The 136,643-nt window shown below is 56.5% G+C and overlaps 7 protein-coding genes across 14 annotated transcripts in view; 3 read left to right on the top strand and 4 right to left on the bottom strand.

Annotated features, from left to right (window-relative positions):
* FAM227A (family with sequence similarity 227 member A) overlaps positions 1–33,491 on the bottom strand; it is a 39,018-nt gene extending 5,527 nt beyond the window's left edge. The window contains 17 exon segments of the mRNA XM_045834774.1: positions 123–260; positions 1,811–1,963; positions 3,767–3,924; positions 5,448–5,542; positions 6,162–6,279; positions 8,298–8,362; positions 9,114–9,230; positions 14,978–15,101; positions 17,269–17,373; positions 18,047–18,148; positions 18,881–19,027; positions 20,672–20,748; positions 21,554–21,623; positions 26,442–26,524; positions 28,469–28,628; positions 29,892–29,983; positions 33,335–33,491. Of these exon segments, the coding sequence (XP_045690730.1) occupies positions 123–260; positions 1,811–1,963; positions 3,767–3,924; positions 5,448–5,542; positions 6,162–6,279; positions 8,298–8,362; positions 9,114–9,230; positions 14,978–15,101; positions 17,269–17,373; positions 18,047–18,148; positions 18,881–19,027; positions 20,672–20,748; positions 21,554–21,623; positions 26,442–26,524; positions 28,469–28,628; positions 29,892–29,983; positions 33,335–33,491 (1,961 nt within the window).
* Positions 33,386–39,078, top strand: CBY1 (chibby family member 1, beta catenin antagonist). 4 transcript variants are annotated; one of them, XM_045834956.1, is made up of 6 exons: positions 33,386–33,519; positions 34,429–34,502; positions 35,045–35,159; positions 36,151–36,256; positions 36,340–36,458; positions 38,244–39,078. In XM_045834956.1, the coding sequence occupies exons 2-6, from the start codon at positions 34,438–34,440 to the stop codon at positions 38,322–38,324; spliced, it is 486 nt and encodes a 161-aa protein (XP_045690912.1). In that variant the 5' UTR covers positions 33,386–33,519; positions 34,429–34,437; the 3' UTR covers positions 38,325–39,078. The 4 variants fall into 4 exon arrangements, with proteins under 4 accessions (XP_045690912.1, XP_045690914.1, XP_045690915.1 ...); XM_045834957.1 differs by having other exon boundaries at positions 33,397–33,479; XM_045834958.1 differs by lacking the exon at positions 34,429–34,502.
* Positions 39,079–39,469: 391 nt separating this feature from the next.
* TOMM22 (translocase of outer mitochondrial membrane 22) lies at positions 39,470–41,461 on the top strand. Its single transcript, XM_045834942.1, has 4 exons — positions 39,470–39,616; positions 39,894–40,012; positions 40,466–40,583; positions 40,814–41,461. The coding sequence occupies exons 1-4, from the start codon at positions 39,500–39,502 to the stop codon at positions 40,886–40,888; spliced, it is 429 nt and encodes a 142-aa protein (XP_045690898.1). The 5' UTR covers positions 39,470–39,499; the 3' UTR covers positions 40,889–41,461.
* A 203-nt stretch (positions 41,462–41,664) lies between these two features.
* JOSD1 (Josephin domain containing 1) lies at positions 41,665–54,717 on the bottom strand. Its single transcript, XM_045834941.1, has 5 exons — positions 54,393–54,717; positions 53,256–54,087; positions 44,658–44,786; positions 44,327–44,521; positions 41,665–43,712 (listed from the first exon to the last, which is right to left on the bottom strand). The coding sequence occupies exons 2-5, from the start codon at positions 53,438–53,440 to the stop codon at positions 43,613–43,615; spliced, it is 609 nt and encodes a 202-aa protein (XP_045690897.1). The 5' UTR covers positions 53,441–54,087; positions 54,393–54,717; the 3' UTR covers positions 41,665–43,612.
* A 6,372-nt stretch (positions 54,718–61,089) lies between these two features.
* On the top strand, positions 61,090–83,292 carry GTPBP1 (GTP binding protein 1). Of its 2 annotated transcripts, XM_045834949.1 has the most exons (12): positions 61,090–61,368; positions 64,866–64,977; positions 70,659–70,839; positions 71,380–71,728; positions 73,849–73,972; positions 75,306–75,420; positions 76,762–76,906; positions 77,042–77,224; positions 77,970–78,105; positions 78,654–78,832; positions 79,740–79,937; positions 80,773–83,292. In XM_045834949.1, the coding sequence occupies exons 1-12, from the start codon at positions 61,177–61,179 to the stop codon at positions 80,863–80,865; spliced, it is 2,007 nt and encodes a 668-aa protein (XP_045690905.1). In that variant the 5' UTR covers positions 61,090–61,176; the 3' UTR covers positions 80,866–83,292. The 2 variants fall into 2 exon arrangements, with proteins under 2 accessions (XP_045690905.1, XP_045690906.1); XM_045834950.1 differs by lacking the exon at positions 64,866–64,977 and having other exon boundaries at positions 61,237–61,368.
* Positions 83,293–84,556: 1,264 nt separating this feature from the next.
* SUN2 (Sad1 and UNC84 domain containing 2) lies at positions 84,557–102,982 on the bottom strand. 3 transcript variants are annotated; one of them, XM_045834922.1, is made up of 19 exons: positions 102,732–102,982; positions 101,205–101,443; positions 99,706–99,866; positions 98,670–98,860; positions 98,190–98,354; positions 97,547–97,642; positions 97,120–97,213; positions 95,962–96,032; positions 93,508–93,635; positions 91,172–91,432; positions 90,658–90,735; positions 90,138–90,181; positions 89,204–89,369; positions 88,688–88,909; positions 88,328–88,412; positions 87,829–87,944; positions 87,512–87,679; positions 87,070–87,162; positions 84,557–85,768 (listed from the first exon to the last, which is right to left on the bottom strand). In XM_045834922.1, the coding sequence occupies exons 3-19, from the start codon at positions 99,828–99,830 to the stop codon at positions 85,655–85,657; spliced, it is 2,217 nt and encodes a 738-aa protein (XP_045690878.1). In that variant the 5' UTR covers positions 99,831–99,866; positions 101,205–101,443; positions 102,732–102,982; the 3' UTR covers positions 84,557–85,654. The 3 variants fall into 3 exon arrangements, with proteins under 3 accessions (XP_045690878.1, XP_045690877.1, XP_045690879.1); XM_045834921.1 differs by lacking the exon at positions 101,205–101,443; XM_045834923.1 differs by lacking the exon at positions 101,205–101,443 and having other exon boundaries at positions 98,190–98,327; positions 102,732–102,981.
* Positions 102,983–119,439: 16,457 nt separating this feature from the next.
* DNAL4 (dynein axonemal light chain 4) lies at positions 119,440–130,446 on the bottom strand. 2 transcript variants are annotated; one of them, XM_045834900.1, is made up of 5 exons: positions 130,347–130,446; positions 129,609–129,811; positions 122,896–123,102; positions 121,869–121,952; positions 119,440–120,509 (listed from the first exon to the last, which is right to left on the bottom strand). In XM_045834900.1, the coding sequence occupies exons 3-5, from the start codon at positions 122,962–122,964 to the stop codon at positions 120,345–120,347; spliced, it is 318 nt and encodes a 105-aa protein (XP_045690856.1). In that variant the 5' UTR covers positions 122,965–123,102; positions 129,609–129,811; positions 130,347–130,446; the 3' UTR covers positions 119,440–120,344. The 2 variants fall into 2 exon arrangements, with proteins under 2 accessions (XP_045690856.1, XP_045690857.1); XM_045834901.1 differs by lacking the exons at positions 129,609–129,811; positions 130,347–130,446 and having other exon boundaries at positions 119,440–120,528; positions 122,896–122,943.
* Between the last annotated feature and the right edge of the window lie 6,197 nt (positions 130,447–136,643).

The following is a 136,643-nucleotide window of genomic DNA, read 5'->3' as shown; positions in this document are numbered from 1 at the left end:
GAGAATGGAGGGAGTCGCACATAGAAGCGAGTGAACTTTTATGCGTTCTTCTCCACATGCTAAGGATTCTTCCGTTGTTCACGCACATTTCTACTTTTCCTCTGGTGTTTTCTCAAACCAACCTTAGGAGGAACGCGGTCTCCCTCTGGATGCTCCCTCGAGACTTCTTTTTCAGCCCCTCGTTGAGGGGGGACGGCTGGATGAACCTGTGGTTGGCCTTCTTCCTCTCCGCCTGTCTGCGGTCCACGTTCTTCAGCTCCCTGCGGGAAACCACAAGGGCACGGAGGGAGAGACTGAAGGGCCAGCACGGTCTTCCCTCTCGTATTTTTGTCCGTAAAGAGGGGCCCACATTCACAGCCACTCACTGCGTCTGCGCAGAGAAACCGGACAGAGAGCTGCCCACACAGCAGCAACGCGGCCGCGTCTGTGTGCCACAGGGGCCGTCCGCCGTGGGGACAGAGAGGAAAACGGGCGGTCCCCGACCTCAAGGGGCACATATGCAAATTAGGAAGAGAGCTGAGGGACTCCACAGTCTGCAAGGAGGCTGAAGCGTGAGCTTCGAGGGCGAGCTCAAATTCAAGTTCGGGCTCTGCCGCCTGCTAGGGGACCTCGGGCAAACTGTGTGACCTCTCCGTGCCAGTGTGCTCATCTGAGCACCTGCAGCGGTCACAGAGCCCGGGGCTGGGGAGGGGCTGGGGTTACCCCAGGTCAGGAGCTGGCACACAGGGAGGGCTCCATAAATGCCAGCCGTGTTTCGGGGGTAAATTTGGGGCACACAGAGCGGGGAACGCCGACTTGGGTCATGAGTGTATCAGCCGACTTCCGAAGTGTGAGCACACATTGACTTGAGGAAGAAGCAGGTCATGAGTGTTCAAAGTAGACAAAACCGCAATAAGTACATGTGTGAGAGGAGCGGGACGCTGGGTGCAGCTCCACCTGCGGGTGCACACTGGCTCTTCCTCCGCCGGCGGGGAGAACCCGGTGGTCACCAGCCGGCGGTGACACCGTCCTCCCCACAACCCCAGGTTCTGTCACTGCCAGGTGGAGCCGGGCGCTGAGCCGGACATCTCCTTTCATGCCCACGCCCACTCCGTGAGCACCACTGGGGGTGTCCCCGCTGTGCAGGTGGTCCGCAGGCCTCCCGGGGCAAACCGGCAGGGGACGGGGCAGCTGTGCCTGCGCCGCGGCCCGGCCTGCCTCGGGGCGAGCACGCTCACTGACGCGCCCTGCCAGGGAACTGATGTCCCGAAAGGGCCCTGGCCCACCTACAGGTAATGTTCCGCATCAGCAGTTGTCGCCTTCCGTTTGTTATGGCTACCATTTAAAACATTTAAAATTTGAAAATACATAAAGTTTATATATAAAAGTACAGAAAGTAGCACACTGAACACTCCTCTAACTTCAACAGTTACCAACAGAAGGTCCATCTCGACTCATCCACTGCCCCCTTTTGCCCCCCGTCCCCACACGGGCTATTTCAGAGCAAATCGCAGGCACCATGTCATTCTACCCAGAAACACTTCATTACGGACGTCTCTAAGACGACTCCTTAAAAATAGCTATGAAACTATTACAATCTCCTTTCAAAGGGAGCACGGCAATAAAAGGAATTCCCTAATATCATCTAAAACCCAGCCGATGTTCTGATAAAACGATCTGGTCTCTGTTATTGTGGAGTTCGCATTCTGACCATTAGAAAGCTCCGTGTGCTTAAGATGTTACAGGGCCAGCCCCGCGATGAAAAACTGCTCCGATGAGCTACGGAAGACAAGTGCTGGAACCCCACCGCCCCCCGGAGGCCCCCAGATACCTGCGGAAGGTGTCCTGCAGGTCCCTCAGGTACTCATCGAAGTAGGTCCACTCACTCCAGTAGAGAAGGCTCAGCTGCCGCAGGGCGTCCTTTCGCTTCTCCATGTTGCACAGGGTCATGCTGATGACGTCAGCATAGGTCAGGCTGGACTCGGTGGCCTTCACGGTCAAGGAGAACCCACCCTGCGGTCGTAGCTGACTCTCGGTGTTATCAGGGTAGGGGGGTGGTGCGTGCCTGGGGTGTGGGGAGGAAGGGCGGGGAGACCGCCAAGTGGGGAAACTGTCTGTCTGTGGAGGGGGCAGCGGGAGCCTGAGCAGGAAGCAACTCTCTGCTCTTTGACCTTGACCCGCTTTGGGAGGAGGCCGTCTTCCCCGTGGCCAGGCCACTCCCCAGCTCTGAATAGAGCCCTTCTCTCTTCCCGCTGATGCAAGGGCTAGGCGATGCTTTCTAAGACTGTTGCCTAAAAGTCTCACTCTGTTATCTTAGTGGCGGATAGGAAGGAACTGCAACTTCTTCTCTCCTTTCAGGTCCAAGGCCTCGTTGTCCCGCTCGTGTTGTTTGTTGAAAGATTTCCTCTGCCTGCCGTCACCACCCCCTCCACCCCGCCCCTCCTGGATGGGTCAGAACCTCAGCTGCACTTGTCGCTTGTTGCGGGCGCCCAGACAAGACGTAAGTCACCCTTTGTGTCTCCACTTCCTCATCTATAGAACTTGTCTATATATTTTAACATATCCCTACCTTAGACGATGGCAGTAATAATAATGAGAGTTATTATTTATTTAGTTCCAGCTGTATGCCCCTCAATCCTGGTCACTACACCGCTGGCCTGGTTTAACTACCCTTATTTTAGGAAAGAGACAGCAACACAGATACTGAGCTCAGGGCTGAGCTGTGCACCTGAGCTCTGAAGGCCGCGGGTTGCTGGGGGCAGCGGGGTGAAGGGGGGGACTCAGACCCGGGCCCTGTATCGCCAACCCAGGCTTCTTCCACTACATTGCACAATCCTGACAGACCGACAGGTGCTATAAGGAACAGCACTTTATAACAATGAAGTGCAGAGAATTGTGGGTAGTTATTCTCTGCCTATAGACATGTAAACAGGTTAGCGGATATGAAGCGCTGAATGGCAGCAGCTATAAGCCCTACCTAGTTCGTTACGGAAGCTCCTCCATCCCATGGGGAGCTACATGTCGCTGGGGACCGTTCAGGCACTTGTTGCCCGCCAGGCACCACAGGAAGCCTTGACCTCTGTCGTGCCTGCACTCTGCGGAACAGGCCTATGGGGAAGGGACAGTCATCCCCCGTTTACAGACGAGAAAGTGAGGCTCGGAGGGAAGCTAGAACTTGTCCAAGAGCACTCAGCTGGTAAGCAGCTGAGTGGGTTCCTGAGTCCGTTAGGACACGGCAGACCCTCTGTGGGAAACTGCCGAGACTCGGGCCACTGACACGTCACAGCTGCTTTCTTAAGGTCTGAGCTCCTCATACCAGATCTTTAGGGTAAATGCCAGTGGGGCCAGGACTGTGCTGGTGTGTCTGGGGGAGGGGTGTGTGCGAAAAGGGTGTTAGAAAAAACACACACCTAGACACTGAAATCCTGCTCAGTACATACTGCAGGGTCCCTGAGCACCTGGGAGGCATCACTGAGTGGCCAGGTATGTGAGAGTATCCAGGTAACGCTTCCATTCTGGTTCATGGAAGGAACTTTGCACACAGGCTCATTTGGCTTGCGCAGGGTCCCACACGGCCAGCTCGTGAGGCAGACAAGGATCTAAATGAGCAAGATTCTGACCCTGAGGCGTCTATCAATGGAGGCTTCTATCAACGGCAACTGCTCTGTGCCAGGCGCTGTATTAAGGGCTGGATGCCTCTCCTCTCCCCTCTCCCTTACCCTTGCTTCCGGGCAGAGGAAGCAGGGGCCTGGAGTAACATGCATCCTGCCCGTGCAGGAAAGGATATGGGATGCTCTTGCTTTTCTCCTTCCGGGTTATCAGCACGTCTTGGCCGCTGTGCCGCAGGGTGACGTAGTTCAGGAGGAAGTACACGATCAGAGGGCTCTTCCCGTAAATGTTAAAGAGGCTGGAAGTCAGCTCGGGGTTTTTGCAGGCAGGGTGGGACTGAGCAGAAAAGAGAGGGGGAAAAAAAGAGGGAGTGTAAAGGCACTCATGTCCTTTGACCTGGTACCTCCAGTTTTGGGGCGCTCTCCTAAGGAAGGTGGACAAAATAAAGAAAAACGGTTTAGGCACAGAGATGTTTACTGCAGGCACTTTTACTATAACAAAGTATCAGAGTAACAGTCATGAAATTATTAATATCCCTAACGGAAGGTATAGTATGCCACTATTCAAATGTTTAGGAAGAGTTGGCATTAAAATATTGTTTCAGATATAATAGATTAAAACAAGATGCAAAATTGAGTAGATAATATTACATATATGAAATAAATATTTGAAATAATTCAATTAAAAAAATAAGCAAAGCCCTGGCTGGCATAGCTCAGTGGATTGAGCGCAGGCTGTGAACCAAAGTATCGCAGGTTTGATTCACAGCCAGGGTACATGCCTGGGTTGCAGGCCATGGCCCCCAGCAACCGCACATTGATGTTTCTCTCTCTCTCTCTCTCCCCCCCCCTTCCTTCCCTCTCTAAAAAAAATTAATAAAAATCTTAAAAAGAAAACGAAAAAAAAACCCCCACTAAGTTCTTAAAAAAATAGGCGAGAGACTGGAAGCACTGTTACCAAATATTTGAGGGACGACCACCACGCGTACCCTGTTCTAGGCACTGGAGACTCAGCTGAAAATAAGACAAATTCCGGCCCCTGTGGAGCTGGCCTTACAGTTGAAAGGAAAACAATAAACAAACCAAGAAACGGAAGAATACCAAGATATTGCGGAGTGAGTGCTTCAGATAAGACTCAGGCAGGGCAAGGGTGATGCGTGGTGAGGTGGGAGACTGGAGAGGGGGGGACCTTCTGTGGGGTGGGCAGGGAGGAAGGCCCTGAGGACAGGAGATCCCAGCAGATGCTGACGGGTGGGTGGGAAGAAGGGCTGCGCGATGTTCCAGGCAAGAGGGGCCCCCCGAGGCAGATGAGAGCCCCGTAAGGTAGCAGGGGGACAGAAACAAGGCTGGCGTGGTTCTAGAGGAGACTGTCCGGTGAAACTGAGCAGGGAACAGGGCTCTGGGCCCTAGAATCTTCTCTGAGTCATGGAAGCCACTGGAAAATCATGATCCAGGTACAACATAATTTGATTCATTTTCCTAAAGATCCCTTTGACTGGCGTGTGCAGAAATGATGGCAGTGGGCCAGAGTAGACGTGAGAAGGGCGGCTGGGAGGCCTCTGCAGGGGCTGGGGGAGCTGGCGGGTGGTGGGAAGAGAGTGAAAAGTGATCAAATACGGCCCTGACTGCTGTGGCTCAGTGGGCTGGGCAACGTCCAGCAAACCGAAAGGTCGCGGATTGGATTCCCGGTCAGGGCTCATGCCTGGGTTGAGGACCAGGTCCCCAGTTGCAAGGTGTGTGAGAAGCAACTGATTGATGGTTTTCTCCCTCTCTCTCTCCCTCCCTCCCTTCCCCTCTCTCTAAAAATAAATCAATAAAATCTTAAAAAATATAAAAATAAATTTCCAATCACGTGCCCACCTCCTTAGGACGCAAAGTCTCGTATAGTCTCGCTTCTGATATCCTCATGACTTGCTGTGTAGCTTTCCTCGAGACCCGAGTCTGACCCAAAGGCTCTGTCAATGCAACGGTGGCAGAAAAGGATCATTGGAGCTGGTGGCCGTCATAAGAAAGAGCACCCGGCAGACCCCAGTTTCCTATGAGTGCGGAAAGGCCTGGGTGCGCTGGGACCCCTGGGAGATTCCGGAGGAAGTAGCTCAGGTAAAGTCACACAATTTCACCCCATTCGATCCCGCGGCCCCATAGGGCGAGCCACGCTTCTTGTTTCCAAGAGAACTATGAATAACTTTTCCTTTGATGGCATTGGCCCCCCTGGGAAGTCACTCAGTCCCCTCTATAGATTAACAGCCAGGCACGAATCAGCTCCTGCCTTCTGATGGGGAGAGGGGCGGTAACCACGTCTGGGATTTATTTCCTGCCGTCCCACAGCCCCGGTCCCCACAGATGTCAGCGCTGCGCTGCATTCCTCGTTAGGGAAGCGGGACTTAACCAGACCTTGCGAACTGAAAACACACGCACGCCCTCGCCCAAAGCGTGACTCGGTGCCAAGGCCCAGGTAGAAACTGGGTGTAAACTAGGGTGACAAACTACGTTGAAACAAACCCGAGAAACGAGGGATACGGAGATAATAACTGAGTCCAAAGCTTACATTTCTCTTTCACGTGATTGACGTACCTTTCATGGTATTCTGTACTGGGGGGGTGTCCTCCGAAGTCTTCTTGGATACAGAGTCTTTCTCGCTGTTTGAAATCGCACTAGTAGACTCCGGGGGAGAGGGAAAAAACAGAACAAACTCAGTACAAGTGGCAGTGAGAGGAATACAAACAAACATACCCGCTATTTCCCAGGTATTTCTGATCGTCCTTGTAGAGGGACGGCTTTCAGGCACGGCCGGACAACTCGGCGCTCCATCCGGCAGCGCGGTGGGCGGAAGTGGTGGAGGGAGAAAACGCAGGGGCTGCGGCCGGCGGCCAGCTGGGGTTCCGGCTCCCGCCCTCCGCGCAGGTCTCGCTGGCCTCGGTTCCCGCACGGGTTCTTATGAAGTCGGCGAACGCACGCAACGTGCGCCGTGAGCAGCGCAGCCATCGCTCACGCAATCACCACGCCTCCTTCCGCAAACATGCGGTTGAGCCACTACTATTGTGTCTGGCACTGGGAAGACCCTGAAACCTGGCCCCTTTCCAGAGGAGCTCCCGGTCTAGCAGGGGAGGTAACAGTAAGTAGACGATTATGCTAAGGTGTGGAAAGTACCACGTACTTATTAGAACTAGGTAGAAATTTCCTTCCCACATGAGTCTGCTGGGATAAGTCCTTAGAGCCTCTGACTTATTCTGGCTCCTGGTCCCACCTTTGCTAAGACAGAACCCTTGTTTTTAGGGTCCAAAATGGCAGCTAGAGCTCCAGTCATCACGTTCGCCTTCCAGGCAGCAGAATGGAGAAAATGGCAAAGAGGCAAAGGAGTCATATGAGCTCTTAAGGCTCCCAGGAACTGCCACACGCACGTCCACCTATACCTCATTAGCTGGATCGTAGTCACACGGCTACACAGGGATGTGGGGGCGGGGGCTAGGAAGTGAAATCTTTTATCTGGCTAGGTACGGGCCCGGACAAACCCCAGAGGTGCTCCTTCTGCAGAGGTAGGGGACAGCAGACGTTGTGGCGCAACTAATAGCAGGCCAGAGCGGCACGAGCGGAGCATCCTAAGGCGGCAGAGTGGGGGACACTTGATTCTGTCTGGGGGAGAGCTGGAGGGTTTCCAAGCAGAGAAGCCACTTTTGTTCTGCCTTCAAGGATGAGTAGGAGTTTAGTGACGCTAAACAGATGGCCCACCCAGTGGCACATGAGCAGTTCACCAGCCTCAACAAGCACCGCTTGGCTTTCGTGTAAGTGTATCTGAACAGGAGGAAGAAGGCTGAACGGACTTCCCATGCACCAGGCAGCTGGCTGTCCGACAGCTACTGATGTTTACAGTGATGAAGGCCTCTGCCTCTCTGCCCAGTAACCACTGGGGCGTGTTAGAGAGAAAACACTCCCAGGACTCAGTGAAGAAGCATCATGCTCATCCTTAGCAGGCCTCAGCGCTACAGCAGAGCAGAGCATAAACGCGGAGTAGACTCTGGCAGCACGATGATGCAGAAGGAGCCCAGGCTGACAGCATCCCCGTGTCTGCTGAGGTCAGCTGTGTGGCCTGGGGCAAGTGCTTCGCCTCTTTGAGTATTTCTTCCCGTGCCAGAGACAGATCACCATCGCCGACCTCGCAGGAGTGTTGGAAAGGACTAGCGAGGATATACATGAACAAATCTGCATGGGGGGCGCGGACACTTTTCCATCTGGCCTCGTGTCATGACCAGCGACCACCCCCCAGGTGTATGAGGCTGGGCGACCATTGCTGGGATGGGGGCTAAAATCAGACTGCTCGGGGCCCCTCCCCACCACGGGGCAGAGGACATGGGACCCTTCTACCCACAAGATCACCCTGCAGCTCAGATTCTGTGCGCTGAGAGCTCGTCTGCGGTGGGGCAGAGCAGCAGGAGAGCCAGGGTGAGATTCTACAGGGGGCGCCTGGAGACATGAAAGGGGAACGGGCTTTGAGATCTCGTGTTGGTGGGTATGGGCACACGCTGGAGGGACTGGGGTCAGCGCTGTCATTGACCCTGACGGTCCCCGTGCCCTGGCACTCGGGAAAATCCAGGGCGCGAGAGGACGGGGCAGGGAGTGCAGAGATGTGGGGCTGGCCAGAAGCCACTGAAGCTCGTGGGGGCTCCGAGGGGTCCGGGTTTGCGCCTCCCTCCTCACCTGAAGACCGGGGACTTTCTTGCTCAGGGCAGTCTTCTGCAAAGAGGATGTCTTAGAAGTGAGTAAGGATCGCTCTCGTCCTAGGGAAGAGACAGAGATGTTTATCAATTCCTCCCTGTGCTGGTGTGACCCCGCAGACTCCGAGCTTTGAGACGGCCCCCTCCCTGGACGCCACAGCCACAGCCACAGCAACAGCAACAGCAAGAGAACTGGCCCCAGGCAAACCAGAACCACCAGTTGAGTGGCTGGACTGGGTACCCCTTCCCAGGCCTCTCAGCACCTGTATTCCCTGCCACGGCGCCCAGCCCCCCGCAGTGTCACTGTGTTGCCTGCATTTCCCAGGAGACTGCTGGTGGGGTCTGTGCTTGCCTCCGGTGTGCCCCCAGTGTCGACACGGTGTGGTGCCTGGCACGCGGCGCTCTGCACACGGCTGCTGAGTGCAGCAAGAAAGTGTGCCTTGGGAGAGTTGCTTCTCTGAACTCTATTTCCTCCTCTGTGGATTCAGTGTGTAGTTCGGCTCATTGTGAGGATTAAATAAAAAGGGCAAAGAGCTCAGCACGGTGCCTGCACACAGCAGACACGCAGTAACTGGCATCCACTGTAATGATATAAAGTACTGCCCCCACACCCCAACAATGATGCTGTGCCAACTCTCACTATGGTTAACAAATTAACGTTTCAGTCATCCTGGCGGCTAGTTCTGGGGATATACGTGAGACAGAACCTGGCCTGAGGATTTCAGTACTAAGGCCTTTCCCTGCCCCAGCTACACAGGGGCTGGGCGTGGCCTGGGCACTTCTGCCCAGCTGGGCAAAAGTCTGTGAGTGGTACCTTACTTACTCTTTATCCATCTTCTTCTATGCAACATTAATTCTTCTCTCAAGAATCTCTCTGGATCCAGTTTTGAGTAGTCCCAACTGTCATAGCTCTGTGAGCAAGGATATATACCTGAGAGGGAGTCAAAAATGATCAGGAAAACTGCAAAAGAGAACGGGGAGGCAGAAGACAGAGGCCTCTGAGGCGCCCCCTGCTGGCCATGGAGAGGCTGGGCTTCCAGAGAAGCATTATCCCCACCCCACACTGGCACTGTGGTCTTGGGTGTCCCTTCCTGTCTAGGAGGCTTTGGTCTCTGCATCTAGAAGATGCAGGAGGTGATGCCCACTCTGTCCTCCTGACAGCGTGGGTGTGAGGGTCCGATCAGAGCCCCCCAGGGACCTGTGAACCTGTGACGTGCTGCACAGATGCAAAGGCACTGTAATGACTTGTCTTCCTGTCTACCTCCTCTGCTTTTACTGAACTCTGAGCTCGCTGAGCACAGGTCTTATGTATCTTTCCACCTCCAGGGCTTAGTACTGAGCCCAGAACATGATGAATCCGTACTTAGTAAATTATGTTCAACCTATTATCACACTTAGCAAAGTACCAGAAATAGGTTCACCCTAAATATTTGATGGAGATGCTTATGGGACTAATGCTTTTCTTTTAAGGAAATGGAGTGTTTCAGGGTCTTGGCTTCTTGGAACCTGAACCCTCAGACATCAGAGGGACTCCAGTGTCTCCGTCGGGTATTCGGTTTAGGAAAGAAAAGACCAAGGGTTGATCGAGATAAAAGTCGAGCCTCTGTGCAGAGCTGTTTGCTGGACAAAGTCAGTAGACAGGAGGTTTGTTGTTAGTGGGGATGGATTAGGAGAAGGAGGCTCAGCCTTGGACAAAGGGGGGGACGTGATGGAGAAGCAGAGAAGAGGAGGCAGAAGGGCAGGGTGGCCAAAGACCTAGCGCTGCGGGGACTCGGTCTGAACGCCGGGGTCTCAATGGCTGCTCCCCATTTGTTCGCTGCCCAATGTCTTTGATCCCGAACACGTCGAGAGGATTAAGCGGGGGTGCAGAGAAGAGCTGGCGTGGTGGGCTATTGTCCTGAGACAGGCCTGCTTGCAACACTGGCCCTGAGCTGGCACCTGGGACCTGGGCTGGTAGACATTTTCTTATACTAATACAAACTTTCCCTAACTACCCAGAAGAAATGGATAAATAGGAAATCTGGACAAATAATGGGTAAGGAGACCGAGTCAGTAATTAAACCCCTCGCCCGACAGAGAAAAGCCCAAGACCAGATGGCTTCATACATAAATCTAATAAAATTTAAAGAATTAACTCCCCCCCTGGCTGGCATAGCTGAGTGGATTGAGCGCAGGCTGCAAACCAAAGTATCGCAGGTTCGATTCCCAGTCAGAGCACATGCCTGGGTTGCAGGCCATGGCCCCCATCAACTGCACATTGATGTTTCTCTCTCTCTTTCTCCCGTCCTTCCCTCTCTAAAAATAAATAAATAAAATCTTAAAAAAAAGAATCAACTCCAATCCTTCTTGAGTTATTCAGAAAAAATTGAAGGGAATACTCCCAAGCTCATTTTAGGAGACCAGCATTATACCGATACCAAAGCCAGCTAAGGGTACATTAAGAAAAGAAAATTACAGGCCACTATTCCTGATGAATATTGGTGACAAATTCTCAGCAAAACCCTAGCAGACAGAATTCAGCAGCACAGCAGGAGGACCACACACCACTATGAAGCGGGATTTACCCTTGGGGTGCCAGGAGAGGGTGACGTGCACACAGCAATAAATGTGAGACATCACATTAATAAATTGAAAGATAAAAACCACGCGTTCATCTCGATAGATGCAGAAAAAGCACCTAACAAAATTCAACATCCTTTCATAGTAAAAGCCCTCAAGAAGCTGGGCACAGGAGGAGCACACTTCAACACAACAAAGGCCACGGGTGGCGAGTCCGCGGCTACATCGCGCTCCACGGCGGAAGGTCTTCTTCTGGCATCAGGAGCCCAAACCCGGGTGGCCCGCCCCTCCCACTCCTCATCGACACAGTTCCAGGAGTCCCAGCCGGAGCACGAATAAGAAGTACAAAATATCCAAGTCAGAAAGGAAGAAGTAAAATCGTCTCCGTATGCTGATGGCTTGCTATTATATATAGAAAACCCTAAGGATTCCACAAATACCGTTAAAACGAATAAATGAATTCAGTAAAGTTTCAGGATATAAATCAATACGCAAAAATCAATTGTGCTTTTAGACACTAACAGAGAACTAGCTGAAAAAGAAATTTTAAAAAACCCATTTACAGTAACATCAGAAACAATAAAATACTTAGGAATAAATTTAGGTAAGGAATTAAAATATCTGTGTATTGAAAACTATTAGACATTGATGAAAGAAATTGAAGACACAAATAAACAGAAAGATATCCCATGTTCAGGGATCAGAAGAACTAATATTGTTAAAATGTCCTTACTACCCCAATCCATCTATAGATTCAATGCAGTCTCTATTGAAATTCCAAAGGCATTTTTTACAGAAGCAGAAAAAAAAAATCCTAAAATTTGTATGGATCCACAAAAGACCCTGAACTGCTGAAACAATCTTGAACAGAACAAATCTAGAGGCATCACATGCTGATTTTAAATGATGTTACAAAGCTATACGAATCAAAACAGTATGGCGTTGCCATTAAAACAGAAATACAGATCGATGACACAGAATTGGAAGTCCAGAAATAAACCCACACATATGCAGTCAACTACTTTTTGAAAAGAGAGCTGAGACTACCCAGTGGGGAAAGGACAGTCTCTTCAATAAACGGTGTTGGGAAAACTGAAAATTCACACGCAAAAAAATGAAATTAAACCCCTATCCTATACCACTTACAAAAATCAATTTAAAGTTGATTAAGAATGTAAGTGTAAAACCTGAAGCCATAGAACGCCTGGAATAAAACCTGGGGGAAAAGCTCTTTGACATTGGTCTTGGCAATGGTTTTTTTTGGATGTCACACCAAAGCACAAGCAACAAAAGTAAAAATAAACAAGGGGGACTATATCCAACTAAAAAGCTTCTACAGAGCAAGAGAAAAACCAAAATGAAAAGGCAACCTCCTGAATGGGAGGAAACATTTGCAAACCATACACCTGACATCCGATGAGGGCTTAATACTCAAAGCATATGAGGAACTCCTACAACTCAATAGCGAAACAAATAGGAAACAGGCAGAGGACCAGAACACACACTTTTCTGAAGAAGACACACAATGACCCAAAGTACAGGAAAACGTGCTCCGCATCACCACGGATCACAAGGAAATGCAAACCTGAACCACAGGGAGATGTTGCCTTACGCCCACGGGAGTGGCCGTCACCACAAAGGCAGGAGATGCACGCTGGTGGGGTGTGGGAGAAAGGGAACTCCGGTACTGACAGCGAGGACGTGACGCGGCACAACCACTCTGGGAAACAGTATGGGACTTTCTCGGAAAACTGAAAACAGAACTACCCCACAGCCCAGGGATCTCACTTCTGGATATGGAGCCACAGGAAATGGAATCACTCTCCTGAAGACGTACTGCACCTCCACATTCCCCGCGGCGTTACCGACAACAGCCAAGGCACGGAACCCCCGAACGCCCACCCATGGGTGGCGGGCAAAGAAGAGGAGGTGCACCCACACGCAGACTGTTACTCAACCATGAAAAGAAGGAAATCCCGCCGTCCGTGACAACACGGACAGACTCGGAGCACATTATGCTAAGGGGAATAAGTCAGAGAAAGACAGATACTGTATGATTTCACTTATGTTTAGAATCTTAAAAAGCTGAACTCAGTTTGTTTTTCATTTCCATGTCTCTGGTTCTATTTTGCTTGCTTGTTTGTTTTGCTGATTAGGTTTCACTTATAGGTGAGATCATATGGTGTTTGTCATTCACCACCTGCCTTGTGTCACTCAGCATAATGCTCTCCAGTTCCATCCATGCTGTCGCAAAGGTAGGAGCTCCTTAGGTAAGCAAAATAGAGCCAGAGACATGGAGATACAGAACAAACTGACAGTAACCAGAGGGGAGGGGGAAGGGGGAATGGGGCAAAGAAGGGGAAGGGTCATCAAGGAACATGTATAAAGGACTCGTGGACAAAGCCAAGGTTGGAGGAGGATTTAATGTGGGAGGTGGGGGTGGATAGGACAGGGGAGAGTAAGGGGAGTGCGGAATGGGGACAACTGTCATTGAACAACAACATTTTTTTTAAACTTTAATTTTCTTTCTTTTTTTTTAAGTGCCCTGACTGGGAATCGAACCAGCGGCCCTTTGGTTCTCAGGCTGGTACTTGATCCACTGAGCCATACCAGCCAGGGCCTAATTTTTTAAAAAGGTGAACTCAGAAGTGGAGAGTAGAACGGTGGCTGCCCGGAGCTGGTGGGTGGGGGTGGGGAGATGACGGTCAGAGGTACACACTTCCAGCTACGGGAGGGGCAGGGGCTCGGGACCAGACGCGCAGCACGCTGGCGGCTCACAGCACTGCACTGTCTACTTGAAACCTGCTGCGAGAGTGAGTCCTCAAAGCCCTCGTCGTAACAGCCCCCACGACAATGGGAACTGTGTGAGGTGAAGGACGTGTCAGCCAGCCGTGTTACGGTCAGCACTGTGCAATGAGCACATTTATCAGAGCATCACACGGTGCCTCAGGCTCACACAATGTCGCATGTCCCTCATATCTCAGTAAAGCCAGGGGGAGACGGTTTCCGTGGTGGGTAAGAGTGGTTCGCCGTGTAGAGACTGCTCGTAAAACGATGTGGTTTATGCCAAACACCCGCCCTCCAGACATTTGGGTACATGACATACAGCGGTGTCTACGTGACCAGTACCCAGCAAAAACCTTGGGTGCTGCTTCTCAAGTGAGATTCTGGCCAGAAATATCACACACATGTTGCTTCATTTCTGTGGCAGAAGGAGAGAGTTCTGCATAACTCCTCACGGGAGGGAAGGGAGTAAGGAAGCCTGCACGGGAACGCCCCCAGACTCCGCCTGTCTTTCCCCGTGAGCTGTGTATCCTTACCACATCACGGCAATAAACCTTAGCCGTGAGTGCAGCGTCTGAGTTCTCTTCGCCAATCTCCTAACGTGGGAATAGTCTCCGAGACCGGAATGCTCCCTTTGCCCTGGCTGGTGGGGCTCAGTGGCTTGGGCACCCTGCCGAGAACCGAAAGGGCACTGGTTGGATTCGCTGGTTGGATTCCCAGTTGGGGCACATGCCTGGGTTGCAGGACAGGTCCCTGGTGGGGGCATGCGAGAGGTGCCCATGTTTTTCTCATACATCGGTGTTTCTCTCTCTCTCCCTCCCTTCCCCTCTCTCTAAAAAGATGTAAGATCTTAAAACAAAAAGTGCTTATATTTGCACAGTACCTAGTACACAGGAACCTCTCGATAAATGGTAGTCTTTCGTGTGACCTCAGAAAATGCCTGGGTTGAGATGGGGGAGGTGGGGAGGAGACAGAGAAGCAGCTGAATAGCAAACGTAACACTGGCACCGTGGGTGCTGTACCCAGGGGGGCCCCTGGCAGCGCCCGGCGCAGGGCGTGTGGTGGGGGGGGCACGTTCTAACTGGCATACTGCTTTTGGGTTCCTGAGTTCTGGGCTGGACACAAAAAGGAGGTAAGAAATGTCTCCGAACTGTTTTGGGGAAGGAGGAAAATTCTATTCTTAAGCTCTAACCATACATTTGACTTTCTTTAATGTCAAGGAGAACAAAGGACAACTGCTTCAGTGGAGGGGGGGCGATGGCAAACAGTAACACACTTGGGTGGAAAAAATATTCACAGAACTGCTCTACCCAGCAGAAAGCAGGCGCCTCCTACCTGAGATCCACAGGCTCATGGTGTTACAGACGTCGGACTTGAACTCGTGCGAGTTGAACCAGGATTGCGGGAAGCAGCAACAGAAGCTGGTGTACAGGCCCTTACTCAGCAGTGATGGCAACCTCTGGGGGGCAAGCAGAGCTCAGGCAACATTTCTACTCCCGGGATAGAGCCCCTGACGTCAGAATGGGCCTGTGACAAAATCCTCTACCTGACACCACGCTGCCTTCCTGGTTGTGAGGGGAGTGGTTTCTGCCTGCGGCTGCCCCTCGGCTGGGTGGACCCACAGCCCTACCCGGGGACCGCTTCTCAAACACGCTAGGCCGGCCACCCCTCCTCCAGCTCCTCTGTACGCGGTCCGGCCTCAGCCCCATCCGCATCCTGGCCAAACAGCAGCCCACAAGAGGACAAGACACCTGTGGCCAGCCCACCTTGTTGTCCCCCAGAGATAATACTAGTAAGCACTGCTCACTGGTTTTTTTCTACGCACAGGTGGTACGGTCTGTTCACTCTGGTTGAACTCAGATTCTACAATATTCTTTGGTTTTATTCATTTAGCATTATAACATAAGCGCTTCCCCAAATTATTCTAAACTCTGTGGGATTTTTACCCCGATACTGGCCTTCATAATCTTGTGCTGAGTGGGGTTATCAAAATTTACTTAACCCCCCACTGGTAAATATTATCCTCTTTCCAAGACTTTGCCTTACAAATTGTGCTGAAGAGTTATTTTTACTTATTAAACTATTTCATTGTCTGGCACATATCAGACGGTCAAAATTGTTGAATGACTGCATACATGCACGAATAAAAGCAGCTTTTCCTGGATATTAAATTACGTCTTCCAGGAGCTGGGACAATAACGCTGTTGATGACAGCAGCGGTGATACCCCGGGGGCTTATCACGCCCAGATGCCTTACAAACGCCCCCCATTGAACCCTTGCTTGGGGCAACTCGGCGAGGGAGGCATTATCGGCAGAGGTGCAGAAAGCCTAGGAGACTTGTTCAGTGGTCACTTATCCACGGGGATGTAAGTGCGTCCCAGCGTCGCAGTACTAATTCACCCCCCACGCACACTGCGACACTGCCGCTCCCTACGCCCTTGACAACACTGGGGACCAGGTAGAAAGGCGTATTGGGTTATTACTGTTCTCATTCGTATTTTTAATTACTGTTAAGGGTGAACTTTTTCTGGTGAAATTCTAGTGTATGAACTTTGTCCATCGGCCTGGGGGCCGTTTCATTTCCTTCTTACTGACTTGTAAGAGTTTTCCTGTTGTGTGACATATTCGTATATGGTACTGGTGTTTTTGCCTAGCTTCTCATTTGCCTTTTAACTTTGTACTAATTTTTAAAAAAAATTTATAGAATTAAATCAGTCTTTTCCTTTATGGTTGTTTGGGATCATATTAAAAAAGTCCTTCCTCACCCCCAAATCAGGCAAATATTCACTTATATTTTCTTCTAGCAATTCTTTTAGTACACATATACATATGTTAATATATAAAATAAATATGTGTTCTACTTTTAATTTTTAAATTATATGCTTATTTAAATGCTTCAGAAATACACAGAATAGAAAAGAGCCCTGGGTGGTGTGGCTCAGTGGGTTGAGCACCAGCCCATGAACCAAAGGGTCACAGATTTGATTCCCGGTCAGGGCACATGTCTGGGTTGTGGGCCAGGTCAGGCCCCCAGTAGGGGGCGCGAGAGAGGCAGCCACACATTGATGTTTCTCCCCCTCACTTTCTCCCTCCCTTCCCCTCTGTCTAAAATTAATAAATAAAATCTTTAAAAGCAAAAGAAAAGGAAGTCACTTATAACATTATTTCCCAGAATATAACCATTGCTAAGAGTTTGGAAAATACTTTCCATACTTTCTTCTATTCATAGGCACACATACGTATTCCATATATGTTTTTAACATAGACTTGTATAAACTGCTTTGTTTTTCACTTAAAATATATCATTATATCTTTCCCAGTACAGGGTGGGGTAAAAGTGGGTTTACAGTTGTGAATACGTGCCCAAAGAGGGTTCATTCGTGTATTATTATTTATTCATTATTGTATTATTTTCCATCCGAAAAACCGTAACCCCACTTTGGCCCCAGCCCGCACGCACAGACCTGCCTCACTGTGTGCAGCTGCTGCGTTCACACTCAGTGTGTGAACACACACGACTCACTGATCACTCCCTCATGGGAAGAGGTGAAGGGCACTCCGCCGGCACTGGAAGCGAACAGCTACCGCGTGTGATCTCTTCTCCCCAACAGTGGCCGCGACTCACCTTTAAGACAGCCTCTTCGTAGTGGGACCTGGACCCGTGGAACAAGAGAGAGGCATAGTGCTGCGCTATCCGGTCGAACAGCTTGTTCTGGACCTCTCTGTTTGGCTACCGGGAAGAAAGACAAAGAAGGAATTACTGCCCTGGCTTGCATAGCTCAGTGGATTGAGCTCGGGCTGCAAACCAAGGCATTGCAGGTTCGATTCCCAGTCAGGGCACATGCCTGGGTTGCAGGCCATGACCTCCCAGCAACCGCACATTGATGTTTCTCTCTCTCTCCCTCTCTCTCTCCCTCCCTTCCCTCTCTAAAAATAAATAAATAAAATCTTAAAAAAAAAAAGAGAAGGAATTACTAGAGTCCCTTGTCGAAAGAGCCAAGGGCTGAGATTCTCAAATAAGAATTTCTCTTCATTTTAGGAATCTCATTCTCAGGACATTTAGCCTCATGTTATTTAGGAAATAACACAGCAGTTTGTTTCATAGGTTTTATACAACGTGTCGAGGGGCAGAGAGCTGAAGAAAGGTCCTGACCTTACTCTCAGCCCTGCCCTTGACCCAGCCTTGCGACACCACGGAACAGTGGAATAGTCCCTAAAGCTCGGGGAAGCCGGCTAAAGCACAGGGATGAGGACGGGCGTGGGAGGGGAAGGGGTGGGGCAACAGGAGAGGCTGCAGGGGCGGTCCACGGAGTCAGAGGGCCCATGGCAAAGAGGTCAGGTGGGATCTGTGCCATGGGAAAATAATCTGAGCAAGGGAGAGAAGCAGTCAGATGTGCACTTACCTGGAACCTCTCATGAAAGATCCACCAGAAGCTATCCAGCCATATGGCTCTCAGAGAGGGAGAGGAGAGATACTTCTCCAGTTCCCTCTGTGAACAGAAAGACTTGAACAGAAACAAAGTTCACATTATTATTGTTGCTGTTACTGTTCTTCTTGTTTTATTATGCACCTGGGGTCTCAGCCAGACTCATAAGTGTCTCTATTCAAAACCTTCCTCTGCTCCTTCCGTGTCCCACACTTCGTCATTGTTACTAATCACCCCATTTTCCCATCAGCTATCTTTGGAGTCAACATACTTTGGAGTCAACTTAAAACACAAACACCTGCCCCTGGCTGGTGTGCCTCAGTGGACAGAGGGTTGGCCTGAGAACCAAAGGGTCACTGGTTCGATTCCCAGTCAGGGCACATGCCTAGGTTGCAGGCCAGGTCCCCCAGTAGGAGGCTCTCAAGAGGCAACCACACACTGATGTTTCTCCCCCTCTCTTTCTCCTTCCCTACCCCTCTAAAAATAAATAAATAAAATATTTTTTTAAAATTTAAAAATATATATATCCTGAGAGGGTGCACTCAGAATTTTTTGCTCATCGAATATGTGACCAGAACAATCTGAAGACCAGTGCTCCAGTAGAAAGAATCCAGGCTTTGGAGGTAACCTGGGCTTGGGGTCTAACCTCAGCCAAGCCACTTGCAAACTGCGTGGCCCTCAGTGACTTACTCAAATGCCCTGGGGTGTCAAACCGGGACAGCTGCGTCTGCCGCAGGGTGCCGGAGAAGCTGGGGCGCTGCCGGGCCCACGGCCGGGCGGCACACGGGTGAGCTGCTCGCTCTTGCTCACCTTGCCACTGAGGGTGCTCCTCTCAGACTGGACCACGTTGTCCACCATGTCACAGAACCCCACGCCGTTGGGCAGTTCATTTGGCCTGGAGACGTCAAACTGGGTGCACTGGTACAGCTCTGCCAGCAGGTTTTTATCTGCTGTTTTCTGAAGCAAAAGAAGCAGAACATGAAAACGGGGTTCCATCATTCTGACGGTTTCCAACAATAGGCCATCTTCCCCTTCACGACCTTCCGGAATGCTGAAAAGAACGGGGTGCAGGCACGACCCCACACCCCTAACCAAACACCCACTCACACTGTTTCTCTTTTCCCTTTCAGGCTGTGAGCACGTGTGTATAGATGTGTATATGAGACTGCACTTTACACACACGTGTGCACACTTATGTCCTGCTCAACTTTAGATTTTTCACATGGCTACACTGTCTTCAAACTTCTCATCTGAAATGACACATCCTAGCCGTGACCAGTGTGGCTCAGTGGACTGGGCACTGCTCCCTAAAGCGAAAGACTGCCAGTTCGATTCCCAGTCAGGGCTTGTGCCTGGATTGTGGGTTCGGTCCCCAGTCAGGGCGTGTACAAGAGGCAACCAATCAATGCTTCTGTCTCACATCAACGTGTCTCTCCCTCTTTCTTCTCCCTTCCCTTCTAAAAAAAAAATTAAATATAATAACATACCCTATTAATAAGATGGGCTATAATTTAATTAACGGTTAATTACTTCCAATTAATACTACTGCCATTATATTTAAATTCATGATAAAACTGGGAACATATAGTTTCCCCCCTCCTTGGGTTATTTATTTAGTATGACTTTCTCAAAATGTCAATATGAGGTCAAAGAATATGACTATCCTTATGGTTCTTAATATATATCATTAAAAGGATTTTTAAAGTAAAAATAAAATAGGACTAAGAAAATGTAAAACTACGGAAAAGTAGAAAGAGGAAACCAACTTCCAGCAGCCACAGGCGCCTGCCGGGAACGTTCCGAGGGCGGACCTGCTCTCCGTTGGGCCATGGTGCCCGCACTGGGGGGGGGGACCACTGATTGAATGCACCGACACCGAGTCAGATGGCTTGGGCTCAGATGCCAGCTCCACCATTTAGCGCTGTGCCACCTGGGGCAGGACATTTAAATCTGGTCGGCCACCATTATGGGTCATAGGACAGTTTTTCGATGCTGACTCTCAACTGTTGAACTTGATGCTGCGTGGGAATTTTCTAAGCTAAAAGATTTTAAAAAGATAGCAATGCTGTACTGTTCACATTCTCCTTCACTGAAGGGCACTGAAGTAGCTGAAAGAGCAAGCTCAGGGGAATCCTAACGGGGAGGCTGCTGGAGAGGGCTGGCAGCGTCTGACTGTGGGTCCGAGCATCTGACCAGGAAGTGGGGACTGGCCATCAATCAGGCATGATGGCGGACAGGTCAGCTACGCCTGAATCTCAGCCTCTTGGGCACCTGCAGGGACCGGCTGACTCGCCCTGCGGTGTGGACGGGCCCTCGGAGCAGTGCGGCCCAGGGGCTCTGTGAGCGCGATCTGAACGCACTGTTCGCAGGTTCTGCAAACAGACAGATGAGCGACCTGTGGAACGCCCCCCATTCTACCCTTTTCAGGGAGTTGTGCCAAATGCTAGCATTCTTAAAACACTTTAAGACCCTCCACAAAGAGAATTCTGTGAGTTCCCGCACCGTCACCATCCAGGTGCCCATTACGTCCCCTCCTCTCAGGAGCAAAAGGGACTTCATGCCCCGCAGAAGGCAGGCAGAGACCAGGAGTAGGCCCCTTACCCTTTTGACAGTGGACGGCTTGACGCTCCTGGACTCCGGGCCGCCGCAAGGAGCCTGTGGTTTCCTTTGGCTCGTGTCTGCGGGAGAATGGAAGAGGCACGGGGCATGAGTAGCCGAGGAGCCTGCCGCTGCCGCTGCAGTTACAGCTCTGACTTTTCACTCGCCCTGAACTGCCTGGTGACCCTCGTATCCCTACTGCCACTAGATCCCACCTGTGTTGCTGACTTATTAAGAGTCCCTTCCTGCCCTGACTGGCATGGCTTGGTCGGTCGGGCGTCATCCCGCAAAGCAAAAGGTCGTGGTTCGATCCCTGCTCGGGGCACATGTGTGGGTTACGGGCCGGTCCCTGGTTGGGGCGTGAGAGAGGCAACTAATTGATGTTTCTCTCCCTCTCTTTCTCCCTCTCTCAAATAAAATAAAACCTTTAATTAAAAATTAAAACCCAGAGTCCCTTCCTTATTTGATCAGACAGACCACGTGAGCCAGAGAGGGAGCCGGGAGAGGCGGACAAAACATGGGCTCTGGAGTCAGGCTGGGGTGAGCGTGGGCCGGCCACACACGGGCCGGGACGCCGCCGGCCCCCAAGCTGCTCCTCATCCACAGAGTATGTTCGGTGGCGCCAGCCTCGCAGGTTGGGGCATCGGGAAGACTTAACAGGGGAACACGGTGAAAGCACCCGATGCCACGTGGAACGTAGCAGGTGGGTCTCGGAATGGTACTGTCCTCCCCTCCTTTGTCGCCCAATGTCAAGAAGTCAGGCTCAAGGCTCCTTCAGAAGAGGACAACAGTATCCTCGTCTGAAGCTCTGGACTCGATCCATTCTAGAGACTGAAAAGCCAAACCCCGCAAAACACCATCAAGGCCATGAGAAACGATTTTTGCCTCTGTCTCCCGAGCCGCTGTGACTTTTCTCTCTTAAAGCCTTCTTCTCCATCTCAAATCTCTCAATTGCCTTCAAAAACCAGAAAGAAATGAGACATTAGGGATTGATACAAATACTGGCGGATGGTGGGGGTCAGGGACGAGGCCATTTCTCCTGTGGGTGTGCCAACGCCCTGAGCAAAGTTTGGGACAGCGCCTTAAGCCTTTCCCGTGTCTGGCAGGGCCTCGGTGGCCACTGACCTCAGGCGCCTGAGTGTCGCCACCAACATGTCCCTCAACCCACCCTCTCTCGCGCTGCCCCTCCCCCGGGCTACGCCTCCGAGGAGCACAGGCCTTGGAGCCGTTCCCAACACGGCCCCACGGGTTACACACTACTGCTTACTCTCTGTTAGGGGGCCAGTGACACCTACCTTTCAGGGTTCTTGCAAGGATCAGATAGAAAGTATCGAATGCATCTTAAAATACAAGCACGGAGGCTACCACAGAGGAGCTCCTCAATAAAGACTAATTAGTATTATTATTATTATTGATTACTATACACGTGACCTCTCAAGAAATTTCTCTTGATCTCTGATGCCTCCTCTCCTACCCCCGCCCCCTCCTGAGGAGGAACGCAGGCTGCACACATGTTGGTGGCCTGAGGGGCTGTGCCGACCACCCACCCGGAACGCACTGCGCCTGCGTCGCAGAGCCCGCAAAGCTGCGGGCTTTGGTGTTCTCACCCTCCGGGAACTGCCCCCGCCCGTGCCGAGAGCCACGTCAGCGCCTGGGGAACATGAAACTACGGGGTTTAGGGTTCACCCCCTGGAGACCCGTGTGAGCAGCAGCAGTCGGGGCTGCCCAGCGGGGGCGGGGCTTGAGGGCTGGGGGAAGAGGCGAGGCACCCGTCTCCTGGGCTTGATACACTGAAACGCCCCTTGGCACGTGCGCAGGCGTGAGCGTGTGGGAACGGGGTCACGTAAGCAAGGTGTGTTTCCACACCGCTGCTCTGGTCAAGTGCACAAGGATGAGGATGGTGAATTGGTGGGTGGGTGGCAATGCAGCAAAACAGCGAGGTCTCTGCTCCTTCCCAGGATGCCGCCACAGTCAGGGCCTTAGGAGGGCGCAGGGCCCCACACACCGAGGGCACGGAAAGGACAGTCGAACGTTGGACAGCAGCGAATTTTAGGGGAAGCGATGAGACTGGTCTGGGGCTGAGTTTGCACGTGAGGTGACAGCGCACCTACGGGTGGGGCTGTTCCTGGGAAGGCAGCTCCCAAACCTGGCCGGGGACCAGATCTCGGGGGATCACTCAGGTATCCAGACTCATTAGAGAGGCTTACTCCTTAGGTCTGTGTTGGGTCCTGAATTGTTGATTGTGGCTCCTGAATAGTTAGCTCTGTTTAAATGTTTAAAAACCAGTCATTGTCACAGTATAAAATCAAACGGCACAGTAAAAAGTCTTCCTCCTACGCCTTGCCCAGCACCCTTCGTATCTTGCAGGAGCCTTTCAGAGCAGTTCCGTTCAAACGGGGCCAATCAAGGGGCACACGGCCCCAGACCTTGCAATTTGCACTTTGAGTTTTCGAAAGCTCCAGGGCACCCAGATGATTCGTTAGGGGTAGGTATCCCGCCTCTAGGTGGCTGGGAACATGAGACTGCGACACAGGCCAGAAGCTACAATTTGCAAATGTATTATCCACCCCACACGTATTCCCCGAGCCAAACGAACAGCCCAACGCTGTGCGGCTGTCGAGAAAGATGCTGCAGCGTGCAGTGTCGCCGTCCCTGCCCTACGAGGGCCCGGAGTGGTGGGAGGAGCCGGTGACCAAGAGGTGAGTGGAGCTGCTGTGGGGAGGGACAGGGTGACAGGAGTGTGCCCAGAAGGGGCACTTGCACTCGTCTTGGGTGGAGCGGCCGAGAAGCAGCGAGCGGAAGCAACGCGCCTGCCTCTGAAGTGAGTGGTGAAGCTGTGATGACCGGCGAACACGCTCCCGAGGGAGACTGGCCTCGACGCTACACCAGGTTCACGGCCAGAGCCTGGGGGAGACACGCACGGAGGGCACGGAGGGCACGAGAGAGGGAGCAGACACAGGAGATGCCAGCAGGAGGGTCTGGGACTCGGCAGGGCAGGGCTCCCTCGTGCATCGTGCATCTGTACGCATCTAGGGAGCGCTTCTTACCCACTCACGGGCCCTGCGCTCCTCAGTGCCATCCCGTAGGGTGGCATGGAGGCGAGAGAAACCATTCTGGCCACAGGAGAAGACACTGACAAACCAGCTCTAAACTGGGTGCAGACTGACAAAAGACCCAGAAAAGCACACACAATAGTGAAGGAGAAGTGACGTTACTTGACTGCAAGAGTCACTATGGAACAACGGTAATCAAGACAGGGTGGCATTGGCAAAGAACAGACAGACAATAGGTGGAACAGAACAGAGAGCCAGAAACAGATCCACATAAACACAGTCAACCGAACTTGGACAAAGGGTGAAAGGCAACTCAATGCAGCAAAAACAGTCTTTTCACCAACCAGTGCTGAAACCGCACACCCGCACGCAAGCAAGTGAACCGAGGCCCCGACCTTACGCTCTTCACAAAAATTAACTCAGAACAGCTCATAGACCTGCGTGTACAACGCAAACCTATAAAACTCCTAGAAGGTAACACAGGAGAAAAACTTAATGACCCTGGGTAAGGCAGTAGCCTTTTGGATGCAACACCAAAGACACGATCCACGGAAGCAACGGTTGGTAGCTGGGCTTCATTAACATTGAAACCTGCTCCGCAACAAAGTCGAGAGAGCGAGGACACGGGCCACAGCCTGGGGGAACCGAGCTGTAAAGGACACGCACAATAAAGAATTGTGATCACCCCGATGTTCATAGCAGCACAATTTACAATAGCTAGGTGCTGGAAGCAACCTAGATGCCCATCAGTAAATGAATGGATCAAAAAACTATGGTACATTTACACAATGGAATTCTATGCAGCAGAAAGAAAGAAGGAGCTCCTACCCTTTGCAACAGCGTGGATGGAGCTGGAAAGCATTATGCTAAGCGAAACAAGCCAGGCAGTGAAAGACAAATACCATATGATCTCACCTTTAACAGGAGCCTAAACAACAAAACAAAGAAACAAGCAAAATATAACCAAAGACACTGAAATTGGGGACAGACTGACAGTGACCAGAGGGGAGAGAAGAGGGAATTTCTGGGGAGAATGGGAAGGGTTTACAGGAACAAGTTTAAAGGACACATGGACAAAAACTAGGGGGAGGGTGGTAATGGGAGGGAAGTGGGGAGGGATGGGTGGGTGGGCTGGAATGGGAGTAAAAGGGAGAAACTGTACTTGAACAATGATTAAAATAAAAAAAAAGAACTGTGATCAAACACATACAAAGAATGCTTGAAACCCAACAATAAGAAAATAAACAAATCAGTTAAAAAATGAAGCCAAGCCCTGGCCAGGCAGCTCAGTCACTCGGAGCATCGCCCCAATGCGCCAGGGTCGCAGGTTCCATCCCCGGTCGGGGCACATACAAGACGTAACCAGTGAACGGTTAAGTACGTGCAACAACAAATTCATGTCTCCCTCCCTCCCTCCCTTCCTTTTTCTCTCTAAAAAAAGCAATACATTTTTCTGACAAATGGAGCAAAGAACTTAACAGACACCTCACTTCAGAAGACATACAGCCCTGACTGTGTGGCTCCGTGGGTCGGAGCGTCGCCCCAATACAACGAGGTTACAGGTTCGATCTCCCATCAGAGCACATACAAGAAGCAACCGCTGAATGCGTGGATAAGTGGAAAAACAAATCCACGTTTCTCTCCCCCCATCTCCTGTCTCTCTAAAATCAATACATAAATTTTTTTTAAAAAGGAGAAATACAGATGGCAAGTGAGCATATAAAAAAGATGCTTAACATCACATACCATTAGAGAATTTCTAATGAAAACAATGAGATACCATTACATACCCATTCGAGTGGCCAACATCCAGGACACTGACACTACCAGATGCGGACAGGGGCGCGGAGCGACAAGGATTTCCCCTCACTGCTGTGGGAATGGAAAACGGCGCCGCCACTGTGAGAGACAGTTTGGCAGCATCTCCCGGCCTCAACACACTCGGCACTCCGTCCAGGAGTCACACCCCTTGGTCTTCAGCCAAATGAACTGAATATCGTGTCCACATGAAGCCTTGCACATGGCTATTTATCACAACTTTACTCAAAATTGCCAACACTTGGAAGCAACCAAGATGTCCTTCAGTGGGCGATGGATAAACTGGTCCATCCAGATCATGAAGCTACTAAAAAGAAATGACTCATCAGGCCACGAAAAGGCACGGAGGAACCTTAAATGCAAATCACTAAGTGGAAGCAGCCAACCCGAAAAGGCTACCGGCTGCAGGGTCCCAGCCATATGACATCCCGGAAAAGGTACAGCTGTGCAGACAGTAACTGGGTCCGTGGTTGCCGGGGTTGGCGGGGGGAAGGGGCACAGAGGGTTCCGGGGCCGTGGAGTCATCCTGTGAGGCCCCACCAAACGTGGATACACGTGGGTACACATCTGTCCAAACTCCCAGCGCGAAGAGAGAACCCTAATGTAAAGGACGAGCTTTGGGGGATGACAACATTTGTCATAATTTAGGCTCCTAAGTCACAACGAATGCGCTGCTCTGGTGACGGGGAGGCTGCGCATGTGTGGGGACGGGTGTGTGAGGACTCTGTACGTTCAGCTCCACGTTGTGGTGAACCCGCAACTGCTCTAAAAAATAAATTTCATTAACGAAATAATTTCTCTTTGAGACCTCTATTAGGCAGATGTGCTTTCCAATAAATGGAGGGGCCGGCAGGGCCCTTCCTTCCTGAAAGCCCGGCCCAGCCCCAACCCCCGACACTCACCAGGCTGCTGTCCAACAGCTGGCGGCTGAGGTCTATCTCAGCCATCTTCTGGTTCACCTGGTGGATGGAGCCGATGAGGCAGGCTGGGGGCGGGGCTAAGGAAGCTCTGTGGGCGGTGCCACATGCCAGCAGGGCGGTGCCAGTTGGAAGGGGGCGGGGCGGGGGCGGGGGCGGGGGCTAGGGCTCCCTCCTTCCCCGCCTGTGCTGCTTCCCTGTGCTGTCCCTCCACTCCCTTCTTTTCTTTTCAACACTTCTTTTCTCTTGTTTAAGATGAGTTGCTTTATAAATTCTAAATGAAAATTATATTCCAAATACCTTGGAAAACATAAAAAGCAATCATCCATTATGCTACCACCCTAACAAGTCCTGTTAGGATTTGGGGAGACTTCCTTCCAGTACTTTTTTGCAGAGGTACAAGCTCAGTGTATGCCTGTGGCTACTCTGACTTCTCTCCCACTCATTAACATACTTCCGTAGAGCTAAATAATTTCCATAGTGTTTGAAATGGCATTATATGAATCCCTGTAGAGGATGCACCTTAATACACTTAGCTGTTCCTTGACTATTGAATATTTAAATTGTTTACAACTTTTTGCAAATTATTTACACACACAGTCGCACAGAGTGCTATTTCCATATTTTGGATTTCTCCCTTAAGAGAGGTTTTCAGGAGCCTGGGTCAAAGTGCATCTCGACCTTGTTTATCATTGTCCAAATCTTTGCCCACTTCCCTGGCCCATCTGGTGTTCCTCTCTCTCTGAATTCCCTTCTGTCTGAGCTTCAGTTGGTCCAGGACATATCCTCCGTAAAAGCCCCATAATCCCATCACTCCTCGCTGCCTTCACAAAAAGCAGGAGTCACTCTTTCTTCCATTACCTTCAAGGGTTCTTACAAACCGGAGGGTACGTGACAAATGAAGGTGCCGAGGAGGGACATAACAAACCCAGTGGGTTGGTTAGGACGAGATGAGTGTGGGATTAAGAAGAAAGAAGGAGCATTAGAAAAGGCTCAGGAAAGCAAGGCACAGTGAAGCAGATCCTGATGAGCTCCCACGAGCTCATCTTGAGGGGGGTTTCGGAGAGGTGTGGGACAGGAGAGGCCCGGCAGGGTTTGTGCAGTCTGGCTGGCAGCAGCGTGACTTGAAGGGAAATGAGCTCTTCAGGAGATGGAAGGAGCTGCGGTTATTTATAACCTGAGAGGGTTATTTGCTGGACAAGCTCTAAGCCGTCCAGAGATGGGATTCTGTGCACCCCTGGGATATAGTTCAAGGTCAGAAGTGGTGGTGGTGGGGGGGTGGTCAACAAAGGCAGGACTAGAGAAGTTAGATGCTGGCAGAGCCTGGATGATGCCAGAAGGGCAAAGGCGGGGGCCCAGGCAAATGCGCTGGCAGGTGAGAAGAGGGCAGATCAACCAGAGTAAAAAAATTTTTTTTGCCCTGACCACGTGGTTCCATTGATTAGAGCCTCACCCTGATTTGACAACGCTGGGGGCTCCGTCCTGGGTCGGGGTGCACACAAGCAGCAACCGTGAATGCCCAGCTACTCGGACAACAAATCAATGTGTCTGTGTGTCCATCTGTCTCCCTTCCTCTCTTTCTCTAAGCTCAACTTAAACACATTTTTTAAACTGAGTCTTAAGTTCACTTGTCTGAGGATAGAAGCCTGCACAATGACCCTTTAGTTGCTACCTATAACTGTAATTCTTTGGAAGGGAAAGGGGAAAGAAGGAGACAATGGAAAAAAAAAAGAGCTTTTTTTCCTCTTCTTCCTCATTCTTTCAACAAATATTTCCAATACTTCTGTCTGAGCTCTTTCTGATTATCTTAGTAAACCAAAGTCAAATCAAATAATCCTTCAGAGTCTCCAAGGCTTTTAGAGGCTAGGAAGAACTTAAGACATGAAGAAAAGCAACGGATGTGTAAGGAACGAGTTAGTAAGTAATGTACGTCCTAAACTCGGTGCTTGCAGGTTACACCTCTGCGGCTGGTGCACTTGGTCTCGACCGTGAGCGGCACCACAGAAGGATACAGGGCAGGCTGCCTCCCAGACTCTTCCTCGAAGCACTCTGCATCGCGTGCCCGGAGGTGAGTGAGACGGTCAGGGGCTCGGCCACCGGCACCACGGGCATGGCGGTGATGTTGATGATTTCCATCTTCTTGAAATAAACCACTGTCCAGGGTCTCGTAAACTGACCGATGGTAGCAAGTTTTCACTTTTAAGGGCCTCCCATTTCTCACACGGATCTTGTTCTCTGTTCAGCCAGCCTCCTGGAAATCACAAAGAGCACGAACTATCTTAAGAAGCACCGCCGCGCTCCTCTGACAGGCAGGGCCGCCGGAGGCACACGCCGCACGCAACGTGGGGAGCGGAGGCTTCGGTCTGAGAAGCCCACTGTCGAGTGACCGTGGCACTCACACCTTGCCTTTCTCCCCGCTGATGCTCCCCACCCCAGCCCCAACGACACTGTTATACACTTGACCCTCAAACAGTAAGAGGATGAGGAAGGGCTGCCCCCATGTAGTGGAAAATCCACATATGACTTTTGACTCCTGAACCGAATTATGGAGTGCCTGGAAGCCTTTTCGATAGCCTACACAGCCGGCTAACACACACTTCGTAAATTATATGTATTATATACTGTATTCTTACAACAAAGTGAACTAGAAAACAGAAGATATTATTTAAAAATCATAAGGAAGAGCCCTGGCTGGTATAGCTCAGTGGATTAAGCATGGGCTGCAAGCCAAAGTGTTGCCAGTTCAATTCCCAGTCAGGGCATGTGCCTGGGTTGCTGGCCTCGTCCCCAATAGGGGGCGTGCAAGGCAACCACACATTGATGTTTCTCTCCTTCTCCCTCACTTCCCCTCTCTCTAAAAATAAATAAATAAAAATGTTTTAAAAAATCATAAAGAAGAGAAAATATTTAAAGTGCTATACCTATTGATTGAAAAAAAAAACCCCATGATAAGTTAAAGGGACAATTGTAGTTTTAAAAATAAGGAGACTCAGGCCCTGGCTGGCGTAGCTCAGTGGATTGAGCGCAGGCTGTGAACCAAAGTGTCGCAGGTTCGATTCCTAGTCAGGGCACATGCCTGGGTTGCAGGCCATGGCCCCCAGCAACCGCACATTGATGTTTCTCTCTCTCTCTCTTTCTCCCTCCCTTCCCTCTCTAAAAATAAATCAAAGAAAATCTTAAAAAAAAATAAAAACAAGGAGACTGAGATGCTGAAAAGGCTCAGGCTCCAGAGGACCCAGCAAGCGAGTCTACAAATTAGAAATAAAATCAAACCTTGTTTGCCTCTCTGAGCCTCACCCAGGAAGCCAGAGATACGGACAAGGTCCCTGAGACCGACCCCTTTCAGCTGTGATTCTCTGACTCGGGTCCATCTCCTCAGCATGAGGGGCCTGATCTACCAGAGGCTCCTGCTCCTTCTCCAGAAACTGGCCCTACCGCTACCCTGCCTCCTGGGCCTTTGCTTTGCAGCCAGGAGTTCACCACTACCACCTGTGGGTCCTCCACATCCACGACCTGGCGGCAGAAGCCTGGTTATAGTGAGGGAAAAACGTTGCCATCTGCCCTCCAGACGCTCATACAGAATGGAAGGAAAGAGAAAATGGAAGCAGAGTTTGGTGGAAAACTCAAGCAAGGGGCCCTTCCCCGCGCCTCCCTGGCTCTCCTCCTGCTCACGCCTTCGGTCCCACCCTCGTCTCCCCAGGCGTGTGTCCCACCGGCCTGCCCCACGAACTCCTTCCTGGCCCTGCCATGCTGTGCCTCACGCCTCTGTGCCTTTGCACGGGCTGCTCCCTCTCTCCAAAGCTCCGCTGGATGATGCATCTTTTGGAAGACCTTCTTCACTCGCCCCGGGTCATTAGCACCACCCTGTCCTCTGTGCAGCCCAGGGTTCCGCTTTCACCTCTCCGTCACGGCGCTTATAATACTAAAGTGGAATGATTTGCTTTTACAGCTTTCTCCATTAGGGAAGTTCCTCCTTAGGGATTCCTCCTTAGGGATTTCCACCACACTTCTTTCTAGTCCAAAGAGACTGTCCATTTCGGGCCACCTCAAGTCAGGGGGATCATGGGAAGGGCTGGCCCAGACCCAGGTCAATACTCTTTCCTCCCTCCTGCTCCTCGCCTTTAGCTAACAGGCAAGGGGGAGACGGGTGGGAGCAGGCAGGTGCATTGTAGGGCTCCTCACTTTCCTCCCACCCCCTCTCCAGCGTGACTGGCAAATTACATGTTCTCCGAGAAGCCAGGTTCAGCGTGACCCTGTCACGAAGCGTCTTGCTTCAGCTTAACATTATTACTCATGTCTAATGGGGAGAATTGAATATTATGCTTTCTTAGAGAAATGTTAAAAATACATAGTTTGTTCCCTTCTGAATGTTTCATCATACCGTTTTAGAATAAGTGTTCTCTGAAACATATTAAGTTTGTATTGTCAGCACTTAAGGAGGAACAAAGGACAGGGGAGGGGACTCAGCTGAGTGTCTACCCCGTGCCCAGCGCTGCGCTGTGCGCCGGGGGCAGGTGAGGAGAACAGTGAGAAACATCCTGCCCTCACGAAGCAGATTCCGGCAGCTGAGACTGGAACGTCCTTGTTTTAAGTCAACATATTTTAAATAAACTGACTTTTGCCCTGGCTGGCGTGGCTCAGTGGATTGAGCACCAGCCCTGGAACCCAAAAGTGGCAGGTTCGATTCCCAATCAGGGCACATGCCTGGGTTGTGGGCCAGGTCCCCAGTAGGGGGCGTGTGAGAGGCAACAGATTGATGTGTCTCTCACAAACACTGATGTTTCTCTCCCTCTCTTTCTCCCTTCCTTCCCTTCTCTGTAAAAATAAATAAAATCTTAAAAAAAAACACAAGTTGACTTGTATTCAGTTTAACCTTGGGTAACTCAATGCCTAGTGAGAGTGCCTAACACAAGCCAGCAGTCTCTTCCTCCCGGGGACAGGAGGGGGAGCTGACCAGACTTGACCCCTGCCCCGAAGGAGCTGTGTCTACTCGGGGAGGCACGATGACCAAACAATTAGATGAAGTAATCGTGAATAAATAACTCTGACCACATCTTCGAAGGGTCACACAGTGCTACAAGATGACGCAACAGTGGGCCCTGACCGAGTCAGCACGGCCAAGGCTTGAAGGAAGAGCAGGATTTAGTTAGATAAAAGGACAGGGGAGGAAGTGGAGAGAACACATGGGCAACTGTAACTGAACAACAATAAAATAATTTAAATTAAAAAAAAGGAGAGGGGAAACACCATCCAAGCAGAGGGGCGCAGGGCAGAAAGGTAGGAAAAGGCTAGACCTGTGCATCACAGCAGCCACTAAGCCACGTGTGACAGGCAAGCCCTTTGAACTGGGTCGGTGTGCGACTGAAGAGGTAACCTTTTTATTTCAATATGAAAATGAAGCAGCACCCCTGACCGGTGTGGCTCAGTGCGGGTGGAGCGTCCTCCCGCAAAGGGAAAGATGGCCGGGGCACGTACCTGGGTTGTGGCCGGCCCCCTGTTGGGGCGCGTGCCAGAGGGGATGGATGTTTCTCTCCTTCTCTTTCTCCCTGCCTTCCCCTCTCACTAAAAATAAAATACATAAGAAATTTAGAGCCCTGACTGGTGTGGCTCAGTGGATTGAGCGAGGACTGCAAACCAAGGGGTCGCTGGTTCGATTCCCAGTCAGGCCACATGCCTGGGTTGCAGGCCAGGTCCCCAGTGGGGGGCCATGTGAGAGGCAACCACACATTGTTATTTCTCTCTCTCTCTTTCTCCCTCCCTTCCCCTCTCTAAAAATAAATAAATACAATCTTTTTAAAAAATTAGAAAATGAAGCAGTACCACTTTAAATATATTAATTACACAACATTAAAATGATAATATTCGAGACACTTGGAGTTAAATATTATTCAAATTAATATCACCTGATTTGCTCTTTTTTTTTTTTTTCACTTTTAAAGATATGGCTACCAGAAAATTCTAAATGACATATGCGGCCCACATCATGTTTCCCGGCCAGCGCCGGGCTAGACCGTGCAGATTTTGGTTCTAGGACGTGGAACTCTCCCCTTCTCGATGCAGTGAGGTGTAGCTGGAAGAAAATTACACTCGGAGCCGCAGACCCATGCATGGGTGCTGCACCTCCTTGTCTGGACAGCCCGCACCCACCAGGCACCCCGAGTTTCTTCATTTATCAAATGCAACTACGAACACACTGGGTGAGGACTGCGGGAGACCTAGCGTTGACTCTGTAGAAGTTCCCTGCCCCTTGCTCACTGTGAGACCGCGAAGCGGCCCCTGAGCCTCAGTTTCCACCGCTTGTATAAACCGAAGAGAGTCGGGCGTGGGCAGGCGGGGAGGGTGGGCCACCGTTCCTCCGTCGGGCTTACCTGAGGACGCCGGCCAGGGCCGCGAACTCGGGGCCGGTTCAGTCACAGCTCCCTCAGGTGACCCTGCAAAGTTCTGCATGCGACAGCGGACGCCTGTTGCCTCCACACCCACTAGGAAGGGGTGCCCTTTGCTTTGTAGTCGCGAGGGAGGAAGAGCAGAGGGGCAAACAGGGAGAGGCCCATTTTGCTACTGTGAGTCCCGGCATTCTCCAGGCAACGCCAGGCGCGACCACCACGTCCCCCAGTCCCACAACAATGGAACCTCCGCGCGCGCCGCCAGACGCGGTTACCAAGGTGACGGCCAGTGTAAGTTAGAGAAACCAGACCCATGGATCCGGGGGGAGAGCGAGTGTAGTTCCTCGTTCTATCCTATATCAGGGGGACATGTAAATGATTCCAGAAGACAATCCCTTTGTGGAGTCCATTTAACATATCGAGGGCAGTCCTCGAGGGTTTCTGGCGCTTCCCAGAGGCTCTCGTAGTGGGCTCCGCCGCGCCTGGCACCCCCACTTTCTCGGTGGTAGAGGCCGAGGCGGGGCTGCACATGCGCGCGGCGGGCGGGCGGTGGCGTGGCCCGCGGGGACGGTGAACCCTCGGGGCTGGCTTGCGGGTGGTGTAGGCGTTTATTTGGAACCCGGTTTCTGGAACCTGTAGAGTACGTCTCCATCCCGGCGTCTCCGGAGGGCTGAAGAAGGGTAGGATGTCCGGGCGTTCCCTAGGGGACCCAGCGCCTCCCGGCAGCTGGAGCGGCCCGAGGGCGCCGGGCAGGGGGCGAAGGCAGGCTTCACCCCAAGCTGGTGACAGCCCCTGTCGAAGTGTTTTTCCTTGACTGTAAATTGGGATAGTGATTCCTCCCCTAGGTGGGCTGTGAAGGGCACGCGAGCGAACGTTTGTTCGCTGCCGTCCACTGAATCCACGAGCCGCGTTGGGGGGAGCCGGGTACCCGCGCGGCGCGTACTTGGCTGCCTCTGAACCCTGGGCGACGCGGATCCCTTTGGGAAACCGATGAAAGCCGAAGGCTCATTTTCTTGTTAGGTTAACATAAGATAGTGTAGTTGATGGCCCACTGCAAACTGGAAGCACTGTACAGTGATGCAGTGATTGTCTTCGTCGGCGCAGAGCTTTAGGCTTTGTTTTGAAGCCCAGTTCCACCACCTTCCCGCGGTTTGCTGGGGGCAAGTTACTTAGCTTCCCTGAGCCTCCGGTCCCTGATTCGTAGATGGGGACATCCCTGTGTTGCTGTGAGCATCACATGGCACGGCTTTTTATAAACACTAAAGCGCTTTAACCACCGGCGGGTCTGGTACTGTTGTTTTCCCTGATCACAAATAAAGAAGCCTGTGGCCCAGGGTCCCGCTTGTGGGGGCGGGGGAGCGCAGGGTAACGGGTGGGACCCAGATGCTCTGTTCACTTCCTTTGTGCTGAGCCTGCCAAGCCGGCTCTCCCCGGGGAGTTCCGCTAGAAAGAAGGCTGCCGAGGGGTCCTCCAGGTCCACCCAAATGTTTCAGGACCCATGCATGGGTCTCTGCCAGAGCTGTTTGTGGATGATGGGATCTGACTTAAAAGGCAGTTAGTGCAGACCCTTCCTTTTCCTCATCCGTTAGATATTGGCGATGTCAGCTCTGCCATGTTATGGGCCGCCTCCTTCCACTGGACACCTCACCTACCTACAGGACAGGTGACCTTTGATGTATACATTGAGTGAGGGGCACTGTTATCTATCTGAAAGTGAAGTATAAATACAGCTTCATTTCTTTAAAATGGAGTCTATGCCAAAGCTATTGCCTAGTGTGATTCTCGCCATTGTACGGGAGTAAGTAGAATTGCATCCTTCGCTCCAGACTATGCATCTGGTGATGTCAGCTTGTGACAAAGTTTAACACAGGCAGGACAGGTGCTTGCCTTTGTTAACAGAAACTGGAGGGCCGCACACACCTGCATCCAAATTCTAGCTCCCTTTTAGGACCTTAGTGTTTCTAAACCTTATCTGTCAAATTGGGATAACGAGAGGAGCTTACCGAGGCTGGGTGCGAGAGCCGAGATTCTCCGTGCAAAGGCTGCAGCGTACTGCCTGCCTGGCACGTGGCGAGCCCTGGACATGTGGGGGCCTCTGCCAGGGCTGTGGCGAGCCCCAGAGGATGTATGTTGCAGTGATTTTAGGGCAGTGACATACAAGTCGCTCACTCCACTGCTTGTACCCATGACTTGTTCTGCCCCCAGCACAGGGAACATCGACCTTTCCTTCGTCAGGCCGAAGATGCCTCTCTTTGGGAACACGTTCAGCCCGAAGAAGACTCCGCCTCGGAAGTCTGCCTCTCTGTCCAACCTGCATAACGTGAGTGGCAGGACGAGGGGCAGCCCGGGGTGCGTGTGGCCGAGGGGAGAGCTGGTCCCGGGTGGGGAGTGGGGTCCTCTAGAGGCACCCGAGGAGGGGGCATGCTCTTCACTCTTGCTGCTCCTGCTGACATCACTTCAACTCCTCCGTGGAAATCGCCGTCAGAGCTTGCTCGGGAACCCAGCAAGGCAGTCAGCGTCGTGGTGGTTGGCTCCGTGTACTATCCAATTTGACTTCACTTTACGCCCAAGACGTGGCCAGGAGTCGATTTCAGTCACGTCTAAGAATCAAGTCATTCCGAAAAGATGATGTTCTGCCACCATCCGTGGCCTTCAGAAGGCTCTGTCACAGCTCCCCAGGCCACTTGTCCAGGCTCCTCCAGGGCAGAGCTGGCTGCGTTCATCTCTGAACACCCAGCACTAGGCCCGACGCAGGGTGGTGCTCCGTGAGGGGCAGAAACGTCGGATGATACAGCTACTGCTAGTGGGGCATTAGCATTTGATGCTTGTCCATGGCACTCGGGGTGGGCAAACGCAGGTTTACAGTGGTTCGTATGGAAAATAATGCAATAATCCACTAAGTAATGATACAGGAATAAACTGTGTTTTGCATATTCACAATTGTAAACTTACTTTTGCTCGACCCTGCATATACCTCCACAGAAAGCAGCTGATAACTTGGGCTCATTACACTTCAAAAAAGGATTTTTCACAGTAGATGTAAAAGAATTCATTTTACGAATTTCAACATAGATAACTGTTTCAGAAAACGTCTATTATATAAAGCAGTATGTTTCATTTTTCTTACAGTTTAAAAGTGTTTGTCACACGTTACTTGATTTTCTGACTTCAGAAAGCATTGTTAAATGTGTTGGGCAATGAACAGAGGAGAGAGAGGAATTACCGGGGGCCTGTGGTTAGCAGAGGCGCTGGGACAGCAGTGTGAGGGCTGTGGCGGCCGCCTGAAGTGGCACGCAGTGTCTCGCCCGCAGTTGGATCGGTCAACCCGGGAGGTGGAGCTGGGCCTTGACTATGGAACCCCCACTATGAACCTGGCCGGACAAAACCTGAAGTTTGAAAATGGCCACTGGATAGCAGGTGTGCTGGTTTCCTGCCGTTTTGTCTAGCAGGACTGTGGGAGGAGACCCTCCTGGTAACTGCCGCCCCTGTCTTTCCACCAGAGGCAGGGATCAGTGGAGGCGTGGACCAGAGGGAGGCTCTGCGCCTCCGGAAGCGGAACCAGCAGTTGGAAGAAGAGAACAGTTTGTTGCAGATGAAAGTGGACCTCCTGCTTGACATGGTGAGGAAGGTGATGGGAGGGGCTGCCTGGGCTCCCCTTCCAAGGGAGGCTCCACCTCGAGTCGGCCCGTGCAGCTCATACCTTGTAGGTGCCCGTGTGCCCAGGGACAGTGCTTTGCATCCAAAGATACAACCGAAATCAGACATAGTCCCTGCCCTCAAGCACTCCCAGTAGAGCGGGGGATGGAGGACAAAGGTGATGACAGTTCCTCGTGGTACAGGCAGCATTCAGAGTCTGTACAGGGCCTGGTGTGAGCGCGTGAGAGAGAGAGAGCGAGAGAGAGAGAGAGAGAGAGCGAGAGCGAGAGAGAGAGACAGAGAGAGAGTCCTTCCGAGCCAGGAGGGCGCCACACAGGAGCGGGTAGTTGAGCTGAGTGCAGAACAACGAAGGGAGGAGCGGAGGCTGGGATGAAGGGAAGGAGGGCTGTCTCATGGCTGGGAGGTGTCCTGTCCCGTGCGGGCCTTCGCCTGTGCCTGGTGCAGACCTGCCCAGGAGCTCTCTGCACCAGCCTCTGTTTCCTGTGGCCAATAAATACCCAGCAGCCACGCCGGCTGGGGGGCTCGGTCGGTTGGAGCGTTGTCCCACACACCAGAAAGGCTGTGGTTCCATTCCCAGTCAGGGTGCATACCTAGTTTGGGTTTGATCTGTGGTGGGGCACGTTAAGGGAGGCAACTGATGGACGTTTCTCTCTCTCTCCCTCCCATCCCCTGTCTCTCCACCCTCTTCCTCTCTCTCTAAAATCAATAAACATGTCCTTAGTTGAGGATTAAAACGGCAACAACAACAAAGCCCAGCAGCCTGTTGGGCCCAGAGAGACACGTGAAGGCTGACTGAGAAGCAGGAGGGCGTACACTGGAGTGGTTAAGAGCGCCCGGTCTGGACTCAGACTTCCTGGCTTCCTGCCCCGCTGCACACCAGTCGTGTGGCTTTAGGCAACTTATGAGATCTGTGTGAAGAACTTAGTTTCATCAGCAATTAACTAGGCATGACAGTGGGAGTCACTAGCAGTGAGTTAATCGTACAAGTAAAGCACTCAGGATAGCAGATTGCTCGGGAAGTATGGCTCTTACTTCATAGTAAGCTGACCTCTACTTCAGAGAGTGTTGTTCTCTCTGTCCCTGTCGTGAATATCTGAAGTCCCTTGAAAGATTCCGGTGAAAGCGGCATTCTTTTTTTGAAACGTTTTTCGCCCTATGCATCATGGGAGCTACAGCTTAGAAGCAATTAATCCTTTAGCTTAGAATCACCAGTATCTCTGCCTTTTTCATCCCCTGGGGTGTGCTGCTGTTAACACAATGAGTGTCATGCAATCCTAGGTGATCAAAAACATTGATGGAGCCCTGGCTGGTGTGGCTCAGTGAATTGAGCGCTGGCCTGTGAACCAAAGATCGCCGGTTCAATTCCCAGTCAGGGCTCATGCCAGGGTTACAGGCCAGGTTCCTAGCTGGGGCTGCAACAGGCACCTGATTGATGCATCTCTCACATATCGATGTTTCTCTCCCTCTCCTTCTCCCTCCCTTCCCCTCTCTCTGAAAATAAATAAATAAAAGCTTTTTTTAAAATATATTAAGTTATTTTTAAAAAACCATGGATGGAGTGGATTGTGTTCTTCAAGTACTTGAGGTGGTTACATTCTGCCCAGTTACAAAGCGGTTCCTGTCGCAGAGGCCAGCTGGCGGTGTTAGAGGAATGCCCAGGGCCTTTCCCCAGTGCTCAGGGCTGGCCTTGAAAAACCTGAAACAGCCCAGAAATGTCCTTTCTAACAGTCTGCTGCTTTACTTTCAGTTCTCCGAGACCACTGCCGAATTCCAAATAATGAAGAAGGAATTGAATGAACTGAAGAGTGTCAACCGGAGAAGGAAGTGAAGACCTCCAGAAGCATTCCTTAGGAGAATAGGGAGAAATCTGCTAATCAGGGAGTTTTTCTTTGTTGTTTGTTTGTTGTTATTTTTTTTTTTAGCCAAACTAGTGGAGTAGGTCCTGGGAGAGAATGCCATGTAATGGGACTCTCAGTTGTGTCTCAGTTGTGATTCACAAACTTCCCTTCCAGTGTTTGGTGCAAGAAATCGCTCAGGACTTGAAAACAGATTTGCGCTTCCCGAGTGCAGCTACTGGTGCTCTGCAGGAGGCGAGTGAGGCCTATCTGGTTGGCCTTTTTGAAGACACCAACCTGTGTGCTGTCCATGGCAACCATGTAACAATTACACCAAAAAGACATCCAGCTAGCATGCCGCATACATGGAGAATGTGCTTAAAATCCACTATGATGGGAAACATTTCCTTGTTTAAAAAAAATCTCTTCCTGTTATTGGTAGTTCTGAATGTTTTCTCTCCCCCACCCCCCACGTGGACTCAAAAGGTATCTAAGTATACGATTGCAAGTGGAAAATAGGGAACAGAGGAAGTGAGAAATCAGGTGTTGGCAGTTTTTCCATTTTCATGTGTGTGTGAATTTTTAAAATATAAATGTGGGGACATAAAGCATTAACACAGGTCAAAATGTTCCAGTGAACAATTTTAGCAGTTCAACTTTATGACAATATAAATAACCCTGCTAAATTTTTCTGGATGATGCCAGCTTTGGATTTTTAAAAACAAGTAAATTTCTTATTGATGGCAACTAAGTGGTGTTTGTAGCATTTTTTATCACGGTAGATTTTATCCATTCGCTATGCTTTTCTGAGCTGTCCTACATGCAAGCACATTTTTAATGTCTTCTGGGCTGTTCCTGTAAGTTTGCTATTAAAATACATTAATCTATAATTAAAAATAAAATAAATGGGATCCATGGGAGGTGTGTTAAAAATGCAGGTTTCTGAACCCGCGAAATCCCCTAACCAGAATTACTGCAGAATTATTCCATAATTGAGAAAGTTTACCCGGTATACATTTCCACTGAAATCTCAGCTGCCTCCTGACTCCGGGCCAGAGGGCGTCACTCGCCTGCAGCGCTCGGGCCTCCGGCTCCCGGAAGGCGCTCTATCCTCCGCTCCGCGCTACACTCGCCTTCCTTCTTCCGGTTCCGGCGTCTCCTTACAGCCATGGCTGCCGCCGTTGCCGCCGCTGGCCCTGGAGCTCCACTGTCCCCAGACGAATTGCCTCCGAAGGGTGATGCCGAGAGGACTGAGGAGGAGCTGGAAGAGGAAGACGACGAGGAGGTACTGGGGCCCCGCGGGGCCGGGCGGGACGGGGAGCGGGGTTCCAGTCGGGAGCGTCCCGCCCGGGAGTGTGAGCTCCGCGTGCTGCGGGACCGGGGCAAAGGCACTTAGCGGAGCCTGGCGAGGTCGGAGCGTCTTCTCCGAGAAGCGGAGTTAGGGACTCCTCTGGGCCCAGGGTGCCCTAGCTCCGGGGTGGCGGTGGGCGGCTCGGCGTGTCCCGGCGTCGGGAGGAGGTTACCGCCGCTTCGGCCAAGACTCCGGGCCTCCTCCACCACAGCCGGATGAGACCCTGTTGGAAAGACTCTGGGGTCTGACGGAGATGTTTCCGGAGAGGATCCGGTCCGCGGCCGGAGCCACTTTTGATCTCTCCCTCTTTGTGGCTCAAAAAATGTACAGGTAAGGGACAAGGGCAAAGACGGCGGAGTGTGTCTGGGGTGCCATGAATGAACACGGGCTTTGAGGTAGCATACCTGGGTTGGGAGCCAGCCTGCCACCTAAGGTCGTTGAATGACCTTGGACTTGTGGTACCTTAATCTTTCTTAGTCTTAGTTAGCTATTCTATAAAGTGAGGATTCTTGTCGGGCAGGGGCCTTATTAGGGTCGTTTCAGAGTAGGTGAGATAATTAACGTATTCGTATCTTTGTAAGAACTCAGGAGAGTGTTAAAACTGCTCTCACTAGATATACAGCTACCAGGACTGCTGCTCGCATTTCTGGTCGGAGTATGGGGCAAGAGTTGGGTAGAATACGTTTATCAAAAACACTGGCGTACATAGCATGGGAAACTTTGTTCCTTCTTGGTGCAGTTGCCTGGTTTGCTTCACCGTAGTGCTGACACATTCTCCTGCAGGTTTTCTAGGGCAGCCTTGTGGATCGGGACAACTTCCTTCATGATCCTGGTTCTCCCTGTTGTCTTCGAGACCGAGAAGCTGCAGATGGAGCAGCAGCAGCAACTGCAGCAGCGGCAGGTGAGCCCAGGCCCTGGGCTTTTTGCCAGTGATGGAGCCACGACTTGGTTACGGCTCCCGCACCTGGCTGGACCGGCGGTTCGTGTGTGGGTAGAGGTTGGGATCTGTTCCATGTTCTCAATTGTGCTATCAGCATTGTTTTGAAGAACTTGTCTGCCCCCTTTTACGGAGGATGAAAAATGAGATCCTTGGTCTGTACAGTGCCTTACATCCTTCCTTTTCTGTTCCAGATACTTCTAGGGCCTAACACGGGGCTGTCAGGAGGAATGCCAGGGGCTCTACCTTCACTTCCTGGAAAGATCTAGATTGTTACTGCTGTAGCTGACCTGTCTTGGCAGAAGTTTGAAAATTGAATAGTGTTTGAACTCCTGATGTGTTTTTTTTTTTCTTTGAAACTTGGGTACACTGGCCTATCCAAACCTGGTTGGACTCCCTACTTGCAACTGTGTCCTCCAAGCCGTCCTGACTTACTAGTTCTGTCCTCACTCCGATACCAGAGTGCGGCAGTGCAGGTGGTTCCTCCACTCTGGCCATCCATGTCTTTTGCTAAATTGACTCCCGACCAGATCTCAGTAGCTGATGTGGGGGCCATTGGGAAGGACGTACCCCTGATCGTTACCAGCTGTTGTTTTGATGTGTACACCGTGAGAAATACAAAAGCATTATAGCTGCAGTGTAAAAGCAGCCACTGTGAATTTCCATGTATTTTGGAAAAGAAGACAGGCTGGTGGCAGCTTAAAAGCACAGGATGGGGATGGGAGGGCAGAGCGGCTTACTTCCGCTGCACATTTTGGCTGTTAGACCTGTGTGTCCATCTAAGACAGTAAGAGCCAGTGCTCACTTTTATATTTAAATATTAAAAATGATTCCAGCCCTAAGTGTTATGTGTGTACTTCTGATACATGCACACCTCGAAATCAGACCATTTCAGAAGGGCAGAGACACGAATTGCAACTGAGCACCTTGTATCTCTAGAAGACGGCTTATGGGCATGAGTGGATTCCTCCTAAAGCAGCATCACACTGTGTTTACCCTTTGTTCCTTCATGTTTGGAATTACAGAATTCAGGCAGACATGAGGCTTATGTACAGATTTTCCATTTTTAATATTTGGTTAAACAAAATACATCTTTTGTAAACAAACCCAGCACAAGGCCAACAAAAAAGGGTGGGGAATAAAAGCAAGAAAAACAAAAAGCCTAGGATTGCCCCTTACTGGGCATCAGGGTCAGGCCTGCCCCCTTCTTCAAAGGAAATGGGACTCTTTGCCCTTGGGCACCAGCATGGGTCCCTGTTTCTAAGCACCAGAATTGGATATGAACAGAGAAACCAGCCCTGAAATGTTTAAGTGTCTTTGCATATCCCATTGGCTTATGGACTCCAAGGACACGGGGATTCCTTTGAAGTGCCATTTTCACAGGTCCAAGCAGATGGGAGGAGCCCCCCCCTTTCCAGGAAATGGCTTACTATCTGTCCCCGACAGTGCCGGTGGAGCCAAGGTCCTGGTTGTGATAGTCAGCAAGCTTGGCTGTAACTTCTGGCTGGTGGTGGTTGGAATGTCATTGTGCAGGGGTAAGGTAAAGAGCTCTCTGTGGTGCCAAGCAGGTCTGATGTAGAAAATGGTACAGGAGAGACTGGTCAGTTGCTTAGATGGTGGAATGCAGTAGCTGCTTGGTGGCCTCTTACTAAGCATAGAAAACGGCCTTGTTGAAGATACGTGTGCAGAGAAAGTGCTGGTGTAAACATGCACTCCAGTCACAGTGGGGAGGAGAACGCCTCGGCTTTGTCCCAGTTGGCCTCCTCACGTCTGACATATAAGCCGCAGGCCAGCTTTGCTGCTGGAGGAGTCCGCAGCTCTCGGGCCTGCCGAGACGGTCGATCTGCAAGGGCTTGACCGGTCCTCTCTGCCTGCCCACCTGCCTTGAGGCAATGACAACCATTTTGGTGACACGCAGTGTGTGTGTGTGTGGCATGTACTCCCTCTCCTCTGTTTTCCAAAGTTACAGGAGGAAAGTGGCCTACAACTACTTAAAGAGGTATGGGGCGGCCAGTTCTCAGTTGATTTGTAAAGGAAGTCACAGAAAGATGACAAACCCAGGCAGGTCCTATAACACAATGCACATGACCACCCGACTGAGAACTCTTGTCACTACAGTGAGTCGGAGCCCAGGACTTCTGCCTCTAGCTAGCCTCCTCACAGTACTTTCCTCACCCAACTCTGCTTCCACCAGCGGAACTTGGTGTTGAAGGCAGGCTTATTTTTTTTTCCAGTTTTTGCCACTAGGAAAACTGCCCTTTTACTTATCTTGTGGCCCAGAGCCTCCTAAATGACTGTCATGGAGTGGCAGGGGCAATGCTGGAGTGAGGCAGCCAGGTCGGCCACGCCCACCTGGCTTTGGTCATGTCCTCTTAGGTGTCTAGCTCACCCTGTCACACTATGGTGCTGCAGGATTCAACCACTTGCTATGAAATAGAGAACTTTTCATTATAAAACTCCAAGGATGGCCATAAACCACCCTTAAAAACAGGGTGAGGGGTGGCAGAGAGGGCTGGAGACGGCTCGCTGCACTGCTGCTGGGGCTGTGAAGACGGTTTCCTGAGAGGCCCTCTCGCCCTGGGTCCTTCAAACCAGTCCCACGGGCTGTGCATGCACTGCATCTTCAGGCCCGCTGGCTGCTGGGAAAGGGGAGACAGAGGCAGTGTCTCCAGGCAGGCCAGAGCGGCAGTGAACTCCGGCAGAGCCTCCGCCAAGTCCTCAAGGGAAAGGGAGAAATAAGCTAACACCCACCTTTTCCCCTCCTCTCTTCAAATGAAGTAAGGGTCTTCTGCCGCTTGCTGTACACAGACAGCCCCTACCTTCCCTTCCAGGAACAAGGAACGCTGGTTGGTTCTTGTGACATTTCACACATCGGGCCTATTGCACTGTCAGATCTGAGGGGGAGACCCGCTGAGATGTTCGGGGGAGTGGCGCAGGCGGGCCCACTGCGCAGGCCACAGCGCAGCTCATCTCGGAGGGCTGGGGCGGACCTGTCACGGGTCCGCCCTCCAGCTCTGGCGGGCCTCCACCTCTTCGGGTACCACCAGCAGCAGTTCACAGTTCTTGCCTCGCAAGTGGTGTTTTAGAAATTTCCTATGGGGAAAAAGTGAAAGAAAAAAAATGCTGGTGAAACTGCAAATTCCAGTCTCGGGGCCCCGTGTTCACTGGTAACCTCATTATCTGCACCCTGGGCAACCCTAAAAAACACTCTCGTAGTGATGCGTTCTTGGAGGGTGCCCTTCCGTCTGTCCAGTTAGGTGTCCAACCCGAATTTCTGCTCTTCCTCATGTGACTGTCAAACATAGCTAGTTCTGTGACAAACAGATCCAGCCCAAAATGCTCTACAGGACTTCAATGGTTTAAAAAAAAAAAAAAGTTCCTTCATTGGTCTTGGGGAAATTTCGCCCTCTCTGGCCTGAATGTCTTCCTTCCTCTGACCTGGCAGCTCCACGGTCACCACTGGCTGAGTGTCGGTGACACTACCATGCTGGTACCACCAGACCAGAAGGCCAGCATCCCAGGGGCAGGAACTCCATAGGCCATCAAAGACTCAGGTCTTTCAAGTCTGAGACTTTATGATTCCAAGTAAGGCAGGGAGGGGTCCAGGGAGCTGGGAATTTCATTTCCTTTGCCAACGAAAGAGGAGCTCGAGTTCCCCAGCACAGCGAGGCAAGGACCCCACCCCGCACCTCGGCCACCACAGGCACCTGAGCTCGCTCTCGCCTCCAATCCACTCGGGCACCTTCAGTTTGGAGTCGAGGTTGTAGTAGGCACCGCCCACCTCTCGAACACAGATCCAGTGCTGCCGTTTGAGAGGCAGCTTCAGCGGGCCCCAGCACAGGCTGGAGGGCAGGTTCATGATGAAGCCCATGACGTGAGTGAGAGCGATGGCTCCGACGTCCCTGCGGGGCGGGGGAGCGGTGTCAGGCCCGAGGCGGCCCGCCCCTCAAGGTTCCCGGCTGTCACGCCACAGCTGCCCGCCCACCTCCTCCCTCACATCCTGCGCGCCAGTTCCCAAGTCCAGCCGGTTCGGGTTACCTGCGCTTGTCCCACCAAACCGCTTCGTAGCCTTTGGTCTGCAGTGCTGCCATAATGACGTTCACGTCATAGTTCCCGTTTCCCAGCATGCTCTTCTTGTGGGGAGTCACCATGGTGTTTGGAGACAACCTACAGACGGGAGAGGAGGGCTGAGCCCTGTGGTCAGCCTAACCCCTCCTGAGCCGGCACCACCAGAGACAGAAGCGCCCTTCACGCCGCTGTCCCCTGGAAGATCGTTTCCTCCACGGAGGTCAACTGTGACCGGCTTTCAGCAAACTCTTCTGCAGGCTGGGCTCCTACTGTCCTAGGGATTACCCCTCTTTTCATGCAAAGTAGTAACTCACCGTGATGGGGCCCATGCCTGTCATTTAGCAAGTGTGTCCACAGTGAAGTTGATGGGCACACAGTATCCACGGCACAGCCTCCTTTGTCGCATCCTGGGCCCCCTCACCTCTGCAGTCCCTGTCCTTGCTGATTTCCCCGCCCCGATACAAGCCTTTCTTTTAACAATGGGAAATAGTATTTGATATCTGCATGGGTAGTAGCTGTTACTCTTGTGTTTTTTTTTAAAGCTTAAATACTTTCTACTCAAGGCTGGCACACTTGATGATCATTCATCATTTAGCGCTCACAGGCCTACAGGGGCCCAGGCAGGCCACCTGAACGCACAGAGCGAGCTGGGGCCAGACGCGAAGCAGTAAAAGGTGGTGTTAACGGCCAATGTTAAACTGGACGCGTGACCCACGGAAAGCACTCCGAATGCGTGTGTCTGTGTATAAAACACTTAAACGATAATTTTTTAAAACCTGAAAACAGCAAGAATCCGCTGAAAAAAAATGTTGGTGCCAAACAAAACGCCACTGCAGTCCGGTTTGCTCACCCCGTGGAAGGCCACTCTTGGCCCGGCCTCTTAGCCACGCCCTCATCTCAAGGCCAGGCCAGCTCCGCAGGCATTTCCCATCCTGCATTTCGCTCTCACAGGCAGGCCAGGCCAGGGCCCGGGGACCGTGCCCCCCACCCCACAGGGGAAGGGCGGCCAGTGGGGAGGAAGGGGAGTGGGGAGTGAAAGCAGAGGCGTTCACAGGAGGCTGCTCAGCGCTGTCTCCAGAGCGAGACCTCAGGTCAGTTCTAAAAACTAAAGAAATCTTGTAAAAAGTATAAAGCTTTTCTCCATACAACAAACATGGACAATTTTTCAACATAGAACACACTCCTGCCACTGCTTAAACCCTTGAATGGCCCCCAAAGCACTGAACTACAACCTGCACGACCTCCCCGTGGCCTGCCAAGGCCTCGGGTCCTGCGGACCCCCTTAGCTTCTTTCACACACAAAGCTCTTGCTCACTGAGGGCCTTGGTACCCACCCACGGTGGCCACCGTCTGGAATCCTCTTTCCCCTAGGTTGCTACTTGGCCTGCTCCTTATTATTCGAGTCCCAAGTATTACTGCCTTGGAGGCCTCCTCTGACCATCCAACCGTAGGTTTCTCCCAGTCGCTTCCTTCAGTTGCATTCCAGCCCTCGTCACTACCGGACACGTCTTCCCAGTCGTGTTTTTCCGCACCAGAGGGACCGCAGGGGCCGCCTCCGTCCTGTCGATGCTACATCACCAGGGCCCGAAGGGCGCCTGGCACAGGACAGGTGCTTAGGGAATGCTGCGGAAATGTTCTCCGTGTTTATTTTGTTGTCTCTCTCTCTTCCTGAAAATAGCAGTGGGCCCTTAAAGTGAGAAGAGCTTACGTGCATGTCCTCAGAGCTAGCAAAGATATCTGAAGACACTAAGTTCCAATTTGCAGCCAAAACATGTGTTCCCTGTAACAACTACCATTTATTGAAAACGTCTGTGCCAAGCCCATGACAGGCTTTCATGTGCATCTAATTTAATCCTCATAATAAGCCTATGAATTATTTCCATTTTATAGGTTTAAAAAAAAACTGAAGTTTGCATGATTTGTCCCTGACCACTTATCTTTCTTTTTTCATATTCTTTTTAAGATTTTATTTATTTATTTTTAGAGAGAGGGAAAGGGGGAGAGAAACATCAATTGGTTGCCTTTTGCACGCCCCAAACGGAATCAGGCTGCAACCCAGGCATGTGCCCCAACTGGGAATCGAACCAGCGACCTTCTGGGTTGCAGGCTGGCGCTCAATCCACTGAGCCACACAAGTCAGAGCTGATCACTTATCTTTCAAGTGACAGTGCTGGGATTCGAACTCAAACCTGTTAGAATCCAGCGCCATGCCTGCCTTACAGCAAGGATCCACGATCGGAACGGCAGTGTGGTGGGGCGATGAGAACAGGCCAGCGGAGCCCCTGGGGCTGGGCTGCAATGTGGTGCAACCGCATGAAGGCTTCAGTGGGTTCTCAGGCACTCGGATTAGGTGTGGAAGCGCATGAAAGCAAGCCCAGCCCAGCTCAGCCCAGCCCAGGCTCCTGGCCCCTCGCCACCTTTCCCCGTGACTTCCAGTGCAGTCTCCAGCCAGCAGGTTCATGAAGGGGCCAACAAAGAAACTGCGGGGTCTCCCTCCTCTTTCACCACCTAAGTCCCTACCAGGCTCGAACCCTACGGCTGCGCTTTCCCACATGCGCTCCCAGAGAAAACATTCAACACGATGGGGCTGCGTGAATCGAGGAAACAGGTTTCTGCAAGAATGCCTAGAACCCCTGACGCAGTGACAGTCACTGGGGTCCTCCGGGTCCATGGGTGCTGCATGAGCGGTCTCCGGTTAATCCCTCCACCATCTTTCATCAGGTCCTCCACCTCCTCCCACTGCCTTGAGCGTTAAGGAGATGGGGAACATCTTTCAGTTCCCAAACATGTTTGACCACACACACACTTTTTTGGAGGCGTGTCCTGCAAGGATCTCTTCTGACATCTTCTCGTTTGCATGTCCCTTCCTGTCTGCTCTCCCTCTCTCCCCTACCTGGAGGCTCCTCACCCCACACCTGGACACTCTGTATTTTTTTCCATTACCATTACCTATTCCTCTTATACCCTCTTCCATTTCCACTCCCCGCCCCCCCCCATCACCACACCCGTTGTCCCTGAGTCCTTTTTCTTTTTTGCTCGATCCCTCCACTCCCTAACCCCACACACCCCAGAGCTGTCAGCCTGCTCCCTGAGCCTGTCTCTTTCCACACCTGGACTTTTAAACAGGGTCCTGAATTGACCTCCTTGCTTTCAAACTCTTCCTCCTCCAAGTCACCTACGTGTTCCTGCCACACTCACCAAGGCGTCATTTCACTCTCTTACATAAGAAATGCCAGTGGAGCCCTAGTGGGTGTGGCTCAGTGGACTGAGCGCCGGCCTGCGAACTGAAAGGTCACTGGTTCAATTCCTGGTCAGGGCACATGCCTGGGTTGTGGATGAGGTCCCTATTTGGGGGTGCGTGAGAGGCAACAGATTGTTTCTCTCACACACTGATGTTCCTCTCCCTCTTTCTCCCTCCCATTCCCTCTTTCTGAAATTAAAAAAGGGCCCTGGCTGGCATAGTTCAGTGGATTGAGTGCGGGCTGCGAACCAAAGCGTTGCAGGTTCGATTCCCAGTCAGGGCACATACCTGGGTTGCAGGCCATGACCCCCAGCAACCGCACATTGATGTTTCTCTCTCTCTCTCTTTCTCCCTCCCTCCCCTCTCTAAAAATAAATAAATAAAGTCTTTTCAAAAAAATTAAAAAAAAAAAAAGAAACACAAAAAGAAAAAGGAATGCCAACAGAGCCAACTGCCTGGTCGGCCAAATCCAGCCCTGCCCGGCCTGCTGTTTCCTGCTCGTCGGGCTTCAGGCACCCCAACACTGGGGCCGTGAGGCCCCCTGCTCCTTCGTCCGCTTCCTGTCCCAGGTCAAACCCTATTGCTTCTCCAGGCTCAGCCTCACGCACCGCCTCCTCCATAGAATCTTGTCTGGCTCCTTTGCAGCAGAAAAGGAGGGGGGCTGCGAGGGCATGTATCTGAGTTCACGCCCGGCAGCATCAGCACTGTGAGATTTAATCCCCATGCCACCAGTTTATCTGTAAAAATGGGAATAAGTCCCATTTCACAGGTCCACTGGAGAACTCAGTTATTTCACACGTGCACGAACAAACAGGAAATGGCCCTCCCACCCTGTATCCCTCTGTATCCCTCACGGATGGGCACTGGTGGCTGAGTGGGCATCTGCTGGTCAAACCGGTCAACACGGGGCAGGCGAGAATGGCCTCCCTCTGATTCCGGAGTGCTCATCTGAGGAAGTGGGGTCCACCAGTGTGCCCACTGCCAACAGTAATTAGTGCCCATGGTACCAGCTACTTTGATCAGCCTTACCACTTAGTCCTCCCAACAACCTTGAGATGGAGACTGACCCCAGAGTGGAAATACGGAGACTAGGGGCAGAGGGGTGACAGTGAGCTGCCCGGTCACCTACAGCTAGGGAGTGGCAGAGCCAGGCTGCAACCTCCTAACTCTGAGCAGAGCCAAGGCCACGCTGAACAGCCTCCTGGACACTGCAACGCACTGGTCCCACAGAATTCCCCAGGATCCTGTTCTGTTCCAACGGACGGTTTTCTTGAGATTCCTTGGCAAACTCCTGTTCGGGACTGACTCTCTTAATGAATTCACTGGAACTTCTGGACCCCTAAGCAGGCTTCTCGCTGTTGTCACAGCCAGAGGTTACAGCCGTGAGACGTGAAGGACCTGCAGGTGACAGATGGGCCCCAGTCCAGGGCTAACACCCCAGTTAAGTTCCAGGTCCCCTCTTGTGGTTGCTGCTGCATCTGGCTCTGCCGGTGACCTCAGATGTCGATGAGAGCAGATGTGGAGACACTCATCCATACGCCTTTCTCCTCTCATTCCTTCCCTTTTTATCAGGTCCGAAGAGGTGTGACATTAGGAACTACGGCTCAGAACTCTCTGATGTCCGTAAATCACTGAAGTGCGTACAGAGCACAGATCCCAGGGCCAGGCGCAGAGTGCCCTGGAGATGCCGGCTGTGCGAGTGATGGCGTCTGTCCTGCCCTGGCAGAGACACGTCAAATCTCTACAGGTTAACCTTCAACGACGCCTTTTCTCAACTTATAACCACATGCCTTTGAATGTGGCTCCTGTCACCTGCTCGGGGCCCTTTAACAGGGAGGCAGGAGGACTTCCCCTCTGTGGCAGAGGATGCTGGTTGTGTACTAATCTCTGTCCCTTCCACCGCGCTTGAGATCCCCCCCCAACCAGTACCAAGCTAGTTTTCATCTATTTAGATTTTAATAGCTATTTTATTGGGGAAGGGAACACATACCTAGCTACAAGAACACCTGAGCACTGGAAAATTGAGACAAATGTAGTGAAAGTGTTTGAGACCCAAGGATTTGCAAAACAACCTTGCAAAGATGCTACCACATCATCGTTAACTTCTAAGTTCTTTCTTTTTCAATGTATAGACGCAGATGTCAAAATGTCTGAGATGAAATATCCCTATCTACACACATGTGCAGTGATGCCACCTGTCCTACTTCTAACCTTTTCTCCAACTTCATGTGTGGAAAACTGACCCTCTTCCAACCTCTTTTCGCCATCGCGGGGAACACTACCATCGCCTCCAAAGCCTGGACTGAGCCTGCCACACCTCTGAGTCCTCGCTTTCCCTTCCCCGCGCTGCTGCCAAGCCGCGAGCTCAGTTCTCCCTAAGTCCCCGCTCGCCTCCATTCCCAACATGAGTCACCTCGAGCGCACGGCTGCACTGCAGCTCCACCCTGCTTTGTGTTTCTCTTTTATCTGGCTCAAGTTCAGCTGCCAGGATGAATTTCCTCTCCACAAATGGCATTAATAAAAATTTTCCTCATTTCTACCATTCATCAGCACATCTTCAAAAACCACAGAACTTTAGACCGTAGGATTTAAAATGGTCCAGTTGAAGCTGCCATCGTGACTGTCCTTTCCGTTAGGACCCAGAGACCGTCTTCTCCTTTTAGCCTGTCCTAAATCCCCCGGCTCTAACTTCACATGAATCTGTCCTCGAGGCCTGGCCAACGCGTATGTACTTCTCAGCCACTGGGTCCTTGCTCCCCCACCCCCCCATGGTGCCTGGCACACTGCAGGTGGCCAGTGAATGCTTGCTTAAAGAACATTTTCTGTTTCACCTCTTCCCCTTTGCTTTTCCTCTGATCCCTTTCAAGCTTCTTTTTGTGTCTTTGTTTCTATTCATCCCCACAGCATCCCTCCATACAAAATACTGAATATAGGATTCTGACCTGGGAATGGAGACAGGGTGTACTCCCTTTGTGCACTGGTTTGCTGTGCCTTTAAGGTGGACCTTTACATTGTGCTGGTAGGGAAGTGGGCAGTGTAGTACCACCTGCTAAGGCTTTAAAAGCCAGGAATGGAACGCTGGTTCCAGGTGAGTGTTCAGCAAATATTTAACATTCTTTCCCTGAGGGGAAGCACAGCCGAAAGAGCCCCCTCTGTAATTCACAGCTGCCAACCACGGCCCGCATCTCCGGACCCAGACCCAACTCACCAGCGGGGTGAGCAGCTACTGGCAACACAACTGTTATGACATACCTTTCTGATAATCAGAAAGCGACAGGGTAGTTAGGGGGACAGGCCCCCGAGTCACAAAGCTGGGGTCCAAATCCTGCCATTGATGGCTCTGTCTACTCTCTGCACCGTGATTTCCTCGTTTGGAAAAATGAGAAACATGTAACAGACTCTACCTCATGAGATCAGTGTGAGGAATGAGTTAACACAAAGAAACCGTGCTTTGCACAGAGTGTTCACTTGTGTTTGTCATCATCGTCGTGTTAGATCAGGGGCCAAATTTACAGTTGCAAAAAACTTATCAAGGAACACACAAAATCTTGACTGTTGAAATTTACTGGCAAGTGAAACTGGGCAAATTGCTTAAACAGAATCCTAAGGTTTTTGCAAGATTGCTACACATTACCTTGTTGCAAGATTGCTACACATTACCAAGTACCAAGCACATTCAAGTCCTCTCCTTGCTAGTCTTCCGTTAGGAAATAAACTGAAAATATTCAATTTGGAAGAAATGTTCCTGGCTGGTCAAAAGGAAGCAGTCTAATGGATGGGCCTCCTTTCTGCTCCTTTCAGTTACAGGACGGGGTGACATGAGGCAAATTATCTCACCTGCCAGGGCCCCAATTCCTGAAGAGTTAATTCCATTTGCCAGATAATGGGCATAATGCAAATGATACATCCGCCCTGCTGAGGCATAACTATGGTTATTCTTGGCAGTGAAAAATAATTACCTCATTATAACTTTGTCAGTACTCTGGGATTAACATTCTTTTAAGAGAGGACTATGTTTCTTTCAGGGTAAACGGTCCGCACCTATGGCTTCCCAAATCACCCCGAGGAGGCTGCTTCTGGTTGTAACTCAGGTCCTTCGGGGGCAGTGACTTCACCTCTGGGTGAAGGGAGTCAGAAAAGGGTCTTCTGGAACTGCCAAGGGGCACTACTTGAAGAACTCTAGAGCTTTCTCTGCACTCGACAACCAAGCAGGCCTAGTACTTCCTGGCTGGAGGAGTCCCACAGGCTCACTGCCAAAGCTGCTACGGGCTGCAGACGTGCCGATGTGACTTGGTGATCTGAGAGAAATTATCTCACCTGCCAGGGCTCCATTTCCTGAAGAGAATTAGTTCCCGCAGAATTAATTTCTCAAACCACTGAAACAAGAATTTTAAGTGTCGCAGGTTCGATTCCCAGTCAGGGTACATGCCTGGGTTGCATGCCATGACCCCCAGCAACCACACATTGATGTCTGTCTGTCCGTCTGCCTGTCTCTCTCTCTCCCCCTCCTCCCTTCCCTCTCTAAAAATAAATAAATAAGTAAAATCTTTAAAAAAAGAAAAGAGAAAGAAAAAAGAATTTTAGAACATCAAAGCAGAGAGAAAAAGACCGGACTTCCATCAACCTGCCAGGCAGCACTCGGCGAGGTGGGGAAGAAAGGGAATCTAGAATGAAGCAGAAAAGGGAGGGGACCAAGAGTCCGCTTCCCAACATGGCTTTGCTACTTCGAAGCTCTCAGGACTAATTTCCTGAGCTTCCTGCCTGTGTCTCTGCCAGTACAATGGAGACAGTGCAGCACGCTGGGAGGCTACACGAGACAATGTATGAAACGCGCCAAGGCCACCATCCCACCTCCGATGTCAGGTGACTGGGTGTGCACTTATCTTGCCCCTCGTTCCCTCCTGGGCCACAAAGTCCTTGAGGGCGCTACAGCATAGTGGTCAACAGCATAGTGGTCAACAGCACGGACACAAGCCTGAATTCAAACTTGGCTCCATTGCTTGCTATGTTACTTGGGAGTGTTACTGAACTTCTCTGAGCCCTGTCTTTATCCTTTAATGGAAGTAACAACACGTATTCCATGGGAACACTCCAAATCCTGTGGACACGCCACCACCGAGGCTCTTGGCACTGCGCCTCACCCATAGTCAGTGCTCAATAAACGGTAGAGAATATCCTTCCAACTCTGTGTCCCTTATACCTGCTCATAACATCACCTAGCTGATACTACCTGTTGGTTTGCAGGTGTACGGAACTGAGACGTCGCCCCCACCCACAGAAATTCAGATATAGCAGAAAGTATCGAGAAGCCAAGAGGGGCCCCGTACCTCTGGAAAATCTCCTGCAGTGTTTCCCGGGTGAACGCACCACTGTCCTGGAAGACGTTGTTGAGGGCATGCAGGGCACACAGCTCCCTGCGCTGTTTCTCGTGGTAGATTTGTGCGGGAGCCGCCTGGGGCAGCTCCAGCGATTCAGATTTGGCCTTGTCTCCTTTCCATGGCACGCAACTCATGTTTTTCGTTTGAGGTTCCAGAGAGGGCTAAAAACACCCCACCCTTCCCTCCAGAGGAAGAATGTGACCTTCTCAGTCTTTGCAGGATTCCTGAGGTCCACCTTATTTTCTGGCGTCCATGATTTATGCTTTGTCACGGGGAAAAAAGATTGGAATCAAAAGGAAAAACAATCCATCTCTTCTTTAAAAAAAAAAAAAACTTTTGGATTAGGGTATTGCGCCACCACTGTCAAAGTGCAGATTTTGACAAAAATCATGTAAAATCTAAAACCTTGCTCCCTTTTCCCACCCTCCCCGCCCACCCCCCTCCAAAAACAAAAATCACTATTTTCTTGCTATATTTTCCTCTCTGCAAAAGCCAGCCAGGCCTCAATGCAGGAGGACCAAACGGAATCGGTCACATCGCTCCTTTTCTTCCATTTCTTTCGAACCACAACGCCACTGACTCAGGAGACAAGGCCTAGGTGGTGGATAAAACGGATAGTTCAAGCAGCTAGCGAGGTCCGACCAGCGTGGGATCACAGGTAGCGCTGGGGCCTCCCAGGCGGCTCTCCATCCCCTCGGGTGCGGTGGGGCCCAGCAGGGAGCGGACCGAGGTGGGTACAGCTCCCTCGGAAAGCGTGGACTCTCACCTTCTCGCCGCGGCCCTGCGGGGGAGACGACCCCGGTCAGCTCTGGCGGTCAGACGGGCCACCGCAAAAAACCAGGCTGGCCGGGGAAGTGGCGCTGCGAGTACGGCCCCAGCCCGAGGGACGATCCAACGATGCGAAGGGCAGACTCGCGAGGTGTGGGGCCGAACAATTCGCCTCGCCCTCGAGGGCCCACCCGTCTCGCCGCCCCCACTCAAACCTCCCCGCCGGTCACGTGAGTGCAAGCCGGAGAGCCCTCCCGTCGCTCCCCTAAACCCGGCCCCTGCGGCGACCCGCGCCCGCGCCCCGGATCACCCCCTTACCGCGGCAGGGTGCCACCTGGAGATGTGGGCCACCACCTGGGCCGTGCTCGACCGAGCGCGCGCACCTGAGCCCGACGTCAGCGGCCCTCGCCCAGCGCGTGCTCCGGAAACGCCCTCCAGCACCGCCCGGGCTCCCGCCCCGCCGCGGCGTCACGTCTGAGGTCAGCCTGACGTCAACGGCGCCGGCTTTGGGGGCCTCGGCTGCCGCGTGTCTGCTGGTTGGGTCCCGGTAGCTTTGGGTGCGGGCCAGAGGGCCTCCGCGTGCCCGGCTGCGGAGCCCGGCGGCGAGCGCCAGTGGAGACGGTGCCCGGCTTGTCCGCTCTGCTCCTCCCTAGGTTGCGCAGGGCGGGGCGGCCAGCGGGAGTCCCGCCTCCCCGCCCGCCACTCCCATCCCCGCCCCTTCTCCGGGCGTCGCCGCCGTTCCGGGCGGGGACCCGGCCTGCGGCTGCAGTTAGCGGCCCTCCCCACCCTGCCCCTTGCACTGGGCTGGGCTACTCCACCAGCTGAGGGCTTTCGCCAACCCGGACCAGCCGCTCCTGCGCTCACCGCTTCTCGTTAGTCTAGCGTGCCGTTCAGCAGCTGATTTCAAAGCACCTGGCTGACTCGGTCGGGTGCAAGGTCTCTTGGTTAGTGGGCCCGACCGCTCCGCGCTGTCCCGGAGCACTGAGGTTGAGTCACTTTTCAAGTAGGGTGAAGAGCCCTATTTCAGTTCCCTGGTGTCGTATTTCGATTCACTATACACAGACCACTGTCCTCTCGCCCTTAGAGTGGCTGTCTGGAGCTTTCCTCTGGGTTTCCTTAAGCGCATTGTGTTTGTCAGAAGGGTAAACGCTCCGTCCCATGTGGACCTCCCCCTCCTCTTTATGCACCCATCTGGCATATGGAAGGCATCAGCAAATCACTATTCACCTTAGCTGCCCTCCTTTTGGATTTTTATTCAGAAAATTGGAAAAACGAGATCATGCTTACAATTCTGTCACTTCTTTTTCAAACTTTTAAGTTATATTTTATTGATTATGCTATTACAGTTGTCCTGATTTTCGCCCTTTGCCCCCCCTCTCCACCCAGCACCCCCACCGCCACAGGCAAACCCCACACCATTGTTCATGCCCGTGGGTCAGGGGTATAAGTTCTTTGGCTACTCCATTCCCTACACTGTACTTTACATTCCCGTAGCTATTCTTTGTACTACTAACGTAACTACCTGTTTGTACTTAATCCCTCACCTTTCCACCCATCCCCTACACCCTCCTCCCATCTGGCAACCACCAAAACACTCTCCACATCCATGATTCTGTCTCTGTTCTTGGTTGCTTAGTTTGTTTTATAGATTCAATTGTTGATAGATATGTATTTATTGCCATTATCCATAGTTTTGATCTTAAATAAACCCCTGTAATATTTCATATAGTAATGGTTTGGTGATGATGAACTCCGTTAGTTTTTTTGTTTTTGCTAAGCTCTTTATCTGCCTTTTAATTCTAAATGATAGCTTCGCTGGATAGAGTAATCTTGGCCGTAGGTTCTTGCTTTTCATGACTTTGAATATTTCTTGCCAGTCCCTTCTAGCCTGCAAAGTTTCTTTTGAGAAATCAGCTGACAATCTTATGGACATTCTTCTGTGGGTAGCTAACTGTTTTTTCTCTTGCTGCTTTTAAGATTCTCTCTTTATCTTTAACCTTGGGAATTTTAGCTATGTGTCTTGGAGTGGGCCTCTTCGCATCCATCTTGTTTGGGACTCTGTGCTTCTTGGACTTGTGTGTCTGTTTCTTTCACCAAATTAGGGAAGTTCTCTTTCATTATTTTTTCAAATAGATGTCCAATTTCTTGCTCATTCTCTTCTTCTGTCATCCCTGTGATGCGAATGTTGGAATGCTTGAAGTTGTCCCAGAAGCTGCTTATACTATCTTCATTTTTTTGGATTCTTTTTTCTACTTGTTCTGATTGGTTGTTTTTTGTTCCTTATGTGCCAAATCATTGATTTGATTCTTGATTTCATCCACTCTACTGTTGTTTCCCTGTAAATTGTTCTTTATTTCAATTAGTGTGTCCTTCCTTTATGACTGGATCTTTTTTATGCTACTGAGGTTCTCACTAAGTTCCTTGAGCATCCTTATAAACAGTGCTTTGAACTCTGCATCTGATAGATTTCTTATCTCCATTTCTTTTGGTTCTTTTTCTGGAGTTTTGATCTCTTCTTTCATTTGGGCTGTGTTTCTTTGTCTCCTTATTTTGGTAGCCTCCCTGTGTTTGTTTCTATGCATTAGGTAGAGCTGCTGTGACTCCTTGTCTTTGTAATATGGCCTAATGTAGTAGGTATCCTGTAGGGTCCAGTGACACAGTCTCCCCTATCACCCAAGCTGGGTACTTAAGGTGTGCCCTTTGTGTGGGCTGAGTACACCCTCCTCTTGTAGTTGAGCCTTGGTTGCTATTGGCAGGTGAATGGGAGGGATTTACCCAGGCCAGTCAGCTGCAAGGATTGGCTGTGACCACTGACCACCTCTGTGGAGGATCAGCTGTGCAGGGGCAGGGTGGTGGTGCTCCAGTGTGGTCTGTAGTTGTCCACTGAGTGTCCAGGCCCTGGGTTTCCCAGGTGGTAGAGACCAAGGTCAGCCCCCACCTGTGTTTTGCCTGGGGCCACCCTGCCTGAACTATATAGAGCAATCTGAGATGTGTGCTACTTATGCTGGGTTTGGAGATGCCCAGGCAAAGCCAAGCTGTGAATCCAGGCTGGCTGCTGCTAGTGCCCTGCCAGGGGCAACTTAGCAAGAGGTACAGGGACTGGGGGCTCAATTATGCCAACTATTGTTTGTTTGAGAGGATTTAGGAAGTTGTGAAGCATGAGCTAAGATCAGCCAGTCATATGGAAAAGCTACTGTTAACAGCTATAAGTCGGGTGGGATTGAGTCTCAGGGAATCTCTAGGGCAAGGCAAACAGGTTGATGGAGTCTCAGATGTTGCACTGCCCTGCTGGTTCTGTTGCTCTGCCTGCCTCTCTGTCTGGGAGAAAGCTGTCTCCCAGCTCTCATCTTGATGCCAGACACTTCAGTTCCTCCCTGTATGCCACTGGTACCTTTCAAACTGTTACTCTGGTGCTGAAGCTCAGAGGGAGTCTGAGTAAGTGTGTGTGTGGGTTTGTTAAAGTGGAACTGCTTGGGACCACAGCAGTTTCCTCCACTGACTCAATCCCTGCTGGTTTCTGCAGCCCGGAGTTACAGGGACTTCCCTTCCTGGTTCTGGAACCCTGGGATGGGGCTGGGACTCCTCGCTCCTGAGATATCCCTCCCTAATTTTTACCCATCACATGTGGATGTGGGACCAGACCATTCTGCGTCTCTGCCTCTCCTACGAGTCTGGATGGATGTGGTTTCTTCAATCCCATAGTTGTCAGACTTCCATTCCACTTGATTTCTGCTGGTTCCGAGTGATGGTTCTATAATTTAGTTGTGATTTTGATGTGCTTGTGGGAGGAGGTAAACCATGTGTACCACCCACCACCTTGACCGGAAGTCCCTGTCACGTCTTTCACTCTGTTTCAACAGGACTCTCAACACCAGTGCGCTCAACAGAGTTATCACCACTGAACACGTGTTTGAGTGCCCATGGCGTGGCTTGGAGTCCTCTGGGCTAATCCAGACAACTTTTGAGTTACCTTAAATTTTTGTAATTTGTAAGCTTGCTAAGGGTTCCAGTTCTATTTACGTAAGATTAGTTACTGAGGCTTTGCAAGCATTGTTCCAAGTGCTTTACAAAGACAAACTTATTCACTGCTATCCGATGTGGTGGATACTTCTTTGTGGTGGGGGAGGTGAAGACTGACACTCAGGTTAATGAAGTTGCTCTAGGTCACATAGCTAGTAAGCAGTGGACTTGGGTTTGAACCCAGGCTCTGACGTGTCTTTGGAAAGAGGATGTAACAATGGGCAGGGAATTCCCTTCATAAAATGTGATTTTAAGACTTCTCTATTCAAGAAGCACCTACTCAGAATGTTTATTCTGGGTGAAGCCTTGTGGTGAGAAGAGCATGCTTTTTAGTACCCTGTCCAGTGTCAGACATTCTGAACTGTAACTCCTTCTGGAAAAGCCAGTTTATGTATTAGTAAGATACTAAATATCAATTGTTCTTCTGGAGTACCATGCCTTAATATTTGGCTTTTCTGACAAATCAAGATGTTAATCTTTGTAACTACCTCATAGAGAAATATATAGGATAGTGGTGAGCAATTTAGTCAGTAAAAGGGGGGAAAACACATTCGAAGAAGTATTATCAAAATAGTTGGAGTTAGCCCTGGCTGGTGTGGCTCAGTGGACTGAGTGCTGGCCTGTAAACCGAAGGGTCACTGGTTTGATTCCCAGTCAAAGCACATGCCTGGTTTATGGGTCAGGTACCCAGCTGGGGGGTGTGTGAGAGGCAACCACACATTGATGTTTCTCTCCCTCTCTTTCTCTTTCCCTTCCCCTGTCTCGAGAAGTAAGTAAATAAATAAATAAAATCTTTTTTAAAAAAGATATTTGGAGTTGGATGTCTTCTTGTCCAGGGTTCCAAGCTGTGTTTTTATACGTAAGACTTGACTATAGTTGAAAACAGGAACAAGAGAAGGTTGCCTCTTTCCTCCGAGGTAGATCCCTGACACAGAAAGCCATTTTGAACCCTGCCCTTTGTTCACTGAATCCTGTGTTCCAAACCCTAACTCTTAGGCATGTTACCTTCTCGGATGGCTTTCTTGCTTGCTACCTGAGTTGAGTCCCCTAATCCCTAATTTCATCAAGCTTTCCAGATTTTTGAAACAGGAGTTCAAGATACTAAAACTTGTGCTGGCAGTGTTTTGGATCAGGGCTTTCCACAACCGGTGCCACTCTGAAAGAATCATCCACAGGAAGGGGTCTTAACAGACCCTCACTAGAGCTCAGCTCCACAGTTCACAAATGGGGTGAGGCATTAAAGGACAAAAATGCAAGTAACGTTGATGATCTAATTGGCTTTGTTAATGACTCATGAGTTGGCAGTAGCAACCCATCCAGCAAATAGAAGGGAGCTCCAAGGAGTTGTACGAGATGGAAGGTTTTCATAGGCAGGAGGGTGGGCCAAGGAGGTTAAAAGAGTGGTTCATTTCAGGCAAGGTCACCTTCCTTCAGGAGACGGCACGGGGTCTTTTCAGGAAGCTTACCTCACAAGTGATCAGGAAATTGCAGGCTGATTAAGATCCCACTCCTCAGACAGAATGAAACTGCAATTAAGTTAGGTATTGAACCCTGGCTGGTGTGGCTCAGTGGACTGAGCACTGGCCTGAGAACCAGGGGGTTGCTGGTTTGATTCCAGGTTGGGGCACATGCCTGGGCTTGAGGCCAGGTCCCCAGTAGGGGGCATGCAAGAGGCAATCACACATTGATGTTTCTCTTCCTCTCTTTCTCCTCCCTCTCCCCCTCCCTAAAAATAAATAAATAAAATCTTTAAAAAAATTAGATATTGAGTCTTAGTGGGACTTCCCACTGTGACCCCATTTTGGGTCTTTCTTTTTAGCAGGTGCTTCTGGCTCCTATTAATATTTCAGCAGATTGTCTCTTTTTGGTCGTGTAATTGCTCTCTCTCTACAGAGGTAGTGAATGGAGAATTTTCCTTAAGGTCAGCATTTAATGAATTGCCCTGCTCTGGCTGCTGTAGTATTCCAGGCATCGATCTGATCCTACTATCAAAATTTCCTGGAGAGTGCCAGCAGATCTGGCCTCGATCTTCCAGGAACTGTGTGAAGAGCAGGACCAATAAAATGGCATTGGTCCGATTAAGATAGCATAAAGTATATAAGATAAAGTGGAGTCATTTATGTCAGCTAAAATGGCTGTCAGCCAGCCATGCCACTTTGGTTCAAAAGGAAAATACCCTAAGTCAGAGTAAACACATCTGGCAAGGAAATGTATCTGCCCACGCGGTCAAATATCCCAAGTGTGCCTCCTTGCCAAGTGTGTCTCCTTGCCAGACCTGTCTGTTCTGACCGTGTGGGCAGATACGTTTCCTTGACAGATGTGTTTACTCTGACTTAGGGTATTTTCCTCTTGAACCAAAGTGGCATGGCTGGCTGACAGCCATTTTAGCTGACATAAATGACTCCACTTTATTTTATATACCTTATGCTATCTTAATCGGACCAATTCCATTTTCTTGGCCCTGCTTTCCACAGACTGCCCTGAGCCAAAGAGTTGAGTAGCCTGAGGCTTGTGCTGTTTACTACCTCTGTGGGAGGTGGCCCTAGGCGCAGGACATATCCAATAACTGGATTGGGCCTTGACCCTGTCCATCATCCGAAGGCTCTGGGCGGTAGGATTTGGAAGCTAAGCACCTCCTCTGGAAAACTAGGCGAGTGTAGAGAGGTGAGGGCAAACTGTGCGTGTGTGCGTGTATGCGTATGTGTCTTCCTCCTCATTGGATGGCTACCGTGTCAGTCATACTGTGCTCTGCTCCTGTTGGCCGGAAGGCTCCGACTGGTAGCATGGACTTGGTGCTGCTCTCTCTGGAGCTGCAGTCCAGGCGTGTGACGTCTCCTGTATTTGTTGTTGGGGTTTGGGCTCATTAATTATTCATTAGGTACTTGAACGGGCTGCCGCGATTGGTAGCTGAGCGCCCTTGTCGATTGTTTCTTAGCCAGAGATACGTGTAGCTCTCCATGAGCGGCTGGAAAAAGTTCGCATAAATTATTCCAATAAGGCATGGGGCGGGACTACGCATAGATTAGACAAATGAGCCGGGGAGGGATGGGAGGCCGGTACGAATTAGCCTAAGTTATTAAAGATGGCGGCGGAGCGGAGTCGCTCCCCGATGGACTCGCCGGTCCCGGCCTCTATGTTCGCCCCGGAGCCTAGCTCCCCGGGGGCGGCCCGGGCCGCGGCGGCTGCCGCCCGGCTACACGGCGGCTTCGACTCAGACTGCAGCGAGGATGGCGAGGCGCTTAACGGCGAGTCGGAGCTGGACCTCACCAGCAAGGTAGGCCTGAAGGGAACCTGGAGCCGAGGGGGACAGGGCTGAGCCGGTCCAGGCAACGGCAGGGGCGGGAAGGGCTAAGCCCACCCACCTGCCAGTGCGGTCAGTGTGGGGGACTCCCGGGCTCCCCTGCGGGCCATCCCCTCACTCACCGCCTTGCCCGGGGGTGCAGCCGACCCGCCTCCCGCGGTCCAGCTGCGTGGGGGTGGTGGGCATCACAACCCCTCAGCTCCGCCACGTGGAACACGGGTGCCCGACGCTGGCAGCACCCCACTCGGAGCCGCCTCCTCTGTGACCGAGGTTTGGGCAGGGGGAGTGGAAGCGCGGGAGGATCATCAGGTCGTCTGCGGGGGATGGGGAGGCGTCCCTTCCTGGTGTCGGGAAAGGAAACAGAAAGTAGTCGTTGAGTCGGGCAGAAGAATGTCTCAGCTATGCCTTCTTTGCGAATCCACCCAAAACAAAATTGAAAGATGGACATAACCCACAATCTTGCCATCCTGGGAGTGGAACTACAACTTGTATGAACCGAATAATGAAGGACGTTGCAAATCTTGTGTTTTGAACTCTTTACAAGGTGGGCAGGAGTTAAGGTCTCACCTGCTTGGCATGTGAGGGATAAAAAAGTAAGTATAAGACGTAACTGGTGTTCTTTAAGGTGCTTAACAATTGCTAAAAGAAGAATAGCTTGGGCGTCAGACAGGGCTTGTTTCTGCTAAATAAAGAGACAAGCCCTAGGTGGGGTCACTTGCTCACAGGTCAGCAGACCAAGACTTAATTGCAGTTTCAGCCTCTCCTAGGTGTGGGATATTAAACTGTAATTTCCTCGTGGACACCAGACAGGTAATCTGCATAAGAGCCCCCTGCCACCCTTCCCCACCGAAATGGGTGACCTGGCCTGAAACAGTCCTTTTTTTTTTTCCTAGTAACTTTCTTATCCTGCCCAGTTTCTTCTAAGAGTCTTACATTTTGCACTATTCAGATGCTGCCCAATTCATGAGTTGTTCAATAAGGCAATTAGATCTTCAAATGTACTTGGTTGAATTTTGTTTTTTGTTCTTTTTTTTTTTTAACAGATTCCTTTCCTGCTCTGCCACTTAAAAAAGGCTCTGTGACCTTGGGAAAGTTTCTTAACCTCTCAGTTCTCCAGCTACGTCATCTATTAAGTACAGGTGGTCGTACAGTGAGAGATGTGTTGAGACACCTAGTGTAGCGTCTAGTACATATCACTCAGTGAATGTTTGAAGAGAACTGAGTAACCGGTCGTTTCCTGTGCAGATTAATAGCGGCCGATGGAAGATAGAACACCGACACCCCTCCTGCTTGTTGTTGGAGACCTGCAGTAGAGATGGTTGGGACTTTTCACAGTCTTTGATGGCAACATGGCGTGGAGCTTGGCCCCAGCTGGAGACAACTTGTCCCTGTAATCTAAGCAACCAGCTCTCAACTGCTGTTTCTCCCTTAGTGGCAGCTGAGTTCTGAGAAGCCAGTGGTCCAGCCTGGTGCCTCTAATGCCAGAGCGAGGATGGCCAAACCGGGAGAGGGAAGGTCAGGGAAGTGTGTGAGGCAGTGTGATGGGGCAGCACTCAGGTTACGAGTACAAGCTCTGACCAGTCACCTTGGGAATTGTCAGAGATGTGCTTGACTCAAGCAGACAAACTGGATGTTCGTTCATGGTCAAGGGGCTGAAGAAATCTGAAAGCAGTTGGGGAATTGCAGGGCGCATTTGCAAAGAGAGTAATAACCCTCATTTCCTGGCCAACTTATTTACTGCTCCAGAACAGGAGAGTGTTACTTTGGCACATTGCTGGCGAAGCCTGCCTTGCTGTTTTAAAGTTGAGAAGCTGTATACCAGGTCTGTCCAGAAGGTATCCGGCCACGTAATATGAAAAATAGAGACATTTATTGAAGAAGATCCAAGAAGCAGTGTACACAGGACAATGATGCCTTAGTCTCCTTCAAAGTAGGCACCTTAGGACCTCACAATTCTCCCAATCAGTGAGCTGCCTGGTCATATTTTTCTAAATCTCACCGATGGTCAGAAATCTCTTCCCTTTCAAAGGTGATTTTAGTTTTGGGAAAAGCCAGAAGTCGCAGGACGCCAAATCGGGGCTGTAGGGGGGCTGAGTCCCCTGGGCGATTTGATGTTTTGCAGAAAAACTGCCCAGGATGGGATGCATGAGTGGGGACGTTGTCATGATGAAGCTGCCAATCACCAGTTGCCCATAGCTGCGGCCTTCTGAATCTGAATAGTTTCTGTGGAGCAATGTTCAGGCTTAACGCAAAATTTGATGCAGATTTATTGCTCTCCTTGCTCAGTCATTTGAATGTGACAGCCACACAGTCCACATGCTCACTCGGTGGCGTCTACCGCCCCCACTGACCAGTACAGCGAAGTCATTGTTTACGCATGCGCATTCCCGTTCACTCCCCCGGCTGCCAGGTTACATCCTTGTTGCGCAAACTGTTCTTATATTAACAATGGCTGGACTCTTTCTGGACAGACCTCGTATATTGGTGATACCAAAAAGAAAACTGACCACGTGGAGGGAGAGAAGGGATAGGTTGGTAGATTGATTCCTGAGAAAGAGATTACAAGCTATAAGTTTATACACTTAATACAACTATATGTGGAGATCTAAGGCTCTGAACGTTTCCAAGGGGAGAGACAGTTCGTAAACTGGTGGCTAGTCTCAGCCAAGAAGGTGGTTTTGGAATAATTGTGAGGACACTGTACTCAGCACTTAGGGAGCTGTGGACCAGATGCTTACATGTTACCTTACTTGGTCTCTGCGGTAGCCTCACGGTGCAGGTGGTACTATCTGCATGTTGTAGGCTGAAAAAAATGAGAGGTTAAGGTCTTCGTCCAAGGTCACACATGAATGGTTAGAGAATGGGACCTGACGTGCCTATTGGTAAATGGTCTCCCCAAATAAGAAGTTGGTACTTTTGAATGTCATTGGCCCAGATTTGTAAAATGACGGCACTAATACCCACCTTAGCGGTCATGGTGTTTTGTGGATGAAGACAAGTTTCGGCAGCAGTTCTTACTGCCGATGTTTAAAAATACCAAGATAGCCAAGGCAAGATGGAACCGAACTCTCTTGTTGTTGTGGCAGCCGTTGGCCTTGGGCGGAGGGCCTGGCGGTGCGGGAGGTCTCTGTCCCGGAGCGGCAGGCCTCGGGGAGCAGACCTGGGCGTGCAGGTGTGCGGCCGTGCTTGTCAGTTTCTAGCCACCGTGGCAGGTCCTCAGTCATTACCGGTCTTTCCCCTGCTGGTTTCAGACACTGTCATTTGGGGACACTAGACATCTCAGCTCACGGAAGGCCTCGGGCTCAAAGACTGTGTAAGGAGTGGCAGAGAGGACATGCGGGGGCCTTGCAGCTGATTTAGATGAGGGTGCCGTGGGGTGCAGCCAGGGCCTCTGGCCGGGCTGTTGATCTGCTTTGGCCGTGGTGCCCGCCTAGTGAGTGTGGTCCTAAGGCTGTTGGTTTCTCTTCTAGCTGGTTCTAGTGAGCCCTACATCAGAGCAGTATGACAGCCTACTTCGGCAGATGTGGGAGAGGATGGACGAGGGATGCGGAGAGACCATATATGTCATTGGGCAGGGATCAGGTGAGCATAGTTTTCCTTTCACTTTATTTTTTAAAAACGACTCAGAGCACATGTGCCACCTTCACCCACTCTTCTTGTTCGGTGTCTGCGGAACTGCCTGGGAGGACATAAAAGGGCGGCGTGATGACGTTGCCTCCCACCTTAATGGTCGTAACACGCTCGACTTGAAAGACGCGCTTTCCAAGCCGTTTTACAGACGCTTCCTTTCTGCCTCCGGTGCTCTCCATTTGTGCGAGGGTCTGGAATCAGGCCTCCCCCTCCCCCGGGCTGGCCCGGGTACCCCGCTCTGGCCCGGTTTACGCATCCCACCGCTACCCGTTGTCTGCTGAGCAGCAAAGCTCTGTGATCCTTCTTGATGTCGGCAAGAAGCGGCCACCCCGGAATCCCCCTCTTCGGCCAGGCTTCCCTGCCCTGACCACACTGGCCACCCTGGACGGCTGTGGTAGCAGAAGCCCTCGCTCCCCCGCCCCCCGCCCCCGCCCGCCGTGAGACCCACAGATGTGTGGGCTCGCTACCTACTGGGAGGCTGGGAGGAACCGGCTGCTGCACGCAGCCCGCTTATTCCTTTGTAATGGACTGTTTGTAGGGGAAGGCAGCCTGCGGGACAGAACCCCAGATTATATCTTAGGCTTTCCCCGCCGCCCCCCCGGCCAGTCTTAGTTTAAACTTTCAAACCAAGGCCTACTTAACACTCATCTTCCTTGCCGCATCATCTTTGCTGAAATGGCAGCGGGGCATGTTAATGACTGTTGTGAATTTAGCCTGCCCCAGAACTCGTCTGTCGTCTTTGCAGGGAGCCTCCGTGGGTCTCAGCGCATTGTTAAAGGAGCAGCTCTCTCTGTTGAGTGCGGGCTCTGTGAAGGCAGATAATAATTCTTTTGTAGACTGAGTTTAAGATGGAGAAAATCTCAGAATCATTCTTTAGTTGACAAATAACTAGTAAGTATTTTCTAAGAGCCTGATACTGTTGCAAAGCATGTTTGAGTACTACAATCTGGTCTTTGTGCCAGGAGGGAAAGATGGCGTGTGTACGCATAACCTCAGTAGAAAACAGCATTTGGAAATACTGTGGGAGTAACATAACACAGGGAAGAAGGGCTTGATTGCCAAATATGGCTGTGCCTTACTTTAAAATATTTTTCTTATCTCTCCTTTCCTTTCCTTTCCTTCTTTGTGGCCGCCTCCCAGGTTTCAGGTCTTATCACCTTTAAGGAGGCTTGGTCCGAGAGATTGCTTGTCCGAGACAAGAGGGGGTTGGTTGGCGTCGGGAGTGCTTGGAGAGATAGCAGGGAGAGTCGGGCTGCGAAAAGCCGCTCCGTGTGCCCACGGGGGCGTCCCTGGTGGGCCTCCGAAAGCCCCTGCGCCGGGTGTGCACGCGGCCCGCTGTCCGGGGGCGAACCGCTCAGAGACCACTTCGCGCTTGCGGAGTCGAAGGAACCACTTCTAGATCAGTTTGGACAGGCGTTGTGACTGTTCTTTGAAGACCCGGTTTCTTAAGATGCTCCCCTTCCCCCATTTCCTTAATGTGGACTCTCAGGGAATTGTGTCACACCTTGGCAACTCACCACTAAGTAACCCTCTCGTGGCAGAACACCAGAAGTCAGACGTTCATTAACACACCCACACACCAGGTGTTATCGTCGCACCTGCCGATGGGATGCTCCCGGGGTCGTAGTGAGTCCTTCCTGCTGGAATCCTTTGGAGGCCGTAACTAGTCCAACAGGTCGGACCTCAAACAGAGGACGGCCCCAGACGCGGGGCGCCGGGGGCGGCTCCATCGCCCGCTTCCTGCGTGTGCCTCGGGCTTCACCTGTTCATCGCTTCCCTTGCCACCGACTTCTGAGGGATTTTGTGTGGATGAGTTAGACATTAAAAGTTGTGGGCGGTACGGAGGACTGTGCGCTCTCGGCATACATCCCTGATTTAAGGTTGGTCTTTCGAAAGGCGGCGGTCTGGCCTGGCGGTCGGTGGGTCCAGGGGCTGGAGCCTGCAGGTCTGCGTGTGCCCGCTGGCCCTTTAACTCCTCCTAAAGTGGGGGTGGTGGCGGTGTCACCGTGAAGGCGAACACTTAGCATAGAGTAAGCGTTACATACATGTTAGCTAGTACTAGTAGTTGCAGTAGTAATTTTTTAAGGATTCCAGGTTACAGTTGATTTGCCGTGAGATTCCTTTCTGAAAGAACCGCGTTAATTCATCGGATACCACGTGACGACGTCCGGAGAGCCAGGTGCTGCGTGAAAAGTCCAGGCAGTGAAGGAGGGGTGTGAGGTCCTTGTGGGGGGTCAGGAGAGGCTTCAAAGAGGAGCTCCCCTTGAGCTGGGTCTCACGGGTGGGCAGGAGTTCTTGAGGTAAACGGAGGCGGTAGCGAGCGAGCAGAGGAGGCCAGGTGCACAGAGGCCCAGAGGCCCTGGCAGCTGGAGGGGGTTGGTGGCCCGGTGGCGACTCAGGAAGCAGGAGTGTGGTGTGCGAGGTCTGGAGTGTCAGCCAGGAGGGGGCTGGACAGGGAGGCAGGGCCCAGGTCTCGAGGGTCTCTGAATGCCGTACCCAAGACTTTAGACTTCTCGGAGAATCTTTGCGTCGCGTGGAGCGGGAGCGTGCCTGTAGGAATGGTCAGCCTGTAGGAAGGGTCAGCCGGATGGCGGCGGGACAGAAGTCTCCCCCAGGGCCTGGCATGGGGGAGTGTGTGGCCTTCCGTCGTGGGACTTCGGGGGCTTTCCTCCTTGGCCCTTGTCTCCACTCCTACCGAGTGAGGAGTGCAGTGCATGCTGGGAAGCCTGACACAGCTGGGGGCGTTTTCTGGGGGCTCTGGGTGGACAGGGTGACGACGGTGGCTGCCCCCTGGTGTGGAAGGGGACCTGAAAGCGTTGCTTTTTGTTGTGTCAGAACCAGGAGATCGGGGTGTGGCAAGAACGGCTGGGCTAGCAGGCCTCCTCTGAGGACCTCTTCCGGCAAGTTCTTTTCTAACCCCGACGTCCAGAGCCCGGTCGGCCGAGTGTTTAGAAACTCCTCAGCCCAGCTGCTCCTTCTTTGTCCTTTTGTTTTGCACGTTACAGACACCTGGGACTTTATATGGGAAAGGCGTCCCAGGTGGGGCACCCGGGGAAGGTTGGGGTTGGGCCCCTGCCCTGAAGATGCGGATGGGTAGTTGGGGAAGACACGCATCTGGAACTGTTCTAGGAGGTGCAGTGTGTGGTAGAGGCCACGAGGGAGCAGAATGGGGCAGCGTTCTGACTGACAGGCGGAGATGCCGCAGCCAGGATGCAGGGCTGGCGGAGCACGGGGAACAGGGCGCGGGGGTGGCACGACACGGAGCAGGGGTGTGGCATAAGCGGAGGGGGCCTTGAAGGAATCGCACCCGACGGAGTGCTGCTGGGCCCGGGAAGCCACTCCCTCCAAGGCTTTGACCTAGGACCAGACAGCGCGGGAGCTGTGCTTCATTTGCGAACTTGGGCTCATGTCTGCGCACCAGGGCTGGCGGGACAGACTGGGTTTGGGAAGGCCAGTTCGGGGTCTGTTGTGGTGACCGAAGTGGACCAAGGGCCTGGATCGGACTGGTGGCATTGGGTGGCAAGAAGAGGAGAGCAGGGACACAGAAAGAGGGGCAGGCGTAGCGCTCGAGTCAGAGTCAGGGATGAGTGTCGGGCGCGGGTGACCGGACGGGTGTCGCCCGTAACAGGGAAGGCCTGTAACAGGCAAGGCGGGAGGACGAGCTGGTTGGTCTGGCAGTAGGAAGAGCCCTTGCCAGAGGGGAAAGCCCGGGTCAGCAGGCAGAAGACCCCCGCTCTCACGGCCCCTCCGCCCCCTACCCGCTCTCAGTCCTCTCTGGGTTCTGTGTACCCCACTGCTGGGTGGCGAGAGAAGGGCTTACCGTATAGGGTGGCCGTGAGGACTAAAATGATGAAATCGTGCTAGGTTTTTGCACTGTTGTTTAAAGGGAGGGGGTGGGGTTGTTGAGTTTAGATAGATATGGGGCTTCTAGGAGTCATCCAGCCATTTGGAAATTCAGTCTAGAGTTCTGGGGAGAAGACAGTGGTAGAAATTAATGTCTTTTGTAGTTTCCGGCATGACATTTTGAGCCACAGAGTGAGGTGGCAGAGGGGAATTTCAGAGGGCAGAGAAGGGGCCCCCCGGTCGCCCCTGGAGAAGAGGAGCAGGAGGAGCCAGCAGCGCAGACGGAGAACCGGGAGGACCCGGACAGCGGGGGTGGGCGGCACGGGAGTTCCTGGTCACCGGAGTTCCTGCCGGAGGCCAGCAGGCAGGGCGAGAAGTGCTTCAGGGGCCCGGGCAGGGGGGCCGGCAGCGTCAGGTGCTGTTGCAGTGGAGAAAGGGGCATCGGGTGAGTGGTTAGAAGGCCTTTGATGGCCTGGAAGCTAGTTTCTTCCGGAGTTGTAAGAAAGATGCAGAGAGTCGGTGCGTGATGGTCAACAAATCTCAGTTACACCTTCTGAGACAGTCGGGGGTAAGAGGAGCGGAGGAGCCGGTTGCTCAGGGGATACTCCGGGGCAAGGGAGGAGGGGGTGGGTCTCCTTCTCCCAGTTTCGGAGCAGCTGGAGCCTGTTTGTCAGGGGGCGGGTGGGCAGCTGAGGAAGGAGAGAGGGTGAGGAGGCGCTCCCGGTCTTTGGGAGGCAGTGAAAGGGAAGAGGTCTGGCCGGCCGCGAGCAGCGCAGGGACAGAGCGGGAGTGCGTGGGAGTGACGAACCACGTGACAGGCACCTCGTGGGAATTGTCACATGTCACCTCTCAGCAAGTGATTGGCTGGCTCGTCCCTCCCTTCCTTGTCCTGAGCTCAGACTCATTTCCCCATCTGCTTGCTGGATATCTCATTTGAGCCACCTCAGTTAACAATCTATCCCTAAAATCATTCTTAAATTCTCTCCCCATTTTCCTTTGTCACCATCCTCATTGTTGCTCACCTGGACTATTAGAATGACTTCCTACCTGGGCTCCCTTTTCTGGTCTCCCGCTCGGCAGTGCGCACTTCCTGCTGCCGCCCGAGATCTTCCTACCCCCCTCGGTCCGGCCACGTGACTCCCTGCCTGCACCCCGAGGCTTCCCACTGTGTCTCCCGCTGACGTCTGTCTGCATCACCGCTTCTCCCTCTTGTGTGGTCTGCTGCCACCTGACCTCCCGCTCCCCAGCGCGCCGGGCTGCTGAGCGGCCCGAGTGTGCTGGGATCCGCGATGCTCTGTGCTTAGCTGCGCTGCCTGGGGCGTCTCTCCTCCTTTTCGGCGGGCCCGTTTTTCACAGTCGGGGACCCAGCACCCTGCAGAGCTGACTTCGGCTTCCCCAGGCAGTGCCCGTGCTCACGCTTCACGCTCTCTTCGTACTGACGCTCTCTTTGTACCGTTCTATGCAACACAGTAATCGAGCTGTACTGCAGTTAATTAACTTCCTGTCGGTCCCGCGGGGCTGTCAGCCCGCTGAGGGCACCTGTGTCCCCGGGGCTCGGCCTGAGGCGTGGCCTGAAACCCAGCAGAGTCTCGGTGGTGACTGTTGCATGAACGAGTGAGTGCCTTGCTGCACGGGCCGGCTGTGGCGCTCCTCTTCAGCCCCGTTAACCGAGTGTGCCCCAGTTCTTACGTGTCGGGTGCAGAGCTGTGCTCTTCTCCAGTGCCGGGGGGCGGGGGGCATGGTGAGGAGTGGGCCGGCCGGAGCACTGAGGTCTGGGCTCTCGTCACCAGATGGCACCGAGTACGGGCTGAGCGAAGCTGACATGGAGGCCTCCTACGCCACCGTGAAAAGCATGGCAGAGCAGATAGAGGCCGACGTCATCCTCCTGCGGGAGCGGCAGGAAGCTGGGGGCCGCGTGCGGGACTACCTGGTCCGGAAACGAGTAGGAGACAATGACTTCCTGGAGGTCAGGTGAGAGGCCTCACAGCAGTTCGGGGGTCCCCGCAGCACGACCTCGGGGTCCAGGGCTTCACAGAGTCGCCCCCACCCTGCCCCCGCGGCGGGGAAAGAGTGTCCACAGACGCGACGGTGCCTTTGCGCACTTCTGCACTTCCCCAGGCCTGGACACTGCCACGTGGGAAGGGTGGGGGCGAAGCCAGCCGCGCACGTGCGTCTGTGGGCTGCGTCCTCCTTCCACCCACCGGCCTGTGAGGCCGGAAACCGGCCTGGTGGGGGAGAGCGTTCGGGGGCCCCTGTCCGGCAGCTTTGGGGAAATGAGAGGGGGAGTTAGGGGAGAGAGCCACCGTGGTGGCGGCCCGGGTCCTCACGAGTGGCTCCTTCTGCGCCCTGGATGACGCCGCCTGGAGCATTCCCGGCGTGCGCGGCCCCGGGTGGAGGAGCGGTGAGCCGGAGAGGCTCAGGAGCAAGCCCGCCCGGACAGAGTCAGCCAGTGGCTTCCCCTTCGCTCCCCCGCTCCCCCTCACGTGGGTGTCCGGGTTCGCGCACATGCAGGGTCGCAGTGGTGGGCAACGTGGACGCCGGCAAAAGCACGCTTCTGGGCGTCCTGACGCACGGGGAGCTGGACAACGGCCGGGGCTTTGCCCGCCAGAAGCTCTTCCGCCACAAGCACGAGATCGAGTCCGGCCGCACCAGCAGCGTGGGCAACGACATTCTGGGCTTCGACAGCGAAGGCAACGTGGTGAACAAGCCGGACAGCCACGGCGGCAGCCTCGAGTGGACCAAGATCTGCGAGAAGTCCACCAAGGTGATCACCTTCATCGACCTGGCTGGCCACGAGAAGTACCTGAAGACCACGGTCTTCGGCATGACGGGCCACCTGCCTGACTTCTGCATGCTCATGGTGAGTGCGGACGCCTGGGCGGCGCGCATGCGAGAGCGGCAATTGTGCGAGAGCGGGCATCCGTCTGAGGCCGGAGCCTGTCAGCGGGGGGCTCGGACGCTGGGTCAGGGGGACAGGTTTTGCTGGGTGCCTCTCCCTGAGCTCTGCGGTCTTCTCAAAGGACCTCTGTCACCTGCTCCCCTAGGCAGGACTCAGAAGGGATCCCCTGAGGACACACCAAGGTATCCGCAGGCCTCTCATTTTTGGAGAGGCGTGGGGGAGGGTTTCTTCTGGGCCTTGCTCGTTACCCCCAGAAATGGTTTCCCCTGGGGTCCGGCTCCTTTGAGGGGGTGACACCTGGCCATCTGCTCGGAGAGGGCGGCCGGGGGAGGAGTGGAGGAGGGCACGGGCAGCAGTCAGGAGGGGCCTGTGCGGAGGCGTCTTCCACAGCCTAGAGGGAGCGCGCCCATGAGGGTCTGCGTGCCGGCCGGCTCCCTGAGAGCTCGCCAGCCAGCGAGATCGGTTTTTACGCAGCCGGCTGCGTGAGTGAACTGAAAAGGAAAGGGAGCCTCCCGTCGGTCGCTGAGCTTGTGCACTGTCTGGGTGCCACCGCTCTGCTCCCGGACGGAGCGCAAGTCCGCGGGCCGCCACTGGGCGGCAGCTTCGCAGCTCCCACAGGGAGAGCGAGCATGTTTCTGTCCGAGAGTCCTTCTCGAAGGCCTTCCCCACACCCCAGTCCTCCGGCAGCTGGCGTAAGCATCTGCTGGGAGCCAGTGCAACTCTGTCAGCTGCCCCCAAACACTGGTTCTCCTCTGAGTCTGCCCTGACCGGAGGCGGAGGAGAGGCAGAGCGCAGGGCGGAGGCTCCCGCCCACTCCGCCCAGGGTCCCTGAGGCCTCAGCAGAGGTTTTGGTGCTGGTCCGAGGGGCAGGGAGGTAGTAAGAAAGGGGCAGAAATCCGTCAGTTTAAAATGAGCATTTTTCTGACTGAGCTGCAGTCAGCAAGGCCAGCTATTGGAAGCGTCTTCACCCAGAGGAAACGTTATATATTGTCTGACTTTCAGGCCACGATTCAAATATTAAAAATGTTCTGAAGAAAATGACATATTTCATCATTATTTCATGGCCGTCCATTACCAGGAGGAGGGGAATCTGTAAAATATATAGACCACGGCGGCTCCCTGTGGAGCCGGAGCTTCTCCCGCCCCCTCCTTTCCCCAGGGCCCGCCCTTGCTCTCAGTAACGTCCGCTCCAGAGGGTCCCTTGAGGTTTAAATGTCATAACGCATGTGAAAGGTCCAGCACACAAGTAGCATGAATTAGGTGTTCAAGCATCTAAGATGCGTTTTCAAGGGGGAAAAAGCAAGGCTCATATAACATGCTACCATTTAAAAAAAACCCCGTGAATGGATCGCTGGAGAAAGCAGATGTAAGACAAGGTGGGGAGCACCTGAGAAGTGTGAATCCTCGGAGACTGCGTAGTGGATGCTGTCAGGAGGCCCTTGTCCGTCTTCGTCGCGATCACAGCAGGAGACGGCTCTTTCTCTGCGGATCTGTCTGTGTGCTGAGCGCTCAGGGGTGAGGGTCACAGCGTCCCCGACCTGCTCTCACACGATCCGGCCAAAAACCAGAAGCAGACGAAAGCCACACCCCCCGTCACGCACACAAATAAGTGTGGAAGAGTGTTCATTGTTGAATCTGAGTGGCGAGTGTGTGGCATTCATTATACTCTTCTTTCAAGTCTTCCGAATGTCTGAAACTGGGGGGGAGAACACACACACTTCTGCTGGTGCGATTACCGGGTGTCTCCGGAGCGTGCACGAGACACTGGAATGGCCAGCAGACACAGGAAAGACGCCCAGCACCCCCAGTCACTACAGACATGCGAATCACAACTGTGATGAGCCGACCGCTCACACCTGTGAGGATTGCGCTCCCCACCCCCCAACCTCCAAGTGCTGGCGAGGATGTGGAGAAAGGGGAGCCCCCGAGTGGTGCTGTGGGATCGTGCGCCGTGTCCTGTTCTGCTAGAGGCCGCAGAGACGGAGCGCACTCTGGCTCCCGCCCTCTGAGTCTCTGCGCTGGCCCGGCAGCAGCCTCGACCTGTCTCCCTTGCCCTGACAGCTGTTTCCGTGTTGGGGCAGGTGGGCAGCAACGCTGGCATCGTGGGCATGACCAAGGAGCACCTGGGCTTGGCGTTGGCACTCAACGTGCCTGTTTTTGTGGTGGTCACCAAGATCGACATGTGTCCTGCGAACATCCTGCAAGGTGAGTGGTGCCTCTGGCCGGCAGCAGTGGGCCCGGGGCCGCCGCCCACGGTGGCTCCATGGTGGCCTGCTGCCAGGGCTTCGGCCCAGAATCTCCTGTTTCCTTGCTTTGTGCTCAGGCCTGGCCTGGGTATTTCATCAGCCCAGAATCACCTTTTCCTCCCCTGCTCATCTCTCAGTCTGGGCACAGTCTAGAATTATCCCCTGCACTTGTCCTTTCTGGTTCCAGAGGCAACATTTTTTTTTATAATTGATGAGAGAGAGAGCAAACATGGATATGTGGTTCCACTTATTTACACATTCATTGATTGATTCTTGTGTGTTCCTGACTGGGGATTGAACCCACAACCTTGACGTATCAGGACAGTGCTCTAACCAGTTGAGCTCCTCGGCCACAGCCAAGTGCAGCCAACCAATCTACCTCCTTCCTTCCTTCCTTCCCTTCCTTCCCTTCCTTCCCTTCCTTCCCTTCCTAGACTCCCTTTATTTATTTTTAGAGAGAGGAGAAGGGAGGCAGAAAGGGAGGGAAACTGGCATGTGAGAGACACATCGGTCGGTCGCCTCTTATGCGCCCCAACCATGCACCCAGCCTGCAACCTGGGCGTGTGGCCTGGTCGTGAATCGAACCGGGAGTTGAACAGGGACCTTTCTGTTTGTGGGACGATGCCCAACCCACTGAGCCACACCGGGCGAGGCCAAATGCAAGATTCTTAGGGTCTCTGACCCTGTACCTCTTTCCAGAGGGCCACAGGCAGGTGGTGTTGGGTTTTACCGTCTGAGCTGCATGTAGGTGGCGACATTGGGGCAGAAGGTCTGATGACCTGTTGCCACCAAATGCTTCGGAACAGGGTGGCAGGGCCAGGCCTGTGTGCGCACCCCTCTGCCTCGGCCAGCAGGGGGGCATGGAGCAGTGTCCTTTGGGCGGGCCTCACAGGGCCTCTGCCCGTGTCCGAGCGTCCTGGGGATCCTCTTCTCAGGCGCCTTTAGTTCCAGGAAGCAGAGCATTCTGGGAACATTGTCCTTGTATTAAGGACATTGTCCCCGTATTAAGACCCCTTCGTCACTTACCAGATGCGGGTCTTCTGGAGACTCGAGAGAAGCCCAGTGGGTTTCAGATGTGCAGCCTTGGCCGACGGGCCTTATCTCTGCTGCCTCGACCCCAGCAGGCGAGCGTCCGCCGAAGCTCCATCTCCCCCTCTGCTTCCCCAGGCACTGCGGCGTGTGACACTGCCTGCCTCCTGCTCGCAGCACTGGTGCAGGGGCCTGTTTTGCCCTGGAAGCCGGGCCAGAGAGAAGGCCGTGTCCCCCTAATTCTGTGCACCCCACCCTTCCAGAAACGCTGAAGCTGCTGCAGCGCCTGCTGAAGTCGCCGGGCTGCCGGAAGATCCCCGTGCTGGTGCAGAGCAAGGACGACGTGATCGTCACGGCCTCCAACTTCAGCTCCGAGAGGTAGTGGGCTGGAGGCGCTCCCTCCTGGGCAGGGGCGGGCGCGGGCGAACAGGCTCTTGTGGTCTCGGCCCAAGGTCCCCCGGCCGGCAGTGTGGCCCGGGGGCTCTGTCCAGCTGAGACCTCAGCGTCCCTACCGTCTGCGAAATGGGGGCAATGTGCCTTCTCTGCAGGGCTCTCGGGAGTGCTGGGCGCGTTCTGTGGAGGGCACCGGCACCGTGCCTGGCTGCTGCGTGGTAGCTGTGCGCCACTTTTATAACTTCTTGCACATTTTTACACTGCTTTTCTCAAAAGCTCCTGAATCTCAAACCACTTCAGGCCTTTACTCATTAGGGCATCCTTTGATTCCATGAACATTTTCTGGATGTCTGCTTTGTGGCACTCTTCATGTAGAAAGGGAGGTTTGTGTTGACTCGGGCACTGTCCTTGTCCTCAAGGTCAGCCCCCTGGCCAGGGGCACTCTCTGAAGTTAGATGAGTCTGTTCCTCCTCCCGGAGTTGTGGGGCTGCCTACAGCCGTCTGCCTCCTGGCTTGGTCTGTAGGACAGGACCCTGGTGTCCTGGCCGGTGGCTCTGCCCGGATGCTGTCTGCAGTACTGCCATTTGGCCAGCAGAGGGGGAGCGTTTCGGCCGCCCCCATTTTTGCCTTTGCCTGTGCTGTTCTGCGCAGCGCTGTTCCAGCAGCTGTGGGGAATATATAGTTCCTGATCTCGCGGAGCCTGATTAACCCTGGGTGGGAGGCGTCGGAGCCAGACATAGTTACGTGTGACAGGGACCCGGAACGTTCGAGAGCTGCAAGGAGTTGAGTGCCCCCGGGGAAGGGTTTCTGGGAAGCAGCAGTGGGTGTGATGTGCCCTGGGGGACAAGAGGGTTTGGCGGTTGGGCGAGAGGGAAGGAGTTCGGGCGGCAGGATCGGAGCGACCAAATACATACCTGGCAGCAGAAAAGAACCAAGCTTTTAGGAGAAAGTGCGGTTCTCTGGTCTGGCCGGAATATGGGGCTTTAAGAGAAATAAACCCGCAGAAATGTTAGGAGGGGGGTGGGGGCTGCTCTCTCTGTGATGGGGAGGGGTGAGGCCTTTAAGCGAGCGTGCGTGTGCTCTAGGAAGGCGCAGTCGTGAGCACCTGAAGCGGGGCGGTGGGGGGGGACCAACAGGAGGGGACAGATTTCAGAGACAAAACGGAGCAGAGGAGAAGGCCTTCGAGTCCGGGGAGCGGGTGGAGCCCAGGGAGGCCGGCGAGGGGTAGCAGGGCCGCCCCGGGGGCCCTCCCGCGCCCCCGTCCTGCGTCAGGCAGGAGCCGGCCTCCTGAGCGCCCGTCTTCCTCCCTCTCCCCCCTCCACTTAGGATGTGCCCGATCTTCCAGATCTCCAACGTCACCGGCGAGAACCTGGATCTGCTGAAGATGTTCCTCAACCTCCTCTCCCCCCGCACCAGCTACCGGGAGGAAGAGCCCGCTGAGTTCCAGATCGACGACACGTACTCCGTGCCGGTGAGCGGCTCCTGCCGGACAGGGCGGACAGGGCGGGCGGGCACTCCCTGCGAGCTGTGCTGGGTCGAGTCTGTGGTGGGTGGAGAGCGGCCGGCTGAGTGGGGATAGACTTACTGGGCCGGGTCTTCTCCGCAGGGTGTGGGGACAGTGGTGTCGGGGACGACACTCAGGGGCCTGATCAAGCTGAATGACACGCTGCTGCTGGGCCCAGACCCTCTGGGGAACTTCCTGTCCATCGCTGTCAAATCGATCCACCGCAAGCGCATGCCCGTCAAGGAGGTGCGGGGGGGCCAGACGGCCTCCTTCGCGCTGAAGAAGGTGAGTGTCAGTAGTGCCAGAACTCGCCCGGGGTCCCCGTCTGACGGGGCCCTGGGCCGCCGCCAGTCCTCGAGGCTGCTCTGCCAGCCAGGGGCTACCGACCTCCCTTTCGCAGATGAGGAAACCGAGGCTCAGAGAGCCTGCGTGACATGCCCAGGAGGGCGCAGGTGGTGACCGGTAGAGCCAGGACTTTAACCCAGACCTGCCTGCCTCCTGAGCTTGTTTCTCCCTCTAGTGTCTGAGCAGGGTGTCCAAGCTCAGGGGTGAGGTCACACAGGCATCTCCCTGCTGTGTTGAGGGTCCTTCTACAGGGCCACTGGGGATCCATGCCAAGCCCTCTTCCCATTCAGCTGTCTGTCGCCCAGGGGTCGGGGCGAGTGCTGCCTCTAGGGCCGCCTCCTCTCTGCCACCCAGGTCACCCAGCAGAGCGGGGCTGCCTTCGCTCCCTCCGACGGTCAGGCCGCGCGCGCCGGCCTTTGCCCTCATCACCCACTTGACTCTTACCCGTCCTTCAAGGCCCAGCGGAAACGTCACTTCCTGCAAGAAGTGTTTCCTGACCCCGAGTAGCAGTGTTTAAGCTTCCCACGGCACCAGAAGCTCCCCAGAAGGCCTGTGGTCCGGTGCAGCGAGGGCAAGGCCACGTCGGGGTGGTCCTCAGCCCCAGGAAGACTCCTGGTCCTCCAGGGTTGGGGGTGAAACCCTGGCTTTAGTGACCCTGAGGTCTGGGGTCCCCTCTTTCTTTCAGATTAAGCGCTCCTCCATCCGGAAGGGCATGGTGATGGTTTCCCCACGTTTGAATCCCCAAGCGTCCTGGGAGTTCGAGGCTGAGATCCTCGTCCTCCACCACCCCACCACGATCAGCCCGCGCTACCAGGCCATGGGTAGGTGTCTGGGGGGTTGCGGGCTCGGGAGGCAACCCTTCACTGAGTGCCCCAGCAGCAGCCGAAACCCCAGCTTCACCTGCGTCCGAGAGGCAGGTCTCCGTCCTGTTCAGTGAGGTGTCTTTTCCGCCTACGGGCCGTAGCGTTTAGTCAGTCCTGCAAACACAGACCGAGTGCCGGCCGTGTGCCTCCTCGGGGCCTGCTGGGTGCCGGGGTGCGCCAGCTGGTGCCGGGTGCTGGGGACAGAGAGCAGATAGGCAAGGGCCCCGCCCTGCAGGAGCTGACAGTTGAGAGAAGGCACGGTAGCAGACACAGTGCCCCGTAGTCAGGGACTCGGAGCGTGGGTCCAGGGTTGGGGGCCTAACCGGAGGAAGAGGCAGGAGAGCTGGAGGCGCAGTCAGACCCCGGTGCACCCCGGCTCCCTTGGCTTCCCCGGGCCCCCGAGGCCTCGGCCTGCCGCAGGTCAGGCGTGTCCCGTGCTCTTACCGCCTCCCCTGCCCTGAGCCCGGCGGTGGCTCCAGCCTGTCCTGACCGGGCTCCCTTGGCAGTGCACTGTGGGAGCATCAGGCAGACGGCCACCATCCTGAGCATGGACAAGGACTGTCTGCGCACTGGGGACAAGGCCACCGTGCACTTCCGCTTCATCAAGACCCCCGAGTACCTACACATAGACCAGCGGCTGGTGTTCCGGGAAGGCCGCACCAAGGCTGTGGGCACCATCACCAAGGTACGGCCTGGCAGGTCTCACCTGCCTCCAGCCGACACCAGGGGCCACGGGACCTTGAGCTCAGCAGGGCTTCCTGAGAAGCCCTGGGCGTCTCTTGGACGGCCGGGGCAGAGACACCAGCCCCCGCCTAGGGAGAGCGGGGGCAGTGTGCGCCTCCTGGGGGGCAGTACTTGACATCTTTTAAAAGATACTTATTTTTAGAGAGAGAGGAAGGGAGGGAAAAAGAGGGAGAGAAACATCGATGCGTGTGCCCCAGCTTGGGGGCCTGGCCCTCACCTCAGGCGTGTGCGTGGACCAGGAATCAGACCGGCAACCCCTCGCTTTGCGGGACAAGGCTCAACCCACTGAGCCGCACCAGTCAGGGCCGTACTTGAGATTTGTGATAGCCACCCTCCGAATGTGTCCAGCTGCGGAGATCCTCAGTTGGTTTCTGGCAGGCCCGAAGTTAAAACTTGCCCCAGCTGCCCGTTGCAGGGACGGCAGGGTCCTAGGGCTGGGGAGCAGTTGCTGTTCCTAGAGGAGTCTCAGCCAGCTCAGCGGAAAGAGGATCTCGCGTTCAGCTCGCAGGGCTCTGCGAGGCCGGGGCCCCCAGGGTGGGGGCTGCACTGAATGCGAGGGGCCGAGGTGTCCCGACTTCCTGCGTGAAGAGCCGCTGGAGCAGGGCCCAGGTTGGAGCCCTGCGCCGCCGGGTGGAGTCAGCCTGGGGCACTGGGTAGGGAGAGAACAGCTCTTCATTCCTCTGCCCCTGCTGCGGCCCTCCTGCCGTGGACCCTGGGCCCTGCTCCAGGACCGGCCAGGCCTGGGGGGGGCGGTGAGAAGGCCCCGAGAGAGGAGGGGAGAGCAGGCAGCTGAGCTCACGTCCCTGCCCGCGCCCCCGGCCTCACCCCCACCCCCTTGGCTACTGCAGCTCCTGCAGACCACCAACAACTCCCCGATGAACTCCAAGCCTCAGCAGATTAAAATGCAGTCGACGAAGAAAGGCCCCCTGAGCAAACGAGAAGACGGCCCCTCCGGAGGGCCGGCGGTGGGGGCGCCCCCACCTGGAGATGAAGCTTGCTCTCTCGGGGCCGCGCAGTCAGCTTTGTCCAGCAGTCTGCAGCCGACGGTGAGCGCGCCTCCCGGGCGGGTCCCGGGCCCCGGACACCGCGGGGGGGGGGGGCGGGGGGCAGGGCGATGGCGGCTGTGCCTGTCACCGCGGTCAGTGAGGGCGACGTGTAATGGAAGGGTCTCCGCCCCGTCCGCACTCGGACGGAAGGTGTTCCCCACAGCCCAGGCACAGGCGCTTCGGAGCGTGCGCCTTTGTCTCTGGGGGCGGTGTTTCTCGACCTTGGGGGTGTGGCCTGCGTGACGCCAGTTTAATTGGTCCTGATTAGCGATTGGCTCCACGTGTGCGTTTCCCTTCCCAAGTGCGGTTTACAGGTGAGGGCGGCGTCCGCACGTGCTGCCCATAAGGTTGCAAACTGTTGCCCTCTCTGCTCTCCTGTGCCCCCTCCCCGACATGATGCCTCCTGCGGGGCTGGCGGCCTTGGGCCCCGTGTCACTGCGCCTGTCGCTCAGCATCCCCTGCCAGCACCTCGCCCCTTCCCGAGCCTCTCCCCCCGTCCGGCTCCTCTGTGGCGAAGGAAGCCTTCCCCTGGGCCCGCCTTCCCCTGGGCCCGCCTTTCCCACCGCCTTCCCCTCCTCTCTCCATCTGTCGGTGGTGGCAGGGGTCGGTTCCTGACCTCTCACCCCCTTGCCACACCACACTTGCCTTCCCTCTGGCGGGCAGGCAGGGCCGCGGCCCCGGCTCCACCAGACCGCAGTGACGGCTGCTCCGGCGGGGCCGGCACCGCGCTGCCCGCCCTTGGTCTCAGGCCCCGTCTTCCTGCGGCCCCCGCCCCGCTGCTCTCCTCCGCTGCTCCCGGGGTCACTGCTTCTCACGCTCCTGCTTTCTCTTCCAGTCCAAGCCCAGCAGTGGGGGCCGGCGACGAGGGGGCCAGCGTCACAAGGTGAAGAACCAGGGGGCCTGCGCGACTCCTGCCAGTGGCTGCTGAATTTCCTCCGCCTGCCCTCACCGCCGAGGGTTCTCCTGCTCTGGGCCTGGGCGGCCCTGCGCCTGCCCTCAGGCCACAGCCGGAGCTCACCATTCCCCGCCCCCTGGTTTCCGGGGGCCTTGTAATTTATAAGCTGGGGGAGGCAGCCAGCCGTCTGCAGTGCTGACCACCTCCCACCCTCTCGCCCACCTTCTTCCTCACTCAGTTTTTGTACCTCTGGGCCCTTAGTTTTTATTCTTTTTATTCTCTCTCGTGTGTGTGTGCGCGTGGTGCAGGAGTGGCCACTCAGACCCTGGCAGTCTTTCTTCCTCCTCCCTCCCTCGAACACCACTGGCTGCCTGTCCATTCATCTGTCCGTCTGTCCGTCTCTCCGTGCATCTCTGTGAGAAGCGTTAGGGGCTGTCAGGGGCCGAAGGGTGCCCGGAGCGCCTCTGTGGAGCTGGCCGCTGGGCCGGGGGCTGCAGGTGTAAGTGCCGTGGCCCCCAGGAGCCTCCTTCCGGGACTCGGGCTCCTCCCAGGGTGGGCGGTGCTGGCTTTCTCTTCTCCCCCCTCTTCCCCTTAAACCTGAAGGCAGACGATGTCAAAAGCTCTTAAACTGTAACCTGTAGATGTGCAGAGGGAGAGGTGATGGGACTGTGGGCCCTCCCTACCCCTAGCTCCGACCCTTGCCGCCGACCCAAAGACAGCTGGTGGCTTTTCCTCCCCCCTGGACACAAGCCTGGGTTTGCCTGGCTGGTCAGCGCAGCTCCCGCTCTGGGGGTCTCCTGAGCGGGAGCGTCCGGGGAGCCGCCTCCTGCTGGGACTTGGACTCAGTCTCACTGGGTCTCGGGCCCTGGTGAGCAGAGCGGTGTCACCTGCTTAGGGTCCTGCTGCTTTTGGTGCGGAGCAGGTGCTCCTCTGAGCCAGACTGGGCCTGGAACCCCCCCCACTTCCCGCCGTGCCCCTGCCTCGTGGCTCCAGTGTGGCCGCTGCAGGCGTGCAGCAGTGAAGGGCCCGGCCCCCAAGTTTGGGAGTCCTGATTGGGGTGCAGTGAAGGCAGGTGGGGGCAGTGAATGCGACTCCTCTAGGCCCAGCACAGAGAGCAGTAAGCGCTCCGGAAGGGTTGCCACCTGGCGTGGGGCTGGCGTGGGGCTGGCGTGGGGCTGGCCGCGCAGGCCCTGAAGCAGCCTGGTCTGAGCTGGGGACTGAAGCCCTCAGTTCAGGGCAGGCTGCTGGGCGCACGCGTGCCCTTTCTCTGGCCGAGGCAGACGCCCAGCGGGCTGGGTCCTTCCTCAGCCTCGCCTCCTTCCTGTCCCCAGCCCTTCTTCCCTTCTCCTCCCTGACTGCTGGCCCCTTCACCTCCCCTCCTCCCACCTCTACTTACCGCTGACCCGGGCCGTGCAGGGACCAGACCAGCGCATGAAACAGAAAGCCCGCCCCCTGTGCAGCCCCTCCAGGTGGCACTGGGAACGCTGTTGCTCTGCCTGCCCTGCACCCCAGTCTCTGGCGTGGGGTGGGACTGGGGGCCCGGCTTCTCCGGTCAGGCAGGCGTGGCCCAGCACCCAGGCCCTCCCACCAGCTGTGACCTGGGACGCCTTGCCAGCCGCCTCTGAGCCTCAGCTCCCTCCTCCGCAGCGAGAGGTGAATGCTTTCGGGGGTCGTAACGACTCAGGGAGAGGATGGACGTGAGGCCCTGATGTGCCCGGCATGGGGGAGGCGCCTGGTGTGTGGTCAGCACCCTGCTCAGCACTCGCGCTGGTTTCCAAGGCCACAGCAGAGGCCACAGGTGGGGACAGACCGGAAAGGAGAAGTGTGGCGGTGACACGTCTCTGGTGTGGCTGGGGCTGGGCCACGCGTCTCGCTGACTCCACAGGCTCTGAGAGTGGTGGTGGTCGTTCCCTTGTTCTAGTTCAGGAGACTGAAGCTCAGAGGAGCAGGGCCCCCAGTGGGTCCCTGCTGGCCCTGTGTGTCCTTTGGCCCCGTCTGTCCCTTTGTCCGCTGGCTGCTTCCCCCTTGCTTTAGACTCTGGTTCTGCTTCCAGGGGCCGCTGCCCCCAGACGCCTTCCTAGTTGCAGGGCTCCAGGGTGGAGCACCCCCTGCTCTGTCCCCACGGCGGGTGCTGTGGAGTTTGTGTTTCCAGAGGGCTTGGCCAAGGTGGAACCCCAGAACAGGTGGGGCCCCATTCTGTGTGAACTCTGGCCCCTGTGAGCATAACCACTGTATGTTCGGAAGCTGCGGCCTCCGCCCTGGCCTCCCCCTCAGACGCGGGAGGCTGGTCCGGATCTCTGTGGTCCTCGGCCACGCGGGCTGGCGGCAGCGTTTCACTGTCCTCGGTAGGGACTGCAGAGTTCCTGGGGGGTCTCAGCCCCACCAACTGTCCGTTTGGAACAAAACACCAGCCCTTTTGTAGTTGACAAAGAATAAACTTGTTAATCTGACGATCGCAAATGGCATCTTGTGACTCAGTTGGCACCACCGCTCTGGCTCGCTGGCCCCCGGCCCAGCGTGACGCAGGGGACATGCAAGTGGGGTTGGGGTCGGGGCCGTGGGCGGCACCAGCAGAGAAAGTGGTGTGAGTGGCGCCGGGAGGGGCCACAGGGTTTGAGCGTGTGCGGATGGGCAGGGTGCCCAGGCCCAGAGCGCGGGGGACGAGTTCCAGGGACTCCTTCACTGGGGTGCCCAGGAGTGGCTCCTTTGTTGAGAAGTGGTGCCTGAGGTGCGCAGGTCAGGTGTGGCGTGAAAGGGGAAGGCGGCGGGCAGTTGGTGGGGGTGCGCCCTGTGTAGGGCTCACTGCCTCCCGGGGCGCCGAGCCGCGGAGTCCAGGAACTGGCCCAGAGCCTTGGGGCTGGACTTGCACTCCCGCCCTGCGAGCCCCCCACTGACCTGTCCCTCGGCGGTCCCCGCATCTGTGCTCAGGACTGGCCCTGGGCCAGGCACCGTGTGGGCACCAGAGGCATGTTCTGAGAGTCCCGCTGGGGGCTGTCCTTCAGCACCTCATTAGCAATGCTGAATCTGGGGGCGTACTTAGGGGAAGGGCCGGGACCTGCTCCCCTGAGCTGGCAGACTCTGGCTCTTTGGGGGACCCCCTCCTTGCCCCATCCCAGCACAGATACGAGGGGCAGATCTCTAACTCCCGCCCCCATCAGAGCTGGGTTCTAGCTGAGGGGCTTGGGTTTCTAAAGCAGGAGGTCCGTCTTGGAAAAGGCATTGCTTTGGCCAAGAATTCACTCTGTTTTCCCGAGAGCAGGTGACCTGTGCCACGGGCCAGGTGAAAACCACATACTCCATTAGTCTGGGCATAATTTATTTTTTGCATAGCCAAAAACTAGAATCTGGAGATACAAAATTAAGAACCCAACAGTGCAGCATTTGTGACGGAAGAGCACAAAACCAATCTCGGTGGTCGGGGCGGCGGCCGTGCGGGAGCCGGGGCCGGGGGAACTGGGGGCGCGCCGGGGCCGCGCCCTCACCCCAGCTTTGTGCCGCCCGCCCGTCGGCGTGGCCCCCCCTAAGGACGCCCGAGTGCGTGGCAGCCCCTCCGGGCGGCGGGGCCACACCCAGGGCCCCACAGAACGGGGCCAGGAATCAAGCCCTTAGCTTTTCAGTTAAAAAACAGACCTTGAAAAATATTTACATGCTACAGCAGGGCCTGCTGGGTCAGAAACCCCCTGCCCCAGGCCCCTGCCCTTCCCAGCCCCCCTCCCCACCCCCAGCCCCCCTAGAAAAAAAAAGCCAGGAAGGAAACAATTGAGCAAGAGCTGAAAGAGCCCCACGGGTGGCTGAGGGTGAGGGCCCCTGACAGCAGGGGCCTGATTGCGATGGGGGTGGGGCAGGGCCCACAAGGCAGGCCGACCTCCCACCTGGTACCCTGAATGTCACCGTGACCAGGTCACCCCTGGGCCGCCAGGAGAGCCCAGGAAGTGCCCTGCTCCCATCCTTACAGCTGCCGGCAGGTGCTCACGGCCTCAAAGGACAGGCCCGGGCGCCCTGCACGGTGGGGGGGTGTGGCAGACTCGCTCAGGGGGTCTGGCGGGCCCCAGTCCTGGCATCAGAGGAGGACAAGCAACTAGTGCCCCCCACAGAGGGGACCCTGGGGCCCTCGGAGGCTCACAGGAGCCAGACCTCGGGCACCAGAAACCCCATAGACCGCCTTGACCCAGGACAGACACGGTGTGCAGAAGCCCTTCGGAGGCCCGCGGGGCCGGGCTCCCCTGGGCTGCGGCCGAGCCCGGCGGCCCTCTGGCAGGAGCTCCCCGCCTGCTGCCTGGTCCCCACCTGCACCGAGAGCACCTTCCTCCCGTGGGCCTCACTCCCGGGCCCGGCCCACGCTCGCGCCCCCGGGGCTTTGGCGGGACCCTCACTCGGGGCCTCCCAACGGAGCCTCCCGGGTGCCGGCCCTCCACCAAGGGCCCGGATGGCCAGAGGCGGCCAGGGCTCACCCACGGCTGCCGGGACGCGCGTTCCCTCATCGCCTCCCCTGCCTCTCAATCCCCTGTGATATGCTACATATGTACACCCTCCCAGGAGCGGGAGGCAGACGCCTGGCAGAAGGAGAGTGAGGGGAGAAAGACGCTGGAGCCAGCTGTGCCCCTCAAGCTGCCTGGCTGCGAGGAGAACCCCGGGAGTCCTTTCGCGTCTCCATGGGGCCAGCGGTGCGGTGCTCGCTCCGGGGCGGCGGCATCAGAGCGCTGATCAAGCACGCGGGGGCATGGCAGGGGCGCTGCTCTCCCACTCCCGGGGTGGGGGCACGGCTGGCCTCCCGCTGGCCTCCCGCTGGCCTCCCGGCTGGCTGGCAGCGCCCGGGGAAGGCCTAGTGGGCGGGCTCCCCGTGCACCCTGAAGCGGTAGATGCAGGTGTACTCGGGGTGGCCCCAGTTGGTCAGGATCCGCAGCTCCACCACCTGGTACGCGGCCATCTGGGGGTCCTGGCGGAGGAGGAGGGGGTTAGTGTCGCAGAGCCCTCAGACCTGACAGCAGGCGGAGCCTGGACTTCAAGGCTCCCGTCCTCAGGCCCTGCGGGGGAGTGTCCAGCTGGTGGCCCAGGGGCCCCAGGGGCCCGTTCCTGTCGACCGGCAGAACTCCCTTAACGGGGTTTGCTGCTCCGCGATGATGTTGGCAAAGAATCCCTTTACTATGAATTAAGCAGGATTTCTTCCTTAGAAATCAGGCCTCTGTCCTCTGTCCTCTGTCTTCAAAAAGCCCCAATATTTGAGCCAGCCTTTGGAGTCAGCCTCACCTCCCCTGGTGCCCCCATGCAGCACTCTCCAGCTCCCCTCCTGTCCCCGCCCGCCCACCCCCCTGCTGAAGGCGCGGCACCCTCACGTCGCTGAGAAATCCCAGCTCCGCTACCACCTCAGAGCTCCTGGCTCAGCCCGTGTGTCCAGGCCCCCCGTCTGCTCCACTGGACTGTCCTACAGGGGCCTCTGGCTGGGGGCCAGCCTGCCCGTCTCTGCGTGAGCCCCTCGGCTGCCCTCGGCTGCCCTCAGCTGCACCTCCCGCCCCCTGCTCCCGCCCGGGCACTCCCAGTGCTGTCCCGCCACCTCTCCGTCCGCCCTCCGCACGCCCTCCTATCAGCTCTGGCTCGCTGCCCTGCAACCGCCTCCCGGCCCACCGCCCTGTCTCGGGGCTGGTTCCCCCCCTCACACCCACCATTCACACGCAGTCACAGGGACCTTACCGTAGCGAGCATCACACTGTCACTTCTCCGCCTAAAGCCCGGCAGTGCCCCTCTCCCCACCCCGTCCCCCAGCACAGCCCTGAGGGCTGGAGCTCTGTGGCCCGGCCTCTGGGCCGGCCTCTCCAGGCCCTCTTCCTGCTGCTGGGCTTTCACCTCACCCTCACGCCTCTCACTGGTGTGTTCCAAGTCCTCACCCTCTGGGGAGGTTGCAGGCAGCCTGCATCAGATTCACCTGGGCTCTTAGTTGGAATGCAGGTTCCCGGGTGCCAGTGGCCCCAAGGAACCCTCCTCCTGGGGTGGGGCCTGGGACCCTGCATTTCTAACAAGGGCCCGGAGGACAAGCCCACTCTGGGTGAGTGGCCACGCGCACTCTCCCAGGGCCTGGACAGCCGCCCCCCTGTTCCGTGCCTTGAGCTGCGGGAGCTCGGGGGCTGTGGGTCCCCGCTCTGCGCCCCCGCTGCCTGGCTCAGGGTGACTGCTCAGAACGAGTCTGCTGAAAGGGTGGGAGCGCGGGCCCGCCACCCCTGCTGGTGCCGCGGGGTCCTGTACCTGAAAATAAAACGTCTGGATGGGCTCCCCGTCCTGGTCGTAGGTGAACTGGCCCAGAAGTGTCCCCTCCTGCCGCAGGTCTTCGTCCAACCCCTGGAAGGACGAAGGGGGGACGCTGCCCTTAGACACGTGCCCTGGCCAGCGAGGGGGAGGAGAGCCTGCTCTCCCCGGTCCCCACACCGGTCCCCTCCCGCCCTGCCGGCCTGCAGGGGACCTGAGCCTGGACTCAGGGCTGCGAGGGCGTCCATGGCAGGCCAGTCACTTAGCTCCTTGGGCCTCTGCTTCTTCCTCTGCAGCCTGAGACAGCTGGAATCGGAGGACCATTTCCCACCCTGGCGCCGTCTCTTCCAAATCTGCGTCCCTCCCCAGCCAAAGAGCGACCCCAACGTCACCCTCCGTAGGGACCCCTGGGGCCGCCCGCACAGGCGGGATGGATACTCACAAGGACCGCGAAGTCCTTGGGGGCGCTGGAGATGGTGCTGTTGGGCGACAGGGACTTGGGCACGTGCTCTAAGGTGACGGCGGTGGGGCGGATGCGGGCCGAAAGGCGAACCACCGCAAAGCCCTGGGGCCCCTGGAAGGCCCAGCAGTTGCCCGGGTGCACGTCTGGCTGGAGGGGAAGGAAGCCGGGTCGGTGCAAGGCTGGTGGCAGAGCCCGCCGGAGTGCAGCCCTGACTGACCCGGGAGGGGACAGTCACCCACCCACACAGGCGACTCTGCTGGGGGGGGCCCCTGCTGTCGCCCTTGCTGGGTGCCTACCTGGAGGATCACGCGGGGTGACTGGGAGTGGTACCACAGGGGGACGCCGAAGAGGCTGAGGAGGGCCGTCTTGGTCTCGTAGGTCTCGGAACATCGGGTGCTGATCACGCTGGCCCCTGACACAGGGAAGAAGGGACGTGCTGGGTGCCTGGGGCCTGGACGCAATCAGCAGGGGACGGAGACGGGACGACCGGCTCCGCAGCGCAGAGGTCCCCGGGCTTAAAGGGCGGAGGCAGCCTGAGGGACCACTACTGCCTGGGGCCTCTCTGAAGACAGAGTGCAGGTGCCCCCAACCCAGACCTCAGAGCAGCTGTAAACAGCCTCGTCCCAGCTGAGGACGGTGCTCAGCACGTCCCAGCGTCCTGACACCTTGGAGCTGGTGTTTGCCGCAGTCAGGCATTCCCAGTGGCGTGACCTCCCATAAGCCCAGCTCAGCCAGCACAGCAGCTGCTCCAGCCACCGGGATGTGGTGCCAAAAAAAAAAGGGCGGCGTGCGCACCTCCTGATTCCAGCGCGTAGTCCACCATCCCGATGCGGTCCTCACTGTAGCGCTTCAGGGCCTGGTTCACGATGCGGTGCACCTCCTGAAACAGGCACCCAGAGCCACTGTGACGGGGGCAGACCCACCCACCCTCGTGCCTCCCCTGCCGGGGGCCAGGAGCCCACAGACCAACTCCCTTCTGTGCTTGCTCCCCACGAGGGTGCCTCCACCCTCCCACACCAGCCCCACAGCAAGCTCTGGAGCCTCCCGCATGCCACTTGGGTCCCGAAACGCGCCGGGGAGTTGGCAGTGTGGGTCTGCGGCTCCCAGGGAGGAAAGCAGTGTGTGTGAGTGGGGTCCCGGGGCCGAGTTCCTCACCTCCTCCGTCACCCCGATCACGCCTTCCTTCTGCAGCCGCAGCCCCAGGCTGGCCACCGCCTCCCTCGAAGACTTGCCCTGCATCTCGGCCACGTGGGTGAGGACCTTGCTCTCCAGCTCCTGCAGCTGCGCCTGCACCTCCTCTCGCTGGAGGAGCCCAGCGCGGCTCCCGCCGCCTCGGAGCAGGAACTGGCTGATCCAGGCGGGGAACTGAGACTCCACCTAGGGGCCGGAGAAAGGTCTCAGTCGGGGATGCTGGCAGCTCGGGTAGAGGGGTGGGGAAGGGGTGTGGGCCTGCTTGGAGGGAAGAGCTACAGACCATTATGTTCTAGATATGAAAACGGGAAGAACTCCCATCACAGGGAGCCAACGTCTATAGGTCAAGGCTAGGGCCCGGAGCTCGTGAGACGGGCAGGCTGCAGGGGCAGCAGGAAGCTCTCTGCCCCGCGCAGGCTCCAAGGACAGGGGGTCTCAGAGGGCGGGGTGTTGGGCAGGGGGTCTGCAGTTCCCACGCACATCGTCCCGCACGGCCTGGAGCTGCCCCGGCAGCAGGCCCACTTGGTCCGCCACCGAGTTCTGCTTCAGGGTCAGCGCCGCCAGCTCCTGCCGCAGGCCGGCCAGCTGGCCCTCCAGCCGCCCCAGCTCCTTCATGGAGTGCTCGCGGAAGGACTCCTGGGTCATCCTGCTCCCAAAGAGAGAAGGGTAAGCCTTGGGTCTCTGGGGAGGGTCTCCGAGTTGGCTCCTGATGTGAGGAGGGCCCAGCATACACAGGTGGACGCGAGGCCTGCTCTCGAGACCCTGGCTGTGAGCACAGCTCCAGGGCTGGCCGGCCTGTCCCAGGGGCGGATATTTATTTATTTGTTTACTTATTTATTTTCAGACAGAGGGCAAGGGAGGGAGGGAGGAAGGGAGAGAAACATCGATCCGTTTGCCTCTGGCACGCCCCACACTGGGGACCTGGCCAGCAATCCGGGCATGTGCTCTCACGGGGAATCAAACTGGTGACCTAGACTGGTGCTCGACCCTCTGAGCCACACCGGCCAGGGCACCAGGGAGCTGATTCTTATCCTGCTCCTTCTCTAAGCTCAGATCCGCCACCTGCTCGGCCTTAGCCGCTCACACCCGCCATGAGCATGATGTCTCGGGCTCGGGAAGGCAGTGGCTGGACTGCACAGGAGGCTGTACGGAATCCGAGTTCTCCTCCAGTGCCCCGCCGCCGGCCTCCAGGCCCCTCAGGGACAGGGTCTACCCCTGGGGTCCTGAGCTGGGCTTCAGACACCCTGCTCTCTGCCGGGAACACAGCCAGAGCTCTGCTCTGGGGGCTCCACTGCCGGTCCGCCTGGGGCGGGGCTGGCTGGGGCGGGGCTGACTAGAGAGGGGCGGGGCTAGCTGGGGAGGGGCGGGGCTGACCAGGGACAGGCAGGCCCAGCCAGACTGTAGGGCCCCTTACCTGTGCCACTCGGACTTCAGCTGTTGGAGCCGAGTCTCAGACTCCTGTTAGCAGGAACAAGGGAGAAATGCAGGTGAGGTCAGGCCCAGAGAAGTTGGCCTCCTAGAGCAGCACCTGCTCCCTTTGGGGGTCTTTGCCTGACCACGCCCCTGCCCCAGGGGCTCCCAACCGCTCCAGCGAATGCCAAACTGGCCTCCCGGCCAAGGTCCCCCGGAGAGCCTCACCCAGCATCAGGCGGACTGAGGCATCCGCAAGTTCACTCCTGCATTCAGCATGTTAGACCCAACACCACGGGCTGCTTGCAAGTGACCCTTCCCGCCCCCCAGCCTGCTCCCAGGGCATCCCTCGGAGCATTCCAGCCCTGGGCGCTCAGGTCACACCGAAGTCTGGAGACTACACCCCCCGCCGCCTCTATGGGGTCTAAGCAGGCCCTTCAGGAGGCCGACGTGTCTCTCTCGGCCCAGGAACAGATGTCGAATTGGAGGCCACTGTGGGCCGCGGGTGCCCCAGGCCCGCCAACCTGGGAGGCCTGGACGATCTTCTTGAAGAGGTCTTCGGCGTCCTGTTGGTGTTCTGTTCTCAGAGTGGCTACTTCCTCCTGTCGGGCAGTGGGAGAGGCGGAGGGTTTCACCGAGCTGCGCGCAGGCGGCCACTCGCCGCCGCCACAGGCAGGGTGGCCAGAACCCAAACCAGGCCTCCCTGGGGGCCCTTCTGCTGCGGTGCTTCTTGGAAACGTGCCCGCCTGCCCGAGACCTACTCGGTGCCAGGCACTGCGCCGGGCACCCCGCGTTCTCGTGTGCTCGCAAGCGGGCGTGGGGGCGTGGGGGCGTGGGGGGGGGGCTCGGGGGCAGGCAGCAGAGCGTCTGGTTTAATGAGGAGGAAACCGAGACTTAGTGAAGGTCATTGCCAAGCGGCAGAGCCGTGTCTTTCACAGCGGGGTGTGCAGGGTCCCGCCCCCTCCACCCCCACGCTCACGCTGTCCCCTGCACACGACCCCCAGCCCTCGCCCCCAGGCCGCGGCTCCGCTCCCCCACCTGGATCCGGGCAGCGGTGTCCCTGCGGAAGTCCTCCTTCAGGGCCGCCTCTCGGCGGCTCACCAGCCCCTCCAGGAGCGCCAGGGTGTCCTCGTGGCTCAGGCCGCCGCCGCCGCCGCCCCCCTCACCCGTGGCCCCTTGCCGCAGCTCCAGGCGCTCCAGGCGCAGGGCCTCCTTCTGCCAGGTGGAGGAGAACTCGGCAGCGAGAGCTTCCAGGCGCCGCTCCAGCGAGTGCACGCGGGACAGGATGCGCTGCTCAGCCTGGCGGGGCGCGCGGGAACATGCACAGGGGTGAGGGGCGGGGGAGGGAGAGGGGAGAGGGTCCCAGGCGCGCCCAAAGGCAAACACACGAGGGTCTGGGCTCTCGCGACAATCTCTCTGCCCTGCGGGTGGGCGAGTCATGCAGCAGGTAAATGTGGTGACAGTGAGCCCAGGGTACAGGGACACTCAGCGGGCCGGTGCGGGGGGGGGGTTCTAATCCCCGAAAAGGAGTGCGTGTGGGACAGGGGAGAAAGGACACAGTGTCCTCCCAGACGAGGGTCCCAATGGAGGCACAGCCAGAGAAGAGGACGGGAAGAAACCGCAGGATGGCCCCGGGGGGCTGGGTGACCTGTGGGCGGCACCCATCCCCCCTCCGCTCTGGGGGTGCACATGCGTGGGAGAGCGTAGGGGGCCGAGGGGTTCAGCTGCTGCCTTTCAGCAGCTTCCTCTTCTCCCGTCGGTAAACTACGGCCAAATGGCCAGATCATTTGGAAAGGCTTTTTCTGTTTCCTCTTTAACTTGTGCCCCAAGGAGGAGACAGAAGACCAGTCCCTTGGACCTGAGGGTGGCATGTGATTGCGCGCCGTGAATGCTGAGGACCTTGTTGGCTTCTCAGCAGAGATCTTTGCCAAGAGAAAGCATAGAACAGTCTGTCAAGTACCAAAGGGCAAGAACACTGGCTACGGAGGTGGCTTCTGATTTTTAAAATTCCATTTTTTGCACGTGACTCAAAAAGCAAACAAACAGTACAACGTCGTGCTCCTAACCCCTGCCAGCCTCCACCCAGGGCCTCCCCCTCTCCTGCCTGAACCTGGCAACCATTTTTATTAGTGTCTTTGTGCAAATGCAACCCCTCTCTCCCTCTCTCTCTCTTTACAAAAAGGTGGTCCTGGAATTAAATTGTATTTAATATCCTTACTAATGATTGAAAAAGGATAATGTATACACCATTATCTTACAAAATAATAAGATCACGGTCAGGAAAGTAACATCCACCAAAATAAATGGTGAAAACTGTGACCCCAAATTAACTTCAGCAAGATACAAACCAAGCCAAGTCACCGCAATAAACAGCTCGAAGTTTTCACCCTGGACCTCAGGAGGGGCGTGTACACAGGCCCCGCCCTCCTCGGACTGCGGGCTCGGCGAGCACCGCCCATGCCTGTGTCATCCGCCCCCCGCCCCGGCAGCTTGCAACAGTGGCTGCCTGTGCGCCCTGCGCGATGTGGCCTTGCAGGTGCTTCCCCTGTGCGTGTCCAGCCGGGCTCTGGGGTTTGCTGAACCAGCGGAATGCGGAGGAAGTGACAGGGAGCTGGTTTCAGACGGAGGCCTCCGAAGGCCTGGCCCGATTCTGCTCTCCTAGAAGCTTGCACGGCTGCCGTGGGAACAGGACCGAGCTAGCCTGCCGGACAACAGGAGCGCGGGTGGAGCATAGCCAGCCCTGCTGATGCGCCAGCGGCTGCTGCCCACGCGGGAGGGAGCCCAGCCAAGACCGGCCTGGCCTTGCTCAGGCTGGAAGACCCAGAGACTCACGAGCTAATCAAACGCTTGTACTTTCAAGGCACGGATCTCAGGGGTGGTTTATCTGTGCGGACAGGCAACTGACCGGGATGTTACCCTATTCACAGAAGGTGCTCGGCACACACAGGGCGGGGCACAAGGAGGTTCGCGACTGTGAGTACACAAAACACACAGTTTGCCCTTGTATTGCTGTTTATTAATTACTGTATTATTTTCCACGCGAACAACTGTAAACCTACTTTTGCCCCACCCTGTATTTGTGAAATTATATTGAAAGGAACAAAGCAAATGAGACAACTTGTCTGACTCCTCCTCCTTCTGTTCTCTGGGCTTAGAACGGCAACTCACCTTGGGACGGTCCTGAGTCCTGTCTGTGCGAACTGCCTGCCTGCCTCCCCATGCACACACACCCCAAGCGGCGGAGAGGGTGCCGGGGAGATGAGGCGGGGCCCCGGCCAGGCTGGCACCCGTGTCAGCTTTGCATGTCAGGTGTACACGCAGGGAAACCAGCTGCGAATGGGCTGAGGGAGGAGCCCGGGAACTAAGATACTCACCTGGGAATGTGAGGATGAGTCTCTGGACACCCACACCTCATGCTGCTGGCCGCCGCCCCTCGCGGCCCACCAGGAGACCACAGCGGGGTGGAGTGTCTGCAGCCCATAGGGGTAGAAATACCAGGCACCTGTACACAGGGGAGGGGGTGGTTACTCGGGCCCGGGGCTGTGCGCGAGAAGGCGCGGATGGTGAGGACGGCAGCCTGACTGGTTTGTTTACGCAAGCTGAGCGGGGGCTTCTGCCCACAGGCCACTAGGGGGCAGGTGCCTCCCACAGTTCTCTGGGGCAGCAGCGTCCACCACACAGCCCGGAGTGTTTGCATTCTCACGATCCCTCAGGGGTCCTCATCTCAAACCTGGAGAAGACGGCTACTCAGGCTCGGGACATCCGGGGCTGGAGCCCAGAGCGGCTGGAGCCCAGGGGCCCTGCTGGTGGGTCTCAGCCCAGACTTGACACCAGAACCGCCCAGGGAGCTTTTAAATCACCCGGTGTCAGAAAACGCACCGTCAATGATACACAGACGAACAGATGCCACAAAAAGACCATACACATAATCCGAATTGCTAATGTTTGTAGAGAAGGGGAGGGAATTTTTTTCTCCTTCGCTCTAGCGAACGCTCAAGGGCACCGGAGAAGGGGAGGGAGGGTCCTGAGGGCCCAGCGGGAAGACTTGTGGAGCCGCTTAGGGAGGGCTCTGGGGGCTGTGAGTGAACCGACGGTGAAAGCAAAGACAGCGTCGGCCCCAGTGAAAGGAACTACACATGTAACACCCCAGAGAGTTGTCTAAATGCAGGAAAAGGAAAGCCAGTGACGGAAGATGTGACGAGAAAGGAATGAAGTCGTCAAAATCAGTGTAATAAATGCTGGGAGGTGGTGGGAACAGGCGGAAACCCGCCCCCGCCCCGCCCCCTGTCTGCCCGCCCTCCACCCAGAGTGAGTTCATTGGCCGAGGGGACCTCGTAGGTGGGATGTAAAAGCTCCCCAGGTGACTCTAATGGCAGCCACGATTGGGAACCACGGATGCAGAACACACCTCCTGGAGGGGCTGCCTGTGGCTGCAGGACAGGGCACAGGGACACAGCCACACAGAGGTGCTTGCATCTTGCTCTAGGGGCCATCTGCGGCGTGTTCACTTCTGAGCTGTGCATGCGCGCGTGTGTGTGTGTGCGGGGGTGAGGGCACCGGAGAAGGCCACGCTGGCTGAGGAGTCTCCAGCCAGTAAGATGCCACACCTGTCACTCATCAGCCAGGAGGCCGGGCGCAGGTGCGACAGGAAGCATGTGACCACCAGGCTTTGAGTCAGACCCTCTGGACACGACCTCACTGACTGCACTCCCGGAGCAGGCCCCGCCCGCCCCCTGCCTTAGAGACTCTTGAGAGGCACCTGCTCGTGACGCCAGCAGGAGGGCAGCCAGCCCCCCCCCCCCAGGGGAGGGCGGGGCCCACCTTCCACTGCGTTAACTCATGGGAAAGTGCTTTCTGACTCACACGCTGTGTGATCCTAAAGGGCGTTACCATTTTAAGGCTGATGCCCAGTCCCCAGTGGATGTGCACAAGCTGTTCTTGTAGCAGGAAACAGAGAGGAAACCAACACTTGGCAACATGTTCTGCCTTGGTATTAGTAAAAAAAAAAATAATAATACCAGTTGCATAGATACTAAACCTATATAAGCAAGTCTCTAACAAATAATAAAGCATGATCTTAAATTATAAATTGGTACAATCGTTGAAATTGAGCTTGGGGGGGGCGGTCATGGAGGAAACTCACATGAAACTGTCCAATGAGAAACTGACAGGAATGTGGGAGTGAGTACACACACACACACAATGATTTCAACTATGTAGCAAATCCGGAACTGTCATGGCAGAGACTGGGCCAACGGAGAGCGTTTCAGGACCACAGGCATCTTAGTGTAAAAGGCGTACTCACTTCTCTCTATTACTTCATTGCTTGGATCTCAAAGCTAGCTAAAGATGGAGCCTGACCTTGCACCAATAATTCACGGGCCCAGACTACGCTCTGATTTGGAATGGAGGGAAAATGACGCTAATAATAGTGCTGTCAGAGGCCCCGGTTTTTACTCCTGTGCCAGGGCGTGTTCCAGCCTACGTGGCTAAAGCGCTCCTCCACGTGAGCTGGGCATCCAGTGCAGCCGCCCACACTGAAGACAAGAAGAGCAGGGAGGAGCATTTCCCCTCTCACCCACGGGACACCCTGAGAACATGGCAGCACCGGCGGAGGACCCAGGAGAGCCCGACAGGAGTGGCCTGGGGCTCCAGCCTCCGGAGGTGCCCAGGCTCGGTCTGACCACCCTCGTCCTGCCTCCTGCCTGTGCTGGTAGGTGATCACCATCCCTCTAGTTTTCGGTTCAGCTCAGCACCGCCTCCGCCCAACTCTGCCCGTCCCCGCCGCCCGGGTCCTACCCATCTCCTGGGACAGCGGGTCAGCTCACCGTAGGTCAGGCCGGTCAGGAGCAGCAGCAGCAAGAGGAACCATAGGAATGTCTTCAGGGACGAGAGGCGCCTGGGTCGTGGGAGGGAGGGGTGAGCAGGGGGGTCGAGGTGTCAGGGGGCTCCAGGGCCTCTTGGCTCCCCGCCCCGGGGAGTCCCCTGACATTTTTCCCTGAGTGACAAAGCAGGGCTGAAGGGGAAACCCTGTGTGTCTCATCTTGCCAGGGCCAGACTGGACTCTTAGAGGTCTTGAGTAATGGGGACAATTGTGACCCTGTGAATTTAATTGATGTCACTAAAAATAAGTAGTGGAGCCTTGGCTGGTGTGGCTCAGTGGATTAATCACTGGCCTGCAAACCAAAGGGTCGCTGGTTCGATTCCTAGTCAGGGCACATGCCTGGGTTGCAGGCCAGGCCCCCCTCCCCCATAGGGGGCGCTCGAGAGGCAACCACACACTGATGTTTCTCTCCCTCTCTTTCTCCCTCCCTTCCCCTCTCTCTAAAAATAAATAAAATCTTAAAAAAAAAAAAGTAATAGAATCTGCCCTGGCTGGTGTAGCTCAGTGGATTGAGCGCAGGCCTGTGAACTAGAGGGTCACGGCTTGATTCCCAGTCTAGGGCACAAGCCTGGGTTGCAGGCTGGGTCCCCAGCAGGGGGAGTGGGAGAGGCAACCACATACTGATGTTTCTCTCCTTCTCTCCTTCCCTTTCCCTCTAAAAATAAATAAATAAAATCTTTAAAAAAATAATAGAATCTTCGAAGAAACTAAAATTTTCATATGTAGCGGTCCTCTAAACAAGCAAATACAGAAAAAAAAAGGACTCCCTAAACAACATTTTCTTTTAGAAAAACATGAAAAAAATTTTTTTTGCGTGGAGCACGAATCCGTCCTTGCCCCTCTTCTCAGCCCAGCCCCTTGCCTGCTCCAACCAGGACTGCAGCTCGCGGGGCCCGTGCCCAGGTCCTGCCTCTGCTGGGTCAGGGACTTGGGGCACAGACCCGCAGCATCCCCGGGCGGCTCCCGAACACAGGGCCGAGAGGGGAGCGGAGAGTTCCGGAGACGCCCAGTGCCGGGCTAGGGCCAAAGGCCTCCGACGGTGGGCAGAGGCCACCTCGTCTGGAACTTTCCGGCTCATGGCCCCGGCAGGAGCCTCGCTCACCTGGTCAAAACGAAGACGTCGAGCAGGGAGGCAGCGGTCGTCAGGCGGTACCAGGAGGTGCCGATCCACCAGTAGAGGAGCCTGAAGAGCCGGCCTGAGAGAGGGGGGCCATCGGGTTCAGGTGCCGCCCTGGGCTGCTGGCGGCCTGCGGGTGGCGGTCTCAGGGCACCGCCTTCTCTCCACCTGCGGCCCTCCCTGCCCCTACCGACATTGACCCGCCGGGCACCTCTGTCCTGTTGCAGGACTGCCCGGTTCCTCTACTCCAGCCCGCCCGCTCAGCCAGCTGGCTCCCAGCGATTATTCCCGAAGGACCTTCCCCGGTGGTCCCACGGTCTCTCTGCGGGCGCCGGATGCCCAGCCGCAGAGATGGGCGAGGAGGGGCTGCAGGAGGGAGGAGACGGCCGTGCACGGAACAGCCGGCACCCACCTGGAAAGGTGACCACCGTCCAGAGAAACGAGCCCGCCCGAGAGACAGTGCTCCTCAGCCGTGAGCCCGAGCTCCGCTGGTCCGTCTCCAAGTACCCTGCAGGGACAGCGAGGACACCAGCTCAGTGTGTCCTCACTTGGAAGAGCTCTGGGACGTGGGGACCACCTGTCACTTGTCTTCTGTGGGCTGAGACCACGTGGCACTCTCCTGCACAATCCCAGAGAGTCACCCGGCCTGGCACCTAGCCGGTCAGGGACTGTCTGCCGAAGGAACTTTCCAGCGGCTTCTGACACCGTGTCTCTCCCGAGCTCCCCACCTGCCCCCCGGCCCCGAGAGGGCATTCCCTCAACCACTGTGCAGGACCAGACCGGGGTGGGGGGTGGGGGCCTCTGCTGCATGAGGCCCGGGTTCGAATGCCTGCTACAAGTGAACCAGACAGCGGAGCTGACCGTAGGCCAGGATGGCCGACGTGTTGGAGACACCCCAGGCTGGGCTTCAGGGCACTGTGGTGGCTCAGCAGGGACGCCTGGACCATCTGCGGGGGCGCCTGCCAGACCCCGCGCTGTCTCAGGCCGTCAGGGCCGCCGCCCCCAGCCTTCCCCTCCCCGGGGGTCCTGGAACCTGCTGCAGCAGCATCGCCTACCTGCGTAGTCGTCCTCAGAGGAGTAGCCCGAGGAGGACCCGAGGAAGTCCTCGGAGAGCTTGGTCTCCGCCAGCCCATTGATCTTGCTGCTCTCCGTGTCCCCAGTGCCTCTCCTCCTCCGCACCTGCAGGTCCTTGCCTGAGGAGGGGAGGGCGCGGTGTTCTCCTGGGCACAGAGATGCCGGGGAGGGTATTCCTGGGGGCCTTGTGGGGCTGCCCTGACGGACAGATGGAGTCTGCCCTTGGCCTCGGCCCAGCTCTCTAGGCCCCGCCCCTCGATCTCCTGGGCTTGGGGCAGCTACCTGGTACTTCCTCCTCTGAAGGGGGCTGCAGGTTCAGACACCTGGCACAGGTTTCTGAAGCGGGGAGCCCCTCCTCTGGCCCAGCAGGGTTAGGGACCTGGGGGGAGTCCCCTGGCATTTGGGCCCCGTACATTTCCAGAGGAAGCAAAGGCCCCAGGAGAAAGGCTGCAGACACTCACTCCAATAGGGGTCTCGGAGCAGCTGGTCATCCAGGATGGAGCTCCTGGCGAGGGAGGCGGCCCGGGGGCTGCCAAAGTAGGACTCCCGGACCACGGACTCGCTGTAGTAGGAGGTGTGGGTGTCGGAGGAGGGGCCCAGCTGTGGCGCTGGGGACAGACGCTTGGTGTTGCTGGATTTCCTCTTCAGGGTCCTGTGGGCATCGGCCGGGAGGGGAGAGGGGGAACAGGCGGGTAAGCCTGACCAAGACTAGGAAGCCAGTGGCAGGGCCCTCCTGTGGTGAGTGGGCTGGACTTGTTGCTAGGCAACCAACAGCTTCCCAACTATTGACTGGCTGTCTGCAGAGCACAGGTAGCGCCTCCGCTCCCCTTAATTATCTCCAAATCTCGCCAGCAGTTAGGGCAGATCGTCAAGGTGATAGAATCAAGATTCAAATCCGGGTCTTTAAGGGCAAAGCCAAGTTTTTTCCCCTCGTGCTCCTTAATGGATCGGTAATTCCCACAACCCACTGGAAACTCGGACGAACCCGGCCCAGCCTCCAGGAACCTCAGTGGCTGCCATGGGGGCCCACGTCTGCAAGGGGGCACAGTGAGGTGGGTGCCCGTCTTGCTCATTGCCTGGTGCCCCTGGGACCCTCCCCTCCCAGCTGTTTGGCTGGCCCTGCCGGGGCCTGCACGTGGTGAGGCACACGCGTGTGGGTCCGGGGTGACGGCCAGCCGGGCGTGCCCATCCACAGCAGACGGGGTTCCCCTGAGCCCGGCTTGCAGTGTCAGGGTTTCCGGCCCCGCTGATTCTTGAAGCTGCCTCTGCCCACTTCCTGTTCTCTGAACACAAGGGCAGCGGCCTGGCTGCCGGGAGGGGAGAAGCGGCACAGGTCCTGGCCTCCCTGGGGGCGTGGGCGTCCCCTCGGCCGCACGCTGGCACCTGACCTCTGCCCATAAAGATCACGAGAGGAAGAGCCCGTGCAAGCCCTCCGCTGGGAGCCTTGGCGCTGTCCCCGGGCGGGGGGTGGCGGGGGGGGTGGCGGTGGCCCCTTACCTGAAAGGACTGTCTTTAAACAGGGTGCTCTGGCTCCCCGCCACGGAGCTGCCGCCACTACTGCTGCTGCCGCCGTCATCGTCACCCTGGGAGTAGCGCGTGAGGCGCTGGCTTCGACGAGACATGCTGAGGTGTGGTGGGGACCCTTCCCCTGAAGAGTCCTGGGAGAGGGAGGAGGATAGGAGGATGGGTGAGGCTCTGCGCTGTTGGTAGCTCCTCCCTGGGGGCGGAGAGACAGAGGCACTTTCTCCCAATGAACAGACCACCTGCTGTGCATTCAGTCGAAGCAGCCCCAGCCCTGGCTCGGTGGATTGAGTGCCAGGTGTGTGAACTAGAAAGTTGCTGGTTTGATTCCCAGTCAGGGCACATGCCTGGGTTATGGGTCAGGTCTCCACCTGGGGACATGCAAGACGTGCAAGAGGCAATTGATGGATGTATCTCTCGCACATTGATGTTTTTTTCTCTCTTTCTCCCTTCCTTCCCCTCTCTCTAAACATAAATAAATAAACTCTTAAATAAAAAACAGCCTGAGATGTGGGTGCCACCCACCCTGCTGCAGGCCACCGTGTCCTGGGCTCACTCAGTGCCCAGGTAGCCTCTTCCCACAAGGTTTCAGGTTTCCAAACTGACACTGAGCTCCGTGAGAGCCAGAACACCAGGCACACGAGAGACGCTAAGTGAATCTCAGTCATTTCCCTGTAGCTCATCCGCTCATGGACCAGGGCCCCCGTCCAATGGTGGCACCAGAACTCAAACCGTGGCACCAGAGCCCCTGTCCCTGGCACAGGCCCCCCCCCCACTCTAACAGCGGTCATGTGCTGGATCCCCTGGGCTGGTGACTGTGCAGCAGCGTCAGGACAGACGTGACAGTGGTGATAAAGCCCTTTGTAAACGTGCCCTAGGTACCTGGCTCCTTACGTACCCGCTTCTGACCCTATGAGCCAGGGAGACGTCATTAGTCCCACTGCACAAGGGAGGAGCCTGGGACACCGAGGTGAGTGGTATCCCAGCCACCCAGCCTGTGAGTGGCAGGGTCAGGGTTCGAGCTCACATCTGACATGTGCCGGGCTCTGGGTCTGTCCATCCCACCATAAAGTTTTCAAGCTCTTTCAGGGGTGTGCTGTGGCCCCGACTGGAGTCCCTGATAGCCTCAAGTATGTTCAGAACAGGCTGTAGACAGAACTGTTACACAACAAACATTTGTTAACAAACCAACCAAGCAGGGCGGTGGAGTGGCAGTGTGGGGTTACGGGGGAGGAAATCAAGGCCCTGGAATTGATAACTAGGCTCGAAGGCAGCCTGGGTGAGTGACCTGGCCAAAGGAGCTGTTCTACACACCCCCCTCCCCCGGAGGATCACTTTGCTCTACAAACCCAAATTCAAAATCTTGGATTACCAGTGCAAGGGGCATCCACGTGCCCCCTCTGCCAGCCCATGCTACAAAGTCATTGTTACCTAGGCCCACTCCAGAGGTCCTCGTACTTGCGACTTGCTCTCACCTCTCCTATTCCTGGTTGATGCTTCAATTACTAGTGTTCTGGGCTGTGTGGTGGGCACAGACGCTAACACTTCCCAGCTCAGACGACGGGAACCAGAAGGTCCGGTTAGTCCAGCTGGAGGATTCTAGAAAGTCCTCTTCTGCAAACAAGCAGCCTCATGTCTTGATCTCACTGGCATCTTCTCAGGTGGGATGTTCACCTGACACCCTTCCCAGGTTCTAGCCCCTGCTGGTGAAGGACTGATGGACCGGTGGTAGCAGGAAGTTGGCCTGGGTGCTTTTCTCTGTTCCACTCCTTATAAGGCCATTCCACCCCCACGCCTGTGCCCTCCCCACCTGAAAGCTGGCTCCTCCTCTTAACCCCTGCCCTGCAGACCTGGAGGCCTTCACTCCGGGGAGAAACTAAGCGGGGTGTTTACACCACACAGAACGCTGGGGCTGGCAAGAATATAAATACTCATGTGTGTGTGTGTGTGTGTAGGGAGGGCGGTGCCGAAAACTGTCCGCGCCCCCACCCTCCTCGGGGTGCTCTCAGTCTTTCCCGGGGCACGCTGGCATCACAGAACACTTTGCAACTGAGTCTGGGTTTCACAAGACGAAAAAGGTCAAGGCTGCGTTCTCCAAGACAAACAGGAGATGAGCCTCCAGACGCCCAGATAGTTTGCATATGAGAACAGACACCACCCCTCCGCCGGCACGTGATCAGCCGAGAAACCCTCAAACTAAAACAGCCCCAGGTCCTTCGGGGCTGAACCACATCCTTTTCTCAACTTCGCCTTCCTCCGCCCCTCCCGGACTTGTCTGACAGTGTCCCTCCGGTGCCGTGGGTCTCGGGCACCTTCCAGGGGCCGGTGTCCCACCGCATCCCCTCCTGGGGCCTGTAACACGCTCCAGGTGCCGGAACTCCCTCCATCCCCTACGCGCTGAACCCGCAGAGATTTTTATCAGCCGCGAGCCGCGAGCGGGAGCTCTTCCCGCTCCTCTGCTCTAAGTCACTCTCCCGCCCCCTATTTGTTTGGTTTCTTTTTAGAACTGGAACGAGACGGGCCTCCCTGCCGTTCCCAGAGTTCTGACAGGCAGAGGCAGAAAAGAGCCCGGAAACTGCCCGACTCGCACGAAAACACGGGCACTGCCCCGGGCTGGTTTGGGGCAGCCGCGTCTTCACTTTCCTCCTCCAGGGGAGGTTCTGCCCAGGGAAGTCCCGCCTGGAGACATCCGCCCTCCGGGGGGGACCAGTAGGGTGGCCGGCCCTGGGGGCGGGGACCCGGCAGAGATGAGTCAGGGCGGATGGCCTTGGCACGGCGCTGGCTCTTCCCGACCGGCCCAGGGGCGTGCGCCGGGCGGGGCTGGAGCCCGGCCCAGCTTGGCCCCGAGAAGAACCAGGCCTGGGCAGCTCGGCCCTGGCCAGAGCGGCCCGGTGATGACCCCGGGGTCAGGCCGGGCCCGGCGCTGGCGGGGAGGCGGGCGAGGCCGTCCCGCCACCTTTGCCACGCGCGTCGCTCCCCAGAGGCCCGTGGCCAGCTATTACCTGCTGTCGCTGCTGCTTCGCGCGAGTCTGGGGCGTCCGAGGCCCGCCGTGCCGCCCTGACGCGCCCCCTTCTCCGGTCGGAGTCCCGCGAACGGCGCTCGGCGCGGGGGCCCGGGGCGCCCGGGGAGACACAGCCCGGGACCAGGCCGGCGGGCAGCAGCTGCGAGCGGCGGACAATGCGGCCCGCGCAGAGCCGCGCTGCGCGAGTGGGGCCGGGCGGCGCGCGCGTGGCCGAGTGTGTATGTGTGCGCCTGTCAGTCAACCCTGACAGGACGCAGCCCATTGGCCACGCCCCGCCCTCTTTACCGCCCACAGCCGCCGCCCATTGGGCGGTTTGAACACAAAGGCCCCGGCTCGCCCCGCCTGCCGCGTGGGCCCCGCGGGCAGGGCGCGCCCAGTTAGGAGTTCGCGCGTGGGAGGCGCGGGCGAGAGGGCGACAACTGGGTGATGAGAACTCAGCTGGAGCCAGCAGGCGGGGGCTCGGCCGGGCCTCACCGCGCACTTGACTCCCAGCCCGGTGTTTCGCAGCACCTGAGGGCTCCCCCGTGCGCTGCACACCACCAGTGGCCTCCTGGCCGCAGCGTCCCAGCGCTCCGCAAGCCGACTCTACAAGGCCGGGGTGCCAGGACCTTACACTCATTGGGTGGTTGGGGGGCACAGTCTCCCCAAGAATGGCCCGAGGAGGTGGGGAGCAGGGGAGGCAGAAGACCCCGGGGCCTAGGGTCCACCGGGAGGTGTTTGTCCATCTATAATGGTGCATGTATAATTGTTCTCTTAGCCAGGTCTTTTTTACACCCACTTTACAGATAAGGAAACAGGTTTTAAGTGATTTGCTTCAAGTCGCACAGCCAGAAAGAGGCAAAATTGAGATTAGAAGTTTCTCTCCACATCCAATCCCGCATTTTCCATTTTAGGGCCCAGACATGGTGCAGGCTCTGCCACTTCCCAGGCTGGCCCCCAGGACCCCCAAGTTTCACTGTAGAAGCTTTTCTCAGTTTGTTTTTAAAGATTTTATTTATTTATTTTTAGAGGGGAGATAGAGAGAAACATCAATGTGCAGTTGCTGGGGGTTATGGCCTGCAACCCAGGTATGTACCCTGGCTGGGAATCGAACCTGCGACGCTTTGGTTCGCAACCCACTGAGCTACGCCAGACAGGGCTTCTTTTCTCAGTTTTAAGGAGGGAGCTGGCCACAACTGGTGCTGAGAAGGCGTGGGGCGCACGACCGACGAAATGGCGTTGGTCCAGTCGGGGGAAGGCAGGCTCTGCGTTTCTCTGCCTCACGCAGACATGCGTCTGGAACGAGCATCAACAGACGGTCCAGGAGCAAAGTGCCGCCTGACTCCAGGGACCCTGGGCCCTGGCTCCCTCCCGGCACAGCCTGGGAGGAGTCGCTGTCTGTGCAAGCTCTTCTAGGGGAAGATGAAACAGCCTGTCGTTACTACACTTTTCAAGTGCCAAGAGGAAGAGGCAAGAAATGACAAAATCACTGAGACAGGACAGGAAGTGGTGGTGGTGGCTGTGGTGGTGGGTCCAGGAGGGCACTGAGGAAATTTGAAGCCCTTGTGTTAAGTTGACTCCAGACGAAATCCACCCTCTCTCCCTGGGCCTCCACCGCCCCACCTGGAGAGCAGGAGCTTCGGCCGCACGTACAGCATCTTCAGGACCGTGGTGCTGGTTGGGTGCTACCTCCGGGGTTAGACGGAGAGCTCCCTGAGGCCAAGGGGAGAACTCAAATCAGATTTAGGGTCTGTGTCCAGGTAGGGCGGGGCTCTCTCTCGACACCTTCTCCCCACCACGATGCTGAACTCCCCAGTTCAGTCCTGGCCGGTTTTAGTGGAGCCTCCAGATCCCTCCCTCTCCACCGCAGAGCGTGCGTCCCGCGTCTGCCTGGGTGCTCCCTCCCAGGGGCACCTCCCTCCCAGCATGTGCTGGTTTGGGAAGCAGGAGGTGGTGTGCCTTCCACCGGTCTCAGGCGGAGGCAGGCCCTTCTTACACTGTGTCGCCTCCAGGGGCCTGTGGGAGGCGAAGAACGGGCCCTAGAGATACTAGGTGCTAATCCCTGGGCCCTGTGAACGGAGCGTACGTGGCAAGGCGTTGCAGATTCACCTAAATGAAGGATTGCGAGATGCGGAGATTATCCTGGTTTGTCACGGTGGGCTCTCCACGTGATCCAAGTGTCATCTCAAGAGAGAGGCAGAGAAGAGGACAATGTGACCACAGAGGTGGAGACGGCAGCGTTATGTGGCCACAAGGCGAGGGACGCGGGCAGACACCAGAAGCGGGAAGAGACGAATGGATTCTCCCCCGGAGCCTGCGCAGGAGCGCAGCCCTGCTGACAGCTGGCTTTCTGTCCAGGGGTTTTGATGTTGGACTTCTGGTCTACTGAACTGCGAGGATAAATTTCTGTTGCTGCGAGTCAGCACGTGCGTGGTAATTTGGTACAGCAGCCTAGGAAAGTCACAAGGACCCAGGGAAATTCTCAGTTCAGGCTCCGGTGATACGCCAGGCCCCTCCCTCATGGACCCGTGCACCAGACTTGAGTGATCACACACACACACACCCCTGTCTCCCTAGCCCTTCTGCCCCCGCCCCTCTGCCATCTGCTCGCGTAGCGTCTCTGCCCTGCCAGGCTCTCCTCTCTCGGTCCAGCCCCTGTTTGTTTGGCTGGTCCTCCCCCAGCCCTGCTCTCCTCCTCGGCACTGCCCTGTCCTTGCTCCCTCTTCCCGCGCTGCCATGGCATGGACAGTGGCAGGTGGGAAGGGGGTCTGGATGGTGGACAGTGCAGCCACTGTGGCAGGGCCACCTTGTGACTCTTGTCATCGCTGGGCACTTTGCCCTGGTGGCCCCTTTCTTCATTTGAAACAAATTGTGTTTTACGACTACATCGGTAGGTGATTGTATTCTAGGCTTAACTCATTAGTAAATATTCATCGTTATGATATTTAATTTTTCCTTTGGATTTTAAGAGAATCCAAATACAAGCCCTGGCTGGCATAGCCCAGTGGATCGAGTGCAGGCTGCGAACCAAAGTGTCGCAGGTTCAGTTCCCAGCCAGGGTACATGCCTGGGTTGCAGGCCATAACCCCCAGCAACTGCACATTGATGTTTCTCTCTCTCTCTCTATCTCCCTTTCTTCCCTCTCTAAAAATAAATAAATAAAATCTTTAAAAAAATAAAAATAAATAAAAATGGTGTTAGTTATAAAAAAAAAGAGAGAGAGAGAGAGAACTGCAAATACAAACACTTCCGAGGGCGCCTGAAGTGTCCTGGGCCAACGAGGACTCCGGTCTACAGTGTCCACGGCGTTATGGCTGAGGCGAGACAAATTCACACGGACTACTGAGTCCTGTGGAGGAAAAGGGACAGCATGGCCACTCTCTCAAGAGGAGAGTGCCTTGTCAAGCTTTTATTGACTTTAATTTGAGTAAGAATACAGGGCGTATATGGAAAGCTCATCAGTCATTGTCAGGAAGTAATGATCAAGTAGATAACATTCAAAGAACTCTGAGGGCCTATTTTGAGTCAGGGTCAAATAGCTAAAGGGCCATAGAACTTTGGGGAAACAAACTCATTTTAGACTTGGACCCTTATCATTTAAATGGACGGTATTAGCAAAGCAGGTTTCACGGGATCTTATGCATTCTTTCTTAGGCCTGATCACCCTGGGGAACCTGCCCTTTCCCGCACAGGGCCACACCCACCTCCAGCATTGTTTCAGGTTTAGGTCGAGCAGGGGAAGTAAGGCAGCCAAGAGATTAGGAGGCTTCTCCCAGACAGAATGAGGACTCAGGCTCTGTCAAAGCCGAGGGGTGAGGGTCCATCACCCCCCTTCTCCATAGCCCCCTAAGCCCTTCCCTGAGGGCCCCCTCATGACCATGCCTGTCTTAGGTCATCATCCCTTGATGAATGTTACCCATCATTGGCTAACCGGTCACGCAATGGGGGCCAGGCAGGGTGAAGTAAAGTGGGCAGAGGTGGTGCTCCTGCCAGGGGGATAAGCTTTGTCTCCTTAGTGGCTTAGGGTCCCAAGGTCTCTCACTCAGCCTTAGCCCTGGGGGTTACAGCTTCTGAAACCAGGCAGGGTGGTTCCCGACACTGGGCCCTGGGTGCCACTCGGGCACTCAGTGAGGGGAACCAACCACAGCGCTCCTGGGCCACAGAACACCCCTGCTCTCCTCTGGAGCGGCAGCGGCTGTGGGAAGTCCCAGGTCAGTACAGGGTGCAGTGACCAGCGAGGGGGATGGGGCATCTGTAGTCCGGGTTCCAGGCCAGGGGCACCACCCACTGGCTCCGTGACCCTGGGGCAGCCACATCGCCTCTGAGCCGTATTCCTCATTCGCTCAGCGTGAATGGTAACACCGGTCCTGTCTGTCATCTGTATGGCTGTGTGACCTTGGACTGGCCAGCGAGGCTCTCCGGCCTCTGTTTCCTCATGTGTGCGGGCCCGTGAGAGGAGCTGCTCCAATACGAAGGGCTTTGCCACCAGTGGTCCTGGCCAGGGGCAGGGAGGGGCTGTCCTGGACTCAGTAGTCAAGTCAAGTGTCCTCCATGCGCGTGCAGAGACCAGGGCTTCCCCGTTACATCCCCACGTGGTGGCGGAGTGATGTGCGCATGCGCCTGCCTCCCCCAAGGGCCCGGGACGCGTTTGCCAGGGACCAGCGGAAGGAGATGACGCGGTAGGCCTTTGTCAAAGGACCACATGAGTGAGAGTCCCGGCCACCTCCCTGCAGCCCAGGCGACCGCCTCGAGTTCCTTCCAGCTGAGGACACCAGTCGGCAGTCAGGGCGTCGGCGTCTGTCATTAAACCATCCAGGCAGAGCATCCCTGGTGGGGGCGGGGGCGGGGCCCTGACTGCCAAGCGTCCGGGCTGCGGCTGCGCGAACACGTTTGACAGCTGTGCAGAGGCAGTGATCTCAGACGACCTGGTGCCCCGGCCCCGGGGCAGTTGCCCTGCCCCGTGGGGAGCTGGGGTGCACTCCCCACTCCACCCCGCCGGCCTGGCGACGCTCTTTATTCAGAGAGCTCAAACAGGGCAGCCTGTTTTATGGAAGGGGCGGTCCAGGATGAAGGGGAAAGGCACCGGGTCCAGGTCACTAAGCGGGCCAGCCAGGCGTCAGGGACAGGCCCTGGACGCTCCCAGTCAGGCTCCCATGGGTGACTGGGTCTCAGCCATCCCTGTCCCCCCAGCCCCCCCCCACACCTGTCACAGTGCCCAGCTCCTAACAGACGTGCACTGGCAAACCGCTTCAGTGTGCTCCCCGGTCTTCAAACACCGCCCGCCCGCTCCCCCAGCCCGGCAGCCACAGGCCCCCGGGGCACACGACCCTCACCCCGCCCGGGCTGTGCCCACTCCCACACCCGGCTGGCCTGCCCTTTCCCGTGTGAACTGGCCTGCCCTTTCCTGGGCCTGATGAACTTCTACTCGCCTGTCAAGGACGGGCTCAGACTTCCCAGCCCCTAAGTATCCGAGGCAGAAGGCACGGCTCCCGCCTCGTGCCCCCACGTTCCGAGCGCCCCTCTACCCGCACAGGTCTGACGCTGTGCTCTGGGGGATGGTCACCCGCAGCCCCAGGGGTCTCGAGGGTCAGATGGGCGAGTGCCTGGCACTCAGTTCGTGAAGATGACGTTATCACTGACTGTCCCCCCGCCCCCCCGCCCCGGGGCACAGTGCCCAGCTGTGTGGAGGAACGGGCCAGTGTGGCTGTGCTGTCGAGGAAGGTCGGGGTGGCCCTGAAGCCTCTGAGGGCGCTGGCCCACGCGTGGGTCAGCCTGGAGGGCAGCAGTGAGGGACTGGCCTGACATCCATTTGAGCTTGTCCCTGCTGGAAACGGACTCAGCCTCTGGGTGCTCCCACCAGCTGCTCCCCTATCCGTGGGGACAGGATGAGGCCAGTGGTCTAGGGCGCAGCCTTGCCTGTCCCTGCTGGTGCGCAGCGGGGGCAAGCCGTCTGGCCTTTCTCAGCCTCGACGTCCTCATCTGGAAAATGGGTGACATCGGCGTGTGCACGAAGTCGACACATTGATGTCACAGAAGCCTGGCATAGGGCCTGGCCCACGGTGAGTGCTCAACGTCAACTACTTTTTAAAAAAAGATTTTATTTACTTATTTTCAGAGAAGGAAGGGAGGCAGAAAGAGAGAGAGAGAGAAACATCAATGTGCGGTTGCTGGGGGTCATGGCCTGCAACCCAGGCATGTGCCCTGACTGGGAATCAAACCTGTGACACTTTGGTTCGCAGCCCGTGCTCAATCCACTGAGCTACGCCAGCCAGGGCTACATCAACTACTTTTTAATTTCTAAGCATTTATGTGTTTACCCGGTGCCACTGCGAGCGGCTCTGACAGCAAGGCGCGCTCCGCTGGAGAAGGCAGCTGAGTGGGCACATCGCTGTCACCGCACACGAAGCCCCGGGAGGGACACTGGCCTCTAAGGGTCCCCTGTGGCCAGTGTGGCTTTCGTGGGCCCCTTCCTCCATGCAAATACTAAATTTTCTATTTTGGGACTCTGTTGGTATACAGACAAATGTAATATAGGCTAGATTATACTCATTCCCTGCCCCCTTCTTACGGAAAAAATCCTTACAACATTTCCATGGGCCCTAAAAATGTCCGGGGCCCCGGCACTGTGCCAGGCCAGGACTCCTGACCCAGATTTGGGGAGTCAGGGAAGCTGCCGGAGACAGTGGCCTGAGGCAGGAGGAGGAGCCAGGGGTCAGAGGGTGAGAGGGCACTGCAGGGACAGTGCTCAGCTAGGGGGGGCACTGCAGGCCCACCAGGCCCACAGCACAGGGGTCGTCCCTGTCCCATCCCGGCCCTGTCACTGCGTCCTTCACCCGTGTCCCCAGCACAGCCACAGTGCGTCTCCAGGCCACGCACACCCTCCGTCACTCGCTGAGCTCCCACCCCCAGGGCCCCGCAGAGCCCTCTATCTCCCACCCAGCCTCAGCTCGCCCACCCGCGCTGCCGGGACAGTGACTGCTGCCCCTCCCTGCCCCCCAGGTGGCTGTGGAGACAGTCGGGGGTGGCGCGGTGGCCCCTGTCCAGGGCCTGGGGAGAGGACCCCCATGCGGCCCCGCAGAGGCAGCCGGTGCCCGCAGCAGCGTTGTTGCTGGCGTGGCCGGTAGGCCTCTCCTGCACCGGGACCAGTCTCGGTGGCACTGTCCACACTCGGCATGCCGCTATCAGCGCTGCAGCCTGGGGGGCGGAGAACGCTCCCCCACGGGTCCCGCGGCGTGCTCCCCAGAGTGGGCTCAGGAGTGGTGGGCCCTCGGCCACGGCTGAGGGCAGTTCAGTCCGGGGACCCAGTTCATTCAGTCCTCCTTCTGGGCCCAACACCACACCCCCGCCCCGTTTCCTGGGGGTCTGTGCGTCCTGCCAGCCTGAACCCTTCAGGTGCAGGGGACTCTGGGTGGCCGGCTCCGGTGGCACACACCTGGTGTGAGGCTTCAGAGGCTAAATGCGCCATCTGCTCAGGTTAGTCCCACTGGCCAGCGAGCTCGCCTACCAGCACCTCCGGGGCCTCCGGTCCTCGAGCCTGGGCGCCGTATCCAGCACGGCCCGCAGCCTCCGGCCCAGGGCCTCCCGGAGCCCAGAGACTCCCACGTGCTGTTGCTCGGGCCGCGGGGCCTGGTGGTCCGGGGCTGTGGGCTTGAGCAGGTTGACTGCTTGATGCTGAAGGGTGGGAGGGCGGGGCCGGGTCGGCCAGGGCTGGCCTGGGGCTGGCTTTCATCCCTCTGCTCCAAGAGAGGGCTCGCTCTTGCACCTGGGGCCTGTGTGCGTGCGTGCGTGTGTGCAGGCCTGTGTGTGCACAGCACAGACGGCAGACTTGGGCCACTCCCCTTGGGAGTGACTGACCTTGGGCAAGCCTCAGCGGGCTTGTTGGGCCACAACAAGGGGTGAGTGTCCTGCCTTTAGGGTGCCCTGGAAAGCTCACTCTGGGCTCAGCCCTCGGAACTGGCAGTGACTGCCCCCCCCGGCCCCCCATCTTTGTTCCAGTTGCCCTCCCCCTTCCAGAACGGGTCCAGCCCCCAGGACCCACCCTGCCCCCACACCGAGTCCCCAGTCCTGTGCCTGCTGCTCAGGGACAGCTCCCCGGTGTGTGTGTGTGTGTGTGTGTGTGTGTGTGTGTCCTGCTCCAACTGTCCCTCTGCTGTTTTCTGCTGACAGGCTGCCGCCCAGGCTCTCGCCACACAGGCTCCGAGTGTCCTGCAGGTCACCCTCCCTTCTCCCTTCTCCTTCTCTGTCGGGAGTGGTCCACACACTCCCGTTTGTTTCTCCCCCACATCCCTGTCCCGCCCTCCACCTCTGTTACCCCGGCCTCCTCCCGGGGTTGACCCTCAACAGTTTCGCTCTTGGGGTCAAGGTGGCTGGTTACTCCTAATTCAGGCCATTTCTCAGCTTTCCTCTTCTGGCCCCTCCGCAGCCCATGCCTCCCAGCCCAGACCCTTCAGAGCCAGGCGCCGGCCTCCGGGGCACACCCCACCCCTCCCGGGACTGCCTGCCTGCCTGCCTGCGGCTCCTGGGACCCTGCGCCCCTCCTGCCTCCCTCCCCACGATCAAACGCCCCCTTCAGTCTCCTCCTCCCCCTGCCCCCCGTCCGTGCGCCCCCTGGAGCCTCTCGTGCTGTGGCCCCCCAGCAGGCCCTCGTTCCGGAACTGGCTCGGGGTGGTTTCTGGGAGCGGGGGTGGGAGGGCTCGGGCGCTGATCTGCTGCGGGGGTTGCCAGGCCCTGGGGGTCTGCCCTGGGCCAGGTCCTCAGCACCCGGGCCTCTGCCCTCAAGGCAGCCCAGTGAGGTGGGGACTCCCGAGCCGGCCACGCTGCAGGAAGGGACGTGGGCTCAGAGTGTGAAGTGAGGGGGGGCGCTGGGCGAGGCTGGGCCATGACTTCACTGAGGGTGGGGACCTGCCTGCTCCAGTACCCACACAGGCAGAGCACACAGTAGGGCTTCAATACATGTTTGCCAGTGAAGGGCAGGAGGAGGTCAGGTCCGACAGGCTCAAAGCCACCATACCTTGTTCCACTTGGAGGGTACCTGAAGGTACCTGGAAAGGTGACCTGTGGCCTGCTGGGCCTCAGAGAAGAGCAAGTCCAAACCCCCAGTGCCCTCCCGCTGGCCCTGGGGGAAGCAGTGGTGGCGAGTCATGTTATGCCCATGTGTGGCCACAAGAGGTCGCCCCCCACCACCAACTAGCGGCAAGCAGACCAGCCTCCTGGAGCATTCCCAGTGGTGGTAGAGGAAGGGTCCTTCGCAGGGAGGGCCGCCGAGGATGTATTGAACCAGGAAGGGGGCCCTTGGGTCACAGAGCAGGAGACCGGCCGGGAGAGGGGTGGCTGGTCTCGGGACACACGGCGAGCCCGTGGCTCAGCTGAGAGGCTCCCTGCCAGGTCCTGCCCCCGTGGGTTTGAAGGGGTCCTCTTGTTGTCGGGGCACGTTGTAGTTGGCTTTGCTGGGCTCCCCCAGACTTTGGACTGCAAGACGGATGTGACGCTGAGGAGGTCAGGACCGGGGGTGGGAATCATGGGTGGGATTCCGGTGGTGGACTGTGGACTTGGCTATGGCCAAGGCCACTACCCATCTCCACCAGGGCCCAGGGGGTCGTGCTGGCGTGCAGCCCATGCCCCATTGGCCTGAAGTGTTCTCAGGTGGGGTGGGTGCCCAGGGGTCTGTCTGAACTGGCAGCTGTGCCAATGTGCTTGGCTCTTGCTGGCCCTGGGACCCCAGACTCAGGGGTCAGGGCTGGCCCTGGGTGCCCAGGCAGTGGGGCCTTGCTGAGAGGCAGGGAGGCCGGAGACCATCAGGAAGGGATGGGGGAGAGAGGAAAGAGGGCGTGTGGGACAGAGGGGCCCAGCGGAGATGGAGAAAGCAGCCCCCACCCGGGAGCCGCTGAATGCTCCAGCCCCGCAGGCCTCAGAGAGCCCCCTGCACGTCGCCCAGCCAGGGAGGTGGGAGAAGCCAGCCCGCCAGACCTTTACCGATCGGCACTCCTGTGGTGGGTGTGTGCGCTCCTTCCGGGGTGGCGCGGAGGAGCTCATCCTCCTCCCCGCACAGGCACGGGCCTCACCCCGCGTGGGCAGGAAGCCGGCCTGCCGGCAGTGCTGGGGCCCGCAGGCCCCCGCCACGGAGTCCCGGCCGCTGCCGAAGTCCTGCCGCTCCCCAAGCCCCCATGGCTTCTGGCTAAGTGACCCTGGTTGTGACAAGGCCACCTAAAGGGGCCCAAGTGTAGCAGCGGGGCCACTGAGACGAGTCCCGGGAGCTGGAGGGCCTGGCGCTGGGTCGGGCCAGCAGCGAGAAGGCAGAGAGAGGTGGTGTCCACCGGAACCAGCTGGCCAGCAGGTGGGGGCAGCGTCATCTCCCAGCGGGGCCCCAGAGGCAGAGCCCAGGGGGCACCCATGGCCCCGGGGATGCAGCGGGGGCCTGGGTGAGGGAAGGGTCCTGGCGGTGCGGGGGGTGTTGTCGGTGCTGATAAGGGAGAAGGGCCACAGGTCAAGGGGTCAAGGCCAAGGCAGGGCTGGGCTCCAGACTATTCCGTGACTCGCGTTTACCCCGTCCCTCTCCTGGCCCCAAACAAACCTCCCGAGGGCTGGTGCATAACCCTGTGGCTCCACAGGGGCTCGGGGTTGCGCGTGGGGGACTCCAAGGGCCACCCAGCCCCAGGCCTGAGACGCCCTGCCCCCGCACCCGCGAGGCCCTCTTCCACACCGGCGTTCCCAACACTCGCTGCCCCGCCCCCCTTTAGCGCCCTCTCACCCTGGTGAGGGGGGCGGGCCCCTCCCCCCAGCCTGCCCTTTGTATGGCAGCTGGACCTGCCGTGGGGAGGCTGTCCCCTCCCTCGTCTCCACCCACTTCCACGCCTCGCCTCAGTGAAGGAGGCCCATGCAGCTCGGGCCCCTGCCCGCCCCCCAGAGCCACCATTCCCTCCTTCCCACCCGCCCACCACACCCAGTGGCCCTGTTTTCCGGAAACACCGCGCTCTTTGTCTGCTGGGTTCACGCGCAGACTCGGCGCTCTGGACCCCCCTGCTCCCTCTCGTGCTGAACTCCAAGTCCAGTCAGCTCAGAGGTCCCTGCTCCGGTCTCGGCGCCCCTCCCGGGCACCCCCAAGCCCACACGAGGGCACCGTGCGTGTGCAGCCATCCCTGTGGGCTCCTCCCGGTGGCACCCGTGTCACCCTGCGCTGTGTTCTCTGGCCCCAGCAGAATCCGGCACAAAGACTGTGCTGCAAGTTTTGGCAAATAAACAAAAGGTTGACAACGGCATTCACTTACTACATCTATTGAGCACCAGCTGTGTACACAGCCTGTGCTAAGCCCCGTTGTGGGTACAGAAGGCAAGGAAGGCCCCCTGGGCTCCTGGAAGGGACTCAGACTGAGAGTGTTGGGGACGCTCTGTCCCCGCCAGCGCCATCAGGGGCTCCTGCTGGACCCGCATCTTCTGAGCGTGTGCTGGCCCAGCCGCGGCTCTGCCTGCACGGCGTTCTTCAGAACACCCCTCCGACTGTGTGTCCCCTTGACTCCGAGTCCTGAGGGCAGGGGCCATGGTGGGTACCCAGTTCCCCGGCACAGGGCCTGGCACCTTGCCAGAGCGCATTAACTGTTTGCGGAGTGACAGCCGAAAGACCAGCAGGACGGCGGCGCGAGAGACTGAGGGTGGCTGCCCAGGCCCACATGGGTGTGGGGGCCGAGCTGCTGTCTCTCCGCCAACGGCAGCGCTCCGGCAGAGGCTCCAGCTACAGGAGCTAACCGTGACCCTCCTGACCTCGCCTCACCCTGGCCCCCCCACCCCCGGCCCCCCACCTCTGCAGTAGGAGTGCAAGGGCGTCTCCCCACCCACCCACAAGGAGGAGGGGGCTCAGGGGATGCAGGCACTCGCTCAAGGTCGCGTGGCCAGCCAGGCCGGTGGGGCTGGCGTTGGGACTCGGGCTGACTGCGAGCCTCACGCTCTTCCTGCCTCGCTGCCCTTCAGCCATGCGCCCTCACCCTGGGGAACCCCCTCGAGCCGCTTCTGGACTCGCGCCTTTTCTCATGGGCCAGGTCGAAGGGAAGTGCCTTTGTGAGTCGCAGACAGACCTGAGGTCTTCTGTGCGTGGCCTGGAAAAGTGGCGGAGTGCTTCAGAAGTCAAGGGACAAGGTTCATTCCCTGACTCAGTCGCTGCCGAGGCGCCTGCCTCGAGTGCCCTGTTGCTCGAAGCTTCCTGGAGAAGACATTTACCACTCCTCCATCATCCATCCTTCATCCATCCTTCATCTATCCTTCATCCCCTTTCCATCATCTATCATCCATCCATCATCCATCCATCCATCATCCATCCTTCATCTATCCCTCATCCATCCCCCATCCATCCATCCTCCATCCAACCTCTCATCCATCCTCCATCCATCCATCATCCATCCTTCATCCCATCCATCCTTCATCCATCCATCCATCCTCCCATCCATCCTCCCATCCATCCCCCACCCATCCATCATCCATCCCCCATCCCCTTTCCATCATCTATCATCCATCCTCCCATCCATCCATCATCCATCCTTCATCCCATCCCCTTTCCATCATCTATCATCCATCCCCCATCCATCCCCCCATCCATCCCCCATCCTGCCATCCATCCCCCATCCATCATCCATCCATCCCCCATCCATCCTCCCATCCATCCATCATCTATCCACCATCCATCCAACCTCTCATCCATCCTCCATCCATCCTCCCATCCATCCATCATCCATCCATCCATCCTCCCATCCATCCATCATCTACCTGTTCATCTGACTGTTATCCGTCCATTTGACCATCCCCGAGGCTGGCGGATGGCTCCCCAGACTGACCCTGACCCATGTCCTTCCAACTCTAAAGCACCTCCACAAGTGCAGCCACCATCTCCCCAGTGCCCCATGAGCAACCTTGGGAAGGAGGCAGGGCAGGGGCTTCGAACCCTGCTTGGCAGGTGAGGACACTGAGAAGACCAAGAAGCAGTGTGGCCTGTCCCAGCCGGCGGGCTGACCTCCGGGGAGGTTGCAGAGCTGGGGCGCTGGCGTCGCAGGCCTGGCCCCTGCAGGGTCCTGGCTCCGCCACTTCGCTGCTGTGTGGCCTGGAGCTCAGCCTCTCGGGGCCTCAGCGATCTCCTCACTGGGTGGGTGTAGGGGTACATGAGACAGAGAGTGGAGAATGCTCAGCGAAGAGCCTGGCACACTTGGGACACCCAATAGTTAGGAAATATTATTAAAACCTTTTAATGTATTGATTTTAGAGAAACATCAATTTGTTGTTTCACATATGGATGCAGTCATCGGTTGAGTCTCGTGTGTGCCCTGACGGGGACCGAACCCACAGCCGTGGCCTCTCAGGGCGATGCTCTCGCCAGCAGAGCTGCCTGGCCAGCGTGGCCTGAAAACACTATTAATGCTAATTCAGAGCTCCTGCCTCCTGCTCTCCTCCCAAGCCGCCGCCCCCGCCTTTCTAAGGATGAACGACAGCAGCTGGCAGTGGGAAGCAGTCGCTCTAAATATGCAGCGAGAGGAACAAAAGGGAAACAGGGCAGGGGGTTGGCTCAGGCTAAACTTCTAACCGCCCCACCCCCCAAACTCGGGGAGGGGTCTGAAGGACATAACCAGATGCTGCCTGCTTCCTGTTCTTTTGTTTTTTAAGCTTTTATTCATTTACTTTAGAGAGAGGAGAGAGGAGCAAAGGAGGGAGAGAGACACCAATCTGCAACAGATACGTGGTCAGTTGCCTCTCGCACACCCCCAGCTGGGGACCTGGCCTGCACCCCGGGCAGGTGCCCTGACTGGGAATCGAACTGGAGCTCAACCCCCTGAGCCTCACTGGCCAGGGCACTGCTCCCCGTTCCCGAGGAGCCTGGCTTCACAGCTCAGTCACTTCTGCTGGGGGCGGGGTGGTCGCCGGTGGGGGCTGGGGCCCCACGACCCAAGGGGACGCACCCCTGCCTGCCCGTAGGCTGTTCCCTGGAAGAGGACGCAGGGTGAGCAGGACTCCGGAGCTTCTCTGCATCACTCCAAGACATTACATATCCACCCGCAGGCTTCTCCAGGGGCCCCGCCGGGAGCTTCAGCGGTGCCCGCCCCCTTGGCAGCGCGCCCACAGGCCTGGCTGCCGGGTGCCCGTGACCCGTCCTCGCCCTTCACCTTCTCACTCTGACCGCCTCGCTGACCCCCCTCTGGTGAGGCCTAGGGTTCTGGCATCTGTGCAGCCCCCAAGGGGGGATCCCTCTGGCCTGGCTGGGGCCCACTGCCCTCCCAGGGACGGGCCGCGGGGACCCCAGCTCACGGCGGGGCGCGGGTAAACAGAAGACCCACAGAGGCAGCTGTGCCAGGAAAGCCCGGGGCCCTGGAGGCTGGCCAGCCCGGGTTTGGGGCCAGGCCCTGGTCGCTCCCTAGACGGACCCTGGGCAAGACGCCTCGTCTTCCAGCCTCGCTCTCTCTGTTTGTACACGGGCACAGTGGCCACCACCTTGGAGGTCTGCCGAAAACAGAGGACAGCGTGGCCATGAGGGAGGGAGCCCAGTGCCTGCGAAAGGCATTTCCTCCTCCTCAACCCCAGCGAACTCTTCGCCTTCGGCCCGCCCTGCGCCCTCTCGTGACCTTCACTCCCAACCCCTTCCCTCTCCCTGCACCATTTCCCCCGCAGGGGCCGTCGCCCCTCAACCTGACGGTGCCTCCCCTGCACCCCCCCTCCCCTCCCCCCCCCGTGCCCTGTGCAGTGAGGCTCCCTTCTGTGAACCCCCATCCCCTGAACCCCCACTCCACCCTCTCCCTTCTCCGAGCAGATGGCTTCAACGCATCCTGCTGTGCTGTCCCTGGGTCCGTCTCCCTCAGCAGACCGCAGGCCACGTGCCGTCGAAGGTGGTGCCGTCTGCGCTGCTTGGTCCCCTGCCTTTGCAGGCCTCCGTCAGCAGGCCCGCCGGACCACGGGCTGCGAGCTGGGGTGGCCCCGGAGGAGGGCCGGGCGCCTTCGGCTGGCGTAGGCCTCAGGGACGGGCGGGAGGGAAGCCAAGCCACCGAGACCGAGGAAAGAAGCCCCTGGAAAGCACAGCTGCCAGGGTCCCGGTCACCTGGCCGGGCCGACAGCTCGCACGCCGCCGCCCTCTGGCCCTCCCGGAGCAGGGGTGGGGGCGGGGGTCGGGCAGGGGAGGTGGGGACGGGGCACCGCTGTCCCGCATGCTGGCTAGGACATGTCCGCTCGCCCGCCCTCTACCAGCCTGGCCGCGCTGAACTTCCACCCGGTCCTGAGGGAGCTGGGGGTTGGCACCCCCCCGCCCCCCCCGCCCCCCCGCACAGTAGATAGGAGAGCAGCACGTCCAGGGTGGGCAGTAAGGATGGGGCGGGATGGCCTGCACCGGGGCCTTGCCTGCCAGACACAGGCCGGGGCCTCCCTACAGCCCGGGAGGCTGGGCTTTTCACCCCATCCCGCAGACAGGCAAGCAGGGCGCTGAGGGGAGGAAGCGCAGGGCTGGGCCTGAGCCCCATTTCTGGACCTCGGAGCCCATGTGCCTGCCGCCCGGACTCGCCTCCCGGCACCACGCGAGAGGCAGATTAGAGAAGAGCCACGAAGCAGGCAGAACATCCATGGGTGCTCCAGGCCTCGCCCCCCTCTCCCCGCATTCCCATCCGCACCTCGCCCGCTGCTCAGGTAGCACCCGGAGGGGCGCAGGGCTTGGCCAGCGCAGGCGCCAGGTCAAGGAGCTGGCCACCTCGCCTCCCCGTCTCCCGGCCTTGAGTCCCAGAGGGCTTAGGTCCCACAAGCCGCCTGACCGATGGTCAGCTGTGAGGCGGTGACATCGACGTCTTTTCTGGTCTGCCCCGCCGCCCTCGGCCTGGCCCGCACGTAGCAGCCACTCCAGCGAGCACTCAGTCCTCCGTGAGCCCATGGGACTCTCCCCCGCTGGGCCACCCCGGTCTCCGTCCGTCCGGGCAAGCTTCAGCGGGCCAGCAGGTCTCATTACCCTGGGACTCAGCCTCACAGAGGCATCACTGGGCCAGGGCCCAGGACTCCCGGGTCACCCTGCACGGGCCATCCGAGGAGACGGACCTCGGGTGTGAGGAAGGCGGGCAGGGGAGGAGGACAGGTGCCCCAGCTCTGCCCACGTCCAGCGTTCTCGGGCCCGAGACTGGGACCCAGCGGCCAGTGCCCCCGGCCGAAGGGGCTGCGTGGTCCTGCCTCGTGGGCCCCTCGCCTGCAGGTCACTCCCGCCCCTGCACTCACTCCCCGTGCCTCAGTCTGCAGCCCCCTTCCCCCGGCGAGGCCCACCCTGCCCGGGGCCGTCATCTGCCCCCTCGGCTGTGCTGTGCGTGAAGCCCCTCCTGCCTCCTCCCAGGACGCCCGGTCCCGGCGTTCATCACGTCCATTGCCACTTCCCGTCATCGGTGTCCCTCCCCCGTCTGCCGGGAGCTCGCGGAGGGCGGGTCGCTGGCTCTTCCCTCCTTGCGCCCACCCCCCGGGGGCCTGGCACTCAGTCGCTGTGGGACAAACACCTTTGAACTGAACTCAGTTACGTGAGACTAAACACGTCTTCAGGGTAGCGGCTCAGTCTGGCCGCCGAGGCTGTCCCGGGGCGTGTGCACAGGGCCCCGTCCTGGCCGGGCCCGGGGTTCCCAGCAGCCTCGCTCTCTGACCAGGCGCCACTCTGGGCCCCCGGGGACACCACAGCCCGGGGATCCCGATCACGGCTCTCCCCAGCCTCCAGAGGCTACAGACCGAGTCGGTTTTTGGCCATTTTAATTGTAAAAACCATGACGTTTATATAAATTAGACCGCTATGTAAAATAGGCTTCACCCTTCTACTAAAACGCTTCCCCCACGCGGAAAGGACATAGAAAACCCAGCAGAGACAGGAGTACAAAGCAGCATGCGGTCCCTGATGAGAAGTGCTGGCAGGCCAGGTTCCCTGCTCAGACAGGCCTCTCGGCGAGCGCGCCCCTGGCCCGGCGGCTCCCCGAGGCTCCGTGGCACCTCCAGAGGCTGCGCGGCAGCGGCGGCCCCCACACCCTCGGCCACTGGACACCAGCTGCGCGGTGGAGGCAGCGGAGAAGGTTCACGAAGCCCGGCGGTGGCGGCGGCGGCGGGGGTGGGGGCGGGGCTCTGGGCGTCACTCACCACCTCTCCGGAGGACAGGGGAGAAGCTGCCGGTGCCCCTGGGGAGGACAGGCTCCTTCTTGGGGCCTTTGCATATGGTCGGTCAGGGCGAGGACAGGGGGCCTCTGCCGGCAGAGCTGGGGGGGAAGGGCAGGGGGCTTCCAGGTGCGAGGGGACGTGGCCCCTGAGACGGGCGGAGCTGGCGTGTCCTTGGGAGGAAGGTCCCACCTCCCCGCCCTCCCGCTACCCTGTTGCATCTCCCTGCCCTTCCCGCACGGAGACCACTGCCCGCCGCCCCGCGCACCCCGGACTCGGAGGGGGGCGGCGGGGAGCCTGGGGGAGAGGCGCCAGCAAGTTCACACGCCGGGCACGGCTCAGGACACGGGCACACGGGACGAAAGGAAGACCCCATGCTCTCCTCCTCCTTCAGGAGCCGAGGGCCTGCCTGGGGCTGCCCCCAGCCCGATGACGACGATGACGGGCAGGGACAGGCCCTGCGGGCGGGGGCCGGGGGCCGGGGGCCAGGCGGTGTCAGGAGCACTTCCAGACGCACACGGCCAGGGTGCCCCCGAAGTACAGGTAGAGGAGGTTCTTCACCTCGTGCGTGATCTCGAAGCCGAAGCCTTCGCCGATCACCACGTGCCAGGAGGAGCCGAACTTCTTGTCCATGGTCTCCTTGATCATCTTGGCGGCGCTCTGGAACAGAGGGGCACTCCTGGGGCGTGTGTGGGGGGAGTGCGGCGTCAGCCCCCTCTGCAGGAAGCAGCAGCCTGGGTGGGAGCAAGGCCTGCTGACCCGCCCTCGCTGTTCTCCTGCTCCCCGGGCCGCTGGGGGGGGGGTACGGGGGCGGGGAGGGGGGGTCCCTGCCAGGGGCCACCGCACAGGGGCCCGGGAAGCAGACGCCACCTCACGGGCCAGACGGACACCGTCTGGGGGGCGGGGCAGAGCAGGTGGGATCCCAGCTCCGCCCGCCACTTAACGCCTGTTCCCCGTTTCCGTGCCGGCCGGGCTGTTCCCAGGACTGAAGGAAGTCGCATCTCCAAAAGCCCTTTGAGGACTGAATAGGATTGTCACTGTCACTGCGGGTGTCCGGGTGTCCGGTTGTCCTCGGGGAACAGAAAGGCTGTTCCCTGACGGTTCCCTAAGCTCCCAGGAGAGAAGCTGCACTGCTTCCCCCAGTCAGGGCGACAGCCCCACCCCTTCCCCAACATGCTCCTTTGAGAAGCTTCTTTCCGGAAGAGGTCGGGGGAAGGGCAGAGGCCCGGGTCCCCGTGGGACAGGTCCCCGGCTCGGGCACCTGCCATGCACCAGCAGCTCCCCCCTCCCCCCAGTGCCAGGTGCCCCTGAGCACTCTGTCCGCACGCCCTCAGCACACACACCCTCAGCACCGCCCACTGAGGGCGCGGCACCCCCACCCCTTGTACCGATAGGAAAGGGGCTCGGAGACGAGAAATTGCTCATCGAAGGGTAGAGAGCTGGGAAGGGCTGGGGGTGGGATCGGAACTCGGCCCGGCTGGCCCAAAGCCCGGGCTCTCACGGGCCAGGGTCTGCCTCCCCGCCGGCTGCCGTGGCGCCGACCTCCTTCTCACTCACCGCTGGACTGACGGCTGGGACCCCTGGACCCCCGAGCTGACACCCGCGGCCCTACCCCAGTCCCCAGGACGGCGCCTGGCGCAGAGACGGCGCCTGAGGTCTCTCCGGATGGGTGGGTGGATGAACGCATGCATGAGTGCCGGTGGGCCTGTGCTCCGCTGGCACGGGGCCCAGGGAAAGGCGCCCTACTCAGCCGCCCGCCTGGGACAGGGCACAGGGGCGGGGCGTCACCAAGACCCCTCTGGCTTCTGTCCCTCCAGGCTGGGCGTGGGCACCAGGTCAGCGCCCGCAACAGCGCCAGCCTCTTCCCTCGCTGGCCTTCTCCAGGCCACAGACGCTCCCAGGGATGGTGCTGGCCTGGCCCCAGCGGGGCACTCTGCGCTGGCTGCGGGGGCCCGGGGTGCTTGCTTTACCCACGGGGTTCCCCACGGGCCCGAGGGGCTGCCTGACCAGGGGCAATACCTCGTTGTTGTTGGAGAATTTCTCACAGGCCGTGACACACAGCTCCATGGTCTCCACCCGCATCTCCTCCGGCATGTCCGAGTGCTGGGGACAGGGCGGGGCGACACACGGACAGGGGCTCAGCCCACGGCCTGGTCTCTGGGCTGGCCTCTTGGTGCCGAGCTTAAGGCCCGGACACTGGGCGTGTGCCCGGCAAGGCCCTGGGCGGAGCCCAGGGAGGTGACCCAGCTCCTCACTCAGGGAGTGCGGCTGGGAACTGTGGCCTGGGCTCGAGCGGAGCCCCGTGGACTCCAAGGCCCAGGCCGTTCCCCGAGGGCACGAAGCTTCACCAGCACCACGTGCCAGCCCGCGGACGTGGGGAAGAGCGCCAGCCCAGGCAGTGGTCGACCAGCAGCCCCAGAGCACAGCTGGGCCGCAGCCCAGAAGCCGGAAGAGACGGCCCGGCAGCTCTCAACGGCCCACGGTTTCCAACCTGCCTCTCCGCCTGCGGCTCCGCAGCCCACTTTGCTGGGTGCCTCCCAGTCCCAGGGCTGCAGGGCCCTGGGCCTGTCCCCACCCCCTCCTCTCCTCCAGCCGTCTGCTCTCCAGGAGGTCCCGGCCTGTTCCATGGGTTTACTTATCTTATGTGTGGGGAGGGGCCCCACGATTTCATCCCAGTGTTATCAGTTTGGGGCTCCAGGCGACTACATCCAACAGCCCACCTGACAGCCTCGCTCAGGTGCTGAGAAGAGACCTTGCTTTTCCCCATAAACCCACTCTGACACCGCTGTTTAAACCCCTCCTTCACGTGGGCCAGGCCCCCCGTGGGCCTCATCCGCGGTGCCCGGAGCAGGGCCCGTGCACAGTGAGCAGCCCGGATGCGCACTTGCTGGATGGACGCATGAATGAGAGAATGGTCACTGCCCACTTCCGACCTCCGTGTCCCCAGCTCCTCCCAGCGGACTTCCTCCCACCGGCTCACCAGCCTCGCTCTGGGCTCTGGTGTGTGGGCCCCGGGGGGCGCCCCGCCCCCCTTCTCCGGGCTCACCCTGACCAGCGGGAAGGTCTGCAGTCGCTTATAGTCAGCCTCATCCTTCTTCCCCTCCACCTCGCCCATGATCCCTCCACTGTGGCCGCGGAGGAGACGGCGGGCTTCCCGGGGCTGCCGGGCTGGCGAGGAAGACGCGCGCGGGCGCTTCAGGAAGCAGGCCCTGCCAGCTTGGCGGGAGCAGAAAATCTCTCTCCCCACGGGGTGCTGCAGAAAACAGGAAAAACCAGGACAAAAGAGTTGGCTTGAAATCCACACATCACAAATTAGAAATGTCTCAGTAACAACTTGACACCTCCCGGTCCTCACTCCTCCGCATCCTTTGCCAAATGGCCAGCGAGCCTGCAGACGGGCGGATGAGTCAGCCCGGGGTGCTGGGCCCGGCGGCGGAGCGCGCCCCCGAGCGGCGCCGCGAGCCCACACTGCCGTCGGCCGGGCAGACGCCGACTGCTGGCCAGGCTGGCGCCGGGGCCGGGAGCTGGCCGGGAACACGCCGAGTCTCTCTGCCTGCCCACCACGTGCGTGGTCTTGGTTTCCGGCAGGCGTGACTGAAGTTCCCGTCAGGCCGCGACTCACAGTCCTGGGCTCACGGGAGAGCACGTGCCTCCCGCCCCAGGCCCCGGTCTGCAGCAGGAACGGGGACCGCGGTGCTCTGTCTGTGTCCCCGTTGGCCCCACGCCGGGCCCTCCAGCGCTCCCTGCCCACCGCCCCTCGGGCCGCCCTGCCCTGCCTGGCTGGCCCGGAGTCGGAGGCTGGGTGCTCCCGCTGCCGCTCCCCCATGCCGTGGCCTCGGGCCACGTGGCCCGACTCCTCGGCAGCACCACGTGGGCCATCGCGCCTGCCTCGCGAGGCTGTCCCGGGAATCCGTCGAGACCACGCACGGGAGCCAGGCTCACGGGGCCAGGCGCGTGGCTGGCCCTCCCACTCGGGGGGGACCCAGTGCGAGAACGCACGTGGCTCTGACTGGGAAGTTATAAAGCCCGATGCGCACGTGTACATTTTTGTCTTTCCAGATCCAGTTATCTAGCAACAGATGGGGCTTTTCCTGAAGAGATGGGCCTGGATGCTTGGTGACTAGGAGCGTTGCTGGAAATCCTGGTGTTTCTCTTATAATCCAATTTATCCTATAATTCAAAGGCCTTTTTTATCTCAGAAGAAGTGCTAATATAAATGAATACAAACCACCGTGTTGTTAAACCCTCTTTAGCAATCCACATCCAGCAAATAGAGACAAATGTTACTCCAGCACCTCCCGCATTTCCCAACGAAGTCCCTCTCACGGCACAGCCCCCGAACCCCAGGGACGCCCAGCACAGTGACCAACAGGTGGGCACGGACAGGTGGCATTCACCAGGTGTGCAGGGCGCCGGCCACTGTCCAAAGCGCTTCGCGTGTCTGATCGCCGGCCGCTGCAGTGAGCCCGTGAGCTCTGGCGGGTCCTGCGCCAACAGAGGCACGCAACCCCTGCACCGCCCCCCTGAGGTTGCTCCGCGAGGGGGCAGCGGGCGGGCTGGGGTGTGAGTGCGGCCCCGCTTCAGGGTGGGCGCTCCTCCCCCTTTGCCAGGCCTCCTCGGGGCACGGACCCCCGGCAGGCACCCACCAAGCTGACTCTGAGTGTGCGGCCTCTCGAGTGGCTCGTGGGGATCCTGCCGCGAGACAGCTATCTGATCTCCCCTCCGGGGTCTGCGGTCCCCAGGCTGCCCCGACCTGGGTTGGCCCAGCAGGGAGCTCTCCGAGGGCCGCCTCTGGCTGCGCGCTCACTCCCTCCTACTCTCCGGCGCCTCAGGGGCCCTCAGCGCCATCCCACTCGGCCAGCTCCCGCACCCGAGGCGGGGAGCCTGCCGCCAACGCCGCCGCCGTCCCACCACGCTGGCATTTTCCGATTTCTCGGTGGACAGATGGCGCCTCTTATCTCATCAGTTCTGGGCGCTCGCACCATTCGGTTATTAGTAGTTTTTGTTTGTCTCTATATAGACGCTGGCAAACCACCAGGCACAGGAAGCTCATTGTACTTTGTGCTCACGCTCCTGATCTCTCCGAGTCCAGTGAGCCACCTCGTCTTTGTTGCTCGTGGACGTCAAGGCCGTCTCCAGGTCCGCGGCATGGCTCCTCCTGCACGCGACCAAGCGCGCAGAAGGTGGTGGCTACGCCGGCAGGATGGTCAAAGGGTAGGGGCTCTAGGGTTTGTTTGCCCCCGGAGATTTTCAAGTGAGAACAACTTAAAATGCTGAAGCAGCTGCTTAGGCACCTCCCACCTACACATTTCAGTCTGAGCCAACTCGTCCTCAGGCTGGAAAGTGCCGGCGTGGGGCTTCTGGAAGGGAACGCAGAGGCAACCATGTGCGCGCCTGTGCTCGGGGAGGTCGGGGTCTGCGACGGCTGCTCCGACTCTTTGTCAGCACCAGGGACCCCGATGAAGCTGGAGCAGGACCAAAGCCCGTGAGTTCTTCAGGGACCACGGGGAGAAGCCGACTGGAGTGCCGGGGGACGGGGCATCGCCCTGCAGAGCAGAAAAGGTGCAGGACCTGCTGGCCGGGGGTTTGGGCTGCAGCAGCGATTCTGTGGCTGCAGTGCTCCTTCCCTCTTCCTCGCTCTGCAGCCTTGGGCGGGGAGTTTAACCCGAGCCAGGTTCCCTGCGCTGCGGAACGGGACAATCCGTGTTGGCTTCTGGAGCTGGTGCGGCGCCCAGGGTGTGCACGTGAGCCTCTGGAAAACGTAAAGCTCCCTGAACGATCACCACCCCACTGCTACACTGCCACGCCACCGGCCAGGTTTATTGAAGACCATGGTTGCGGACAGCTTTTCGTAACCACTCCGGGCGCTCCGGGGGCTCCGAGGGGATGGGACTTCAAGAACGAAAAGGAACAGTTACTGGGGGTGCTCCAAGCACGGAGGGGAAGGAGAATTTTTGTGACGCGGTCGGTACCCTTGGAATCCGGCTACAGTCATCCAGACGTGACTCAAAACCCTGCGGGGAGCGTGCCGCCCAAAATAGAGCTCGGGGTTAATGGCCGTATCCATCTTCCCTGCAGACGAGCGTGCACCTGACAGCTCCGGGCCAGAGAGATCACGGCAGGCCTAAAAGAGAGCCCTTTAATAATGCAGGTGTGCGTGCGGCCGGGGCACTCGCGTCTGCGGGCGCCGGGGCTCGACCCGCCCCAGAGCCTGCCCTGGTGCACGTGGGCCCCTCTGCGAGCCCACGCAGCCTCGCCTGCGTCTGAGGGGCGGCTGCTCCTAGGTGACCAGAGTCACAGGGTTCTTGGCCTCTCGTGGCCTTGTCAAAGCTAGTGTCTCCTGTCCCACTGTCCACTGTTCTTCCATGGCACTGACCTCAGTCACCCTTTGTTGCTCGGCTTCTGAAGCATTTGGGAAGAATCCTTAAGGGGGCTAGGGGATGTGGGAAAATGAATGAATTCTGGGAAATGAGGCCTGAAGTGTCACCAGCCCCCCCCCCCCGGGGGGCCCCACCACCCAATGCCTGGCACACCCTGGCCCGCACCCTTGACCGCCGCCAGGCAGCTGGGGGAGGCAGGCGCACTCGGAGCAGGTCGTGCCATTGGGAGTGCGGGTCCACAGGCAGATCTGAATTCACTGCTTGGTCTGTCTCAGACAGGCGTCTACCCCTGTCAGCCTCAGTTTTCTCATCTGGACGCTGGGACTAAGAAGAGACTCTACAGTAAACGTAGACTCTTGTCATTGGCGCAGTAAGACAGGGAGCTCCAGTCCCTTCCTCGTACACCAGCCAACGAAACGTCCTTGCAGTCGGCCAAGCCAGCCGCTGCGCTCCGGGTCCCCGCCCCATGCGAGCTGTGGTGTCGTGCTGCTGCAGTCGGCGCCGCACGGTGGTGTGGTCACCCTGTGCTTTCCCGCCCGTCACCTCATTCCGTCCTGTGACAAACTGTGGAAGCAGCCCCAGCCCCAGTTCTCAGACAAGGCGCCTGGGGATCAGAGAGGCTCTGACACGGGCCCAGGGGTGCCCGGGCAGCAATGGCAGAGCCAGGATCCGAACCCACATCGAGTCTTCGGACTCCAGCTTTGTGCCTGCGCCCGTCACATGTGAGTAGGAGACGAGAGAGAAACACAAACACCTTCCATCCTCCGCACCCCAGTCCGGGCCGGCGCCTGCTTACAGCCATGTCAGGGATACAGCTTGCGCTCTTCGGCCAACCTCCTGCCTTTCCCGGCACGGGCACCCTCTGGCCCTGGCCACCGCAGAGCAAAGCTGGTAAGGTGTGGGGAGAGGACCCCAGGGCCTGGGGGCATGCATCCAGGATGGCAGCGTTGGGGTCAGGAAGCCGGGCCTGGGAGGCCTGGGCGTTGCAGGTCGGTTTAAAATGGGGGAAGCAGACACAGGGTTAACACCAGAAAATTTCTCTAAGAGCATTAAAAACTCCATCACCTACTACAAAGGAAAGTTTTAACAGTAAGGAGATGGTTGCAGAATAAAGGACAGCCCTTCTTAAGAAAAGATAGTTACCTTTTATATATACACAAAGGTTTTTAAGAAACTGCCCTTATTTTTTCTCGTTTTACTGAGGTTCAGTGAGAACTTCTAATGTGCCTTGGACCATGGGGAAGGGAGAAAGAAGGAAGGAGGGAGGGAGTGTAAGAGGGAAGGGAGGGAGGGAGAGATCAAGGCAGTTTCTTGTCCTGGCCAGGAACATCAGTTGGATAGAGGGTCGTCCCCAAGGTCAAGGTTGTGGGTTTGGTGCCCCCGTCAGGGGACAGACAGAGAGCAGCCGAAGAATGCATAAATAAGGGAGCAGCGCATCGATGTTTCTTTCTCTCTCAGATCAACAAACGAAAATTCAACCGAATGAGGGATTCAAGTTAAAAAATGACATTTTCTTTACATATGATATGATGTAACAAATAACACCAGCTCATGTTGTACACAGACGTGGATGAAACCCCAAATATCCTGGTCGAGACACAAAGCACACCGGACAGCCGTGACCACCGCAGCTGTTCGCTCTGCCCGGGAACAGCTCTTGCCATGGACAGCGGGTCCCGCAGTCGCCCACTGCCCCCTTCCCCCCGAGGAGCACAGATTTGAACGCACGAGACTAAGAGTGACATTATCACAAACACAAATTGGAGTTAGCAGGGACTTATTTCAAAAAATATCATTCACAATCGCTCACACCTGGTGACATCTCACAGCCAGTCATGACTCAGCAGCGAGCCATGTGCCCGGACAGTCACCAGGGGGAAAAGGACTTCCTTCCGCTGTAGATGCCCTAGAGCGTGAAGTCTGGCGTGTGGCACGTGGCAGGTGACTGACAGATCCCTACACTGCCACAGAATTACAGTTCGCCGGCCCCTGCGGGGGGGAGGGTGCACCGTCTCATTCCACGCTAGGTGCTGAGCGCCGACCTTAAGTGAGGCGACTGGATGGGCTCCCCATAACTCTGTCAGATGGGCCCTGGGGCCCCCACTTTTCTGATGGCCATGCAGGCTGAGAAAAGGGAAGCAACATTCCACTCAGCTAACAGGTGGAGGAGCTAGGGGGTGATCAGGTATGTATGACTTCAAGCTTACGCTTTCCCATCCACTCCACTCTACTCCACTCCAGGCGAGAGGGGGTCCCTGCTTTCGAGGGGCGTACTACTGGGGAGACAGGCACATGCGCATGAGGAGCCGACTGTGGTTCGTGGCAGGAAGCAGTAAGGGCCACAAGACAGGCTCATGGACAGAGGAAAAAGGAGAATTCTAGAGGGGGCAGGGGGAGGGCAGTAAGAACAGCTTGGGGGGCGGGGCAGTGTTCGAGTCGGCCCTTACGAGGGGAGAGAGTAGGGACCCCGACAGGTAGGCAAGGTGAGGGAGACCCTCTGGGCAGAGAAGAACAAACAAAGTAGAAAACTCCAAGCGCTGTCTGTTGGAGTCCAGAGTGAGATGAGGCTGGAGGACAGAAGCTAGAAAAGGAGAAGGGAGGAAGGAGGCCAGGGAGAAGAGGCAGGGGCAGGTTGTGGAGATGTGGGAGGGCCCGAAACCCAGGCCCATGAAGTGCGCGTATCTTTAGTGGGGAATGAGAAGCCCTTTGGAGTCTCTTTGGGGCTGGTGACCTGGTTGTGTTTGGGGGGCATTTATCCTGTTGATATATCTGAGTTACTGGGAGGAGGCACTAGAGGCAGGGACACCAGTTAGGAAGCTAGAGCAATGGCCCAGGTGACAGACATTAAAGACTTGAACCCAGTGGTGGCTTCCGAAATGAAGGGATGTGAGATCCTTGCTGAGGCAGACTCAAAGCAGCTTGGGAGCGGGCTGAGTGGGAGGGGCGTGGCGCAATGCCGGTGACAGCCCTGGGAGACACAGGATGTCTCGCCTAGAGTGGAGGAGATGGAAAGGCATCCGTGTAGCGGACGGACAGGGAGGGGCAGGCCAGTCTGACTTTAGAACTGCTGAGTCTCAGTTGCTGGCAAGACACGCAGATGGAGGTGTCTTGCCAGGAGTAGGTCACCACCAACCCAGGGATCATCAGGGGCAGAAGGGAAGCCGTGGAGTCCAACCACCACATCAGGGCGCCAGTCCCTCTCTATCCCAACCCCTGCCCCAGTATCCCTCCCAGGGAAACCCGGCAGAAAGATCTCAGATGGAGATCCCGACTGGAGGGTCAGAGGGAGAAACGACCGTTCACACTGAGGGAGCTGGTGGCACTTCCGAGGGTGAAAATGTGGGGACCAGACAAAGGAAAGAAAATAACAAATACTGACCCTACACTGCACTGGGCTCTTTATACTTCATAGTATCCCGAGAACTCCCAGAGGAGACGCTCTGTCGCATCCCGATTTTATACGAGCCCAGGGAGGTTGGGTAACTTGCTCGGGTCCTTGCCACTGGGAATCCCAACCAGGTCTGTCAAGTTCGTTCCACCTGATTCCTCCAGCGGGATGCACGTCCTCAGGGAAGCCTACAGCTGGGTCAGAGAACCACATCCTTGAACGTCAGCGACCAAGAGTCCTTAGAGATCATTTGGCCCAACTTCTCGTTTACAGATGGGGAAACTGAGGCCCAAAGAGGGAAATGAGCAGCCTGGAATCCCAGCACGTCGCCTACTGTCCAAGTCAAGAGGTCCGGACCAAGGTTTTGGCGACCACTGGCCCAGCCTCGGGTGGGAGGAATTACCCCGCGAAAAGTGGGGAGATCAAGGTGCTGGGGGCGGGGTTCGGGTCGGAGAGTATGGGGGAACGCAACGCTGGCCCGGGCCTCGACAGAGGAGGGGGGCAGAAGCGGCATGCCGAATTGAGACCCCGAATCGGTCACCCCGGAGCTCGTAGGTCTCCTAAGTGGGAGGATGGGGGTTGGGAGGACCGGGGGCTGGGGACCAGCAGGGAGGAGACTGGGGTGGGGCCTCCGCGGTGGGCGAGGCTCTGCCAGCCCCGCGGCGTTTCCCGGCTCCCCTTCGGGCCGGCCCTCCCCACCCGGCTGCCCGCCGAGCCCCGGGGCCTCACCTGCTCCCGCGGGGGCTGGAGCTCGGACCGCTGCTAGCTCGCCCCCGCCAGGGTTGTCAAGAAGCAAAACAAGAGTGTCTTAGCAACAGCAAGGAAGTCCTACCCCTCACCGGACGTTGACAAAAATTTCACTTCTTATTGGTGAATAGAAATGTCCTTCAATATTGAAGGGCCCTACAACGTCGAGGTTGGTGCGGAAAGGGGCGTGGCTTAGGGACCAGGGGGCGGGGCTTCGTTTATAGTCGTCTTAAGTGGGCCTGAGGAGCCAGGGACAAACAGAAGTTGTGGTTTTAGACAAACAAACTTTTAAGAGCGGTATTGCCTTGGGAATTTCTTCTAATCATTTGAAGTAACAGATGCATTTTGTTGGTGGCGTGAACCCTGAGGTGCTACTTTGTTAGGATCTCGAAAACCTAACAATAACTAGCATTTTGTAGGGCATTACAATAATACCGCAACTCTTTCAGGTAATAGGATTCGTAACCCCACCCGAACTACGGTATAAAGAGGCTAAGTAACTTGTTAAAGGAGAGAATCAAGGTACAGCTCCTTGAGAACGAACTAAATATTTTCACTGGAGCACACCCTCCTGTAGCTGCCTAACCCTAGCCCCTAGGCGACCTCGCACCATCTCATTCACGACCCGTTGTCCACAGCCTGCCTTTCTTCCCCTTAGGAGGGGAAATCAATCTGAGGGTATTAATACAACTCGGGAAGGGACAAGAACCTGCAGATTCAGGTATTTGATTGGTGGGCCAAAGGTTCAGTGGGAGTACTGACCATTTAAATATTTACTTTCTCACGGTGGGTACTCAAGTGAAACCTCGTTTCACATTCGCCAGCACCTACTGGGCCGTCGGCCCCCACCAGGCTCTGGAGATGCAGAGAGGAGTAAGATGAGGACCTTGGTCCCAGACAAGGCACAGCCCAGTGAGGGGACTGCTGTGTCAACAAAAGAGATACAGAATAATTCATTCTCCCTGCGTGCTGGAAGAGGAGTGGGCACGGTGCTGGTTCTCTCCAAGGAGGGAGGAACTAACTCTCAGAAAAGGTGGTGCCTGGGTTGGCTGAGTCTGCACAGGACCAGCGAGCGAACGAGGGTGGGGAGCACAGTTCCCCGGGGAACTTCTTGGCTCCTCCAGGCCTGCGTGGAGGGTGAATGTGGTTCAAACGGGGAGTGATGGTGAGAGAGGAGAGGTGAGATGCAGAGTGACGTGGGGACGCAGAAGTCGGAAGGGCCCTCGCCTGGTGGCTCAGTTAGCTGGGGTGTCATCCCGTACACCAAAAGGTTGCTGGTTCAATGCCCAGTCAGAGCACACACCTAGGTTGCAGTTTGGATCCCTGGTGTGGGGCGCATACGGGAGGCGACCAATCAATGTCCCTCTTTCTCTCTTCTCCTTCTTCTCTCTCTACAATCAATAAACATATCCCCCAGTCAGTGAGGATTTTTAAAAAGTCAGAGGGGTTTTGAATGCCAGGTTCAGGGATTCGGGTGTTCCCTGGGAGGAGGTGAGAGTTGGGGACAGCAGCCGTCGGACGGTTTCGAGGCTAGCAGTGACACGGCTGGACTCGGGCTGTGGAAGGACCACTTGGGTGGTGACAACAGTGGCCTGGACTTGGAGTGGGTGGACAGAAGGCAGGCGCAGTGGGTTTAGCAGCTAGAGGTGTGCCAGGCCCGCCCCCCCAGCATCCTGAGGGTCTGGGGGTGTCTGACTCATCTTCCACATTGCCGGAAATCTCTTTGCCAACTTTCTGCAGGAGATGGAAGGTGGCCTTTGAGGGGGACGGAGCTCTTGCCTCCGCCTCTCATCCACATTTCTCTGAAGGGGGTCCGCATTTGCTGTCTCCCTTTTCTCACCTCCCATTCACTGTTCAGCCCACTGCAATCTGGCTTCCACTCCCACGCCGCCGCCAGAATTCTCTCTCCCATGGTTACCAATGACCCCCTGAAGAGTGGGATCCGATAGACCAATTTAGGCTTTATCTTCCTGGACCACACCCCTCTTCTTGAAATTCTGTACCCCAGAGGTAGTGCCTTCAGAATTCTTTTTTAAAAATAAAGTATTTTTTAATCCTCACCCAAGGCTATGTATTTTTTGATTATTGATTTCAGAGAGACAGGAAGGGAGAGAGAGAAAGAGAGGGACAGAAACATTGATGTGAGAGAGAAACATTGATTGGTTGCCTCCCATACACACCCCAACCGGGGGTTGCATCCAAAACCCAGGTATGTGCCCTGACCGGGAATCAAACCCGCAACCTTTTGGTGTACAGGGCGACACTCCAACCAACTGAGCCACCTGGCCATGGCCAGAACTCTTTACAATGCAGGTTCCAGGGCCCCAGAACACCAGAATGGTTAGGGGCAGGAATCTGCATTTTTCACAAGCACCCTGCACACGCTCACAGCTGGGAGTCGCTGCTCTGTCCTAATGTGGGGGCGCCTCACTGTCCCGGATCTCCTCGAGACTCTTCCTTACTGGCTTTCTTGGGCCTTTCTTCCTCTGCTCTCTGTGCCTGCCTTGGCCTTCTTCCTTCTCACCAATCGTCTCGAAATTCTTCCTGCCCGAGGTCACCTTCTCATCAGTGAAAACTCCCCTTGGTTGCACTTCCTGGGCATTTACTGGAATCGAGGGTTGGATGTGTATTTTGGAAAAGCCCCCCCCGGAGCCTTGGCCGGTGTGGCTCCATGGGGCTGAAAGGTTACGCTCCGATGCCCAGTCAAGGCACACGCCTGGGTAGCGGGCCAGGTCCCCTGATGGGGGTGTGCAAGAAACAGCCGGTCAATGTTTCTCTCACCCATCGATGTTTCGCCCCCTCTGTTTCTCCCTCCCTTCCCCGGTCTCTAAAATCTTTAAAACAACAAAAGCCCCCTCTGGTGATTCCAGATACTCTCCCCGGGAGCTGTGCCCGCCCCCCCCCACCCCCCCCACACACACCTTGTTGAGAACTGCTGCCTTAAGCACTGTCCCTCGGGGACCTCATCCGCTCCTCGGTTCCCTATCAATGCCCTAGATTCTGACAGCGCTGGTATTTCTCTCTCCAGATCAGACCTCTTACTGGAGCTTCAAACCCATGTGTCCAACTGCCTTCTGGCATCTCCACCAGAATGTTCCAGAAGCCCTTCAGACTTTGCATGTCCCAAGCAGAACTGATCATCTCCCTCCAACCCGCTCTCCCTGCATTTCCCACCACCGTGAGTGGGTACCCCACCCACCCAGGAGCCTCCACCAGAAACCAGGGTCTCACCCTCCAACTTTCTCCACCATGACCCTCCTCCAGTCATTTACAAATCCGCCTGTTCTGACTCTTCGTTGTGACTCTGTCCTGATTACAGCCCCTCTGGTCACGTTCATGGCCCCCACATGGACACAGTACCACGATCCCACCTGTATTACTGCGACCACTTTCTAATGGGCCTCGCTGAGTGTAATTCTCTGTCCTCTCCCGGTAGCTCCCCGAGAGGAAGGGCTCTGTCCTGTTCATTTCTACATCCCTGGGGTCCATGCCGGATCCCGCAGAGAATCGGTGCTTGGTCAGTGTTTCGTGAATGAACGTGTGAGCGAAACCTTGAGGTGGACAGGGTCCTGCCCTACTTCTTCAGACTCAGCCCCGGTCGGTCCCCAAGACTCAGCCTGTGCTCCAGCGACACCCTGCCACGCATGGCTCCTGCCGTTCACAGCGGCTGACAGTGGCTACCCTGGAATCAGCTAGCAATGGCAATCAGCTGCGAGTCGCGGAGATGGGAAAAACAGTGACTTAAAACAGCCTGAATGTGTTATCTTACACTTCTGGAGTCAGAAGTCTGAAGTGGGTGTCACCGGGCTAATGTCCAGGTGCCCTCGGGATTCTTCTGTCCCTCCGGAGGCTCCAGGGGAACCGTCTCCCTCCCTCGTCCCACATCTCAAGACTTCTAGCCTCCTCTGACGGGGACGCCTCCACCTCCCTCCTCTGCGTCCAAGGACGTGCGGTTACACTTTGGGCCCGTCCACACAACCCAGGTTAATCTCCTCATCTCAGGGTTGTTCCGATTAGCAACCTTTTTTTACCCCATACTTACTTTTTAAATTTTTCCAATTACAGTTGCTATTTGATATTGTATTAGCTTCAGGTGTACTGCATAGCGGTTAGACATTTATTTCACCTACAAAGTGTTCCCCCTGATATTACCTGTCCCCACCTGGCCCCGCACATAATGTCACAATACTATGGACGACATTCCCCAGGCTTCTCTTGACAGCCCTGTGACTGGTCTGTAACTGCTGATCTGTACTTCTCGGTCCCTTCTGTGACAGCGTGCCCCTCTGCTGCATGATGTGACATGTTCACAGGCTCCCGGGGATCCGGACGGGCGGGTCTTTGGGGGGCCATCCTTCCACCCACCACCGTCGGTGTGGGCGAGCTTCCTGCGTGTAGTTGAAAAGACTGTCTATTCCGTAATTGCTGTGTCGGGTCGAGTTTGTGAATCATTTTGTCTGAATTTTCTATATTTGTACTAAATTCTGTGTCCGTTACCTCTGTAAGTTATTGAGAGAGCTGCGTTGGAATACCCCACCACGTTTGTGGGTTTGTCCGTTTTGGTTCTGTGTTTACGCATTAGGAAGCTGAGTTGATACATGTGCACACATTTATAACTGTTCTGTCTTCCCGAGAAGCTGACTCTCTATCATCATAAAACGCCCCTTTTATCTCGAGAGTGCGTCTTGTGTTAAAGTCTACTTTAAACCAAGCACGACTATACTAACTTTCCTTGAATTAGTGTTTGCATAGTATTTTTTTTTAAGATTTTTATTTATTTTATTTTTAGAGAGGGAAGGGAGGGAGGGAGAGAGAGAGAGAGAGAGAGAGCGAGAGAGAGAGAGAGAAACATCAATGTGCGGTTGCTGGGGGTTATGGCCTGCAACCAAGGAATGTACCCTGGCTGGGAATCGAACCTGGGACACTTTAGTTCCCAGCCCGCGCTCAATCCACTGAGCTACGCCAGCCAGGGCAGTGTTTGCATAGTATTTATTTTTTATCCTTTAAATTTCACCTTTCTATATAATGATTTTAAAGTCCAGTTGACAACAGTAATGTTTTAATTGAAATGTTTATCTATTTATATTGAATGTAGTTATCCACTTACATTAAACTGAGGTTTAACTTACTTAACTTCCTATCTATTTTTTGTTTATCCCACCTCGTGTTCCTTTTTCTTTCTTTCTTTTGTGGCCTTCTTTTGAATTATTTTTATTATTCCAGTTTTTTCTCCTATAGTAGCTTGTTAGTTACATATTCTTTTATAATCCCTTTCGGTGATTCCCTTAGAAAAATATCACATTGATCCCAGACTTATTAAAGCCTGGTGAATTATTAATACGTTTACTACTGCCAGAGCCAGCAGGAGCATTAGAGCATTTTAAGTGCATTCACCTCTTCCGACCTTTTATTCTGTCGCTGTTGTGAATTTTAAACCTCACAAGACATAATTGTTATTAGTCTTTTTAATCAATGGTGACTTAGATTCATCCACGTATTTATGCGTTCCACTGTTCTTCACTGGAATTTCCATGCTTGCTTTCACAATGGTCTTCTCTCTCCTTTGGAGAAGCTGTGTTGGTTACAAAAACTGTGAATGATGAATATTCTGGTCTTTCTTTGTCTGAAACACCTTTGTTTAAAAATATTGTATTTATTTATGTTTAAAGAGAAGGGAGAGGAGGGAGGAAGAGAGGGAGAGAATCATCCATATGCGAGAGAAACATCAACTGGTTGCCTCTCATATGTGCCCTGACTGGGGATTGAACTGGTAACCTTTTTGCTTTGCAGGATGATGTCCAACCAACTGGGCCATACCTGTTAGGGCTCATCTTTATTTTTGAAGCATTTTCAATGCATATGGATTTATAGGGTGTCTGTTGTTTTCTTTCAGCACTCTGAAGATGTTATTCTATTGTCTTCCTTCTCCTGTCCTTTTACTGAGAAGTCAGCTGTCCGTCTTGTCATCACTGCTTGGAAAGTAATGCCTCCTTTTGCCTTGAGATCTTTTGAGTCTTTTGAAAAATATTTTACTTATTTTCAGAGAGATGGGAAGTGAGGGAGAAAGAGAGGGAGAGAAACATCAATGTCTGGTTTGCCTCTTGTGTGCCCCCACCTGGGGACCTGGTCTGCAACCCAGGCATGTGCCCTGACTGGGAATTGAACCAGTGACCCTTTGGTTCACACGCCAGCACTCATTCCACTGAGCTACACCAGCCAGGGCACCTTTTGAGTTTTTTGTTTGTCTTTGATTTATAGCTGTTTCACTATCAAAGTCCT

Source organism: Phyllostomus hastatus, unplaced genomic scaffold, assembly GCF_019186645.2.
Source record: "Phyllostomus hastatus isolate PE091 unplaced genomic scaffold, TTU_PhHast_1.1 phas_contig_198, whole genome shotgun sequence".
NCBI lineage: Eukaryota > Metazoa > Chordata > Mammalia > Chiroptera > Phyllostomidae > Phyllostomus > Phyllostomus hastatus.
This window is presented reverse-complemented; position numbering and strand designations above follow the sequence as displayed.

Coding starts and splice junctions, on each gene's coding strand:
- CBY1 (XM_045834956.1), top strand. CDS start 34,438: ATGTCAGCTCTGCCATGTTATGGGCCGCCTCCTTCCACTGGACACCTC. Junction 34,503..35,044: donor CTCACCTACCTACAGGACAG/GTGACCTTTGAT, acceptor TTCTGCCCCCAG/CACAGGGAACATCGACCTTT. Junction 36,459..38,243: donor TGGACCTCCTGCTTGACATG/GTGAGGAAGGTG, acceptor CTTTACTTTCAG/TTCTCCGAGACCACTGCCGA.
- TOMM22 (XM_045834942.1), top strand. CDS start 39,500: ATGGCTGCCGCCGTTGCCGCCGCTGGCCCTGGAGCTCCACTGTCCCCA. Junction 40,013..40,465: donor GTGGCTCAAAAAATGTACAG/GTAAGGGACAAG, acceptor ATTCTCCTGCAG/GTTTTCTAGGGCAGCCTTGT. Junction 40,584..40,813: donor AGCAACTGCAGCAGCGGCAG/GTGAGCCCAGGC, acceptor TTTCTGTTCCAG/ATACTTCTAGGGCCTAACAC.
- JOSD1 (XM_045834941.1), bottom strand. CDS start 53,440: ATGAGTTGCGTGCCATGGAAAGGAGACAAGGCCAAATCTGAATCGCTG. Junction 44,787..53,255: donor CTGCAGGAGATTTTCCAGAG/GTACGGGGCCCC, acceptor TCCCGTCTGTAG/GTTGTCTCCAAACACCATGG. Junction 43,713..44,326: donor GGAGGCGAGAGCGAGCTCAG/GTGCCTGTGGTG, acceptor TTTTCCCCATAG/GAAATTTCTAAAACACCACT.
- GTPBP1 (XM_045834949.1), top strand. CDS start 61,177: ATGGCGGCGGAGCGGAGTCGCTCCCCGATGGACTCGCCGGTCCCGGCC. Junction 76,907..77,041: donor ACGACACGTACTCCGTGCCG/GTGAGCGGCTCC, acceptor TCTTCTCCGCAG/GGTGTGGGGACAGTGGTGTC. Junction 77,225..77,969: donor CCTCCTTCGCGCTGAAGAAG/GTGAGTGTCAGT, acceptor TCTTTCTTTCAG/ATTAAGCGCTCCTCCATCCG.
- SUN2 (XM_045834922.1), bottom strand. CDS start 99,830: ATGTCTCGTCGAAGCCAGCGCCTCACGCGCTACTCCCAGGGTGACGAT. Junction 98,355..98,669: donor GCTCCGAGACCCCTATTGGA/GTGAGTGTCTGC, acceptor CTCTGTGCCCAG/GAGAACACCGCGCCCTCCCC. Junction 93,636..95,961: donor CCTGACCGGCCTGACCTACG/GTGAGCTGACCC, acceptor CCCTGTGTACAG/GTGCCTGGTATTTCTACCCC.
- DNAL4 (XM_045834900.1), bottom strand. CDS start 122,964: ATGGGCGAGGTGGAGGGGAAGAAGGATGAGGCTGACTATAAGCGACTG. Junction 121,953..122,895: donor AGACCTTCCCGCTGGTCAGG/GTGAGCCCGGAG, acceptor CCCTGTCCCCAG/CACTCGGACATGCCGGAGGA. Junction 120,510..121,868: donor AATTCTCCAACAACAACGAG/GTATTGCCCCTG, acceptor CCTCTGTTCCAG/AGCGCCGCCAAGATGATCAA.